Source organism: Streptopelia decaocto (genome assembly GCF_964273445.1).
Source record: "Streptopelia decaocto genome assembly, chromosome: 20".
In the NCBI taxonomy this organism is placed as follows: domain Eukaryota; kingdom Metazoa; phylum Chordata; class Aves; order Columbiformes; family Columbidae; genus Streptopelia; species Streptopelia decaocto.
Genome location: NC_138675.1, coordinates 7,000,061 through 7,136,315, shown reverse-complemented (window position 1 = coordinate 7,136,315; position 136,255 = coordinate 7,000,061). Strand labels below are relative to the sequence as shown.

The 136,255-nt window shown below is 53.6% G+C and overlaps 10 protein-coding genes across 17 annotated transcripts in view; 6 read left to right on the top strand and 4 right to left on the bottom strand.

The window, feature by feature from the left end:
- Positions 1–26,208: 26,208 nt before the first annotated feature.
- DFFB (DNA fragmentation factor subunit beta) lies at positions 26,209–36,087 on the bottom strand. 4 transcript variants are annotated; one of them, XM_082069575.1, is made up of 8 exons: positions 35,942–36,087; positions 35,745–35,871; positions 34,996–35,184; positions 34,256–34,335; positions 33,923–34,090; positions 33,624–33,724; positions 29,293–29,446; positions 26,209–26,340 (listed from the first exon to the last, which is right to left on the bottom strand). In XM_082069575.1, exons 1-7 carry the CDS (start codon positions 36,053–36,055, stop codon positions 29,425–29,427), a joined length of 801 nt encoding a protein of 266 aa, XP_081925701.1. In that variant the 5' UTR covers positions 36,056–36,087; the 3' UTR covers positions 26,209–26,340; positions 29,293–29,424. The 4 variants fall into 4 exon arrangements, with proteins under 4 accessions (XP_081925701.1, XP_081925698.1, XP_081925700.1 ...); XM_082069572.1 differs by lacking the exons at positions 26,209–26,340; positions 29,293–29,446 and adding exons at positions 32,285–32,701; positions 32,915–33,260; XM_082069574.1 differs by lacking the exons at positions 26,209–26,340; positions 29,293–29,446; positions 34,996–35,184 and adding exons at positions 32,285–32,701; positions 32,915–33,260.
- On the top strand, positions 28,966–31,566 carry LOC309448222 (UPF0688 protein C1orf174 homolog). The gene is made up of 3 exons (XM_082069576.1): positions 28,966–29,171; positions 29,675–30,172; positions 30,608–31,566. Exons 1-3 carry the CDS (start codon positions 29,016–29,018, stop codon positions 30,716–30,718), a joined length of 765 nt encoding a protein of 254 aa, XP_081925702.1. The 5' UTR covers positions 28,966–29,015; the 3' UTR covers positions 30,719–31,566.
- Positions 36,088–36,121: 34 nt separating the features above from the next.
- On the top strand, positions 36,122–50,483 carry CEP104 (centrosomal protein 104). Of its 5 annotated transcripts, none has more exons than XM_082069730.1 (22): positions 36,122–36,174; positions 36,836–37,000; positions 37,299–37,472; positions 37,774–37,912; positions 38,564–38,629; positions 39,010–39,086; positions 39,251–39,419; positions 39,630–39,788; positions 40,350–40,598; positions 40,738–40,941; positions 41,408–41,575; positions 41,814–41,987; positions 42,457–42,633; positions 42,937–43,143; positions 43,611–43,727; positions 43,928–43,964; positions 44,402–44,483; positions 45,104–45,212; positions 45,516–45,654; positions 46,102–46,169; positions 46,683–46,773; positions 47,391–47,997. In XM_082069730.1, the coding sequence occupies exons 2-22, from the start codon at positions 36,888–36,890 to the stop codon at positions 47,726–47,728; spliced, it is 3,057 nt and encodes a 1,018-aa protein (XP_081925856.1). In that variant the 5' UTR covers positions 36,122–36,174; positions 36,836–36,887; the 3' UTR covers positions 47,729–47,997. The 5 variants fall into 5 exon arrangements, with proteins under 5 accessions (XP_081925856.1, XP_081925859.1, XP_081925858.1 ...); XM_082069733.1 differs by lacking the exon at positions 47,391–47,997 and adding an exon at positions 50,255–50,483 and having other exon boundaries at positions 36,123–36,170; XM_082069732.1 differs by lacking the exon at positions 47,391–47,997 and adding an exon at positions 48,007–50,483 and having other exon boundaries at positions 36,123–36,170.
- An 802-nt stretch (positions 50,484–51,285) lies between these two features.
- On the top strand, positions 51,286–55,482 carry LRRC47 (leucine rich repeat containing 47; the record flags this gene model as incomplete). Its single annotated transcript, XM_082069601.1, has 7 exons — positions 51,286–51,909; positions 51,992–52,438; positions 53,163–53,279; positions 53,381–53,496; positions 54,317–54,419; positions 54,831–54,920; positions 55,221–55,482. The coding sequence occupies 7 exons, from the start codon at positions 51,286–51,288 to the stop codon at positions 55,452–55,454; spliced, it is 1,731 nt and encodes a 576-aa protein (XP_081925727.1). The 3' UTR covers positions 55,455–55,482.
- A 140-nt stretch (positions 55,483–55,622) lies between these two features.
- CCDC27 (coiled-coil domain containing 27) lies at positions 55,623–58,810 on the bottom strand. The gene is made up of 3 exons (XM_082069603.1): positions 58,488–58,810; positions 57,788–58,000; positions 55,623–57,206 (listed from the first exon to the last, which is right to left on the bottom strand). The coding sequence occupies exons 1-3, from the start codon at positions 58,542–58,544 to the stop codon at positions 56,853–56,855; spliced, it is 624 nt and encodes a 207-aa protein (XP_081925729.1). The 5' UTR covers positions 58,545–58,810; the 3' UTR covers positions 55,623–56,852.
- A 318-nt stretch (positions 58,811–59,128) lies between these two features.
- Positions 59,129–65,749, top strand: LOC309448240 (inositol 2-dehydrogenase-like). The gene is made up of 9 exons (XM_082069602.1): positions 59,129–59,496; positions 60,092–60,589; positions 61,054–61,124; positions 61,627–61,735; positions 61,902–62,032; positions 62,313–62,420; positions 62,731–62,849; positions 62,950–63,106; positions 63,737–65,749. The coding sequence occupies exons 1-9, from the start codon at positions 59,252–59,254 to the stop codon at positions 63,883–63,885; spliced, it is 1,587 nt and encodes a 528-aa protein (XP_081925728.1). The 5' UTR covers positions 59,129–59,251; the 3' UTR covers positions 63,886–65,749.
- Positions 65,750–66,258: 509 nt separating this feature from the next.
- Positions 66,259–86,556, bottom strand: TP73 (tumor protein p73; the record flags this gene model as incomplete). Its single annotated transcript, XM_082069600.1, has 13 exons — positions 66,259–66,593; positions 68,121–68,214; positions 68,835–68,967; positions 69,065–69,219; positions 69,378–69,502; positions 69,804–69,892; positions 69,971–70,113; positions 70,446–70,555; positions 70,932–71,047; positions 71,163–71,349; positions 80,298–80,543; positions 85,761–85,884; positions 86,498–86,556. 13 exons carry the CDS (start codon positions 86,554–86,556, stop codon positions 66,273–66,275), a joined length of 1,902 nt encoding a protein of 633 aa, XP_081925726.1. The 3' UTR covers positions 66,259–66,272.
- Positions 86,557–90,971: 4,415 nt separating this feature from the next.
- WRAP73 (WD repeat containing, antisense to TP73) lies at positions 90,972–101,881 on the top strand. Its single transcript, XM_082070037.1, has 12 exons — positions 90,972–91,113; positions 91,815–91,967; positions 92,514–92,630; positions 97,982–98,054; positions 98,348–98,451; positions 98,622–98,708; positions 98,839–98,973; positions 99,065–99,142; positions 99,908–100,013; positions 100,316–100,441; positions 100,775–100,966; positions 101,457–101,881. Exons 1-12 carry the CDS (start codon positions 91,045–91,047, stop codon positions 101,564–101,566), a joined length of 1,350 nt encoding a protein of 449 aa, XP_081926163.1. The 5' UTR covers positions 90,972–91,044; the 3' UTR covers positions 101,567–101,881.
- A 624-nt stretch (positions 101,882–102,505) lies between these two features.
- On the bottom strand, positions 102,506–106,251 carry TPRG1L (tumor protein p63 regulated 1 like). Its single transcript, XM_082070038.1, has 5 exons — positions 106,008–106,251; positions 105,841–105,932; positions 104,947–105,123; positions 104,611–104,764; positions 102,506–103,865 (listed from the first exon to the last, which is right to left on the bottom strand). The coding sequence occupies exons 1-5, from the start codon at positions 106,212–106,214 to the stop codon at positions 103,671–103,673; spliced, it is 825 nt and encodes a 274-aa protein (XP_081926164.1). The 5' UTR covers positions 106,215–106,251; the 3' UTR covers positions 102,506–103,670.
- Positions 106,252–114,407: 8,156 nt separating this feature from the next.
- Positions 114,408–136,255, top strand: part of MEGF6 (multiple EGF like domains 6) — a 63,602-nt gene continuing 41,754 nt past the window's right edge. Inside the window, exon 1 of the mRNA XM_082070057.1 lies at positions 114,408–114,543. Within this exon, the coding sequence (XP_081926183.1) occupies positions 114,438–114,543 (106 nt within the window). The 5' untranslated portion in view covers positions 114,408–114,437. The remainder of the gene's footprint in view (positions 114,544–136,255) is intronic.

The window sequence follows — 136,255 nt, the reverse complement described above, 5'->3', positions numbered from 1 at the left end:
TTACCTTTCATTATCATTTATATTATATAAAGAGAGTTGAGATTTGTAGTGGGCTGGGAGGACAAACTCAGGCTCTGGTGTGGTTATTGGTCCCAGAGCTGAGGGGCAGCGACACAGCGAACCCGGTGACAGGGATGCAGCTGTGTCTGACCAGGATGCTGCAGCTGTGTCCATCCGGGAAGCTGCAGCTGTGTCCGTCCAGGATGCTGCAGCTGTGTCCGTCCAGGATGCTGCAGCTGTGTCCGTCTGGGATGCTGCAGCTCTGTCTGTCCGGGATGCTGCAGCTCTGTCCGTCTGGGATGCTGCAGCTCTGTCTGTCCAGATTGCTGCAGCTGTGTCCGTCCAGGATGCTGCAGCTGTGTCCGTCCGGGATGCTGCAGCTGTGTCCGTCCGGGATGCTGCAGCTCTGTCCGTCCGGGATGCTGCAGCTCTGTCTGTCCGGGATGCTGCAGCTGTGTCCGTCTAGGATGCTACAGCTGTGTCCATCTGGGATGCTGCAGCTCTGTCTGACCAGGATGCTGCAGCTCTGTCCATCTGGGATGCTGCAGCAGAACAAACCTCACCTGCATCCCCACTGCCGGGCTGCGAGTGGAGAAAAGGCTCCGCGCTCCCCAAAAGTGTCCACAAATCCCTGTAAGATGACATTTTCCATCAATGGGGCTCTGCTGAGCAGACCCACAGGCTGTTTGCTCGGGGGTCCCGAGCCGGGCTGAGGGAGGCGGCAGGACCCAGCTCCAGGTTGTTCCATCGCTCCAGCCCTCACCGATCGATTTTCCACCACCCGCCCGGCTGCGCCAGCACATGATGGATCTGGTTAATAAAGCTGAGCGGGAGCTCACGTTCATTACCTGGAGCCCCGCTGCTCGTGTCCCTCAACACCCTTGTCCCCAGCTCCCAGCACCTCAGGCTCAGAGAACACGACAGGGATTTGTTTGCAGGTGGAAGAAACCTGGAACAACTTCCAGACTTTCAAGTGCAAATCCAAACGACAAATACATTCCTTTTTTTATTTTTTAAATCGTCATCTCTCAATTCATCATCTGAGTTAATTGCTCGGAGAAAACAGCTCCCGGAAGCTCTGGCAGGTACGCAGCCGCGCTGATTCATTTAGCAATTCCTCAGTTCTCGTGGTTTTTCTTTCTGACAAAGCTCAGCAGATGTGGAAACCTGCACACAAGGAAAGCTGCAATTAACGCTAACGCGACACATCTCGTGTTGCACGAGCGCGTTACCCAGAGCAAGGGACAGCTGGAGCTGCAGCTCAGGCGCTCTGGGTGTGGGACACGCGCAGGTTTGGTGGGTGACTCAGGTAATGAGGGGGAGATGAACAGTCCCCTGTGATGTTACAGACGTGAAGGTCCTTGCACCCCGTTTGCACCCCAGGAGCTGAATCCCGTCCTTCCTGCAGCTCGGAGCTTGTGCAGAGGAGCTGGAGCATTGCTGTGCAGGCCAGGGGCGCGTGGGCAGAACCCGGGCTGCAGCAGCTCCGATCACTTGCGATGCTGAACCGTGCGCTCACATACTCTTTGCTAATTAATCTCCGCATCCCCGTTTGTGCAGCCCTGCGATGTTCCGGGCTGACGATTAATCACGGTGCTGAGTTTCAGATTGCAGTGAGTGCAAATTGAACAATGGTTCAAAACCAACACTGAGGTCATTGACTCGAGGTATTGAAGAAACGTCTGCCTGGCACAATAAGTCCTGATTCGGGTGTATTACGGTGGCTTTGCTGCCGCCCCTTGTGCCGCCCCGGGTCCCGGGCCCTGGAGCATCCCCGGCCCGAGCACCGAGCGCTGCTGCTGCTGCTGCTGCGTCAGGCGGGCGCAGCCGTCATCTTGTGGCCTTGAGCGGAGACTCCTCAGATCCCACACAGAAATTCATCTTAAAAGAGCAGCTTGAAGAGTGCACTTGGTGCTAATGAAATGAAAAACGTTTCTGTTAAGACAGAGAAACGGTTAAGACAGCTTTAAATATTGTGCTATTCTGCCGACTCTGAAGTGGACACATTTGCTGCGATGTTCTTATATATGTTTGCTCTTAACCTTAAGAATATCATTGTGGGGATAATAATTCAATTTAGCGAGCGGGAGAGAAAGCAAACAGCCCCTGTCCCGCTGTTTGCCTGGCAGCGCGCGGGGCTGCCGGTGAGCACCGAGGGTCCCTCTGCCCAACCCAGGAACCGAGACCCGAAACCCCCGTGGTGCACAAACCCCGCTGAGAGCTGGGGCTGTTTGGGGCGCTCTGCTGCCCTCCAGCACCGCGGGGCATCATCCTGCCCATCAGCAGCTTCTCCCTTTGACTGCCTGTGTGTGCAGGGCTCGCACAGCAGCCGTTCTCTGCTCGTGTTTTCTGCAGACCCGGGTGAAATAGCCATTAATTGAGAAACGCCAGCAACGAACAAACAGCCTTTTTGTGGGTCCCCAGTTACAGGCCCACGACTGATCCTCAGCAGGCAGGAAAACCCGCTCAGGAGAAACAAATGCGTTTGCTATCGCTGAGTGATTAATGCTGCAAATCATTCGCACAGTGACAAACTCGAACTCTAAATGAACTGAGATTGTCCTCCAGCTGGAGAGCGGGCAGGAAACTCCTATTTGTCATGACAGAAACGACGTTTGGATGCAGATTTCCCCATTCTGTTGGTGATCCTCCACTGGCCAGCGTATCAAACCTGCTCTAAATGCAGTTCCACTCCCAGGATGTGATACTCACCTCTGGCTCTCAGAACTGGGCTTACGTGCTTTCCAAATTGTTTTTCAGCTTTGAAAACCTAATGCAGCCTGAGCAGCCCAAATGAAGAACCGCAAACCAGCTGTCGGCTGCGCGCAGGATCCAAATCCCCGAGCAGCAGCATCGGGGCAGCTGGGGAGCAATAGCACAGAGTAAGTGGTATAAATTACCTGATAGCTCCTGCTTCTTTTATCCCCTTTTTTAGCAAAATGTGAATTTATGAACACATACCATGAATTATTATCCCAAAAAGGCACATTAGGTGTTTTACACCATATTTCACATAGTTTCTCATCTAAAAAGAAAAGGCAGACAGTCAGAAGAGTATAAGAACAAACTGTTCTTCGCTAATAAAGTGTCACAGAAGATAATCGGCAATTTCCTTTCGCTGTAGAACAGGACACGGCTGGTGTTGCCGGTCCCGGGGGCCCCGCTGCCCGCGCTGCCGGGGGGGCTCGTCCGTCCTCCCAAGCTTCTCCACGGTGACAAAAACCTCTATTAAGTGCCACAGCAGAGCCTGGAGCCCACGTCTCCGCCTGACATTATGATATCGCTAGAAACAGCTCAAAATCCACCCTCGCCAAGTCCGCGGGAGTAAGAGGATTAGGAGCGATGAGAAATTAAATGCCAGTTTGTCTGGAAGAGGAGAGGGGGAGCGGGAGGAGAGCTCTGCGGCGCCCGCCCGGGCTGGGTGCCGAGAGGAGCCGCCTGCTGCAAACGCCCCTCCTGCGGCGCCCCGATCGCCCCCTCGGGCGCAGCCCTCGCTGAGCCCCCGGGCTGGGCGTCTCCCGGGACGGCCCGGCTCTTGCCAGGCCAAAGCTGGGACCAAGAGACCACGTTTGCCTAAAAACGTGAGGCTGAGAAATACAATATAAACTGAGTGTATCCATCTGCTGTAAAATATGATTAACTCCCTGACCTGCAGAAGAGTTACGGCCACTTTGGGAACGCTCGGGGAGAGGAGAAATGTTGGGCAGATTGGTCAAGGCAAATGGTAATGAGGATTTATGGGGTCTGCCATGGGTAAGGGTTTATTTAGGTTTTTATGAGGTGCTCCGAGAGAGGGGTATGGCCGTGAAACCCCATAGGATGGCAGAGAGGTGACCGGTCCTGTCCCTCAGCCCAGCTTGGATGAGGGAGCTCAACCGGCCACACGACAAGTCAATGTTGGTTCAAGGCTCCCCGGTGGCTGTTCCACTGCAAAGCCGCTCACTTCGGGTTCCTTGGATGCCCTGCACCGCAGAGCCCTCCTGCCCGCGTCTGGGGCTCAGATCCTGCGCAGCCGCTGCTCGCGCTGCCCAGAACCAGCAGTTCCTTCTGCTCCTTTAACAACCGCGGCTGGAACCTGCCTCTGTATGCAGCTTCAAAAAACCTGCAATTAAACCGGGGGCTGCAAATGAAGCTGGAGGAGAGCCTGCTCTGCTGCGGGTGTAGGAAGGAAACAAATGCTTTCATATAAAGGAAGTTTACACTGCATATAAATCTGAATGCCAGAAGCTTAATATATTGTGGACAGAAGCTGTTCCATCATTCTGGGGCTATTAAATTTTTTAATCAAACGCTTTAGCTATTAAACTGCTTGGGGTTGGCAGAAGCTTGCTGCTACCATAGGTTAAAACCCACCACGGTCCAAACAAATACTAAATTAATTTGAGGTGCCAAAGGAACGGAGGAGTCAATAGAACAGTAATATTTCCCGGGGGCCGGCTGCTCGGCTGCTGTTTCCACCCCCGCTGATGGAGGTGAGCCCCGGTTTTTGGGTTCCGTTATCTGCCCAAAGTACCCAGGGAGCGCATGGGAAACCTCCTGGGATGTCCCACCCGAGGGGAAGAACCAATGCAGGGGAAGCGGCGGGAGGAAAACACCGCAGCCTGGCACTTTGAAGCTGGTTTTAAGGCTACGGAGGAAATCCATGATGGGCGAGATGTGCAGAAGCTCACTTTGATTAATTAGCAGCCTGAAATACGGCGGCTCGCTGCACTCCCGGCTCCGGCAGCCGGGCCATCGTTATTTCTGGTGACATGGCCGGTGTCGCGTGCGCTGGAGCGATGTGCACCTAATAGCACATTATTTTAGAAAACATTTGATTTTGCCCCTTCTAGTTGTCTTTCCCTGTAATTTAGGGGGAAAACATGTAAATCTGCCAGCTTGCAAGCCTGTGAAGCTGCACCTTCACGAGCTCCCTCCATTCGGTCAGCGTTTCTCCAAGGGCGGCTCGCTGCCACTTTTGCACCGTGGGTGCTGACGCCTTCGTTGCTTTCATTACATTTTGTACAATTAGGCTCAAAAAATATATAATGGTATCAAATTAGAATAATAGCCAAGAAAAGACCGGGGCACTTAAGCGGGAAATGGAAGCATGTGCGTGACAGCAGCACGGAGCGAAGACAAGCCGCCCAGGAAATTGAGCTGAGCTCCAATCACTGTAATGACACCTTGTCCGACCGCGCTCCGAGGAGGAGGAGAGCTCAGCAAACGGGGACCGGCTGCGGCAGACGGCGCTGGGATGCGGGCAGGGTGACACCTGCGGGCAGGGTGACACCTGCGGGACGATGCGATGTGCAACGGGGGTGCTGGAGCTCAGGCTCTTGGACCATGAGCAGCCTCCCCGTCCTCCCTCCGGCACACAGACCCCGCCAGCGTCTGTGCTGTTCCAGCCCCACCGTTTTATCCTGTATGGAGCATCCTGGTCAGCGCGAGCCCCCCCAGCTCCGCCATGCCGCACAGTGGGACCGCGCGTCACCGCGCGCCTGTCATTCAGCCTTAGGAGCACAGGGGCTGCTTAATTAGCGTGTGCAAAGAGAGTGATGTGGTTTCTGCTTATCGGAGATCTCTGGCTGCAGCTGAAATGATATACGGCGCTTTAGGGATAGTGGGAATGTTTTTACTTTTAAATAACAGCACCTACATTTTTAATTTAGGTAGCACAATAGCCATAAACCCTACAAAGCAATTCTTCGTTTTAATAATTCATCTCCTCAAGTTTTACCGTGATTGATCGAAGATATTAAATTTAATAAGAGAATTTATCAAGGTTATCTGAAGTCAAAATGAAAGAGCGTCTGGCCTTTTGTCACTAGCTGGGGGACGCTGTGTGTTTGTGCGTGTTCACGTCGGGTATCTGGGCCCCAAATGAGGTGGTGGTGGGGAAACCGAGGCCATGGTGCTGTCACCGAGGCCACGGCGCTGTCACCGAGGCCACGGCGCTGTCCCCGAGGCCACGGTTCTGTCACCGAGGCCATGGTGCTGTCCCCGAGGCCATGGCGCTGTCACCGAGGCCATGGCGCTGTCCCCGAGGCCATGGTGCTGTCACTGAGGCCATGGCGCTGTCACCGAGGCCATGGCGCTGTCCCCGAGGCCATGGCGCTGTCCCCGAGGCCACGGTGCTGTCACCGAGGCCATGGCGCTGTCACCGAGGCCACGGTGCTGTCACAGCGTCCCCGGCCGGGGCCGGGAGGGCATGGCGAGCAGGTTGGAGCCACCAGTGAGCCTGAGCCCCGTCCCGCTGTCCGAACCCGCACGGGGAGGCAGCGTCTTTAATTGATGTTTCCAAGCGGTTGCATTGACACCGGGAATTTAGCATACAGCACCTAACACTGGCGGTGATTAAAATCATTCTGACTTCAATGCTGTAGGTGTAACTCAATTATGGAAGGGAAAACCCGCTACTTTAATGCAGTTATCAATCTGAATTAAATTGAGCATTGTAGCTCGTTCCAGGCCGCTCTCCATGCCAGCTTCGGCATCTTCACCCCTTCCACGCTTTCAAAGATGCCCCAAAGTGGAGCTGGTGGGCTCAGCAGGCACAGCAAAGCACCTGTGGGCGCAGACCCCGCTCCGGCCACCGGCCCGGCAGGAGGGGACAGCGGGTGACACCATTGTCACGGCCCTTGTGCCGCTCCTGCCCGCACATCCAGCCCCGGCCGCGAATTATTCTGCTCGTGAAGAGGCCAAATTGCATTTTATATTTCTTGTTAATGTTCATTCTCCCCTCGAGCTGAAGGATAAGCTCCGTTTATGAAAGAGGTTGAATATCCATCGAGAGGCTGTTCAGACAGGTCAAGTGGAAACTGGTGTATCCAAATAATAGCTGTAAAAAAATGTCCATTATCTATAAATTAAGGCCTGCCAGGAGCAGATAACTGCGCGGCACTAAGGGCTGCAGGCTGAGCTCCTTGGGCTGCGGGGCCACAGCTGGAGAGAGGGAAACGGGTCCGTGTGTCCCGAGGAGGAGGAGGAGCCGCCTTCCTCCCCGGGGGAACCGCCGGGCGGCAGCCCCGGGACACAGACCCCCCGGGCTCTCTGCTCAGAGCAATTCTGCTTTGGAAAATTACACCTTGCCCAGAAGAGGAAAAAAATAGACCCTTAATTTGCATAGCTACAATATTGAATTACCATTAGGCTGCTGAATAAATAAAGAATGTTGTTGCTGGAAATTCCCATAGATCAACAATCAACATAAAATGCCTCATTATTGTCGATGTGGTTTATGACAGGGGGCTATTAACAGGAAATGTAATCAATAATGAGACGAGGCGCGGGGAATGTGCTGTGCAATGGAAACAGGCGCAGAAGGTGGTTTATGAGGCCGGGGAGCAAGAACGTGCCTCAGCTTCCCCTGGGGCAAAACCCGCCCCATGCCCAGAGCTCCAAGGCAGCGGCTCCGCCGGCCGGAGAGGGGGAACCATCCAGCTGAGGAACCGCAGCACATCTCGCTGATCAGGATCACAAAGAGCAGGGGGAAAAAGAACCCAGCAACAGCTCTGTCCTCCAAACGCTAAATTTGCCCTTGGATACAAAGAACAAATTGATAATTATTGTTCTAATTCTTTTCCCCGAAGGTCTGGCTAGATAATTAAATGTGTGAGCTTTCCAGAGATTGAATACCTCTATTTACAATTCGTTGCTTCCCGAAGCGCGTTGTCCTGTTGCTCGTACCTGCTCCGACTCCATCGGCGCTGCTTGCTCAGCACGTGCGCCGGTCGCTCTTGTTCCTGCGTAAGGGGTCTCAGGGAGCCCCTTCGTAATGTGTCCTGTGTTATAACAGGTAAATAAACTTGTCAGCTGGTGACCCCAAGTGTCTGGAGACAAGGGGGTGAATACAGAACCCAGCACTGGGAGGGGAGCCGGGCTGGGACGGCCCCGCGGGTGCAGAGCACGTGCACCAGCACCGCGGAGGGACGGGACGTCTTCACACCGTGTTGACAGCAAACGATGCTGCTGTTCGATCCTTCGAAAGCCTCCCCGGGCTCTGTGGCAGCTGGTCGGGCAATTCCCAACCCACCTTGTCTGCCGAGGGAACCTGGAGCTGCAAACCTGGGCCGGCTCTGCCCCGCGGCACCTCCGGTGCTCAGCGCATCCCGGGGTGCGGGAACAGCGTCCCCGGGGCACGCGGCTCCCTCGCCAGCACTCCTTATGCGACAGGAACAAAGCTTGGCTGAAAATGTGTTTGCTTTTCATGTTACAATAGAAGCCCCAAAGCGTGAAGCAAAACTTGCTTCAAAAACCAGCAACATAAACTCTGAAATCGCAAGCCACGCATGACTCTGAATTAGGGAGAGGACAGCCCCATAAATCCCCGGGCTTAGACCTTAAAACCTGATCAGGGATATTAAAAGAAAGTAGATTTGAAAGATACGCAGGGTCCAATATTATTTAAAGCCTCATAAGTCAGTAATAACGCTCCAAAATCCACTCTAAATCTTGCCAGGAGCCGGGGAGGGCGGGTTTGACGCCGGGAGCTGATGAGCTACAGTTTCCGTGTTCTGGAGAGCAGCGTCGGTGCCGGGTCCCGCTGCACTGGGAGGGGACAGGCCCTGAGAAACCCCGGTGTGTGCACCGGCCGGGACGCCGGCAACGCGCGGTGATGTCCCGGCATGGGGCTCACGGGCAGCACCAGCAGGAAAGCCCTGGGGACCACGGGTTTGTCATCCTGGTGTCCAAAGTGTGGAAGCCACATGGTTATTTAGTTCTCGTCCTCCGAGCTTTGCCAGTCAAAATAACAGCGACGTTTCCACCGAGAACCTCACAGCAAGCAAACTGGGGAAGCAAGACGTGACCGTGCTGGCATCGCCCACCGCCCAGGTAGGACGCAGCTGTTTGCCACCGGCAAGAAGAGCTTCTTCAGCAGCGCACAATAACAGCGTGTGCCCCCCCTCACCGCGCAGGCACGCAGAGCCATTGGCACTGATGGGTTTCCCGGAGCTGGAGCAGCAGAGGTCATTCGGCTTCGTGCCCTCGTAACCCCCTGAGCGGCTCCTTCCCCGGGGCGAGGCGGCTGTGGGCAGGAACGGTGGGAGATGCGGGATGCGCACACAGCTCCTGGTTCCCCGGCTGGCGAGGATGAATTTCCCAGCTGCGCTCTGAGTTCAGCCTGGCTGATCTCCCTCCCTCGCCTTGACCCCGGGCAGCGCCGTGCTGCTCCGAAACACCCAGAACAGCCCATGGTGGGACCGTCGTGCCAACCCAGCAGAATCACCGCCGGCTCGGTGTCCAGGCTGGCTGTCACCGTGCCCTCTGCCGTCACAGGGACGTCTGGTTTTCCTCCGGGTTTCCAAGTGCCGCTGTGCCCATCACCGCATGGACAGAGCGACCCCGCTATTTATAGGTTGGCGAGGGTGCCGAGAGCCTCGGAGACGAGGGACAGTGGCCGGGATGGAAACAACAGGAGCGCATTATCTGCCCGCCCTGCCAGCCCAAGGCAGCTCTGCTCCCGCTGACCGAGAGCGGAGGCTCCGGTTCTGCGCGGGAGCACCGCGCCGGGGCTGCGGCACGGAGCCAGCCGGCGGCTGTCAGCATCCTCACCGCCGCCACTCGCTCGTCACAACGTGGGCTGGAGATGGGAGATCTGTTTTTCCTGGTTAATAAGGTTTATTTTTGTTCTGAATGAATAATACATGATTAGTGTCAAAATAAATTACAGTCCTTCCATTATAAACCACTTTGCTGTTCTGTATCTTCCCCTCTCCCTGTCTTTCTGCTTCTTTCAACTATCTTTCTTTCTCTTTGGCTTCTTCTCTTTCTTTAAAGCTCCTTCTCCCTCTTGTCACCGTCACACCATTCATTCTCCCAGCAGCAGAGCAGAATATAAATTGGCTGCCTTAGGGCTCAGTGAAGTTAAGAGCATGTTGCGTCGGGCAGCGCGCGGATTGGTCTGAATTATGTAAGAGCAAAGCAAAAGCGGCTGGGAATTCACTCATCTGCTATAAACAATAACCATAGAAAAACCTAAATGCCGGCGTTTGCTGGGCGCGCGGGGCTGGGGGAGGGGGAGGTGCCCCAGCCCACCCGTGGTGGCAAGTTCAAGTGCAGCTGTCACCGTGCTGGTGTCCCGGAGCGTGTCCCCGCAGAGCCAGGGCACGGCCGCGCGGCCGGCTCCAGCATCTAGGTGCACCTATATTCAGCAAAGCTCCGGGTGTCAGCTACAGGGGGCTATGGGGCTGCCAAATAGTGAGCCTTGGGGGGCTATGGGGCTGCCAGATAGTGAGCCTTGGGGGACAATGGGGCTGCCAAATGGTGAGCCTTGGGGGGCAATGGGGCTGCCAAATGGTGAGCCTTGGGGGGGCTATGGGGCTGCCAAATGGTGAGCCTTGGGGGGCAATGGGGCTGCCAAATGGTGAGCCTTGGGGGGCTATGGGGCTGCCAAATAGTGAGCCTTGGGGGGCTATGGGGCTGCCAAATAGTGAGCCTTGGGGGGCAATGGGGCTGCCAGATAGTGAGCCTTGGGGGGCAATGGGGCTGCCAAATAGTGAGCCTTGGGGGGCTATGGGGCTGCCAAATAGTGAGCCTTGGGGGGCAATGGGGCTGCCAAATAGTGAGCCTTGGGGGGCTATGGGGCTGCCAAATAGTGAGCCTTGGGGGGCAATGGGGCTGCCAAATAGTGAGCCTTGGGGGGCGATGGGGCTGCCAAATAGTGAGCCTTGGGGGGCGATGAGGCTGCCAAATAGTGAGCCTTGGGGGGCAATGGGGCTGCCAAATAGTGAGCCTTGGGGGGCAATGGGGCTGCCAGATAGTGAGCCTTGGGGGGCAATGGGGCTGCCAAATAGTGAGCCTTGGGGGGCAATGGGGCTGCCAAATAGTGAGCCTTGGGGGGCTATGGGGCTGCCAAATAGTGAGCCTTGGGGGACAATGGGGCTGCAAGTTCAAGTGCAGCTGTCACCGTGCTGGTGTCCCGGAGCGTCTCCCCGCAGAGCCAGGGCACGGCCACGCGGCCGGCTCCAGCATCTTTAATTTAACAGTGAATATCATGTTCCAGGCTCCTTCCTAAGGCGCCTGGAGAAGGTGACTCAGGTGAAGTGCTGCAGGCTTTGAGATTGGATTGCTGCACTGCTTTTTATCGCTAAAGACCAAAATGGCTGTATTTTCCTTTATTCCGTCATTAGAAGAAGCAGCAGCTTCATAAAATATTTATATTTCTAAAAATAATTGATTTCCTTTTAATACCCTTGAAGCGAACCGTTACGACGGTGTAAGCATTGTCCGGGTCGTGTTCCAAAGAGTGAAAACTGTAATGGAACAGCCAGCACCAGCCACTTCAGAAGGAAGACCGATGGCTTCATTTACTTACTTTATACAATGCAGGCTTTGCTTTGCAGCCTCAAACACTGAGAAACGCTCTGAACCTGCACAGCAGCCCAGGGCAACGGGAACCGCAGGACGTGCAAGGCCAGCCCAGCTAAAACCAGGCGGGAGCCGCTGCAGGGGCCTGGCTTTGCTCTCCACCGGCTCACTGTGAACTCGCCACGAGCAACACCTTTCACCACACGTTTTCTAAGCAGACGCTCAGTCACGCACCAGGGCAGCTGCCCTTGATCTGCCGTGCGCCATAAAATAAGGTGTATCGTGACCTTTCCTGAAAGAGAAAGACGATCTCAGTTTGATAAATTCCAGGGAACAACGTGCATCTCATTCCGTTTTATTACCCTTGTCGTAAGGTTACAGAAATGCTGCTGCAGATTATTGCACTTAACCCACTGCCAGCCCCCCAGTAAATCAGCAACCGCTACCCTGACACAGAGTAGGGTTTAGCCAGGCAGGGTTCAGGCAGGCCAGGTTTAGGCAGGCAGGGTTCGGGCAGGCCAGGTTCAGGCAGGCAGGGTTCAGGCAGGCAAGCAGGGTTTAGCTGGGCAGGGTTCAGGCAGGCCAGGTTTAGTCAGGCAGGGTTTGTGCAGGCAGGGTTCGGGCAGGCAGGGATTAGCCAGGCAGGGTTCAGCCAAGCAGGGTTTGGGCAGGCAGGGTTTGGGCAGGCAGGGTGACAACCTCCATGAAGGAATCCACTATTGTTTTAACCTCACATGCAATTTCTTCCAGTAAAACTCCTTCAGGGTGTGAATATATCAGCACCGGCTGGTTTACAGGCGCGATGTTTCTGCCTTCACAAGGTACAAACCCGGGCAGGGAAATATCTCCCGGGTTGATTTGTGCCAACAGCTGAGTCATTTAAATGGTAGAATTTATACAGCCAGGAACAAATTGGACACCTGTGCTGAGAAAGCTGAGTTAAAGCCAAAATAAAAATCAAACCCCAATTGTTCGGAGATGGCTCCGCTATTATGCATCAAGGGCATTGTCTTGGGCAAGACAATTCATTTTCTGAGTTCATCCTCAAGATGCCACAGGAGAAAAGCAGCATCATCTTTTTCCAGCTCTTGTCAATTGTTCAAGATGATGGCATGTACATAAAAATCCCCTGAATTCCAGCATGTTTCAGCTTTGCTGTTTAAGAATCAGGCCTTAACAATACAGTAGGGGATAAAGGTGGCAACACGGGTGTTATCTAACACAGAGCGCTGGCTGCTGCGGAGCGGGGCGCAGAGGGGTTTGCTGTGGACTCGGAACGCGATGTCCAGACGAAGCACAAAGGGCTCGTCTGCAGCACCGGTGCCGCGGCTGGACGGGAGCAAACCGAGACGTGAGCTCTGCCGGACCACGGTGCTGTGAACGCCCCACCCCGCTGCCCAGGCTGCCCAGCACGGCTCGGGGGGAAACGCCAACGACAGCCTGGGCAGAAGAAACAGAACACGAGGGCAAAGAGCCGAGGCCACGGGCACTGACCCCCGCAGCAGCGCAGTCAGAGTGAGCAGGATGGAGGGTCCCACGCGGGGCAGGGGGTGACAGGGACAGGGGGACACGGGGTCTGCGGGGTCTTGTGCTTCCAATGTGCTTCACCCAGCTGGGAGGGATTTGCACGTCCCTTTTAATTGGACTTCAAAACCAGGGTAATGACTTAAAAGTAGGCAAAGGAAGCAGCCAACAAAGGCATAAGGGCTTGTTTGATCTTTCTCTAAAAGCAGATTAGGAATCAATTCGCAATAGAAAATGTGTAAGTGACGGCGCTGGAAGGGAAAGCCAGAGAAGAGCTGGGACCAGCGGCACAGGAGGGTTTGTGCTCCCAGGACGCTCTTGGCACCTCGGGGGTGGGAGGAGGAGGAGGAGGAGGGGGAGGAGGAGGAGGGGGAGGAGGAGCAGAGCAAAGCCCCGTGGTGTTGGTCGGGCTGGCGGGCGCAGGGCCGGGAGGGACAGGGTGTCACTGCCCCGCCGTCCTGCCCGCACCGTCCCCCGCAGCGCCGCCCCGGCTCTGCCGGCCCAGCCGAGCGCCAGCCGAGCTGCTGCCCGCGGTTCCGCTTTAGTGCCAGGGTTTGGAAGAATAAAATCTAAAAGCTGGCACGAGGCACGAAGTGAAGTCGCTGCCTCCAACAATAACAGTGTATTTTGGGAGCTGATTGGAATATGACCCCTCTTATGCAGCAGGTCAGCAAATAAACCGAGGGATTAATTGCTGCTGTCAATACAGATCTCAGCAGTATCCAAACATTTACAAACATGAGCTCAGCGCTGCAGTGGCGATGCTGGAGCTGGCGTGGCCAGGGCTGGCACCGGCGGCTGGTCACCCTCTGGTCCTGCTCTGCTCCCAGCCCCAGGCTCTGCACAGCGACTCCGGCTCCTCCCAGCCCTTCCCAAAGCCTGCTTTCCCAAGCTGGTTTTGGCCCGGGTGGCGCTCAAGCCCAGCGTCCCCGGGCACGTCCCCGCGCTGCGCCCTGCCTGGCTGTCCCCGCGTCACCCTGCTAATCACGCCGCTTTCAGAGGGGGCTGCTGATAATCCCAGCACGCTGCTTCTCACGCTCTCCTCCTCCGCGCTGCCAGCAGCCTCAGCTGCTGCCCAAGGAGCAGCAAAAGAGCAAAAATGGCTCAGCGGCGTGTTGGAGCTGAGCTGCCGGCATGGAACAGGGAGCCGGTGCCGGGGGAGCGGGGGCTGGAGCCCCGGGCAGGTTGGGGATGCTCAGCACCCCCAGCTCGTGTCCCGTCCCCAGCGCTGGCCGCAGCGCTGCGGCTGCAGCCGCAGAGAGGCTGCTGCTTTCACCAGACCGTGCGCAGTTACTGTTCCGCTTCGGTATTTTAATTCTGCATCTGAGATTCTACCACTAATAGAGCAAAACATTATTGAACTGGAAATGTCGCTTAATTATTTTTTAAAAAATAGACTCTAGAAGGTCAGTAAATGGAAATACCAGTGAACACAGAGCGCGGTGCGAGTCTTACAGCAACAAATGCGTCTCAGGGCAAGTCAGCTGTGACTTGATCGGCCACCAGCCTGCAAATTATCCCTGTCCTCTGATGACCATCCTCAGGAAACCATGAGTGCTCCTGCTCCTGAAAGAGCTGCTAGATAGATATAATGTCCTATTTATATTCATGCATTCATCATAGAGATTATTAATGAATACATCTTATTGGTTTTGTTAAAATCATCTGTGCTAATTTTAGGGGGGATTTTAGCAATATCACTGCATTAAGTGCAAATAACCTGGAACTAAGGGATTGTTTTTGTGAATGTGGATATTAATGCCTCTCCTGGAGATGCTCTGCGGCGGGGGGAGGGAAAGCATTAACGGTCCCATTACGCTGTGTTACACAAACGGCATGTTTCGCTCACGGAGGGGATTTAATGGCTTGGTGCAATAACAGTCTAAAAGCTGGCAAGGGTAAGATAATGGACTGTAAAAAATATATGTTTATTGACACTTTTCCCTCATTGTTTGGATTTCTGCGGGGCCGACCCTCCCGGGCGAGCCACGCGGCGCTGCGCGGGACGGCGCCCGTGCCGGACGACACCCCGGGAGGGGACCCGGCCCCGGTCCCTCCGGGCTGCGCTTGGCCACAGTCCGGCTGGGAAATGGAAATAAAACCCCTGTAGTGCTGAGTGATAAGACCCCCCCACGCAGGGAGGGATGCGCCCCACGAGCCGGGGGACGCGGCTCTGTCCCCTGCGCCAGCGCCAGGTGCTGGGGGTGTGAGGATGGGAGGATGGGAGGATGCTCGCCCATGTCCCGCAGGAGGGACAGGTCCTGGCCCTGCTCTCTCCTTGCCGTGGGGGTGGGAGGCAGCTCCAGCCGAACGCTGAGCTCCCCTGCACCTGCCTGCGAGCGCCGCTGCCACCGCGGAGACGCAGCCCTCGGAAATGTGTCAAATTAGCGTTCCAGCACAGTGCACAGCCTTTAAATATAAACTTGGTGAAGAGAGGCTGACAGCGCTGTCTGTCTCCGGGTCCTCAGAGTCATTTGATCATCTCCCTAACAAAACACTGAGCCCTCCCAAAGACACACTGCTGCAGGCTAAGAAATAAAATCCCCACTAAAGATGCCACGATCTGCCATTATATCATCTCTCATTACACAATGAGATGGCACGCTTTGGCCCCTGAAGTCTAAGATGCATTTGTCAGACGTATTCACAATGTATTTTTGTTTGACATGTTCACACCTCGGCTGCATCCCCGTGGAGATGGGGCCTGTTCCCAGGGCGGCTGTGCTGGTCCCAGCGCCGTGAGCTGGGCTGGGACACCCCAGAGCCGGACAGGCACCCCAGAGCCGGGCAGACACCCCAGAGCTGGACAGACACCCCAGAGCTGGACAGACACCCCAGAGCCGGACAGACGCCCCAGAGCCGGGCAGACACCCCAGAGCTGGACAGACACCCCAGAGCTGGACAGACACCCCAGAGCCGGACAGACACCCCAGAGCTGGGCAGACACCCCAGAGCCGGGCAGACACCCCAGAGCTGGACAGACACCCCAGAGCTGGACAGATGCCCCAGAGCCGGACAGACACCCCAGAGCTGGACAGACGCCCCAGAGCCGGACAGACGCCCGGAGCCGGACAGACACCCCAGAGCCGGACAGACACCCCAGAGCCGGACAGACGCCCCAGAGCCGGACAGACACCCCAGAGCTGGACAGACGCCCCAGAGCCGGACAGACGCCCAGAGCCAGACAGACACCCCAGAGCCAGACAGACACCCCAGAGCCGGACACCACCTGCATGTCCCCCCACTGCTCCCTGTGTATTTTGGGCTTGTGTGAAGGCTCTGGAGCGGGCAGCGCTGCACGGCTGATTTTCCAACCTGGCCAGGGAGTCCAACAGCGCTCACATCCAACAGCGGACACAGGTTTGTTCATCTTCAGCTTCTAAACACGGGGTTATAAGGGAAAGAACTGGCTTGGCTGCTTCCCCGAGCAGTAGCAGCTGGGCAAGAAAATGCTCCTGCAGCCAGGGCTGTGCGGTGCAAACCCAAACTGGGGCGTGGGCCGTGTCTGCGGAGAGCGAGGCAGCTAGCGATCCAGCGCTTGTGATAATTGTTCTGCTTGGAATCCTATCCGCTGGTAATTATTACTCTCCTAATTTCATTATTCACTATTGTGATAGGTAGCTTCACCTCTATTTCTCTCTGTCACACAAACCTCTTATTAGCATTCCCTGCAATTAAATGCTTCCCCGTCCTACGGCTGAGACGAGCCAAGAGCGGGCGGGTGCGCAAGGCCATGGTGTTACAGGTGATTCCCGCAGCTCCTGCCGCCTGCGCACGCGGTGACACCACAACCGCTGTCACGGGGGGGGCAGGGCAGCTTCCCCATGGGCGGGGGACGCGTGTCCCTGCCCGGGGAGCACGGCCGGGACCCCGCACAGGCGCCCCCGTCACCTCCCGCCCCGGGACTGTCACGCAGGTCTCTCCAGACCACACCAAGCTGCTCAACGAGGGCTGTTTGATCTGCTTCCAAGAATAAAAAATAAAAAGGAAAACTTCCACTTAGCCTTTCTTATGATCCATAAAACGCTGCTGGAGGCAGAGACAGCTGCTGGTATTAAAAAGTTACAGTTGGTAAAGAGAACTTATTGTGGTTGTACGGGGTGGCTGTGACTGTGCAAGCGCTGGGCTGCTAATGCAGAAATAAAGCACCGTGGCTGCTGCATTCCCGGGTTGTCACCTTGTGCACAGGCCAGAGACACTGAGTGGGCAGGAGAGGGTTAACGGAGGTACCAGAGCACCTGGTTACCCTGGGGTGCAAGGAATCACCTAATTACCCTCAGGTGCAAAGCTACAAAAGCTGCAGGGGGAGGAAGGGCCCTAGAGCTCCGTGTCCCAGGGCTGGAGGCTGATGGAGCTCCCTGGAGGTGAGACTGGGCTGGGGCAGCTGGGTGATGTGCGGCTCTAAAAGTGAGTCCCTGCAACCCCCCATTCAAATCAGGAAAGCCAGAAGCCCCCAAATCCTTGTTCATGATCCATCACCTTGTTTTGCCTCCTGGCAACTCAAGAGGGGCAGGCGTAAGGTGGGAGGAGGGAGGGGGTGTGTGGAAGACTAATTGCAGCTCCACTTGGGGACTGTGGGTGCTGCAGGCATTTGAGATGGAAGAAAAAGTAATTTTGAGCTGCAAATTGGTAACTGGATCTTTAATGCCAGCTTTGCCGTGCCAGAAAACACCGCAACCTGTTGTAACGCCTCGTCGTACGGCGCTGGGATGTGCCCCCGCGGCAGCCAGGACGGTGCCCCCCTGCGGCTCCTGCGGTCCGCAGAGGGCTCGTGGGGCTCCCGCGGGGCTCCCGCAACCGCTTGAGCGCGGTGCGTAAAGAGAGCGGTTGCCATGGCAACTGCCACCCGGGTGTTTGGTACGGGAGGCGCTGGCGCAGCGGTCGCGCTCGTCTGCCCGCTCCGCTCCCCGGGCGCGGCGGAGGCTCCCGCAGCCCCAGAGGCTCCCGCGCTCTGCTTCGCTCTGGCAAACACTTGCCGTCCAGCTCCCAGTGATGAGCAGGAGCTCGTGCCGTCCGTCGGGCAGGGCCTCCAGCGCTGGCCGAGAGCAGCCGGTGCAGGGGCGAGCAGGACTCGGCAGGGAGGTGACTCCATCTCCCATGCGGAATCACCTTGCGTGCCGTCCCAGTAGCTTAGTTGCTAACTAGGACTAGATCTTTGGTAGTAATAAAAGCAGCCCCTTGGTGGGTGGGGTTTTTGGCATTTCATCTCCATTCCAAAATGAATAATTTATACTAAGCCTTTATTGGAGCCCAGAGTTATACAATAAATGTTCCATGCAAACACGCTCACATATTTCAATGTTAATATCTCTCCAGTGAATTTCCCTGGCAGGCTGAGCCAGTCTGGGATTGCCACATTGCTTATTTACGTAAAATATCATAATCTCACTTTTATTTGCATTTCTGAAGTGCCATTAGGGTGATTTGGAGCATATGAGCCCAGCCAATCGATTGCAGCTGCCGCTCCTGGTCCAGGGTGGGAAATGACTTTTGGGCCTCGGAGGTGGGATGTGGCCAAGAGCGGAGATGCTGTTTGGTGGCAGTTGGGTGCTGTGGGAGCACAGCGCCTGGGGGGCACACACTGGGGTGCGGTGACGAGTGTTTGGGTGTTTGCAAGGGGTGACGTGTCTGTGTGGGGCTGAGCAGATGGGGATGGAACAGCTGGTGTCACCGGGAGCTGCTGAGCCCCAGCCCATCCTCCTGTCTGGCTTTGGGCAGCAAAGCCTTGCAGGCAGTTCAAATCCAAGGCAGTTTAAATCCAGGGTGGCTCTTGCAGGAGGGGGCAGCTTTGGGCAGGGATAGCAGGGCTGCAGCCCCACTGCCAACCAGCCTGCTCCTTAGGGGTTTCTTCCCTTCTCAGCTAGGTGAAATTGTACCCATCTAAAATGATTTCATTGCTTAAATCCCAATTGTAGCCTCCAGAGACTAATTACCTTCTTCCTGCTTTTGCATCGTTTACATTCAAGTCAGTTTAAGGGCGATGTGATGTTTTGGAAGGAGATGCGAGACTGAAAGGCAAAAATCTGCGAAGAACACGGGGTTTGGCAGGAAGCTGTGAGAACAGGCGCGCGGTGAGCGCAGCGTTGGAGGTGGGTCCGATCCCCCTCCCCGCGGGACGGGGTGACGGAGGGTCCATGTCCCGCGGACGAGCGCTTGCTGGTGTCTCACCCGCAGAAGGACGCAGCGGTGGGAGCAGGGCCGTGCTCCTGCATCCCTCAGCCCCTCAGCCGGGTGATGCTCTGCCCGTCTGCATCCAGCTGCCTGGCTGCCGTTCAGACCCGTGCTGCTCGCCGCAGAGAGCAGCGTGGAGACAGGCAGAAATGATTTCTGAGTGGTTGCTCTGTGTGCTGTTGTCTTCAGCTAAGAGAGCTGCTGCTGGGCCTTTCTGATGTTCTTTGTGTGGTTTGAGGCTCGCTTTAAAGCTCAGGATTGTGCAGGTCTCGGGGCTGGAGAGGAGGGAATGGTCTCCTTGCAGCCAGGATGCCTGTTGACATGTCCTCTGCTCTGCTTTGCTCCAAAGCAGGACACAGAAATGACTTTCCAGACCTCTGTGCCTGCCGCTCAGCCCTCCCAGCTTCAGCATTTCAAGCACGTTCTCATCTGTTTTTCTTCTGTCCCTGCAAACTCCACCTGGAGCTGATGATCCAGTTCAGCTCGTGTGGCCGGGAGTCACAGCCCCGCGGGTGTCCCCTGGCCGGGGTGTCCCCCACACGGTGGCGGTGGCCAGCAGCTCCCAGGACAGGAGCAGCTGGTGCTGCCCGCTGGTTACAGCAGCTCTCTGGGGAATAAGGACTTAAAACGTCACAGGTGAGCTCAGCAGTTTCCCGTGAAAAGCAGTAGCAGTTGTTTGAAAAAATTAATTGAATTTATTTGACAAATACTTGCAGATCTAGGAAGCAAGCGCACATACACCAGGAAGAATTCTTTCAAAGGAAGCCTATTGTGGCTGCTGTCGCTTGTTCTGCTCCTTTTTCATATTTTTTTTCCTTTAGAAACCGATACAAGCCGGAGAGCTGGTGAAAGAGGACTCCATTTCAGCCGCACGCAAACCCGCGGCCCCCGGCGTGTTCTGGAGATCTCCATGGGGCAGCGTTGTCTGGGGCAGCGTTGTCTGGGGCAGCGTTGTCTGGGGCAGCGTTGTCTGGGGCAGCGTTGTCTGGGGCAGCGTTGTCTGGGGCAGCGTTGTCTGGGGCAGCGTTGTCTGGGGCAGCGTTGTCTGGGGCAGCGTTGTCTGGGGCAGCGTTGTCTGGCCCCGCCGCCGGCCGGGCACATCGAGCACAGAGCCGGGGGCTGCATTAATAGGAGCGCTGCGATTTCAGGAGAGCCGTAAATTCAGATTCCCCTGTAATTGCAGTAGCACACCTTCGTGCTGCTGCTGCTGCAAGCAAATGGTCCCCCCAGCACGCTGGGGACTTGGCAAAGATGCCGGCACAAACAGGATAATGAATGTTAGATAACTTGTGTGTTTCACAGGCTGAGCTTGAATATTGAAAGAGCAGCATCCCCGCATCAGAGAGGGGCTTGAAACGCTCTTAAATCTGGGGAATGTTTTCTACTCCGCGCGCGGGGATTTGCACGGGGACCTCACGTCAGCGTTAATGGGCTTTGTGAGTTTGGAACGTATCTTAATGCGCCGCATCCCCCATAGCTCTTGTCTAAGTAAAATGAGTTTGAATTTTTCATCTTAATCGCAGGCTTGTGATCTGGAATAGACATTCTTGTACTGAAAAGCATCCGCTGTTAGACCCATTCCTCAGGGTACAGGATGACAAAGACGCATCCCAGTCTCTGTCTCCCGTGCATGGGGGGAGCGTGGTCATGTTTGCATTTCAGAGGCCAGAAAATCTCAGAAATGCCCCATGGCTCCAGAAAGACCCCCCCTTCTATGGGCAGGTAACCCCCTGCACCCCCAGAGCAGCTCCCCCACCCCGAACACCAGCCAATGGGTCTGGTGTTGCTGCTCCCCCGCAAATGTACAAACACTCCTTAAAGTTGCTGCTGTAGTGGAATGAAAAGTTATCTCTAACCCTGCAGGGATTTGGCAAAGATGCTGGCACAAAAATAGTTTGTAATGAGCTCTAAGACATATTAATGAAGAGAAGTATAATTATTATTACTGAGTTCAATTACAGCCCCTGGATTACAAATATTCTCCCACAATCCCTCAAGAAAGAAATGCATCTTGTCTCTGCAATTAAATAAACTGCATATCAAGGGGAGGGAAGAGGATTAAACTACAGAAGGAAGAATTGCTTCAACTTGACTGTGCTGGCCCCTCTCACCCCGCCACTGGCCGCCCGTGCTTTGGGGAGGGGTCCCTGCTCAGCGCCGTGCCCATGAAGATGCTCTTTGGGAAACAGCTGCTTGGCTCCCTTCCAAAGTCCCGGGCATCTGTAATGCAGCAGCTGCCACGTTAGTAGAATCTAATAAACGCCTTTCTGAAATATTTATGGATGTGCACACCTGTACGTTTCTGTTTCCCAAAGATGCAACCCAGGCACTTCTTCGGGGGTTTTTCCTTCCCTGGTTACTGAGTGTAGAGAGAAAATTGAGGAATTTGCGTGTTTCCTGCAAAGGAGCATGACCGAAAGCACCGAGCGGTGGGAAATGTGTAGCTGCAAATGCAGAGCGTTGCCACGGGTCAAGCGCTGGGGAAGCTGCTCGTGCAGTGCAGGGAGCTCGACCTTGGCTACGCAGCAGAAATGTCAGACAGCGGTAAAAACACCGTGTTCCCTGGAGAACAGCGAGAGCCGGGGCTGGAGCAGCTGCTGCTGTGTCTCTGGGCTCGTGGCTGGAGCAGCCCGTCTCTGCAGAGCGCCGGGGACAACAGGGGCACCGCGCTTCTGCCACCTGCGGCGAGAACCCATTGCTGAGAGGGTCACCCTGAGGTGGGTGCTGGTGGCAAAGGACCAGGTCCCAGCCAGGGTCAGGGCACTGGTGCAGAACAGTCTGCGGGTGCCCGGGACATGGGCCAAGGGGCTGCAGAACCGTGCGGGAAGGAGCCGCGTTCCCTCCCGCGTCCCAGCACGGGATGCTCCAAACCGGCCAGCGCGGGGAGCTCAGTGTGGCTCTACTGTTGGCTGCGTTTAACCCTGAATTCTACCCCAAAACACTCCTGGCATCAAACCCCACTGAGTTCAGCACGGGAGCAGAAGCCCTTGGTGACATTGTGGCTGTTTTTCTGCAGGACATAAAGAAGCAATGACAATCCTTGGCAAGCGTTTGGCCGTGGATGGAGCCCGTGGTGGCAGCGGCGCGGGGTAAGACACCAGCTGCCGTTCTGAGCGCTGCCGAGAACTTGGCTGCTTTTCCTATGAAGCAGGATGACAAAATCACCGCCACGCATATTGTAGTAGCTTCTCCTCAAACATCGCTATTGTCTGCAGACAGCGCGCTCGCTCTGCCCGCGCTCGTCGGCCCTGGAAATGACAGAGCTAACGCTTGTCTAAGTTATCTCAGAACCCGCTATCTGAATACATGCCTTGTGCAGCCTGATCGTTGTTAAATCTTTCCTACCTAACCTGGTTTACACGCTGTTTCAGGTCTCGCTTTCGATCGCACTGGCTGTAGGACACTTGTTCCTCCTGTGAACCCTGCTGCTTTGTTCCTGCGAGTGTGCTACCCGTGGGGAAACCTTTGTCCAAATCATCTCAGAGTCCCCAAAGAGCAAGAGCTGCCGGCTTTGCTTTCTAGTTGAAGTGACAGCAAGGAATATATAGATTTATTCTTCTATTCATCGGTGGCTTTCTATTCGTGTGTCCTCACGGCAAATCAAAGTGTCAAAATAACATCCCCGGTTTGCCAGCCACAGCTTCTGGCCACCAGACGGACATCTGAGGAACAGATATTTTTAGTTGAAAAGCAGAACCAGCAAGGGTTATTTAGTGAAGAAGACCCAAGACACACGGTAAGAAGAAACTAATGCACAAACTTTCAGCAGAATCGGAGAGGACCGGGATTACAAGGCCAGGCCGCTGCAGCCCTGTGTGTGCCGGGAGCTGCGGTGCTGCCGCGTCGCGCAGCAGAGCCCCAGAGCTCCCAGCGCCTGCCCGGGGATGCTCCTCGCAGGGACGGCTCAGCGTTCCCGCTGGGCACTGGGCACGGTGTGCTCAGGCACCAGTGGCCGCTGGAGGAGACAGTCTGCATCACCAGACCTGCCCTGGCTGAGGAGGGAGGGACGGGAACTGCGGCAGTCCCGTTTCCAGCTGTACGACAGCTTTTGTGTTACTGCAACACTTCTAAGCTTTTCTTTCTAGGTTTTATCTAATTCTGACTCTGTTCAAGGATTGAGCACAATCAGCGCACACAGAAAAGAGCCCCAGAAACGCGCTGCTTGTGCGGGAGTTCTCAGCTGAAGCCTCTGTTCGCTTACACGATGAATCTGTCTCCATGCAAGGTGCAGCTGCTGCACACCGGGATGGGGACTGGACACACACCACGTTTGGTTTGCAGCATGGCAAGGCACCCAGCCGACCCCGCAAAGCGGTGGGAGGCGACTTCGGTGCTGTGACATTGTGTAGCAGAGCTGTTCCTGCGGAGAAACCACTTCCAAAGCGTCGGTACACAGGCGATCCACCAGTGACTTCTTGATGGAGGCACACTTGCATGTCGAAAATACTTAAACAGGTTGTAATGAAGATCTGGCTTCATCACTGGAGCCTCGCAGGGCTGATAACTGAATTGCTCCTGTTGCACTGGGGTCCCCAGTTGGAATGAATGTGCAAATGCGCAGCACTCCAGGCCGCCGGAGCAGTTGTCTTAGCGTGAATCCTGCCAATGGTACAATATTGCTTGCTGTTGCATGAACGGAACATGTCTCCTTTGATTGTTTTTTCCTGCTCTTTTGAGATAGATGCTGTCTGCGGATCCCCACTGGTGGAAGGTCTCCTCCGAGGAACAGTTACAGCTCTTTACATGTAACCTCTGGCACCGGTAATGGAGGAGGGGAAAAAAACAAGTCTAAGTGCTTTTTGGATGAAGCTTGTTTCTCTTCTGGAAGGAGCCGGTGAGACTTGACAAGGGACTGGCTTCAGTGGCCTGTCCCACACTCCTGCTCTATGGCCTTTCAGCTGTCATTACCCTTTTTTGATTTGGGGAGCTATTGAGCTGTGGTAAGGTGCCTGGGATGGCTTCAGCTCCCGCTCCTGTAGGACAGCAGGGAGAAAGGTGCCCCCAGGTGCTGCCGGCTGTTTGCTCTGCTGAGGAGGTGCCACCGGGCCCATCTCAGAGCAGTGATCACCTTTGGGACCAGCTCTGCCCCGGGGACGTCATTCGCTGCCCAGCAACTGGGGACTCTCAGGAGCCAAGAATTAGGTTGCTGGGGCTTTATAAACTTTATGCACGGAATTATGACAAGATAAGTGATGGAAAATGAGCAAGAGTTAATTATATGATAGAAGGAAAGTGCCACTGTGTAGCAATGATTTGAAAGGCAAATAGAAATATTTATAGGCTCGGGACTGCAAAACTTGCCCCAGTGCTCTGACACGAGATGTGCTGCGGGTTCACAGGACGGAGCTCTGACGCTCACGTGGGCTCTGCTGGCAGACGAGCCTCATCTCAAGCTGGCCTCAAAGTGATGTGCTAATGTCATGAAATCAGGTAAAATGTGTAAAATCAGAATCTAACACATCCTGGCGATCTTCTGTTTCCAGTCCCTCTGTGGAGTTCGGTCTCTGCATCGCTCGCTGGTGCCCAGAGCAGCCGGGAGGCCCTGCAGAGGTGTCCCCCATCGCAGTGTCGCAGCTCGGGGTGTCCCGTCCAGGGCAGGCTGGTCACGGCTGTCGGGCTCGGTCGCCTCCGGGCAGCGCTCGCTGCTGCCTTGTCAGCCTGGATTTCGGGGTGTGCAGATGTCCAGGCGTCTGAGAGCAGCCACCCCCGAGTCCCAGGGATGCTCCCCAGCCTGCCCGTGTCGCTCCCAGGGTCAGCCCGTGTTTGGGAGCACTCGGGAAGCAGAACAAATCCCGCAGGCCTGGCCCGTGCTATTCCGGCATTGAGCAGCTCTGGGGGGAGCAGCGAGGCTTTGCTATTACCTGCAGACAATAGAGGGAAGAAGATAATTCATCCCCATCCCCAAAGCAATCTCTGCAGGTGGGTTTTGAAACAGGTTTCCAACCGTCTCCCTTTGGAGACTACTGAGCAGGCTTTAAAGAATCCTTTGTATTTTTAGCAGCAACATAATAGTGATGGAAATTCAATAAACTTCACCATCAAATATTTATCCCATTACACTGGCTCAAGTAATTTAAGCTGCTGAAATCAACATTGTGGTTTTATTTTTAATGAGCCTTGTGTAAAACAGCATCTTCTATCATTGTCAGGTGTGTATGGAAGAGAGTCACATTTACTCAAAGCATTTTTAATCTTCCCAAAGAAACAATGTTAAATAATGTAGAACATTTACCAAAATGTTACCTGTCACTGGTAGAAAATCTAGTTTATGGCTAGGCAAGCCTGATGTTTGCTGGGGCTCAGGATGGAGGAACAGCATCCCTGTTTTTTTGGTGGTTTTTTAATCAAATTTCCCCAGAGAGGTGGTGGATGAACCATCCCTGGGTTACCCCAGGCCGGGCTGGACGGGGCTCTGAGCAGCCTGAGCTCTGAAGATGTCCCTTCCATGGCAGGGGGGAGCTGGGGAGGTCCCTTCAGTACAAACTATCCTGTGATTGTATGAAACAGGGAGAAGCTGCTTATGACGGAGCCTGTGGGGAGCAGCAGCTCTCAAGCTGCCGCACTCGACAGCTCCTGCGGTTCCCTGCACAGAAAATGGGGAAGAAAGGGGCACCTGGGCCTCCCGCAGGAGGGCACCAAGCGCCGAGTGTCCCGTCCCCCACCCACGCGTGGCCACGGCGCCGCATCCCCAGTCCCACACTGACCCCCCGCGTCAGCCCGAGCTGAACAGGAGCGGAGCCGCAGCCGCTGATGTAAATTAAACCACCATCCCCGCAAAGGGAGAAGAAACAAGCGGTGGGAAGAGGCTGCTTGTTTGCACGGCGGCAGCTAAAGCAACTATTAATTTAAGCCAGGAAAAGGTTCCTGCGCGCTGCCGTTCTGCGTTTTAACGGCAGGGCTAAGTTGCCACAGTCCGTGTAATCAGATTCCTGGAGCACGGGTAATGATTTGCTCTCAGTGGGACGCTTTGTGCTGGGAAGGAGCTCCTTGCATTTTGTGAAACCCTTTACAAAATCAGCGCTGCTCAAAGCAATTAAGGTCTTTGCAAGGGCAGGAAACCTTGGGCAAACCGGGTGCCCTGAATGCGTTGCTCGGTGTTTGCAGGGTGCTTTGGGAAGGATTTGCCGTGTAAGCACTACAGACTGTTACAAAAATGGGGTATGTGCACCCAGACACGAATTACAATATCCAACTCCACACGGGTTCTCTCATGTCCATAATTTTTTTTTAATTAATTAATGGATTTCATAGTTTTTATCTTTGTTGCTCTTTCTTGCAAAGCCTATGTACTCTGCTCAGCTGTGTTAATTAATTTCTTCAGATACTGGCTTTCCACATTTGGTTCTTGATAAGATTCTAGAAAGAAATCCAAAATAAGACTCAAAGCGATTTCTCACAAAGTTTCATTATGTATCATACAGTCCCTGTTATCTCTATGTCAGGGCTGTCCACTTCCTGGTGTGAATGCTCCTCAGTAATGAAAATGAAGCTCTAATTCAATTTGAGGGGTGCAAAGGTGCTCCGGGCAGCTGCATCAGAGGGTTACAGACCCTCTTGAATGTTTGGGTTCTAGCTGGGGTACCAACCCATCGGAAATTCGTCCAGGAGACAGAGTTCTGGGAGCCCAAACTCAGCAGTTCAGTATTGACTGTCGTTACCTGAGCTGGAACGACAACAGCACTTAACGGGGGAGAACAACAACTAAAAAGTTGCGACTTCAAGACCGTAGTGCGGATTCGCGCTCTGGTGCGCGGCGGGCAGGATGGTGCTCAGCGGCCTGGGAGGGAGCGAAGGTCCCTGTGCCCGTCACTGGGCAGCGGATCCTCCTCCTGCTTCCGCCCAGATGCTGCTAATGAGGCAGAATTTCAGCCACCTGAACTAAAAATAACTTTCCCATAGCAGGAAGAGAGCAGCCAGTGCTCCTGCTGGCTGCCTGCTCGCTTTGATAGACCTCTCGTTCAGCACTTAACAGCCAGTCTGTTTACAGGCAACAGTTTTTTTTGGCTGCTGTCCCTAGCATGTCACTAATGTTTAGCCAAATGAACTGGGAGGATTATAACAGACAGGGACACTGGTGCAAGTGACAGGCGCAGAGACAAGTGCTGCAAGAAGCTCATTTACACATCGAGTTTCACAGCCCCAGCCTCCCTTCCTGCTCAATAAGCTCCTCAGCTGCTGCTCTGTACCGGCAGCCAGCTTGCAGAAAAAGGAGGCAGATCACAAATTCTGCTGTTTGTTTTTTCCTGCCTGCTTAGACAACGGATTCTAATAAAAAACACTTTTTAATAGTGTTGAAAATAAGTCGTCTTTTATATGGCAACGTGAATTTAGTGTCGATAGTCTGGGCTGCTCTGACTGTCTTTAAGGGCTGTTTGTGGTCCCTGCGCAGCGTTTCCAGCCGCTCGGGAGCTGCTGCGGGACGTGGGTGGTCGGGGGGATCCGCATCCTCACCTGCACCCCGGGTGTTCTGCCCCGCACACGGCTCAGTTCTCAGAGAGACGGCGGCCGGACGTCAGAAAATGCAGCAACATCTGGGGGTGCGAAATTGCCACCATTTGCCCGCAAAGTGCTGTGGTTATAGGGGGCAGAGCGGTGGCCGGGACACAAGAGCTTCGTGAGGGAGCCCTGGCATGCAAGAAACATACAGTGAGAAGTATTTATTGAAATTGTCTAAATTATCTTTTTCTTACTATTCGCAGCCCATTGAGGAAACTAAAGCAACCACCGAGTTTTCCAGCTGCAGAAACGCTGCTCTTCAGCCAGTCCTGGTCCTCTTCTGTTTATGAGACACTAAAAGTTTTCACTGCCCAATAAAAACAACCATTTGTATTCGGTGGCCGCAAGCAACAGCGCTGTGAGAGAGCGGAGCAAGTCGGAGCTTTTGGAGGAGAATATGAATGATTGCAGCCAAGGAACAAAGCTCAGAGGAGCCCTGAGCACCACAGGAATCGCAGAGCGATGTCTCACACGTCTCTGAACCGCCGCGGCTTACGGGGACCCTTTCTGCTTTTGAGCAAAAGTGTCGTACTTGAATGTTCCCATAGGTACATTCTTGCCACTTACTTCTGCAATTTAAATTGTTCCTCATGTTTTTTAAGCTGAGGATGAACGGACAAGCATTTTATCAGCTAAGTTGGATTGAGGAGCACAGGTAATATCCTCAAACCACAGAGACTCGCGCTACGGCTCTGCACTGAGCCGGAACATTAAAGGCTGCTATAAAAAACAAGCTCCTGTGCCCTCAGCCGGACAGAATTATAAAAATCCCCACAGCGTGCTCAAAGCACTGAATTAACAGAAGGGCGAGCTGCAGTTCAATGTGACGGATGGAGCCCCCGGGCGCCGCTGCGGACGCTGCCGGCCCGGCCAGCGCCTCCTCCTCCCCCAGCCAAATCACCAGAGATAATTACATACTTAAATCTAGGTGTCGGGCTGCTTTGCTACACAGAAATTCATCTGCTAGCGTCAGAGTCCTTGAAGTTAAAGAGGGATTTGAGTTACTGACATAATTTGTTCCCCGAGGACTGTGGGAGCGAACTGAGAGGCACATCTGAATAATAACTCCCTGGCCACACATCTTCTAACGGGGCGCGCGTCGCTCCTCAAGGAAGACACAACGGGAAGCGAGAGATCTGAAATGTTTATGACCCATACAGCAATCAGGCAGAATTTGTTTTTTTCCCCAAAGGCAGCAGCCCGGCAGGGAGATCTGGAGGCGAGCCCCTCTACTTTTGCTTTGTTGAAGCTTATTTTAACGTAACGCTGCCTGCGGGCCCTCAGTCGAGCTCTGTGGGATGGGCAGAGTGGGGACGGGCCTTCACCTGGCCTGGCCCTCCGGGGTCGCTGCCCGGCCGGTTCCCGGGCCCGGTCCCGGTGAGGCCCGGCGGGGTCGCTGCCCGGCCGGTTCGCGGTGCCAGGCCCGGCGGGGTCGCTGCCCGGCCGGTTCGCGGTGCCAGGCCCGGTGAGGCCCGGCTGCCCCGGGGCGAGCGGCTCCACAAGATGGCGAGCGCGGGCTGCCGGGCCGGCCCAAGATGGCGGCGGGCGGCGGCGGGGAGCGCGGCCGCTCGGAGCCCCGGCGGGTTCCCGGGCGCCATGGGGAGGCGGCTCTGGAGAGCGGGTGCCCGCACACCGCCGCTCAGCCCGCGGGGGACGCGCCGCCGCCCGCCTGCGGCCGCCGGCCGAGCTCGGTAGGAGCGCGGGGGAAAGGGCGGCGGGGGGGGGGGGGCAGCTTGTGGTTAACAGCTGCAAACTGAGCATCGCCATGAGGGAATTACCGCGAGAATTTCGTAAATTCTTCGCCTTTCCTACCTTCCCGCCACTTTGTTAGGCGCCTGTGTGCAGAAATACAGCGCGGGGCGCGTTTGTGCGCTGCAGGGCCAGGGTTGGGGTCTGTTCCTGTTTAAATCGTGCCGGAACGGGGTGATGGTTCCTTCTGCTCCATTAATTGCCATCTACAGCACCCCTAAGAAAATGTGAAAATGGTGATTAGCCACGTTTATGCTTTGAGATGGATGTGGTTTTGTGTAAGCTGTCTGCGTCTCTTTGCATCTTTTCATGTGCACTTTCTACTCTTTATTTTTCTCAGCGATGCGGTTTGGATGAGGTTCCCCTGGCTCGATGGAGCCCCTCGCTTCCACATCCAGCCTTGCAGCTAAAACATACAGTGGTGTTATTTTTATTTTTCTAACAGTGTTCGTCACGCGAAGTGTCTGACAGACGACCCCCTAAGAGGCTAAAGTGTGAAAAAAATAGTCTAGTAAATTCAGAACTAGAAGGGCTTGCATGTGGAAGTGAAAACCTTGCTGCACTGGGGGAAACACCTCGAACACCTGACGGGGATCAACGCTCAGAAGATCCAGGAGAGCACAATGTAGTTCAACAGGGAAGAGGTGAAAGCGTTCCAGAGGCGAAGGGAGGCAAGCAGGAGGAGGAAGGCGATGTGTCTGTGGAGCCACACGCGGTGAAACGCAGCAGCACCGCGTCAGGAATGGACGGCGATGGCGACGCGCGCGGTCCCGCGGGCAGCGAGGAGGAGGACGGCGGCTGCAGCGCGCGCTCCGACGGCTCCGGCTCCGACGCCGATGTCCCGGGGGAGCCCGCGCAGCCGGACAACAGCGCGTTCCTGGATGAGGACAGCAACCAGCCCCTGCCGGTGCACCGCTTCTTCGGGGATGGCGAGTTCCTCAAGGTGGGATGATGGCTGCTCGCTCCGCACATTCAGTTCTGTTCCGCTTCAGTCTTGCATCTTCCAGCAGAAGTAGGTTAGCCTCAAAATTGTAGGCCAGTGTTGGTAGACATCTGGACTCATATCCCTGTCCCCTAGATAGAACTGCTTGCCTCAGAGATGATATTAATTGCCAAGGCAAGTTAGTTTCAGATGTAAAATCTTTCTTGTTTAGATTTTATTGATCCAGTCCATAAGATAGGTATTTTTACTCAGTGTTATTCTGTTGAAATAGATTTTCCCCGGTCACTGGTTCTTAATTGTGTTTACCGTCATTCTTGGGAATGGAGGCGTGTTGGTGCCTCACGTATCGATGTGGAAATGTGCGGACGTGGAGAGGTGGGAGTTCTGCCATTTGCCACAACAGCCTTTCCTCAACCATTCTCTCTGTTTTTAAAGGATCTGCCAGCAGCTGCCCTCCCAAGAACAAGGATGAGCAGGCGAGAATTCAGAAAGCTGCATTTCATTGCAAAGGAAGACGAGGAGGAGGAGGAAGAGGATGTTGTCTAACAACAAACTGTAAATAAATGAAACCTTTTTTCTTTGCAAGCACATAATGACGGTTGGCTGTGTCACTAACATAAGGTGTCAGCGTTTGCCTTTTCTTGAGAGGAAAACTGGTAGAGTCTGTTTCTCTGGAGTCGGCAGATACAGAATTCTCCCACCATTAGCTGGGGCAGATATTTACTGAATTTTCAGTTATTTGGAGAAAAATTGTAGTTTATCATTTTACCACTAATATTTAGGAACAACCCCAGGGCGTGTCACGCTGTCAGTGTGAGTTCAGCAGTGTTCATCTCTGCAAGTCCAGGACGGTTTTATTGCGCATCAGTTCTCTGAACAACCCCCGTGACACCAGCGCAGCCCTGGGCGCCGCCTTTGGAACAGCTGCGTAATGCAGCCTGTGCGGTATTTTCTGTTCACTTCTAAGGGGTGTGAATAGGAATTTCATAAACAAATACGCAGGTGGTGATAAAGGAGGAAGGAAAGCTGTCGGCGTTGGCCTGGGGAGATGGACGGGTATCGATACCTGGGGATGTGGGTCAGTCCACCAAGCTGGTTATTCTGGCTGGCGCTTATAGAAAATGCTGAGCAGCCTCAGGTGACTTCAGGAACTGTTAACTCACCCAGTGTTTATGATAATACTTCTTTGAAAGTGTGATTATGCAATAAGCTTCCAGATCTTTATTGTTATAAATAGTTTTTTCTATGTTTCTAAAAATATAGAGAAAATGTTATCAGCAGATGGTTTAAATAAATATTAATTTCTACAGCTATAGGCTGTTAAACATTCAGAAGTTGTAAGCCAAACGAATTGTATATGCATGACATGTTAATACATTCGCATTTCCACTCCAGCTGATGCATTGTTTCTGTCAACGATATTTCTTGGCTCCTTTTCACTCTAATCTCGTAACACAGAAAAATCTGATTTTTTAATAGCATATTCATGGTTTTCAGCACATCTCCATCTTGAGGCAGCTCTCCCAGCTTTCCTTCAATGCCATATTTGCTACTGTCTCTTTCTAGCAAATACGTCTTTGCACACACACATTCCTTGTGGTTTCAGCACTGTGTAAGATGGTGATTTTGGGTTGGTATGGGTGTGCCAGGCAGACCACGCTGTGTTTGTCATCACAACCTTCGTGGTGGTGCCTTCCCCAGCGCCCAAACAGCCCGGTTTCCACCTCGGTGACGGTGACGCAATCTGGAGGGATCAGTCCAGTGCTCTGCTATTAGAAATCTCGTTTTGTATTGAAATGTCTGGCACGGGGATTTGGTTTGGTTAAAGTACATCAATACTCTGTGTGGTAAAGCTCGCGTGTTTCCAAGCCGCGGTAGGTTGGGCTGGCCCAGCAGCGCTGCGGCACCGCGGTTCTGTGCGGGGTGGAACGAGGGCAGCGCCGTGGGGCACGACCGAGCTCTTCCCACAGCCCAGTTACTGCACCGCAGCCCGCAGCTCGCTCTCCCTTCATTAACACGTTTCCCTGCGCTCAGTCTGGCCTGTATCGGCCACACCGTATTGCACCCGGTGAACCGCTCCTGCCCCGCTGCCTCCACATACACACACAGAAAGATGGTGGTAATGTTTTTATTAAAAAAAAAAAAAATCACATCATTTACACTGATGGTCACTAAAAGTTCAGTTTCTATCAGCTGATATTTAAAAAAAAAAATCAAGTAAAAACTGATCTGTTTGCATTTTGTTACCTGAGGTAGAAGTGTTTTGCAGAGCAATATTCTCTAAAGCACCAAGTGAACATGATCATTATACAGTACCTTGGCTTGTATTTCCTAAGCAAACTCAAGCTAAAGAGGCAGAAACTCTTTGGAAGGAGAGGGAAAGCAGCGGGGAAGCCGGCAGAGAGCAGAGGCGGTGAGAGCAAAGGCGTGCCGTGGCCTGGCCTCCCTGCGGGAGACGCGCACCTAACGCAGCACCGAGAAACAGGAACCCGCAAGTCCCCTCGCATTAGATTTTAAGAAATGTTTTGTCTGAGTTTCATTTCTCTGTACTGTGAGATTTGGACCTACATTCGTCACGGCAAGAAAGAGCTCATAGGGCGTAATGGGTGGCTGCGGCCTCATCTCTCTGCGCTGGCTCCAGCTGTGTTTGACGGCGCTCCGCAGTGCCGTCGGCTGCAGTCAGCGAGAGCGCGGGACAGCAGAACTGGGAGCCACGTGAACGCACGCTTTGTGAGGCTGCACTTGAATTACTTAGCAAGTCTCTTTTGCCAGGGACTCCTAAATCAGTTTTGTTTAACAAACTAGAGCTATTTAAGAATCATACCATATGACGTTAGTTTTAAAAAAGCAGAAGTCACTTCAGAGAGAGCACTACAAAATCTTGTGGTTTTGCTTCCTTTCTCTGTAAATTTTAGTTTTGTCACAGCTGAGATTATGATTGGTTTTCTTATGGCAAGCAATATGTACAAGTTTTAAATTCTCCACGGTAAACAGCAGCTGGTAGAAGTACTCCCAGTTCACCTCCCTTCCCGCTCGTGTTTTGACAGCTTCTGCCAGTTCTGGGATGACAGCACGTTTCTTCTCTATTCTTCAGTACACAAAAGAGAAAACAATATTGCCATCAAAAGGCTTTTTCGTAATAATCAAGTCTCTATCTTCCTTTTAGGCAGAATTTGAATCCTTCCACCATAACTAGGTTTAGGAGGAAATCAGTTTAGCATATTCTGTTTGCTTCACAAATGCACAATGCCTGAAAATGGGTCTGAGGGGTTTTGTCAGAGAGGAGTCTCCACAAAGGATTAACGCAAGGAGGAGTGTGCCTCCGCACCAAGAAAACCCGAACAGAGGCAGAGCAGGAATGAGGGACAACACTGAGATCTGTCTTCAGGACGCCTCGCCTGCCTAAGAGGAGCACGGAACAGGTAGGTCTGGATTAATACTTGATACATACACGTGATCGAGATTCCAGGTGCTGAAGAGGATTCTGCTTTCCCTGTTGCTGTAGGGGTTGATGGAATGCTTGCACGGGCAGTCGGCGCTGTCGAAAGGCCCCTGTAAAACACGACGGCTGCAGTGAGGGTGGAACACTCGTCAGCAGCGCAGCCCTTCTGCTGGCGCTACCGCGGGCAGCTGTGACACTGCCGCCCTGCCAGACCCGACCCCGCGTCACAATCGGCCCAGTAACCGCCTCCCTGCCCCGTGCTGTCACCAGTCCCGCGGCTGCCCTGCCCCACGGCCCCCGGCGCTGACCTGGCAGCAGAACCAGCCCTCTGCCGTGCACAGCCGCACCGCCGCCTCCCTCCTGTCAAAGTAGCACCCGTTGTACTTCGCAGACTTCAGCTTGTCTGACATCAGGTCCATTATCCCTTTATATGCGTCTCTTGCTGTAGGATCAACATGTGAAATAAAACTGCTAACCTGGGAGGGAGGGAGAACAACCCAAATCATTCCTTAGTGCCTATAGCAGCCTGAGGCTCTTTTCTACAACCAACATTGCCCTGTAAAAGCATTTTTTATATATGTGGGCATAGAATTATTTTCACTAGAAGCTTGAAAATAAGTTACTTCAACAGAAACTTTTACCTCTTTCATGTAGCCTCGTATTCTGCTTTCGCAACTGTATCGCAGGTAGCTCGATTTGTTCTTAAAACGAGACTGGAGACCTAAAGGCAGTTAGATTGCGTTTTAACTTCTTTGCACAAGCTCAGCATGCACAGATTATTTTTCTTTCTCCCTTCTGTTTTACTGGTTCAACACTACCCTGCTCTTAGCACTTCAAAGGATGATGCAGAGCATCTGCTTTGAGAGCAGCAGCTGGTATTAGAGCTGTTAAATGTTTCTCATTAATGTGCATACACAGAACACCAAGAGATTGTGAAAACAAAACCAAATTGTTCAGGAGGAACTGAAACGATGACTTAGGAATGGGGGGCGGAACTTGCAAAGAGAGTATCAAGAAAATGTAACGATTAGCTGGCTGATGCATGTAAATTATCAATATATGATTAGCAAACTGTTAAAAGATTGTAAATGCAGGCCTATGTTAATGGAGAAAAATGTATTCTGGAGCAAGCTTGGATACCACAATAGGGAACACTGCTTTTGTTACCATTTTCTGATAGTAAATACACATCTATTCAAAAGAAACTTACAATTGCCTGCTACTGTGATAACTTATCCCTGACCAGGTACCAAATCACACCAGCCAGAAGGACTCGAGATTTTTAAACTACTTTTCTCTAAGAACAGTCAAATTGGCAGAAGCGACTCTTCAGAGCAGAGACCCGCTGCCCCTCAACAGCTCCCGGGGCGACAGCCGGTACCTTCGAACCACTGCTCGTCGTCCCCCTTGTCCTCAGCCAGGATGTTTTCGCTCAGGTTGTGGATGAGATCGGCCAGCAGCCTCTGCCTGCCGGGGGCCCGCTCTCCGGAGAGCAGCGCCCGCGCCGCCGCCACCACGGCCTCCTGCTGCCCCGAGAGCGCGGCCAGCAGCCCCGCGATGTCGCTGGCACCTGCGGCGGTGGGGGACAGCGGGTGGGGGGACACGGCTGTGCCCAGGCCCTGCCCACCTGGTTTGGTTTCAGAAGCTCCACAGATCCCCAGCCCAGCCCAGTCACCAGAGCAGATCACACAGGATCCCAGGGGGTTGGAATGTCTCAGAGCAGGAGACTCCACACCCGCTCTGGGCAGCCTGGGCCAGGCTCCGGCACCTCCCAGCAAACAAGTTTCTGCTCATGTTCCCATGGAGCCTCCTGTGCTTCAGTCTGTGCCCGCTGCCCCTCACCCTGGCGCTGGGCACCACTGAACCATCTGGTCCATGCTCTGACACCCACCCTGAGCTATTGATCCCATTGATCACATCCCTCTCAGCCTCTCCAGCTCAACAGCCCCAGCTCTCTCCGTCTCTCCTCATCGGAAAGATGCTCCAGACCGCTCCGCATCTTCTCAGCCACCACCGCATTCCCTCCGCTAGTTCCTTGTCCTTCTCCAACCGGGGAGCCCAGCCCAGCCCAGCCCAGCCCTTCAGACGGGGCTCCCCAGGGTCCCTTTCCCGCTCCCCCCGCGCACTCACAGCCCCGCCAGGTCTCTCCGGGGCCCAGCAGCACCAGCTCGGTGTTGGGCGGCAAGGCGCGGAAGTAGCTCTCGCTCAGCTCCGTCCCGTCCTCGTAGAGGCAGAGCCGGCTGCCTGCCAAGGGAAGCTGCCCCCGGGGCGGGTGAGGGCCGGGCGGGCCCCCCCCAGCGGCCCCGCGCCCCGGGCCCGGCGCGCACCTGCAGCAGCCGGCAGCCCTTCCGCAGGAGCGCGCGCAGGCTCCCGGCTGCCACCCCGAACCTCCGCGGGCTGCCGCGGCCGCGCAGGCGGAACGGGCGCAGCGGCTCCGCCATGGCCGCGCTCCCGGGCCGCTCCGCCGCGCATGCGCCCGGGGCGGCTGGGGCGGCCGCGCATGCGCAGGGGCGGGCCCGGCGTTGCCATGAGAGCGGGCGGTGCGGCCGCGCTGAGGCAAGTGAGTCGGGGGCCGGGCCCGGCCGCTCCCCCCGCGGCTTCCCCCGCTCCTCCTTTCCCTTCCTCTCCCCTTCTCTCCCCTCCGGCCGGGCGAGCCTCCCCCAGGCCCCGCCAGCCCGGTGCCGTGCGCTAGGCCGCCCGCAGGGAGGCCCTGTCCGCGGCCCGGCCGTCACCCCTCCGGGGCCTGCGGGCCTCGGCCTGTGGCTGAGGGGAGAGGCGTAAATTAATGGCACAACATCAGTGCGGGGTGGGGAGCGGCGGCCTGGGGCCTTTGTTCTTGTCCTGCCCGGCCGTGCCCCTGCGCTGCCGGCCCCGTGGGCAGCCCGGCTGGGAGCGCTGGCCCGAATGGCTGCTCTGCTGCTTTATCAGCGGGTTTTCCCTTGGTCCGAGTGCACAGGTTGCTCCTGTGCGTGTTTTGGCACTCAAATAGTTTCAAGTTCCATCTCATGTTAACAGGTTGAATTGAGTTCATTAGCAAGCTGCTGCACAAGTTAGCCAAACCTGTGTTTCGCTAACTACTGGTAAAATGCTCAGCATAAGAATATGGTGCCAAGATTAATTAAAGAAAATTCAGATTTGTAGCCATCAGGTAGTGACCTGGTGGGCCGCAGGATTTAATTCTTTGGCTGTAGTGTCTCAGTGTTCTTTCATTGTCTTTCCAGGGATTGGCTTAAGCTTGAAACATCAGGGCTTTGACTCGCTGGCCTCTGCAGGATGCCACACAAGATCGGATTTATAGTTGTGAGTTCATCGGGACACGAAGATGGGTTCAGCGCCAAAGAGCTGATGGTTCACGCACCGACAGTGAACGGGTGGCGATCGCCCAGGTACCGCGAGCAGGGGAGTGGGTGTAGTTCTAAAGCACTGAGTGGGTTTAAGTGGGAGATGTACCTTGCATGTTCTGAGTAGTTCACAGCATCCCAGACCAAGCTGATTACAATCCCCAAAACGTTACTTTAATCCCATGGATTAAATAAAGTCACAATTTTTTCTGCTCTACTGTTTGGCTTCTTTTTACAATATCTATAATGCTGAGTTAGACTATAGTAACTTTGGAAAGTTTTGTAAATGTTATTAAGCTGGAAGCATCTTTCAAAAGATGATTCAGAAATGGTGTGTTTTCAGACTCTGTCAGTATCCACAGGAGATTGTCCTGCAGTTGGTGGAGAGATGTCGAATACGAAAACTGCAGTTGCTTGCTCACCAGTACATGATTTCAAGCAAAATCGAGTTCTACATCAGTGAAAGCTTGCCTGCATACTTTGCTCCTTATCAGTCAGAGAGGTTCCACAGACTAGGGTAAGTCAAAAAGCTCCAAATGTTTTACTACCTTAACCAGAAAGGCCTCAGGAGCAAACGATATTCATTATTCCTTGCATGCAACATTGATACGCGGTGCTGCAAGCAGTAAAGCGAGTCTGTACTTGCTTAGATCTGTAACAAAGCTGAAGATGCGGGTGTAAGAGTCGTGATGCAGCTGATCAGCCTTGACAGGTGACAGCACAGACTGTTGTCGTTATGAGGGAGTTTTAAACCTTATCACAGTACAGCTGTGTCTTTGTACATCTCCCCTGCTTACTTGTTCCATTTTTCTTCTCAGTTATGTCCCTCTCTCGGACAATGAAAAGACTGATTTCAAAGCACGGGAGTTAAAATCTGTGTATATGGATGCAGTTGGCCAGTACCTGAAGCTGATTTTCCATAAAAATTATGTCAATAAATACAACTTATATGGTCAGGTAAGTTAAGAGTCTTTACTTGGTGAGCTAGATGAAGTTTCCGTGGTACAGAACAGGCATAGAAATCTGCTCCCTTATTGCAGAAGCTAAAAACATTGGTTGAAAGCTTCTGTTTTTTTTTTTTTTTTGTTTTCTTTTAAAAGAGAAAATACTAATAAGAGGTTATGAGTGGCTTAGAACCATGACCAATGTGTGCAGCTTCCCCAGAGCAAACAAGCCCAGCACGCGTTCCGTTGCTGCCTTTCACCCTGAGTGCTGGGCCGCGTGGCAGGCTCGGTGCTGCAGACAGCGCTCCCTCTGAGAGCAGCTCTGCGGCCACGCAGAGCCACCCGCTCCTGGCGTGGAGCGGAGGTGTTCTGCAGCCAGCCCGCTGCAGAGCAAGCAGATACCCGCCCCAGCTCTGCAGAGACTCTTTGTGCTTCAGACCAGAAAAGGGAACGGCTGATGACTCTACGATGTGGTCTGTAGATACAGTAATAAATCTTTAATGAAGCATGAAGTACATTTAGCACTTAGTGCTTTCCTTTGCTTCCATACCACCCTGGAGACCACAGCTCCTATTTTCTTGTTCCAGTTTTTTGTTTCAGTTTTCATAAGATATGGCAAATGTAATGACCTTATGCATTTACATTTTCTTTAAATCTATCCCAGGTTGCCCTAGTAGCTATAAATATTATTGGAGATCCAGCAGACTACAGTAATGACAGCGATAATACTGTAAGTGTGAAGCATTCCTGTCTTTTTACTGTTGCTGCGCGTGTTCGGTTCCGGGGTTCCTGGGGTACTGGAATGCATCTCCTGCTACTTTTGTGCTGTAGCAGAACTGCCATTATTGATTTTTTAATTTTTTTTTTTAATGTTATCTCCAAGAAAGCTCTCAGAAATTGAGTCTCATTTGTGGATACAAAAACTAAACCATAATCAATTGGGATGTTTGCATTTTCAGCCTCTTTGAATTCTCTTGTTACAATATTTCTGTTTGGTGACATATTGAAAGTTGTGTACCTTGTGTTGACCGGGGAAAGTCAGAATTTCTGTCCTGAATGCACACTTGATGTTGAGGGATGTGCGTAAAGATATTTTTTCCCCTTATAAAGCCTTCCAGAGAGAAGCTGATAGACCACTACCTGGGAATTAAATCAGATGATCCTGCCTTAGATGGAACGTACCTTGGGTAAGGATGTTCTTTTGCATATACCCTGGCAAAATGTCTGCTTGGTCTAAAGTAGTTCTCAGTCTGCATACCTTGTTAGTTCCCTGCTAGTGAAAAGAGGAGACATATAGCCTGGTCTATTTTGGATTAGCTGAAAGCTTATCTTATTCATTTTATGTCTTCAGGAAACCTGACTCCATTTCACCTCTGGATGATTTGGCTTTTGACATGTACCAGGACCCAGAAGTGGCTCAGATAATCCGCCGGCTGGATGAGAAGAAGCGCGAAGCCGTCCATCACGAGCGCTACGACTACGCCAAGAAACTCAAACAGGCTATCGCGGACTTGCAAAAGGTATTGTTGAGAGACAGGTTGTCTCTTGAGCCGAGCAGTGTTCCAGCAGGCACCCTCGCCTTTATGTGGAGTCAGAGTGAGTTCCAGTCTGGTTTCAAAACAGTGATTTTAAAATCAGATCGCTTGGTTTAATAACTTGGTTGGAAATACCGAGACATATATGTATGTACAGAAATGTGACTCTAGGCTGCTTGTTGTACCATCTTCTAGGTAGGAGAACGACTTGGCCGGTATGAGGTGGAGAAGCGCTACGCCGTAGAGAAGGAGGATTATGATCTTGCTAAAAAGAAGAAGCAGCAGATGGAATCGTACCGCCTGAGGGTGTATCGGCAGCTGGAGCTGCACGGCCTGCTGGACGCAGAGCTCACGGTGCGTGCTGTTATTCCTCATTCAGGAGGCTTTGGCATGTGGCTGTTGTAAATAGAAATGGCCGAGCAACCAAAATAAGTTCAGGGAGTAAGAGTTGTTACACGGGTATTTATAACAATAACATACGGGTTTTAAGTTTTCTCCTTGGGTTGTGGATTTCCCAGACCAGAGACTTGCACGTGGCATTTTATGAACGTGCTCAGTTCTCCATAAATTACGTTACATTAAACTGTTAGGGTATCAAGCAAGTGACATTAGAATCCTGAATGTTTTGCGCAATTTCAGGGCTGGTATCATGCAGAATTAATGTGATAAAATACAGTTTTACATTTTTCTCAGAATGGGAAGCTTTATAATCTCTCCACACACACATCCACACAGAATGAATTTCTGATTGTTTCATCAAGCTGCATCCAGTGGGAATGATGACACATCTTGGAGTTAGGCCTGATATTTACTTGAAAGCAGCAGAGTCTTGTTGACTGACAGAGCTGCCGCTGTATGAACAGGGATTTTAGTGCATTGTTCGCCTTGCCTTACGAATCTCCTTCCCTTCCTCAGATTCAGAAAACGTCTGAATTGCCTTTGGAGTCTACGATTTCTACTATCAGTCCGCAGCGCACAAAAGCTACAACTTCCCCTCCTTGTGAGCACCCAGAACTGCAGACGGGAGAGCCGTGGAGAGCAGAGCTTTTGCTGGAGGAGAAGTCGGCAGATCTCGCCTCTGCTGAGCCCATCGTGCCCCACGGGTCCCCTGCTCCTCCCGTGACCCATCCCGCAACTTCCGAGGAAGCGTTTCTCAGAGGAAATGTGAGCGGTGTTCCTTGGTTAATAGTAAAGCGAAGCTGCTTTGAAAGGGGAAAAATGCATCACAGTGTGTTCAGGTAGTGATGAACCAACTTCGTATCTAAGTCAGTTCTGGAATAGCAGATTTTCTCTTCTGTGTTAGGTTGAGTTTTTACCTTATGATGAGAGACCCCTTCCAGCTGCCTGCAAACAGCCCGAGGCGGCGATGGCGTACCCAGAGGCACAGGCGACTGAGGGGGGTGTCAGTGGCACCCCGAGGGGCGGCATCGCCGGGGAGCCCGAGCCGCTGTCGGAGAAGGCGCTGAGGGAGGCCAGCCCCGCCGTGGAGGTGTTCGGAGAAGCTCTGGTAAGGAACGGCAAGACAAACGCACAGTGCGTTGTGATCTGTGATGAGCTGATCTGATACGTTCTCCGTCAACAAAGACCTACTGATATGATTTTTAAATGTCACGTAAAAATCCGAGATTAAAATTTGACCTTGGGCATATGGGTGCCTCTTTTCAATCTTTACATGTTGTCATAGCTTTTATAATTGGTCACTTGATGAGCTATTAAGCGGATAGTGTCTGGCAGACTGCGTTAGGGTACGGACCCTATCAGAGGAAGAGAAACCACTGCTGTGTCTGAGCCTGACCTGTTAGTCCATTTCACTCATCATGTTTCAAATATATGTGCAGAAACACCTCTTTTAATAAAAGCCACATTCCTGTGGAAAACACCTGGGGATTTCATGCCCGAGTTCACATGTTCTTCTGAGGATGTTTCTGTATATAAATGTTGAATTAATATTGTAATACTTGTTCTGTGTTCAGGTTTCAGGAGCATATTCCAAAACTTGGTCATACCGAGAAGACGCCTTACTGGCCGTATACAAGAAGCTGATGGAGATGTCAGTAAACACTCCAAAGGAGGATTTAAAGAACATGCTGAGGGCTGCCATCTTCCTTGTGAGGAGAGCCATCAAAGACATCGTGTCTTCAGTAAGTTAGATATGTTTGATAAGAAATGCACTAGTGAGGAACTTTCACCTAAGCACTAGTAACAGGTTTTCTGGAAGAGAGGTGTCTGAAGTGGCTTCCATTGAGAGCTTCGCTGAGAGATTCTAGATTCCTGTTGCAGCTCTTTTTCAGAACTACAGAAAAGACTTTACAGTATTGGATGAAAACAGGGATCTGTGTGGTATTTTTGTTCAGTGTTTCCTTTTTCTTTTTAACTTAGGTTTTTCAAGCTTCCTTGAAACTTTTGAAGATGATCATCAGCCAATATATACCAAAACATAAACTAGGAAGACTAGAAACTTCTTATTGTGTGGAAAAAACACTTCCAAATTTGCTCTCTAGAACAGGGGACTCTTCATCCCGTCTTCGCCTTTTGGCTTCTACCTTTATTCAGGTGGGTGTTTTTCTTCAAATGAGGGTTTGATTTGCGTTAGGAATGTCACTGAGCTCACAGGTGGGTAATGTCTAATCAGACTTGACTTCAAGTCCAGAGTTTGCTGCTGTAGGGGTTGATGCCCTATAGGGAAGGTGAAGTGGTAGCACCTGCTCAGTGTCTTTGGGGTGTTTTTTTACCTGTGTATTGTCACCTTTGTTGTGGGGGACAGTGTGGGGAGATGGCAGCTGCTGTAACTCTTACGTTCTTATCTTCTTTTGCTTGAGACATAACTAAAATTGTAACAGGGTTATTAAAGCCTTTGCAAGCAGCTTCTGGCTGCTGTAGTAACAAGTAAGCAGCTGCTTCTTCTGGAAGGCTTATTCCAGTTTACTTGTTATAAGTGCCTGAGAATAACTCTCCTTAGCAAAGGCCATTCCTTTTCCTCACTTAGCGTTCCCGTGGACACACTGCCTCTCTGTGTTTGTAGGAAATGGCTCTGAGCAGCGAAGTTAAACCTCTTCAGATTGTTCCAGTTCATCTGGTCCAACCGTTGAAGCCAAACTCCCCAGCACACCTGGCAATGAGTCGAGTGGAATTAGTGGAAAGTCTCTTGAAAGACATGGGAACTGAGAACTCTGGGTTTACCGTCAGCAGCGTCATGAAGGTAGGAGCTTGAGTTTGCAGCACGTGAAGTGATTTCTGTTGTTGTTTTATTAGGGTTTGTCTGGTTTGGAGTGCTTGGTGAGTTACTAAAGAGAGCTGGAGCCTCTTGGAGGTGACAACACATGACCATGTGAGACAGCAATATGCCAGTACAGAAGAATCACTGGGTCAAAAAGTGTTTGCATAAACTTGTCTGTATGAAGATTTGTCCCAATGCAGTGGAGTAATTGTCTTAGACTAATGAACAAGTCCCTAAAAAACATGTGGGAAAGGAGAAGCGTAACTTTTTTGTTATGATTTTCAGTTTGCAACGGGAGCTTTGGAACACCGAGTCTGTGAAGTTCGTGTTGCAGCGTTGCGGATTATCTTCGCCATGTACAGGATGCACAGGGCTGCTATACTGGAATATCTTCCCCCAGATGATGCGAGCATTCGCAAGAGTGTTCTCTATAAGTCACTCTTTGATGGATTTGCTAAAATAGACGGTAAACTTTCTGAAGCTGAAATTAGGGTACGTAATAAGACTGTAGAACACACGTAGCTGCTTTAAATGTGGTGTTGAACTGGGCAGGGTACTGATCTCCTAGCTGTGTTAGACACAGAACGACACACGTAGCAGGGTAGCTGAAGGTGTGTTGTTAACAACCTTTAGTGTAAAAAGCTGGTGCTCAGTTCATTCTCTGTACTGTGTGAATAAAGCCTACAAAGACTACAGAGGTAGTGCTGCTGAAATAACACGCAATTGGTTTGGAAAATACACACACACCATTTCATGCTGGAAAGGGCAGGCACAGAGGAAGTGTGTGGAGGGCAGAGGAGCTGGGGAGGGAGCTGCTCCTGCAGCAGCCCAGGCCTTTGGCCACACGGGCTGTTTCCCGTGCTGCACTGACCGTTTGCTCCATGCTGCTGTGTTTTGCAATCTCTTCTATATGACAGACGGTCCAAAAACTTCCCTAATTGAAAGAGTGTTTCTGACAGGCACAGAGAAAGGCGGCAACAGAAGAGGCAGAGAAACAGAAGAAGGAAGAAATAAGAGTTCTGCAGGGTCAGCTGGCAGCTCTCAAGGAGATACAAGCAGAAGTGCAAGCTGGAAAGGTTAGGGGGTTTGAATTTTAGTTTTTTAAGCCTTTTTTTCCTCAGGTATCACAGGCTTAGATCACTAACGCTGCTGTTGTCTCATTAGAAACTAAAAAGTAAAAATTCCTAAGTATAAAATTTGGACTCTTTCTTATAAGAGCTTTGTCTATCATATGGTGGATTTGAGAGTGTTTGACTTAAATTTCTTCATTCCATAGGAGAAAGAATCTGATTTTCAGAAGCCGAAGCATCAAGGTAGGTAGTTTCAAATAGTATTAGGAGATGCAGAGATATTTCAAGATGCCTTTGAATCGCTCTAGATGCCTAATGGATTATTGAATTCTCTTAGTTAAAAACGTGCCAGAGTACTTTGGATTGGCTGAGTCAAACCGGTTAATTTATGACAAGAAAAGAGCATGGCGCGGCTTGAAGCTGCTTTAGATCTCTCCCCAACGTGAGGCAGATCATCTGTTATGTGTAAATATGATCCCCAGGCTATTTTGCTGCTGTAGATCACTGCAGCAGTAGCTTCCCGGCTGCCTACAGGAGTGTTGTCTGTCAGTGCAGCTTCACCACCACGCAATGCTTTACTTCTGTCGGGGTGTTGCCGCTGAGATCCGCTGAAGCAGTGTTGCTAGGGATGCAGAAAAACCCAACATGGGATCTTGGTTTGAATAGTTGTCTTTGTACAGGTTACCAGCTGAACGAAAGCCCAGCGCCCGCAGCAGCAGAGAGCCCAGATGATCATCCCTCTGTTGCAAATTACTTGGATAAGTAAGTTAGATAAGCAGCTTCTGATCACCTTAAGCACTTAGTGTAACCTGCAGGCTAATAATGATAATAGTACTGCTCCAGTAGATCAAAGCCAATACCTTCAACATTTAAACAATTAAACAGAAAGTCTCTTCTAACAAATTTGGAATGGTCACCGGGCCATCCTAGATGCTGATTTTTAAAGTTCTTGGATAGCGTGACCTTGAACTTGTTTTCTGAGTAGTTGCTTGCGGGGTATGAAATTGCCACAGTTTGATGTTCAGCTGCCGGTTTAACTAAGCCAAGGGTATGTTGTAGCTTTCACGTGTGGTGTGGAATAAGGACACAGAAACAACATTTGGAAATTCTGGGGCTGTGAAAGCCAATTCCAGGGAGCCGTTCTCAGTGCTCTTCTGGAATTGTGACAAATTGTGACAAATTGTGACAAATGCTTTTTAGGTGTATTTACCATAAATGGTATAGTAGTATCTGTTCATGCCCTGTCTGAAGGGCAGCACTACATAGGGAAAATCAGCTGTACCAAAATGTGAGCTGTTTTTCAGGACAGTTTATAATGAAGGGAACGGGGTTCACCTCTTTCAGCCTGTGACGTTACTGATGTTTGTATTTTTTTTCCCTAGCTTATGTATTTTTTGTGGTGAAAGGGACGAATCCTTCACAGAGGAGGGGTTGGATCTGCACTACTGGAAGCACTGTCCCATGCTAACCAGATGTGAGCACTGCAAACAGGTTGGGCATGAACTTTCTAGAGCTGCTGCAAGACATTCACTGTTGTTATTCTGGTTTTAAGGTGCCACAAGATATTTAGTGCTAAGGCAGATGAATTCTGAACAGAACCGTGTGATCTCGGGTAGTGCTTTTGGAGAAGAGCAGCATTATGTTATAGCAGCAGTGTTAACTGGACTAAAATTTCATTTACCTTTTGTCATTTTGGAAAGTGAGACTTGTAAAGCTCACGTAAGCAGTTTTTTGAGTACTGCCCTTCTTTATGGGATGCGATACAAATCTTGGGCGCCTCTCGCTCCATTGCAGGTGGTGGAAATTGCGAGCCTGACGGAGCACTTGTTGACCGACTGTGACAGAAAGGACAGCTTTGGGAAGTGTCACCGGTGCTCCGAGGCCCTTCCGAAAGATGAGTTGCCCAAACATCTGAAGAGCAAGACTTGCAATCGTGAGTACTTTCCAACAGGAAGGCTGAGCTGCAAGAGTCAGTCAGACTTTCAAATGCTGTGTCTTTTTGGCAAGTCAGACTGCTGCTATTGAGGTACTGACTGTGGATTTAGGAATCTAAGTGACTCCTCCAGAGGGAACACTTGTGGAATAAATGCCTGAGTTTCCCAGTGCTTGAAATGCTTCATTTCTGTGAATGCACATGGGGAGGACAAGGGAGGAGAGCAGAGTCTGTACCACATCCTTGCGGGTCAAGCCCCACCACTCCTTTTGCTCTTGTTTTGCTGTGGATGGTTAAACACAGGGCTTCTTTGGGAGCAGTCGATGATAATCGGGTAGGAGCTGGATTAGCCATGGGGTAGTTTCATGTTCTTTGTTGCGCAAGTTCTGTTGTATTTGAAATTAGCCTGTCTTTGCCATTCTTACACTATTTTTGGAATTATTTCAGCTGCCAAACCAGAAGACGTGGCGAACCATTGCCCGCTGTGCCACGACAACTTCCCCCCGGGAGAGGAGGTACAGTGCCCGCTCGGATGGTGTCTGGGTGAAGAGCTGCTCGTGTTTTCTATAATAGCAGCTCCTACCCCTGGTTGCTGGGTGTTTTAACTATTCTCATAACCATGTAGTTGTGCCCACCCTGTTTCAGTTAAAAATATGTATAGATGAAAAGATTTTCCATGTTTTTTCCTGATTTTAACTCAGTTTTTAATTAAGAACATTTTAAAGCCACAATGAAGGTCACTCACTTTCAACTTCTGGCATCTGGATGGTGGGTTGTTGGTTTTTTTAGTGTGATATGACTTTTAAGTTATATTAAAAAATTGGTACATTAATTTCTGTTCCACTCAGTAAGTCGTAAGGTGTTCAAGCTTTTATGAGTGAGCAGATTAAAGTGCTATTGCTATAAAATCTGTCTGCAACTCTCGTTTCCCCATGCTTTGAAAAGTCTGTGTGCGCACACAGTGACTAGATACAAGATCAGCTAATTTTGCTGGGTTTGTTAGATAACTTCTTTTTAATTGACTGCAGGCCTGGAAGTTTCACCTCATGAGCAACGATGGCTGTAAACTGAATCAACGGAGGTTGTTCGCAATGAATAAAACACTTCTGGTGCAGCCGGGTAAGATACAATTTTGTGATAATGATGATTGTGTTTTTTACCGTATCACCTTTACTGAAGTATTTCAGCCTGGAAAGCAAGCTGGCTCTTCATTGCTTGTTCAACTTGCGTTTTGCGTTTGTTTAACCTACTGAGATTTCTCTGGTACAGACTACAGTAGATTTAGGGAGCAAATCCTTGAAATCATTCAATAATAATAATAATAATTTCCAAACTCGGGCATTAGCTCGGTTGGCTTTGGAAACTGGCGTATTTGAGAGTTTGATCAGCTCAGTCTTGTTTCTGCACAGTAGTGTGGCCGTGAGGAACAATCGGTGGTGATACCAAACAGTTAACGTTCTGGAAAGCTCCTGAATGCTGACACAGGGAAGCGAGAGCCTGATTTAGCTTTTAATGTCCAATCAGAGGATGCTAATCTGATCCTAATTACAAGATGAATTGAATAGTTAGTGCTGTGTACTGCTCTTCCTTTTCAGCTCAGACCCAGGAGCTAGGCAGAATTTATGATTGTGCAGCTCCTTCATCAGCAAAGATAAATTGATGCTGATGTCAGGTGTTTTTTTAACAGTCATCTTTATTTATGAAGCACATGCAAAATCCTTTTATTTCCTGAACAGAGAAGTTAAACAAACAAGCTATTTTCACTGCCTGCAGCACCAAAGCTCTTTCAGCCAGTCGCATGCAAAACCTCTCCTCCTCCAGACTGCAGAGTTCTGCGTCCGCCGCGTGCGCAGGTCCTGCTCGAGTTCACCTCCTCTCTCTGGTATTCGCTTTGCTCACTTCTGCGTTTCACAACAATCCCAAGTTCCTGGAAAGAATTGTGGAGTTGTCTCTTTCGGCTCTTGTCAGTGAATGTGGTCCAACTCGGCAGTTTCCAGTCTTGAACTGGACCTACAGTCGTGTCTGTCTGTCTCTATCCTCGTCATTACTGCTTGCTAATGTGAACACTGGATAATTTCCTGCTGCTTAGAATTCAGAAACACAGTCAGAAGGAACTGAAATGCTGCAGGCTAAAGCTAAAGCTCCAGAGCTTCCTGGAGACAGAAGGGGAACCCGCCGGTTCGGTCCCCCCGCTCCTGGCACGGGCTGCGCCTCAGGCTGGGCGCCGGCCAGCTTTCGGGCACTAGCATCGCTCAGTCAGGCTTCAGATATCTCCAGAATCAAACTAGGAGATAAAATTCCAGACTGGGCCTAGATGTGCTTGCAATAACTATCTGTATTTTCTCTTCACAGGCAAACTAGGTGGCCTGTATTTCAGGAAGCCAGGTCCTTCAGGAGCAAAAGCTCGACCTCCCTCTATAGGAAGCAAGATCCCAACCCCAGTAGGGGGCCCAAATAAAAACACTGGCAAAACATACTCAAAGCGATGACAGGACAAGTATTTTCTCCTTTGTCTTAATAACTGGGCATATAGTTATTATTAGTTATTTAAAGCACGTGCGCTACTCCCATCCTGTTTGTCGTTTGACTCCCCAGGGCTGTTCCCCAGCCTGGAGCAGCTCTTCCTAGTGCAGTAGCGTTGGCGTTACTGGCTGCGCAGCGCTGTGGTTTCTCCTAGACACACTGACGTTAGAAATGCGCATGAGCTGTGGCACAGCCCGCGCTGCCCCGCGCGGCGCCAGGAGCTCCTGCGTTGGCCTTCGGCTGGTTCCTCGGGTTTGAGGTCCGGTAAGGGACTTCCTGGAGGCGCAAACACCGCAGGCATTTGTGGTTTGGCTTTATCGGGGGGAAGAGCAAGAAACCTACTATGCAGAAATTGTACTAGACATGCAGGACAGAGCTGAAAGGCATTTGTTCTTTTGATCTAAGCATGGCACTTGTTTGCAGTTATATATTTTGAAAGCTTGGGCAGCAATACCTGTATTAGCTGACTCTACTACTTGATCACTTCAATGTAATAATTGCAGAATATATCGCTAGTAGTTTTCTGCCAAAATTGACTTTATAACATGCTGAAAGTAATAGTCCAAATGATTGTTCTTTGTCTTACCATCAGTCACGTGTGGTAGACAAATAGGTTGCAAGTTAGACTGTGTGTGCTGGCTGGGTGTACTGCATCGCATCAGCGCATTTACAGAGAATTCATCCCAATTAGACTGCATGCCATTGAAAATACGGATATGCAAGGAGCAAACCAGGCGCGGTGCGTTCACACGGGTTCCTTCGGTGTGATGGTGATGTTGGTACCTCAGCAAGGCCATCACTCATCGGCTCCGATGTGCAGCCGGTGAGGTGAACGATGTGTGCACGGATAGAAGGAGATACCTGTCAGGCTGTAGGAAACGTGCATCTGGGGTATCTGAAGGACTTGTTTGATCCTGCGTGGATAAACGCTGGAACCAATCAACGGGTAAACAATTCCATCCAGCAAAATCCTTCCTCGCAACTCTGCTAAAAGAAAAAAGGTTTTGCTGTGGAAGCCTTTGCAAATATGTCAGGTTTGGAGTTTTAAATACAGTGGAGCAGCACCCAGAGCGCTGCTCAACGCCGAGAATTAGCACCAAAGACAACAGCGAAGGGGCTGGTTGGACGCTGCGTGGGAGGAACACGGAGCAGCTGCCGCGCCGTGCACTAAGTGCCTTATTGGTCCACTTGACAAGAGAATGAAGCTGAACTGTGAGAGTCCCACTGGTGTGTAATGAGAGTGTGTATCGATGGAGCTACTGTAAAAATTCATGTTATGCTTTAAAATCTCACAGTTAATTCTGAAATATATCCCCAAGAAATAGCCCCTAAAGGAAAGAAAAAAACCAACCTTAGTGGGGCACGGAGTGATCACGGTGACGGGAGAAGTTTTGGAGGTTGGGTTTTTTGGTTGGTTTTTTGTTGTTGTTTTGTTTAGTTTTGTTTTTTCTACCACAAAGTGAATTTGCGGTATTGTTTTGTATATGCAGCACTGATTTTGTAAAATGCGGTTTTGATAGTTTGCGTGCAGCCTGTCCACAAGCGTTTGAATTTTACAGGTACATCAGTGCGCTTGTATTTTCAAAGTCTTTATATAAACTGTTTCTTGAACTCTTCCAAATATATATATATTAATGATTATATATATACGCTAGGACTATCTTAACAAATACATATGTATTTTTATTTCTACTTCAGTGACACAGGTTCCTATTTGAGCAGAACAGCCATTGGTTCCGCTGGGCACAGCAGAACCGCCAGGGTCGCTTCCCAAGGCTGCTTTCGCTGGGCTGCTTCCTTTCGTTAATAAACAACCTGTGTTTTCTGCAGTGGCAAAATACACACTGGTGTGAAAAACACCGTGGAGTTCGTTCCTGTGCAAAATATTCCAGAGCAAAACTGTTGCCCAGGGGCAGGTCTGGCTCGCACAAGTTCTCAGGAAACTTCAGTCAGCGATGCCGGGACGTGGTGTTGAAGGAGGAACGGACCGTCGGCCCTGCCGCGTGGGCTTCTTTCTGTCTGATCTCTTTTTCCGTCCTGGGCCTGGATGCCAACCACGCTGTTTTCATCCATCCAGCCTGCAGAGCCGAGCGGGAGCAGCCGGGAACTCAGCTAACGTGACCGCCTGGAGTTCGCTACCCCAGGAGAGCAATTATGTAATTATGCCGTCCCTAAGTACTGGATAAGCAGATAAGGTATTTAAAGCCTAGAGCTTTTATCGCTATCATTTCAAGAGAAAAGAGTCGCTTGGGTTGAGCATCTAAGTTATTTTTATTGCACTTATTTAATAAATCTGTTTAGCAAGTTCAGGCGGTACCTGTGCGTTCTGGAGCTGCTGCGACAGCCGTGGGTCGCGCTGGGGGAGCGTGGCCACGGGAGCAATGCCGGCGGAGCAAACGCTGTGGTCGTGGTGCACGGCTGTGGCAAACGCTGCTCTGTAGCGACGTCCCTGTTCCAAACCCAGGGTTCTTTACCCGCTGTGCATCCAAATGAGCCAAATTTAGCACACGAAGATACTGTTTATTAAGGAGTTGTGCGGTCTGGGTGCTGGAATAAAGCCAGCACGCCAGCAAGAAAAGTAACAGCTGTTAAATACAAAATGTTATCTGCTCAGGGCAGTCCTAAAGAGCCAATGGGTTGCACATTTGCATGTTGCATTACATAATCATAATGAGCAACGTTGAGCTAAAGGACACTTTATTGAAGAGATGTGTTAGACCAGGACTCGGCTAATTGTGCGGGTTTCAGGAGGTCTACAGCTGCAAGGTCAGTCTCTCCGGTTGGCGTTGTCAGACTGGTTTAACCTGAAGGGATTTACGCATGTGTAGGTCAGCGGTTGCGGACGGGGGTGACAGTGACCACCGCGTGAGCCCTTGGGTTGCGTTTAAGACACCACTTGCTGCGGTGCGTCTGTCTGTGGGGCGCGGAGCGACCGCGGCGGCCGCTCGCCGGGGCTCAGCCCCCCCGGGTGCCCGGGCGGGCGGGCCGAGCGGGGCGGGGCGGCGCGGGGCGGTGCGGCGGGCGGGCCGAGCGGAGCGGGCGGGCGGAGCGGGGCGGGGCGGGGCGGGGCGGCGGGCGGGCCGAGCGGGGCGGGCGGGCGGAGCGGCCATGGCGGCGGGCTGGCCGGAGCTGGAGGCGGCGGCGCGGGAGCGGCGGCGGGAGCTGGCGCTGGCCGGGCCGGCCGTGGCGGAGCGGGTGGCGGCGGGCGGGGGGCGGCTGCCCGCGGCGCTGCTGGCGCTGCCGCTGCTGCAGTCGCTGGAGCTGAGCGGCTGCGCGGCGCTGCGGGAGCTGGGCCCGGGGCTGGCGGCCGCGCTGCCCGCGCTGCACACGCTGGTGCTGAGCGGCAACGCGCTGGGCCCCGCCGGGCTGGGCGCGGGGCTGGGCGGGCCGCTGCCGGCGCTGCGCCTGCTCGACCTGTCCGGGAACGGGCTGGAGGCGCTGCCCGCCGCGCTGGGCGGGCCCGGGGAGGCCCCGGGGGGCGCCCCGGCCTTCCCGCAGCTGCGCAGCCTCAACCTGAGCGGCAACCGGCTGCGGGAGCTGGGCCCCGGGCTGGCCCGCGCCGCCCCGCAGCTGCAGGCGCTGCTGCTCTCCGGGAACCGGCTGCGGGCGCTGCCCGGCGGGCTCCTGCCCCCCGCCGCCCACGGGCCCTTCCCGCTGCTCAGCCGCCTGGAAGCGGCCGACAACGAGCTGGAGGAGCTGGGCGCCGCCATCGCCGCCCTGCCGGCGCTCAAGGTGCGGGCGGCCCCGCGGTCCCAGCCGCCCAGCCGGGCCCCCCGCGCCCTGAGCGCCCTGTCTGTGTGTCTGTCTCCTCCAGAGCCTGGACGTGGCCAACAACCGGCTGCGGGAGCTGCCCGCCGCGCTGGCCGACTGCCCCCGCCTCAAGGAGGCCAACTTCAGGGGCAACCAGCTGAGGGACAAGCGGCTGGAGAAGATGGTCAACGGCTGCCAGACAAAGGCCATCCTGGAGTACCTGCGGGCCGGCGGCCGCGCGAAGGGGAAGGCTGAGAACGCCAGGGAGGAGGCCAGGAAGAAGAAGAGGGAGAAGCAGCAGAAGAAGGACGGTGGGGATGCAGAGCAGGATGAGCTGGAAGAGGCGAGCAAGCTGCTGGTGAAGGTTCTGCACATCTCTGAAAACCCCGCACCCTTGGTGGTCAAAGCCAGCCCAGGCGTCAAAGATGTTCGACCCTTCATTGTGTGCTGCGTGCTGAAGGGAGTGAACCTGCAGCCGGGAAATGCTCTGAAGAGGTTCCTGACCGCACAGGTGGGTGCTGCGGTTACTTGTTTGGAACGGGAACGTTACTAACAGTGTTGGGAGCTCGCGGTTCTGGGCTCCTTCCAGCAGAGCAGTTCCGATCCTTCTATCGGGCGGTGCGGGTCTGCGGTCGGCGGTGCAGCGCGGCCGGGCGGCCTGTGAAAGCAGAACCGCTTCTCCTGAAGCGCCCAACAGGATGGTCACCGTGAGAGGGTGATGAACGCACGCGTGTTTGCGCTGCCTGTGTAACAATAACTTGTTAGTGCTGCGGAACCTGTTGAGAACCAACAATAAACCTGCCTCCACGCCAGCAGTACCCAGGTTTGGCGCCAGGTTCCCTGATCTGCGCTAAAACTGTCTGGCATGCCCAACCTTCCAGCCGGGGTATCGTAACCGCAGACTTTCACCTGGCACATCGAGCGCTCTCCATTAGGTGGCAGGTGTTGGCTTCTTTCAGACCATGAGACTCGCGTATTTGTGATTGTTTTCTCATTTAAAGCTGTTGTGTCTCCCAGTTGAGAAATGTGTGATGTACTGTGCTTCATTATCTTTACGTTTGGGTTGTAACTCACATCAAATCATTTCACAGGTGAAGAGAAGGGCTCTGTTCAGTGCAAAAGCATTACCTAGCTGATAATGCCACAAACGTTAAATAGAGAAGAATCTGAACCTTAGGGGAAGTAAATCACATTGATACTTTGGGTATATTTTGATGGCTTTCCTTATGGTTTAGACTAAGCTGCACGAAGACATCTGTGAAAGGCGAACAGCGGCCACCATTGCCACCCACGACCTGCAGCTGATCAAAGGTCCCCTGCTGTACGATGTGCGGCCTCCCGAGGAGCTGAAGGTGGGCAGCGGCGTCGCGGCCTCTCACGCCTGCCTGTCCAGTGCGTGTTGTGGCTCACACTGAGCTTTAAACTCGGTCAAATGTTTCCTCATGCGCTGTAGATAACGCCCCTGGGCCGCAAGGAGATCAAGGCAAAGGATCTTCTCCGCCAGCTGCAGTTGGAAGCTGAGGAGCAGAGGAAACAGAAGAAGCGGCAGAACGTTTCTGGCTTGCACAGGTCAGTACATTGATCTCTTGCTGCTTTTTCTTCAGGTGAATTTGGTAACTCACGTGGAAAAATGGCACTGCAGAAAGGGTTCTCAAATGTATTATAAAGCATCATCTGTAACGGTGATGGGGCTGACAAACCCAGCACGAGCTTGAGATGAAAACCAGTGAGCTGAATTTACACATAAAGAGTGACGTGGAGGGAACCGGGCGTGATGAATGCCTTCCATTACTTCTAGCTGCATCAAGAGTAAATTCTTGTCATGTGAATTATTCTTAGAGGTGACAAATATATTTAGTGTAGGAAATAGGAAACAAGGAGGAATGAAATGTATGTTCAATAAACGAAGGGAGTCAGAGGTGCGGTAAATCCACGTGTAGGAACAGATGAACTACAATGCGCAGTGTCCCTGTTCACCGCCCAGATCCATCACTCGCACAGTGTGGGGAAATTGGGCAAGTATGCGATGGGAGAACTGTATATCGCCATAGTGGGTAAGAGAAAACAGAGTACGCTGGCTGGAAGGATCAGGCAGCGCGCTCTGCTCTTCCTGTTTGAGCACTGAGATCTTTGAAAGCTCCAGAAGCTCATCTGCACTTCGACAGCGTGGATGTTTAAACATGAGTCACTTTACGGTGCCAGCCCGTTGCTCTCTGCAGCTGGTGCTTTCCACAGCTCTGCCACCCTGGTACCGTATTGCTGAGGTTTAGTGCTTCGACTTCTGGTTTTGCTACATGGTAGATCAGGAACGCGCCGATTTGCTTTCATCCCTGTCTTGTGCCGCTGTATCCAGCTGCTGTTTCAGTTGCCCAGTTTTTGTTCTTGGCAGGTACCTCCAGCTGTTGGACGGCAAAGATAACTACCCGTGTCTTGTGGATGCCGAGGGAGCCGTGATTTCTTTCCCACCCATCACCAACAGTGAGAAAACAAAGGTAATCTCTCTTAATGGAAATGCATTAATCACAAACAGTATTTCTTTTTACTGATAGACATTTAACTCCGGGTTCAAAGATATGTGCAGTTCCGTGAAACTTGTGATTGCATTCCAAATATGAATCTTCAAAGCCTGACTCTCCTGTGCTGGACGGTCAGATTGAGGTGGACCTTGGAGCTGTGTTTTGCTCGGTGGTGTGCGGAGCCCTGTGAGCTGCCCGGCGCGCCGGTCGGCAGGGCGGCTGCGCTCAGGGGCAGGAACAGGGACCTGCACTTGGACAGAAAGGCGGCGCTTGGCCTGCGCTGAATGGAGCACAAAAGCTTTTCACTCCATCTGCGTATGGAGATGGTGCCAAGTGAGCGGGCTGAGCGTGTTCTCATTCCTTACTGTACCTGTGCAATTCCTGCAGGTTCGAAAAGACACCCGGGATCTGTTTCTGGAAGTGACGAGCGACACCAGTTTACAGATATGCAAAGATGTCATGGACACACTAATTCTGGTAAGAAGCTCAGTAAAATAATGCCGTCTGTTCTTTGTGTGCTGCTCAGTGAAATGTTTAATTGCTCACGTGTGTCGAGAAGAATACAGAAGTTGATTTTTATTGTAGTAGCAGTGTTGTTATTCCCTCTGCTTCACATACACTTCCATTCATGCTGTATCACAATGGGTTTTATATTTTTGTATCCTAACTGGCAAACCTGAACATTCACCAGGGTAAATAATGTGTTGCCTCAATTGGAAATTTATGGTTTGACTTTGAACATAATTAATCTTGTTTTCTGTATTTTGCTTTTAACAGAAAATTGCAGAACTGAACAGATCTACCTTGGAAAACAAGGAAGACTCGGGCTCGGATAATGAATCGGATGCTCTTTGTGGACCAGTGAACTCTGAGCAGAACACACAGCCCAGGAACGTTCCGTTGGCACTGGAGCAGGTGCGGGTGGTGGACACGGATGGAAACCTGAGAGTACTTTATCCTTCAAAAACTGACCTAACCACCGTTTCCTCCCTTCTGACTGTAATACGTTAGCAGCGTCACAGCTAAGAAAATTGTTCCATTTTCTTTTTTTTTGCCCCGTATTCAACAACGCACCTCGCACGCAGTGAGATGGTTTGGGTTTTAAGATGCAGAGCATCCCGCCTGGCCAGGGAGCGTTTCATTCTTTCAGCCTTAATAGAGAGTCATCAGTGTTCTGACCAGGTAGAGATAACAGCATCTTCAAACGCGAACTTACAGGCAGAGAGAATGCATGAACTTGTGATCATTGTGACATCTCAGCATTTCTCAAAGGAGCGTGCAGTCATATTTCTCTGTAAGATCAGCATTGCTTCCTGGTGCTTCAGCTGGATTATTGTTTTGGCAGCTAAGCTGAGAAATCCAGTAGGCGACAGCAGTGAAACGGGGTCATGTTATATGTACTGGTACTGAAGACAGAATGCAAAACTGCTTCGCTAACACCTCATTCTGCATCGTTTTATATCTGGAGTAATTGTGAAAAGGTAGTTGCTGTTAGAACTTGAGGACTGAGTTCTGAGCGATGGTTTCTGCGCTGGGCTGTGAGCACAGCTGCCCTTTCAGGCTGAATTTACTGCAGGGGTTTGTGTGTCGCGTGCGTTGGAGCCATCGGCTGTCCCTGTGGAAGTGCCAACGTAGTGACCTCGTGTGCCCCTGGAGTTCCTGTTGGTCGAGCACTGAATTTATTCTTGCTCACGAAGTTCAGTTCCATTCAGAGAGCTAACGCTGCCTTAGTCAACACTGCTAAAGCTCCTCAAATGCCCGGAATACCAGCACTCTTGCCCACTCGGGCCTCCTCTGTCACTCCCGCGTGAGAATGTTGGGGACACCTTCCAAAATACAGGTGGTTGAGTGGTTCTAAGTTCTGCAGTCCGTGGGGGTGACGTCTCCATCCAGGCTACTACCTGGATGGATGCAAACCTCTCCAGGAGTTGGGTGGCCTCGGGACATGGTTTAGTTGTGGACTGGACAGTGCTGGGTTAATGGTTGGACTGCATGATCTTAAAGGTCTTTCCCAACCAAAACAATTCAATGATCCTGGTACTTTTTTCTGTTAAAAATGATACAGAGAGCTCTAACTGAACTTCCAGATAGCACATCAAATATGGCCATGTGTTGGGACTTGCATACAGAGTGGAAAAATAAACCAGTTCGTGCAGTCACTGTCACTTGTTGTGGCATCGGTGAATTTTCCAGCCGTGTAACCACACAACTCGCCAGAGCCGCTCTTGCATACTGCGAAAATGGCAACGTCACGCTGTCTAGCTACTGGTGTTCAAACAATTCAAGTAGATATTCCCACAGAACTCGATTTCAGTAAAACAAGTTTTAATTCGTTAGTAAATCACCATGTGAAACCCAAGGAACAGGAGCCTGAATTGGCGGCGTGTTCCTCTGGGGCGTTAGAAGACGCTACCTTGCCGGGCTCTTTCTCCTTCCCTTGGAACTGGGAGGCATTAAAGTAGACGTGTCGATGCTGGGGAGCGATGGGGTCTTGATGCCTTTCTGTTTCAGCAAGTGATAGAAATCCATCCGTTCACTGATTATTTTCTGAAACGAGGGGTGTGTATAAGGTGCAGGGCATGGGGTGGAGCGCGGTGCTGCGGGGGCTCTCCCGTCAGCCCCTCGCCGGCCGCCGGGAGCAGCGGAAGAGCCGCGTACCTGCATCGCCTCCAGCACCTCCTCGTCCGTCAGCTCTGCCTGGGGAGCCTTCATGCCTGTTGCGCTGAACGTAGCCTGGATTATTTTGTTTCGATACCTTTCAAACTTTTGATAAAAAAGTAGGTGTGTTTAGTTTTTATATACAATTCTTTGACATTTGCACGGATTTACAGAGACCACACTGTTGGACAAAGTACTAGGGAAGGATGAAACAGACAGTCTCTATGTGAAATTACAGGCAGTTTGGCTGGGCTTTGTTTCAAGTACTGTGATTATGATGTGTTTCTGGGTGGACTGAGTCCCTTACCCAAGTGTTGGGCTCTGTACTTGCTACCCGGCACATACACCTGCAGGAAATGGCTTTAAGGTGACACCTGTTATTTTGAGTCTGGAAGGATATTAGAAATCTGGTGATGTAACTGTCCTGCACTTGTTTCTCGAGGGCTCCTGGTATTTGAGGCCTGTTGGCTTTGTGAGTGACATATGAGCCGCATCCTAAAAAGCTGGGAAGCAAATGGGCTGAGTTTCCTGCACCTCTGGCCCCGGGAAGCTGGGTCCGGAGAGCAAAGGGCTGCAGTGCCCTGGTGCTTCTGCCCTAGATATCTCTAAGCTTTCGCATCCTGTGCTTGGAATGGCTGAAGTGTCTGCAGAAGAGGCAGGACTCTGCAGCACGGGGTCACACTTACCCTGCTGGTGAGGCACTCGAGTGCCACCCGCGTCTGCAGCTCCTGGTGCTGCAGGGCCTCTGCCTGGCTCTGCGCCGCGTCCCGCGCCTGCCGCTGCTGGTGGAGCCGGTACCGGCTGCTCCGAGCCTCCTCCTGCAGCTGCGCCACTGCCTCCTGCAGCTCGCTGATCAGCTGGCTCTGCTCAGCCAGTTTGGATTCTTGTTCTGCGACAACCTGAGGGAACACACAGATCATTATTGCGAGGAAGAGGGCGAGCAGGCTTGGCTGCGTCTTCCCAGTATCTGGTCCAAATGCTTCTTGTATTTCCTGGGCAGAGCCTACAGATTAACAGCCTTGCCAGTACTGGTAGCCGTTAGTACTTGGTGTTTTCTCTAAAACTACTGGATTGAGTAGGGGTTTTTTAATGTGGCAAACTCCCCCCAAGCCTAAAACAAGGACAACTAAGCAGCTAATACAAGAATCTTCTATAGAGGCTTTGCACCGAATTTACTTGTCGTAGATTGCAGTTCTCCTTCTCTATTGTCACAATCGTTTCTTTATCTTCCTGTTCTTCTGTCAGACTGCAAAACTTAAAGAGAAGATATTTTCCACCTCAGTTTTGCATATCTCCTGTCTAGGAGAAAGGGAACTGTTGCGTGAAGCCCGAATCCCCTGCGCCAGCCCTCCTGACGCGGTGGCCACCGTGCTCGTGGGGCGGTACCTTGGCAGACAAGTCTTGTAGCTGATTTTCTCGCTCTCTGAGCTTCTTTTGGAGCATTTCCTTTTCAGATCGGATTCTCCGAAGCTGGGATTCTTGGATCTCCAGTTGTCTTTGCAAGGAAGAGATGACACCTGTAGAGTTGGGGTACGACTGTTCAGCAAACCCAACCCCTGCCAGAAGCTTCACGGCTCCTTTATTTCAGGTAGGCGTGAGCAGAGAAACTGGTTTCAAAGCCAGTGGCATCTCTGCAAGCGACAATTGAAACCGGGAGGTTTTGCGCCCATGAGAGCCTAACCTAGACTTTTCTGTAGGTAAAAGGAGCAGGATCGCGAGGAGAGGAGCATGGCAGCCGGTGTAACTGTTCTGTGTGCCCCGTACCTGTGGCCATGCTGTGCTCGGCCCTCGCTCTCTGCAGCTGCTCCCGGAGCTCTGGCTCAGGTTCCTGCAGCTCCTGCGGGGCCCTGCGAGCATCCGCATCGCCGAGAGCTTCACCGGGGGCTGCTCCGCTCCCTTCCATCCCCCGGGGGGGACGCGTGTGGGGGAGCTGGGCCGAGAACTGCGGCTGAAGCCCGAGGTCGCTCGGTGTCCCGGGCGGGCGGTTCGTCCCCGCTCCCGCCGCTGTCAGGGGACGGGACCGGGACGGGACGGCACCGGGGCTGCTCGGGGCTGGGCCGCGGAGCCTCCGCCTCCCGCCCGGGCCGCGGCGCCCGGTTGCCGGGCAACGGGGCCGCTCCTTCCGCTTCCGGCCGGGCCGCGCCGCCGCCATGGGGCGGAAGAAGAAGACGCTGCACGACTACGCGGCCGAGTTCTCGGAGCTGGCGGTGCGGCGGCAGCTGCTGCCGCGCGGCGCGGCGGGCGAGCCGGCCGTGGTGGAGACGCTGTTCTGCACCTCCTGCCAGCTGCCCCTGCGCGTCCGCCGCGACCGCATCCTGGAGCACCTCTCGTCCGGCCGCCACTACCGCAACCGCCGCCTGCTCCGCCAGCACGGCCCGCGCGGCCCGCTGCTCCTGTGAGTGCGGCCCGGCCCCCCGGGCGTCCCCACCCCACCGCGAGTCCGGGGGGCACTTTTGGGCCCCTCGCACCACGAAAGCCCTTGAGGTGCTGGAGCGAGTGGAGAGAAGGGAACGGAGCTGGTGAGGGGCCGGAGCACAAGTGTGATGGAGACTGAGGGACCTGGGGGTTCAGCTGGAGAACAGGAGCTGAGGGGAGACCTTCTGATCTCTGAACTGCCTGAAAGGAGCTTGGAGCCAGGGGGGTCGGGCTCTGCTCCCCAGGAACAAGCGCCAGGAGCAGAGGAAACGGCCTCAAGTTGCGCCAGGGGAGGTTGAGGTTGGATGTGGGAACAATTTCTTCCCCAAAGGGCTGTGGGGTATTGGAACAGGCTGCCCAGGGCAGGGCTGGAGTCACCATCCCTGGAGGGCTGGACAGACGGACGTGAGGTTCTCAGGACATGGGGCAGTGCCGGGGTGGGTTATGGTTGGACTCCATGATTTTGAGAGTCTCTTCCAACCAAAACGGCTCTGTGGCTCTTGGCTGGGGGTGTGGGAGCAGGGGGGCTCTGCGGGGCCACAGCCCCTCACCTCACACCCCTCCTTCTTCCCCAGCTCCGCAGGTCCCGACAGCCCCGGGCTGCCGCTGCAGCTGGACGCGCCCTCCCTGCTCTCCCCGCCGTCCTTCATCCTCACCGGCACCGGCTACGCCATGGTCCCCTCGCCGCCCTCCTGCCACAAGCCACTGGTTCCCCTGCAGCCCGTCACCCCCACTGTGAGCACAGCCCCCCCCAGGGAAGACCCCGCACCCTCCACCTCCGCCAGCCGCCCCTCAGCGCTTCCCGCCTTCCGCACCAGGAGCTCTGCACCCGAGGCCTCCGACAGCGCGCTGCCCGCCTTACAGCACCGCGGCGGCATCGGCCTCGCCCTGTTCGGCGTCGGGCTCGCTAACAAAGCCCTGTTTCAAAGCCTGCTGGAGGAGAACGGCTGCTGCTTGCTCTACGTGGTGGAGGACCAGCCGGAGGAGGTGCGGCGTGCCTTTGGCGCCGAGTTCCTGGCCGGCACCAGGGTGCTGCGGCAGCAGGACGCCGATGCGGCGCTCAGCGATCAGCGGTACTGACCATCACCGACTCCCGTGCGTGTTTCTTCCCCCCCACGAGGCTGTAGCGGATCCAGACCGCGCTTGTCTGGCTGCGCGTATGGGAACGGAGTGAGACCGAGGGGCCGTTACAGGCTGAGCCTTACGTAGGGTCCCTGAGGAGGCAGCAGATTTTAAGTCATTTTCAAAGGACACCTTTAAAAGACTTTACAGTGCAGGAAAAGCAATGCAGTTGCTTTGTGCCGCTTCTAACCTAAATATGTTGTCTCGTATTTCATCCTGCCAGCAGGTGCCGGGTTTCTGTTGTAACGTAACTTGCTCTTCTGGAGCGGTGGGCTTTCATGTCTTTTTTTTTTAACTCTCTCAAAATTAAAGGCAGCCATCATAAAAAAAATTGTAGCTGAAAGGAGCTTTTGAGCATTGTTCATTCGAATGAAAACCTTGTCTTCACTGAAGATCTTTCTTTTGACTTCGGCAGAGTCTCTGGAGCCATTATTTGTTCACCGCCTGAGGAAGCCTCCGAGATCGTAATAGACGCTTTACGAGCAGGTAAGAGGAACGGCTGCAGGTTCAGCTTTTGTGTGTATTCAGTGGCGCAGGCTGGGCAGACCTTGTCTGCTTGCCGAACACCCTCAGTGTGAGCGCTCCCTCGTTTCAGCTGTGTCCCTTGAGCTGTGCACACTGTCTTGTTGCATGATTAAAGATAAATTAGTCCGCTGATGCCGCTGGTGTTAATGGCTTAACGCCGACGCAGCTTGTGCTGCGCTGGTCCCAGTGCAGCCGTGCGTCGTGTCTGGTGCTGGAAACAGCCCCGGGACGCGCGGGGGGGTCTGGCAGAGCGGTCACGCGTCCTGGCTCCGTCACCAGCCGGTGGCACCGCGGCTGGAGCCCAGGAGGGAGCTCGTGGCATCTACAAACAAAACCCTGTGCTTCAGTTTTATCCAGCGCGCTTTCTAGCACATACCAATGTGTGCATGTTTTTACAACAGCAGAACACTCTGTGCAGCTCGTGTCCTGCCTTCAGCCCTGTGTTCTGTACTGTTTTCCCCAGGAAAAGGCGTGTTTTGCGAGGGGCTGCCCAGTCTGGACGGGCAGAGGGCAGAAGCTTGTTTCGATGAAGCCGACAGATGTGGGAGGCCGTTGGTGTGCGGATTCTACAAGTAAGACCAGCATTTCTCTTCTGATTTATACTTGACGAGAAACGCCTGTCTGTGTAGGCAGAGCTCTGAGGAGAGCTGGGCTCATTTAGTGGGTTTTTAAATGCTTTCAGTCCCTATAGTTTTAATTTCTTAATGAATGCTCTGCGTCCCCCGTTTCTCTGTGAAGGCGCTTTGACCCGGCGCTGCAGTTCCTGCGCAGGAAGGTCCGTGACAGCCGCGCCCTGGGGAGGATCCGCCGCGTCGCGGCCGTCAGCAGCACCTTCCCCGCAGCGTCCCCGCGCCTGCTGAGCGCCGCAGGTACCCGTGCAGAGCGTCCTCTGCAGGGCTGGAGATACATCTCGCCCTGCGCTCTGAGGGGGGGTCCCCCGTGTCTGTGCAGCCTTATGATGCGCAGGTTTTCTTTTGAGAGGCATTTTCTTTACCAGTCTTTATTTCTGTTGCGTTTTTCTGTTTGCTTTTGCTGTTACTTTCCCCGATATGGGCGGCTTTTTCTCTCGATCTTGGGGCAGTTCAGAAATGCACATTGACTGCGGGTTTTAAACGTGGAGACCATAACGCCCAGTTTTGCTTCTTCCAGGTGGAATTTTTTATCACGCTGCAGTGCACGATATAGATATCGTCAGTTTGCTGTTGGGAGAGAGCGCACCAGATACGATATTTTCCCTGGGGCATGCGTTCTGTGCAGGTAAGAGTAAAACTTGTGGTAGTTTATCGTATAAATAAATCTTGTAATTGTGGCAATAAAATTGGGAAGAAGGAGCGTACGAGACCACAGCAGCCATGACCTAGTTATTCCATCAGAGACCAGCTGAAAAAAGAGTGTAGTGAAACAGAAGACAAGTTTCTCAAGAGGTTGTAGCAGAGGGAGGATTTGCGCACGCTGTCAGTGCCCCGCTGGCGTGGAGAGGCTGCTGTGGGATGTCACCGAGCTCTGTGGCGACGGAGGGATGTCACGTTTGCCGCTTGCTGTGAGCGAGTGCCTCTTTGTCGCTCAGATCTGGCCCAGCTGAAGGACGCAGACACTGTGGCGATCAGCATGAAGTTCCGGAGCGGAGCGATCGTGACCGTGGACGTCAGCCAGCACTGCACCAAAACCTGCGACCACAGGCTGGAGGTGCGTTCCCGCTGCTCCGGCGAGTCTGTTGTGACACCGCGGGCCAGCACAAAACCACTCAAAACCAGGGGTCTCTTTCCTGTCTGCTGCCTCCCCGCAGGTTCACGGCTCTCAAGGAACATTACGGGTCGATAATCAGAATCCCCTGGGGATTACGGAGCACGGGACTTCGGTGTCTTTGTGTTCCCAGGCCCAAGCTGATCGCTACCGGGACGCGCACAGGGAGCTCTTCCGACACTTCCTGAGGACGCTGAAAGGTGGGACAACGCTGCCTTTGCTTTTAGTGAAACCTTCCCTTGGACGCTGTTCCGATAGCAGTTGCAATTGGGTGTTTGTGTCTGAAATCCCCCAAATAAATGAGTGGGTGTGAAAACCAGGAGTGTGGTTGGTCATGGCCAAACTGAAGCCAGGGTCTTGCAGGTGATGGGTGAGCTCCTGGCGAGCACAAGCAGCATTTCACAGGCCGGTCTGCCTGCCTTTACTTAGGGAGATGACAATTAACCGCTTGGCTTCACAGGGCTTTCCAGTCAGTGAGACAGGTTGGGGATGGGGCGTTGATCTGAAGCTGTTCTGAGAAGAAATGAAAATGTGGAGGAAAAATGACATTGGGTTTTACTGGTGTTTGTGAAGGAAGCAGCCGCTTACAACACCAAGGAGACCCCGGCTGGAGGCCTGGCTGCCCGGCAGCAGAAACATCCCTGTTCTACGGGCTGCACTGACCAAAACACAAGGTTTTAGTCCTGGGACGGGAAGGAGAGGGGGCTGAAACTTTCCTTTCAAGACGTGAGGCCCCAGCCGCGGGGCCTGGAGCGGGCTGTGGTGGGGGACGGCCAAGTCCTGACAGGCCGAGCGGTGGTGACCCAGGCATTGCGCTGCTGTCCCCGCAGGCACGGAGCCCCCCGCCGTCACCAAGGAGCAGGTCCTGTGCGCCATGCGGGTCGCTGCAGCTGCCCAGCAGTCCTGGAGAACTGGATCCGCCGTTGACTTGCGCAGCGAAGCGACAGATGCACCGGTAATCAAGACGGAGATAATGTGATTGCCGCTGTTTCCTGCGGCGCAGGACAACGTTCAACGCTGCTGCAGCGAGGTCTGCCCGCCTGGCAGCGTCTCCGTGTGGTTTTGCCGTTTCTGCGGGGAATGCCCTGAAGATGGAGGCGCGTTCGACCCAGAAGCGCTCAGCGCCGGGGCCGCGGGGGGTTCCTGGCGCCTCGGCCGAGCCCTGCGGGTGTTCTGGGGGTTCGGCCCCCGCGGCGCTGGGCAGAGCCCGGTGTCCAGGCCGAGGGGTCAGAGCGGCGCCCGCCGCGCTGGGGGCGGCACAGGGGGGGTTCCTGGCAGCTGCACGAGAGAGGTGATACAAAGCTCAAAATAATACACGGGCGCATCCCTCTGGTCCGTGCTGGTTTCCCTTTGGTGCACACGGGAATGGGACTTCTGTGCTGAACTCACCTTTGGGCCTCCTATTTATTGTTTTGGTGACTGTCCTGACATTAGGGACAGAGACACTTGGCATTGAGGCTGTACATGAAGGCTGTTCTGTAGAGGAGCGATGTGTTTGGGCGTTTTGGTGCCAAACCCTGCGTTATCCGAGGACGTTTTGAGGCTGCACTCTGGATTTGCACAGGCGCTGCTCCTGCTGCCGGCACCCGCGCGGCTCCCCGGGCTCTTCTCGTGCGGTAACGTTTCGGTAGCAAAGCTGAACTAATAATGGCATCCCTGGGTGTAGGAAGGGCGGCTGATTGCGTCTTTCAGGGGTGTGTTTTTTAGACTCCAGCAGATTTGGAATATACACCATGGGAATAGTCAGTGCCTTCCCCAGCAGGCAGCTCTGCTGGAAACCAGGTCTCTGTACCTTTTATTCGTGTGTGGAGCTTATTGCACATGTAGAGATTTGACTCCTCTTGTCTGTTTCTCACGCTGGTTTTCCAGATCTTTGAAAGCCGTTTTTATTGTATTAATAACATTCTTGCCGTAAGTGTTGCTTTAGAAATGACACTTCTGGCTAGATTCTTTATTTCAATCAATTTCCAATTCCTACGTATGGGATATATATTACTAAACTAGCAATAGCGGTTACATTTATAACTAAAGACAATTTGTTCGTGGAAATTGTTTTTAACAGTGTAATTTTTCAAACTCAGAAAAGCTATGTCTTAATGATAAAGATTCATGTCAATTCCATTCTCTATTTTCTAGTCATTTATTGAAGAAAACGAAGTTTTACCTGTGATGTAGCAGCCGTTTGCCTGCGTGCGGTCAGTGCAGCCGTTTGTGCGATGGGCAGGTTTGTGTTTGCTGGGGGGTTCGGGGCTGTGCTCCCGCCCTTGGGCTCTCGCTGGGGCGGGAGCCGCTTTCCGTCCCGTGCAGGCAAGGGCTGGAATTCCCACATGTACTTTTATTGTGTTACAAAAAAAATATCAGAGAAGCCACAGCTATAAAAATAACACATTTTCCAAAGATAACGTTACAAAAAGTACCCTGGGTACCGTGGTTGGGGTGCGTCGCTTAATACTGCCAAAGGAAGCCTCAGTTCACGTTGGAAACATGAGTGAGTGTTTGGAAACCTTTAAAGCGCTTTAATTCGCCATAGTCCCGGGCCGGCTCCGGGTCTGGGCAGCGCCGCAGGGCGGGGTGCGGCGGTTCTGCCCGGGGCCGGGGGGGCCGCGGTCTGACCAGCGCTGGGCTCCAGCGGCGCTCGGCGCGTCCCCTCCCGCAACGTGTTTGGAGGAGGAAAACAACATGGAATTTGGAATAGATAAGGCTGGAGACGTGATTCTCTGCATGTTTACATGCTCGAACATGAAATTCATTTACTTGACACCAGAGTGTCTCAGGCGTAAGTATCCATTTTTACAGCTTACATGAAAATAAATCTTTTTTCTCCTTACAGCACAATGAGTATACTGTATGTACATTGTTGGTGTTTATATACATGAACACTTAAGTACGTGAACACATCAGGAGCTGCCCCACGTGTTCCTTTCTGCCCCGGAGGAGCGCAGGGCGCTGTGGCCGTCACCAGGACAGCGGGTCGCGTCCCTTCGCCTCGGCCCCGGCGCATCCCGCGCGGAAAAGGGCGCAGGTCGGGGCGGCAGCCGCTGCGCAGCGATGGAGACCTGTCGGTGCTGGACACCGCGGGGAGCACGGAGCAGCGGGGTGGGCGAGCGGCAATGAAGGTTCATCTCACGAGGAGAACAACGTGCACTCCTGACAGCGCGTCTGTTGGGCGAGGATCCTCGGGCTCCCCACTTCGCTTTACTGAGCCGGCTCCGCCGCAGCTGCCGCCGCTTCCTCTGCGCTGCGGCTCGGGGCCGTGCAGTTCCCATCTGGACAACAAAATCAACTTTCCAGACGCCCAAGGCTGAAAGTATTTTTCACAGGGGGTTTCGCTTCCCCCCCAGTCTCGCTGCTGCCCCCCAGAGCCCCTCAGTTGATCTCTCCCTCCGTGAACTCCTCCTTTATGGACTGTTTGCGCGATTTGCAGTCCGGGAGGTCGAAGCCGAAGTCGGCCCAGTCGTCGGCAGCGCCGCGGTTGGGGATGGTGATGGTGTGGCGCACGCGGAAGTGCACGGCCTCCATCACGCGCTGCCGCTGCAGCTCGCCCGAGCTGCCGATGGAGATGCTGGCGGCGTTGCTGCTGGAGCGGAGCAGCGGCTGCGCCCCGTACTCGTGGCTCTGCTTCAGCTCCTGCAGCCCGCGCCAGATGATCATCCTGTACTGCTCCGGGATCTTCAGTGCTCCGAGATCCTGGAAGGACAACAGTGCTGGGGCACGGCCGGCAGGACGCGGCTGCACCGGGGCAGCGAGCCCCGGACACCCGGACCCTGAGCTCGATGGGCATGATGCTCGAGCACCCAAAGGTGGGCCTGGAGCTCCCCTGGGTCGCAGCACCAAGCCTGTGGGTGTTTCTCATTTGTAGCCAGTGGCTGGGTGACCATTTACAGGTTAGAAATGAGGTTATTTTGGGGGGTGGGTTCACATCAGAGTGGTGTGACGGTGGGAGGGAGGGGACGCGGGTTGCAGAGCAGCACGGGGAGCGTCCTCCCGCCAGCCAGGTCCCGCGCCAGGAGGCTGGGGCAGCACGTCCAGGTGCCGCCGGCTCTGGTGGCCTCAGGGGACCGACTGTGTCCCCAGGGTCGGTCACTAATGCTCCCGAATGGGCCGTGGCAGGTTGGGACGAGCTGAGGGTTGGGGTTGTGGAGCCAAACGGGGTCATTACCCTCGGGACTGGGGCACCAGCACAAGCACCATCGTAGCACAGAACTGCCAGGGATCCATGTTAATGGCAAACACAGAGACTCACGTGTTAATGAGTGCAGACAGCGAGTACGCAATTAGTAATTACAGATGCCGACTCAGACACACAGCTCAGTGATCTGATAGGAGGTTTGGCCATGCTGGACGTTTCCTTTGACAGCTTACAGAGGGTCGGGGAGTTAGTTCAGGAAAGGGTTGACGACCAGGCTACGGTTACACAACTGGCCCCCGCTACCACTGACAAATCACCGGGCTCCGGCAGCGCCGGCGCGGTCACCGCGGCTGATAGTGCCAACTGCCCGGGGAAGAGGGGATCGGGACCGGAGCTTGTCTGGCCAGGATGCCAGCTCTGGGCTTCAGGGGGCTTGCTAAGGCTCAAAGGGCCTACGATTATGTAGTTTTTAACTCTTTCTCGTTCCCCTGCCTCGGTGGTGCCCTCACACTGTCACCGAGAGCCTGCGTGTCAACCCAGAGCCACAGAAGCTGATGCTGTGCAAGCTCAGGCACTTCGTGTCCCCTCGACTGCTCTCAGCAGCTTTTGCCTGACCTGCGCTATTTCATTCCAGGGATCCCTTAGTACGAACTCTGGGCTGCACTCCCTGACTCAGCCTCTTTAAGGATTAACGGGAAGGTGTGAGACCGGATCAGACTGAGAAGCCGCTGTGGGGCAGCGGAGCTGTTCCGCCGGCTCCCTGGGCTCTGGGGGACTTTGCTCAGCACCTCAGCCTTTTCCTCTGTGTTAGGTGAAAATCTACCTGAGGTCTGGTCTGGGGATCTCTGCTCTTTTGTTTCTGACAGGCTGGAGAACCAGTTGAGACTGTTGTGGTTGCTGCCGATGGCTGAGCTGCTGCTAAATCTGAAGGAGCAGGAAGGGAAGGTGTGAATCCTGGGGGGCGCGTGTGCTGTGTGACGGGTTGGTGCAGTTTTCCCTTTCCTTTAAACCAGTTTTGTCCTTGCTTTTCAGATCAACAGCTGATAGAAACAAGTGGTAAGAACAGATCTTCCCAAAGCATTTACCTCTATGGATAGGTTCTGCAGGTGGTAAATATTCTGTAACCCTTGTGAGGTGAAATAGTCGATGCAGTTTGGACACCCCAATCCTGTTAAAAAACTGCAGAAAGAATTTGGAAAGTAAAGCGGCGTTAACGTGTGAGGAATCAAAGCTGCGCTCGCAGGGGTGGCTGCGGGGCCGAAGGCATTCGGGTCCCTGCGGGGGCTGCGGGGGCTGCTCCCGCCTGCCCGTGGCGCAGCCACGCGCCCCGTTCGCCTGCGTGTGTGGCCTCTCTGCGCTCAGGACCGTGTCTGTCGAAACGTAAAGGCTGAAACGTTCAGAAATGGCCGTGGACCTGTCACCGCACGTCTGATGGAAACGAGCCACGTGGAGCCACTTCCAGGCATCGCTGGTGGGGACGGGGAAGGGGAGGTCACCCAGCTACGTGCTGGTTTGACATGCAGGGAAAGGCTCTCGCTCGGATGCATTTAATTTTTAATTAAGCAGGGATGGATCACCCAGACAGAGGCGTACGAGGGCAATAGAGGTTGCTAACTGGCGGGTGGCTGGGCTTTGCTTTCTCAGAGGAGAACGGTCTGTGTGAGTTCCTGAGCAGTGATTTCTCAGTTGGGACCAGTGGCCAGGTGACCAGTTGCCAGACAGCTCTGCAGGTTAGAGCGAGGGACAACAGCCAGGAACGCCGGAGGACGAGACACACGGGGTGCGGACGCCGTCCCTACCTGACGAGGCTGGGGTCGGGGTTGTAGGGCGGCGGGGGCGTGCAGTGCGATCCCGACACCATGGACTGCGACGAGTGGCCCCCGTTCATCTCCCCGTTGGGCTGCATGGGGTGACTGTTCAGCATCCCGGGTCCTGGCAGCACGGTGTCAATGCAATGAACAGACCGTTAGACACCACCGAACGGGCACCCCCGTCCCGCAGGGCCGCGCCCCCGCCCGCAGGAGCTCACCCATGGGCGCCAGGCCGGGCGCGGAGCCGGGGCCGTGCTGCGCCGCCTGCCCCACCAGCTGGTTGACCGACGGCAGCTTGTTGATTCCCCCGCCGTGAACCTTGTTCATGGGCGAGAGGACGGGGCCGTAGGAGGCCGGTGTCTGCAGCTGGCTCCTGCGCAGGGGAATGAGTGGGCGGTCAGGGTGGGGTGGAGCCCCCGTCCCCTCCGAGGTCCCCTCTGCCCATCGCTTTTGCGCCCCGACGTGCCGTGAGCCAGTGGAGCCCAGAGCAGGGCGGCCTGGAGCCCCCCAGCTGCTCCGGGTGGCACTTACTGTCTCTGCAGCAGCTGCTGCTGCTGCTGCCGGTAGGAGTCGACCAGCTGCTGCGGGACCAGCTCCACCAGCTCCAGGCTCTCCTTTATCTTCATCAGGATCTCGAAGTTCTCCCGGCCTCGCACCTGGGAGAGGGAACAAGCCCAGGGCTTCGCTCTGCTCCCGTCCCACCCAACACCTTCCTCGTGGCCCCTTTTCCCACCCACCCACACCAGGGGGTGTCACCAGGACTGTTCAGGCCTCCAGGACTCCCTTGGACATGAGCAGGCACAGATAGTGTTTGCTCCTGTTCTCTCCATCTCTGCTCAGCCCCCGTGCAGCCCAATCCTGCCCCACACCCTGTCCCTATGGCATTTCTCACAGAGGGGACGATGCCACCACCGTCCCCAGCCGCGCTGTCACCCGGCGCAGCTCACTGACACTTACAGGCACGTAATACATCTCCTCCTCCCCGTGCCTCCGCTTCTTAACGCCGGCGCCCAGCGCTGGGATGCCCTGCGGGCTCTGCTTGAAGGCTGGAAAGGAGAGAGGATGAGTGTCAGCGTGCTCTCCTCGTTAGCACGCCGTCCTCGTTAGCACGTGAGGGGACTCACTGCGCTTGTTGTTGTTGCCGTTCTTGGACGCGCTCTCGTTCAGGGCTTGCTGCTCCCGGTAATGGTCTTCATCAGCCTTGCGGTCCCTGCCGGGACAGGCGCAGATCCGTCCCTCGAACGATCTCCTCCCGAGGACCTGCCCGCTGGGGACAGACAGAAATCAGTGACCCCGGTTCTGCTCGTTGTGGCTCAGCCCTGCGCGTTACGGTTCCAGGAACACGAGCAGCAGAGCGCCTGCCCATCGCTGCGTGGGAAGGGAGGAAGGGAGCAACACAGCCCCAGGCACTGCGAGCCCCTCGGCAGCGTCTCCTGGGGAGAGGAGCTGCTGGGGAGAGGAAGGCTCCAGCTGCGGGGCAACGCCAGCGCTGGGCTGGGTCCCTCGTCCCCCCATGTCCCTGTCCCCTGGAGCTGCCCCCTGCTCCTTCCCGAGGCCCCCAGCCTCCGCAGTGCCCGCCCCTGCTCCGCAGCCACTCACTCTCTGGTCTCCAGGGTGATGATGATGAGGATGGGCCTCCTGTTCATCCCTCCCACGCAGCTGCTGTTGCACATGAAGTTGTACAGGATGGTGGTGAACTCGGTGCCCACCTGCCCGGGAGGGGAGAGCAGGGGCTGAGCGGGGGCAATGGGGGAGGCAGGCTGGGTGACGTGGGCATGGTCCCAGCTGGGAAGAGGGGACAGTACAAGGACCGGGGGTTCCCGAGGTCCCGCAGGGCAGGACTGGGGGGGATCTCCCTTTATGTGCCACGTCTCAGGAACGGGATGCTCTGGGATGCTTCCCAGGGCCGGGAGCTGCGGATGCTCCAACAGAGCTGCCACCAGCGCGGGGACCCAGCAGGGGTGGCCTTAGACGTGCCGGGGCCAGCAGGACGCTCCTGCCCTCGGCCCTTCCAAGCAGCCCCGTCCCCAGCGGGTTCTCCCTGGAGCAGGGGCTGGTCCTGCCCCCGCCCTGCAGCAGCGGTACCTGGGGGGGCTCGTAGGGCACCATCACGCTCTGCCGTCCCGTCACCGGGTCGTCCACGTACTGGGACAGGTTGTTGCCTTCCACGCGGATGAGGTGGCTGGCGGGGGCTGCCTGGCCTGCGGGGAAACCTGGCGTCAGGGGGCAGGGATGTTCGGGACCCCCGTCCTGTGCCCGCGGGGCTGCGGCGCAGGGTGGGCCGGGACCCCCGCCTGGTGGGGGAGCAGCACTCACCGTCATTGAAGTCGCGGCCGAGCTCGTGGTTGGGGCAGCGTTTCACCACCTCGGTGACGTGCTCTGCCTTCTTGTAGACGGGCATGGCCCGGATGATGGTGCCTGGCGGCGGGGGGGTGGACACCTTGATCTGGATGGGACATGTTTTGGCAATCTGGCAGTAGAGTTTCTTCAGCAGGGGGGAGTACTGGAAAAGAAGAGATGCCCATGGGGTGAATGTCACTGGGTTTGATGGGACGGGGGCTGCACGCCCGGGGCTCCCGTCCCTATGTGGGGGCTCGTGCCGATGGTCCCATCATTGCAAACTGCAACTGCAGGGTCCTGCGACGGACCACGACATTGCAAACTGCAACTGCAGGGTCCTGCGATGGACCACGGCATTGCAAACTGCAATCGCACAGTCCAGTGCATCGTAGGTGAGAGCAACCACAGCAAAAGCCTGGCTTTGGGGTAACTATTTGTTCTCTAGGCTCAATATTTGTCCATCCCATGGAAATATTGAAATGTGACTGAATTCACACACACTACGCGGTATCTGCTTTCCATGTAAAGCAGGTACAGCCAGGCAGAGGGGAGGGCCGGGGGCTGCGGGAAGGCGCTGGGGTGCTCTGCCCTGGCAGGAACACTCACTACGCTGGGACTAAGAGGAAATAGTGCTGAAAATTGGCATAAACCCTTGTTCATCCAGCACTCAGCCCATTCTGGAAACATTACCCTGAGTCCATGACCACACGCGGCCCCTGGCTGAGCCGAGGGCTGGGAGCACCGAGGGTGCCGACGCTCCGCGGCCCGAGGAAATTGCACTTTGTGTTGTGAACAGAATCACGGGTGATTATGCAGGACCTCGCAGTTTAATTGTGACCAGCCCGGGTGGCACAGCCGGGTTCATCCTGACCACGACTTGGTCCTTTGCAGCTGCTCAGCGCGGCAGCCGCGGCTCACGGAGGACGTGTTGGGGACTGCTGCCTGCGGGGGAGGACGATGGAGGCAGCGCCCAGAGTCGCTGCTTATAGAGAATGGCTCATGAGCAGTAAAACGCTTCTTGCGAGGGCAGAGCGGGCGGTGCCGTGCTGGGAGCAGCCCATCCCGTGCCCTCCTGCCAGCGCCCGTCCGCGCTCCCGGGTGCGGGGATGCGCAATTCCCTTCCCCTCGCCAGGGCCACGCTGTTCTCCAGCTCCCGAGGAATGTGTTTGCTGTGCCGGAGCCCACCCCGGCGCGCAGGGAGCAGCCGGGCCCGGCATGGCAGGGCATGTTCCTGCGCAAACTATTTTATCTCATCCCCACAACATAACGCCCGGTGCCAAAAAAATACCACCGTGCAGAGTGTTTGCGAGGATGTTAAAGCGTGTCCTGAGCCATCCAAATACAGGTGTGCGGGGAGCGCGAGGCGCCGCTGGCCAGGGCTGCCTGGAGCAGGACGCAGCAGCAAAGTGCTCGCCCAGCACTGTGGGCAGGGATGTGGGGGGCTGGCAGGGATTTGGGGGGCTCAGCCCTCACCTTCTCACTGCTGTAACCCCGGTCTAGTGCACCAGCACCACGGGAAGTTTCCAGAGGGATCTGTGCTTCCCCATCCCGGTGCCCTTTCTGCAGGAGCAGATCCACCCCTGGGCTGAGCGAGCATCCCAGAGGCTGCTAACGAGGCAAACGAGATAAACTATTTCAGGTGGTACTTCTAGGGAAGACACAAAGGGCAGAGGCTCGTGTTGGGCAGAGTGCAGCAGCTCTGGGGTGCTGGGGATGTGCTGGGCCATGGGTGGTGGCAGCAGCGGGTCCCAGCTCCCTCCCAGGGACAAGGTGGGGGACCAGGGGGATGTCCCTCGGCCACACTCTGTTCTGTGCTGGGAGAGTAGGGACATGCTGTGGTGCTCAGAGGGTGTCATTGGGGCTGTAATGTGAAGCTTAATGTGGCAGCAAGAGTTAACCCTCAGTATCGGAGGCATTTGGACTTGCCCAGAGAGAGAGGATGCTCAGAAACACCATCTGTCACCGGAACCCCCAAATCTTGTACCTGCTGGTGCTGGCTGCCCCGCGGCTCCGGGGCCAGGTGAGTGTGCGGGGGGCGACCCTGCGTCCCCAGCGGAGGTTGTGCCCGAGCTGGGAGCACCGGGGACACTGTCCCGCCCTCTGCCCAGAGGGAGGAGACACCGCTGGCCATGGCCCCGTAACCCGCTGGCCCGCGGTGCCACGGGGGTTCGCACCCTCGCTGTGAGGAGGCAGCCTGGCAAAACAAGGGTTATTTGGAGGGGGGCTCTTCCTTGCCAGGTGTTAAAATACTGACAACTCCTGTCAAAGGATCCTTTCATGTAGACATTCCCGGGCAGCCCCCAACACGCCTGGGAAACATAACTGCTCTGGAAGAGCAGAGGTGCATTATGGCAAGTTCTTTGGTAACAAATTCTCTCGTTATACCATGTTATGACATGGATAAATCTCTGTTAAATAGCAGAGCGATTGCCCTGCAGGGAGAGAGGCTGCCGCTCAGCACCGGCATGCCTCCGCTGATAACCTTATCGTGTCTTAACAGCTCCAGGATTGCCTTCAAAGATCCCTCCACAATAACAAGCTATTCTTTTAAAGAGCTCTGCTGATAACTCTGGGCAGCAGTGGGGCTGTGCCCCTGCGGCCGCGCTCCCGGCCCGCACACCAGCCTGTTCGTGGCCACCAGGCAAACGAGCGTGATGTTTGTAGGAGGCTCAGCATCCCCAGCCTGTTTTCAGGCAGGGACAGCCCTCAGCAATGTATGGTCTCCATAGGGGACAGCAAAGTGCGCGTCGTGCTCGGGCTCCGAGCAGAGTAGGTGCCTCCGCTCCTGTGTGTTTCTCTGTGCTCACTGATAATCTGCCACACGTGCGTCTCTGTGCAGGGCTGTGCTGCATCATCTGGTTACGGGTACTTTACCAGCTGAAGCGCAGGCGCCCAGCGTGCGGAGAGCACGAAGGCACCGCGCTTCCCTCAAATGCGAGACACGACGGTCACAAGTGGAACCTGGGACATCAAAATACAGGTACTTGGTCACCCAGGCTGGTGCGGCCGCCTCGCTGCGCTGCTCTGCCCCGGCCCGCCGCTGTCTGCCCGTCTGCGCCCACCGGGGATGCCGGAGCGCGTCTGTGACCGCGCGTTTGTGGAGCACAACAGGCTCACGTGTCACTGCGGCTTGTGGGTGCTGGTTTGCTGTGAACAGCAGGAGCAGCGCTGAGCAATCCACCTGAAGCTTACATAAACCCGCAGAACGTACGTTCCTCTGGGGCTTTTTCTGCAGGAAGCGTTCTGCACATCACAAGATCTCTACGAGCGGGTGCCCCAGCGCGGTCCACGGTGGCTGATGCGGCTGCAGCTGTGGAGCAGCGTTGAAATTCAGTCTGAGCATCTGCTGCTGCTCACCCTGCAAGGACCGGGGACCCGCTCTGCTGCGCAGCCCCGCGGCCGCCTCTCCGCGCAAGCAGCAGCAGTGGGAGAGCGGCTCTTCCCTCTGGATGCTGACAGCCTTGCACAAAAACAACCTGAATGTTCTGCCTGGAAAGCCCTCCCAGCAAAGTCCATCTCCCCCCAGCCCTCCCTGGGCAGCAAAACCGCTAGAAGGATGTGTCCCGACAGATTCGGAGCTGATAAAATCTTATTTATCTTCAACTGTTGACACCGAAGCGTCTAGACTTGCCTGATCGGGAGGGCTGCAGCCAAGTCCTCTCTTGAAGGAAATGATTTGCTCAACAATTACTTTTTTTCCAGAAATCCTCCCCCCTCCTCCCTACCAGCCTCCTCTTCTACATTCCAGTCTCCTCATTAGCTCTACTCGAGACGTGTCCAGGGCTGCAGTCAGTGGATCCCAATAAAGCCACCAGCCTGGCAAGGGAGGGAGAAGAAAAGTGCTGCCTCCGGCTGCTAATTTCCTTGCGCTCCCCGGCAAGCAGCTGCGGAGCCGCATCCTGGGGCAGGTTCGGACAGATCGCAGCGCGGAGGTGATAATAATGTGTCTGTCATCTTCCTCAGACATGTAGCATCTTGCAAACCGCAAATACCGTTAACCGGCTCGGACGAATCTGTTACGACAGATCCTGGAAGACATGCCGACTACAGAGCTCATTTTTTTTTTCTTTCTAATTTTTTTTAATAACTGCTTTTTAATCACCGGCCTATATAACTTCTCACTGAGCTGGAAATTCCTCCCACAGCTACTTTGCAGCTCATCTGCTATGAGCTGGGTTCGAATGTGTCCAGCGCATCACTGGTGCTCAAACCCTCGCGGCTGGCTCGGAGGCTGCCCCGGCACCCGAAGGAGTCCTGTCCCTTTCCTGGGTGCGCATCCTTCAGCCAGGATCCCAGCCGCTGCTCAGCCAGCGTTGGGGCTTGGTTTAATCTCTTCTAGTAAGCCTGAGCCCTTCTGTGTCTGGACACTCGGGTCCTCTGACCAAGCTGGCTCTGGAGTTTCCTCCCATCCACAAAAGCAGCTGAAAATCCAGCAAGGTGGTTATTTCATGCTGCATTACCAAGACTGGGTATGGGGAGCAAGAGGCTGAGCGGGGCTTGGGAATCACTGGTGGAAACAAAATGCAAAAAGCAGAGCAGCCGGACCTGGGCGCGGGGGGATGCGCTGCCTCCCGCTGCACCCCGGCTGCGCGGGGCTGCAGGAGCTGCTGCTGTGTTGTTCTTACTGCGGGGTGGGCACAGGACCTGGGTTACCGGGGCACCCCCAGCCTGTTTGTCATCTCTGATGCTCCAGCGGGTCCCTCCATCCCCGTGTGTCTCAGCCCCCCAGGGGCCGGCCGGAGCAGCACCCATCCCTGGCACCTCTCCCCCGGCTGCCGTCCCGCAGCGCTGCCAGAGTCGCTCCCTGACCTGCGCATACCATACACGTTGGAGATAGTGGGGCTGATAGCGGGATCGTGTTGGAACATCACGCGCTGAATTCCTTTGCCTTTCTTCTTAATTCCATTGTGTCTGGAGCTCCTGGAGCCTCCTCCCGCCCTGCGAGGGCTGGGGAAGCCTGCCGCGGGCTGGCTGGCTGTGCGCGGCTGTGCTGGGGCTGCTTTCCTGCCCCGGCGCGCCAGAACAGCCACACTCTTCTGCCCAGCTATCCAGATACTAACAATGCTGTTTGTGGCGGGGAGGTGGGGTGTGCTGAGCCATCCCTGCCCGTCCCCAGGCTGTTGGACAGGTACCTCCCTAAAACACCTCCATAAAACGCAGGGGGAGTTTGAAGAGGGGGCTTGTTAGCTATAGATGCTCCTGAAAGTGTTTCCCTCCTCTTTACAACCACCTCTACCCCAACAAGCAGCAGCATCTCACCTCGGCTCTGACATCTCCAGCCTCCCCACCGCAGGCTGTTTGCTCCCCGAGGCAGCAAGCGACACCTGGATGTGGCCCGGACCCCTTGCACCCAGGCTGCAGGACCCCCCCATGCTTAGCTCGGAGCTTTGTTCATCTGTCCCCAGCACCGGGGGCTCCATGCAAGCCTGGGCAGCCACCCTGCACGGGGGCTCGAGCCCCCGCGTCCTTTTGCAGCCCGGCCCCGGGAGGCCAAAGACCCCATTAACGCTTCTGCCGGCTCTGGCACACGCAACAGCGCTGGGGAGGGGAGGGAGCACCGGTCTGCGCAAATCCGACTTGAGAAAAATACTAATTATCCATCAGTTACCAGCTGGCCGGCATGGCGAGGGGCTGCCGGCGCGAAAACAGCCGAGACCAGCTCGCGGCGGCGTGTACGGGCAGCTCCGCCGAGCCGGGAGCCCCGGTGGCTCCCAGCAGCCGGGCAGCTGCCGGCGTGCCCCATCCTGCCCCCTCCCGCTGCGGAGCAGCCGCCCGAGGGGCTGCCAGCCTGCGGGGAGCAACCTTATTTTCAGCATCTGGCCATTGCTCTCTGCTGATAAGAAGGCCATTAAAAATGAAAAGGGAGGTGGCGGCAGCCCGGCGGCTTCCCGCAGCTCAGACCAGCGCGGCTGCTTTGGTGCGGAGTTCGTGGCAACGCGGCGCTCAGGGCCCAGCCCGGGAGCAGGGACACCCGTGTCACCAGCGTCCCTCTGCGAGGACAGAGCTGCTCCTGGTAACGCCGGCTCCAAAGCCCTGTCCCAAGTCTTTGCCCCTTCTCCATTCACCCATTTCCTACATGTAGAAATGCAGCATCTCAGGGCTAGAGAGATCAGATGATTCTCTGGTTTCGTTCCTGCACTGCTGCCCGAGACCCCCGCCTGCTCCCGCACGGAGCCAACGCGATCTGCTTGAAGTACCGCTTATCTTTCCAGAGATATGCAGACTCTTCATTTGAATACTTTAGGAGCTGGAGAATCCACCGCGTTCCTATGGTTAATTATCCTCACTGTTAAAAAATTTCCACCTTGTTTCTAGTCTGAATTTGCCTGGCTTCAGCTTCCAAGCACTGGATTTCGTTATGTCTTCTTCTAGTAGATTAAAGGGCTGCCTGCTATCAGAAACCATCTCCTGTGCAGGCTGAGATCCAGCCAGCCTTGCTCTTCTCGTGCAGACCTTTCACGCGGAACGTTTCTCTGGTATTGCCCTGCAAAGCATCTGTTCCAAATCTTCCCTTCTCTTTGGATGTCCCTCCCAGAGCTGCTCTGTTCTGTCAGCGGTGGGTCTGGAGAGTGGACGCGAGGGCAGCGGGCTGGGTGGTGCCCAGGGATGCTCATCTCCCACCACGCCGTGGGGGATGCCCAGGGATGCTCATCTCCCACCACGCCGTGGAGGATGCCCAGGGATGCTCATCTCCCACCACGCCGTGGGGGATGCCCAGGGATGCTCATGTCCAACCACGCCGTGGCCCTGGGCTCCTCAGAGCCTCCTTCCCTGAGCGTGGAGCACGGAGAGCACCAAATCCAGAGCGAATCGGTGAAAACCCTGTGAAACCAGGAACCTCTAGGGCTGCACACTTCGATCAACCAAAGCTCATGGTCGTGTCAAAGAACTACATGCAACGATTTGGCAAGACAACTCGCATCGGTCTATTTGGTTTGGCATTGCCTGTGGTCCAGCTGCCCGTTGCTCCTTGGCTGGATCCTCCATCATCTGCGCCCAGATTTGGTGCAGTTAATCTTCAAGTATTCAAAAGCCACGAGGCCTCCCTGGCCACGGGTGACATAGGGAGTGTATTTTACCATTGTTGCTTTCAAAGTGCTGAATCAAACCACGTGTGTCCTTTCACACACCAAGACGGTTAATTCAGCTGCCCTTGGCTGGCCCATGGCCGAGCTGTCAGATGTCACTGTCCCCAGCCCACTGACCGCACATCCAGCTTCCCTTCCCAAGGGCCTGTGTTTCCCAGCCGCTTTCCTGGTCTTGCTTGCACATTCACCATTTATGTAGAGAATCGCACTGCCTACAGGCATAACTTGTATATTGACTGACTGGCACTATATACCATGTGGGTTTTTTTGCTAAATTCCTTTCCTCATTTAACCAGGATGGGATTCCAAGAGCAGCCGTGGCAACGCAGAGCTCAGGGTGAGAGCAGCGCTGGCTGCCAGCACAAGGAACGCGGCTGCGTGGCTGTGACAGTGGCTGCCAGCACAAGGAACGCGGCTGCGTGGCTGTGACAGCCGCCGGTCGGGAGGACACGCAGCGCACCTGGCTGTCACCGCAGCGCACCTGGCTGTCACCGCAGCGCACCTGGCTGTCACCGCAGCAAACCTGGCTGTCACTGCAGCAGAGCTGCTCTCCGCGTGGCAGCCTCGGTCAGAAGGACAGTCTGCACCCACACCAGCGGTCCTGCAGCGGTTACTTTGTGAATGAAACATCCCCCGCGCTCTCCGGGGTGCAAGGTGCTGCTGACCCGGTTCTGTTCTCCGCAAGGCTCAGCTTCTGCGTGGTGAGACCTGGGCTCCCGGGGGGCGCACAACCGGCCAGCACCGCGGGTCAGGGCTCCGCACACCTCACCGACTGCCCTGACAAGTCTCACAGCCAGTTCAGGCGTCCAGCTCCTCCGCTCTGGACCACTTCGCTCGGCTCCCACGCCGGAGCATCCTCCACAGGTGCTCACAGCTGCCCGCGGCTGTTTGCCGGCATCTCTGGGGTCCAGCTGCTCCCCAAGGCTTGGGGGTCTGCCCTCTCGAAAGCATCTAAGGACGCCTTCTGTCTACCATGGGAAGGACTGCCTTGGCAATTAAACACATCATCTTCCAGAAATAAAAGTCATTATCACACCTTGGGCTGATCTGTCGCCCCTGGTCTGCTCTGCCTGTTCTGTGTTAACGTCAGACAGCTGCCCTGCAGAAAACCCCATCACTGCCTTGTTGTGTCAGTTGTCTCATCTCAGCCTTTCTGCTCCGCTCACGTTTCCCAGAGGAGGAATCCTGCCCGCCCCGAGCGTGCTGGTGAGCGGCTCTCCACAGAAATGCCTCCAACATCAGCCACAAGTGCCTTTTTCTCTTAAAAATAGAGACGGCGCTATACTGAGACAGGATGTGAATTTGGGACTTTTTGCCGCAAAAAGCAAAGCAGCCGTCACGCAGGCTGCAGGTTCGCGGGTCCCTGCCCCGCAGCACACCCCTCTGCCGGGTGCACGCGTGCGGTCAGACGGGCGCTGGACCCAACCTGCATCCCGGCGGCACCGCCGCATCCCGCACAGCGCCGTGCCGCACAGCGCTCCCGCCGCGATCCAAAACCTGCTCTGCGACTGAGTCACTCCTCTGACACGAGACGAAAAGGGTTTGTAAGTGACAAGCAAGAATTTACGGCACAGCTGAGAACGGCCCTGGCAGATGTGAGCCGCGGCCCCGCTCGCCCACTGACAGCGGTCGCTGGGAAATGCGCAGGGAAGCGCCAGGAGAACGAGGCAGGTACTTCCCCAGGACGTTCCTCCAGCTTTGCAGTTTTCAGGGACATTTACCCACAGTTTGGGGAATTGCTGCAAGATAAGTTACGTTCAAACTGCTGTGCTTAACATTCCTTTTGGAGAAAATCCCTGAGAAACAAGCACTGATGTTCCCTGCTCGTTTTGCTTTCAGGGCCACCTGTGCGGGTGAAGTCCCCACGAGATGGTGGCAGCGTCCTGCAGCCACCCCGTGGGACCGTGCGCTCTGTGTCCCACTGCAAAGCACCACCCAGACACTCGGGCATTTGCAGCGGCGGAGCTCCCCGTGTGCAGCAGCAAGCATCCCGCTAGCCCAGGCAAGAACACATGCAACTTACTGTCCAGGTGGCCGACTTGGCGGTGCTGGATTGCTGGAACGTCACCTCAAAGTGGTGGGGACCGGGGTAGTCAGTGTTGGAGGGGATGACGGGAGCTGGGGACATGGCGTCGAAGGTCGAGCTGGGCTGCGAGTAGGGCGAATGCGTTGGGACATTGGAGGTGTGCTCGGAGCTGTAGGGGCTGGTGGAGGCTGCTCTGCTGCCGATGCTCTGATCCATGCTGTTGTTCAGCAAATTGAACTGGGACTGGAGGAAGGGAAAAGGGGAGGAGGGAAAAAAGAAAACACCAGCCAGTTTAGAGAGATGGAAACCTCAGCCACCCTTCTGCAGGGCTCCAGGTGTCCTATTACAGCCTCCTTAAAGGGCCAGCGTGCGGGAGGGCCGGCCAAAATCACTGCTCTGGGTCACCTGGGGCTTGGCACAGGTCACCACTGGTGCGAGGGACAAACCCAATACCCTTAAATCATCCCCTTCTGCCCATTCTGTCCTCACCAGAGGCAGCGGGATGTCCCGGAACCCTGGATTTCCAGCACATGGGGCTGTGCACGGTCTCTCAGGGATTTCCCGGGGTTTGCTCAGGTGTGCGATGTGTCCCGCTGCGGGGCGGGTGGTGACAGCTCCGTCCCATGCACGGGGCTCTGCTCGGCGGTGGCTTTTCCAGCAGCTGGAGCGTGGAGGTTTGGGGCAGCTGCCAGCACAAGGCGACCACCATCCTCAGCCAGAGCACCGTTCCCATTGCGACTGCACCACCCAGCCACTGTGCTCCCGACACCCCCCACACACGGTCCCTTGTCACGAGTGTATCGGGTGCAGCACCTCTGCAAGTGTTTCTCGATGAAGAACCAGCTCTGAATGGTGGTTTGTGCCATTCATTTCCTACCCGGGATGTTGCTGTCAGCGGCTTCCCCAATGCAGGGCTAATTTGGGGAAAACCTCAAACCTACAAAGCGTGCAGTTGCGACGTGCCGTGCTGCAGTCAGGTCACAGAGCAAACGTGCCTGTTTGTGCACCTTCTGACTCTTATTCCAGACGTGCTGGACCAAATCCGGGCTTTTGACAATTTTTTGGTTTTAATTCCGCTTCTGAACAATTAGTGTCAGATACTCCCAGTGAGAGCTGGCAGCTCTTTTACCTGCAGGTATGGACTAACCAAAGCTGCGCTCTCAAAAGCCATATGGCTCAAGCAGCCTTAATCTTTCATCTGAAAATCAGACTAAAAAAATAATTATATGGTAGACAAATACACTAATATTAAGAAAAAAAAAACCAACATAACTGTTTCTCAAAGCAAGTGGGATGTTTTTTCCCCGTGAACGTTCAATTCCCGAATTGCCCAAGCGCTGCTCTGCGGCACTCGCGCCCGCCTGCTCCTCCGAAGGGCTCACGGCTCAGGAATCAGGAGACGTGTTTTAACTTGGGATCCAACCTCACCCAAACAGCTCCGATGTATAATGGTTTAGAGGCAATCATCCTTCTCCAAGAAAGTTCTCCTGTTGTCTGCATCTCTCACAAGGTCATTGGAGCCTGTGACTAACTGGAGGAATGCTGAACAAGATCTGGCTTGCTTCTACACATACAGCCATTTTCTCCCCTAAAATATGTGCGTAAACCCCTTGGTTCCTTCTCGCCATTCTATAAATAGCCCTGCCAAAAACCAAAGCACCCCTGTCCACGCTTTCCACAATCCCAGGCTTCTCCTGGGGAGAAAGTTCCGAGGAACTTTGGCAAACGGGCGTTCCAAGCGGCCGTGGAAGCCGGGGCGGGGGCGGCGGCGGGAGGGCTGCAGCTCCATCGCCCTTGGGAAGCAGAGCTGGGGCAGCAGCGGGGAGAGCAGCGAGGGAACGGGGATTGCAGCTCGTTAGGGCTGATTGCCACCCAAATAACCCCCGAGGACCACGGCGGAGCTGCTGTTCTCTGGGACGAGGGAAGGGCTCCAGGAACAGGCTGCTCCGGCGCCCCAGCCCCACCACGTGCCTTAGGAATGAATGAGGAGCAAGTGCTCAGCAACTGAGCCAAGGAGGTGATTTCAGCGCTTCCCTGGCACAGGTATGTGCGTATTCAGGGAGCTCAGGCTGCACCCAGAGCGCCCGGCGCAGCACGGCGTGTGCTCCCACGCTGCTCTGCTCCTCAAGTGGGATGTGACCGGGAAGCCTTTCGCATCCCGGCGATGTCTCTGCTCAGAACCACGAGCTCGGGAGCTGCAGGGCAGGCGGGGGGTTCGGTGACCCTTGGAAGGGGCCAGAAAAAACTCCACAAAAGCCATCCCTGCATGATTTTGTAAGCCGGTGGTGCTGAGAGCCAGGACTGCGAGCAGCTGAGGCTCGTGGCTGTAAAGCTTAACGGGCAGGTAAATCAAGCATCCCAAGCTCCGCGCAGGAGGGAGCCTTCCCTGGGGAAGAACAGTGATTTCTTGGCACATGAAGGGGACGCGAGACCCGGAGCATCCGAGCTGCTGCCCGACGGGTCCGCTGGAGCACAGAGCGACCGGCGGCGCCGCAGGCACCGCGGTTCGGGAACCCGCTGGCAGAGGTGCCGAAGTCACGTGCAGGGGGAAAAGCAACCGACTTGTTTTCAAAAATCGACTACATTTTGGAAACATTCCCTTAAAAGACAAATGGAAGGCAGCAGTGTTTGTGTGTGTGTGCAAGCGTCAGCAAACCCATCACGCTGTTTGTGTGTGTTTGTCTGTAAACATATACATATACATGCACATGTTTATCCAACACAGAGATAAATATTCACGTGACTGCAGCAATGAACTCGCAAGGAACAGCACTGCAGCACAAAACGAGCCCAGCACATACGTGCTTTGTATCAGCACAGACAAGGCAAAAAAGAGGAATGAAGTAATTTCTGGTGGGGAAGCAGAGCCCCGCACCTTTCCAGCTCTAACCATGTCTGTGCCCGTGTTTGACTTTTCTTAGAGCAGACACAAACCTCTTTTGACCAAGAAAGCAATCTCAGCGCTTGCAGACAGGGCTGGAAATGTATCGTCCGCAAGCTCAGGTACCGTTCCATCTGCCCTACCCTCCCAGAGGCTTCAAACCAGGGCAGAAATCCTGGCTGTGGCCACAGGGATGTGCCCTGAGCTCAGCTGAGGAGGTCCCAGTGGCAGCAAACGGGCGCTGCTGGTGCCCAGCACCACAGGGTGCTCATTCCTCAGAGGGATGCTCCAGCTGACACCCCCATCCGCAGGGACGCGGGCGAGGGAGCCTGCACCCCGTCACACCAAACCCTACACTGCACCTTGGGCTCTGCAGCCCCGATCAGGCAAAGCAGGGGCGGAATGCCGAGCTGAGCACCCCACACGCACACAGCGAATCGGCCACGAGAGGGGCTGAGGCAGCCGCGGGATGGAAAGGTTTGCACCACCATGAGCCCCTGGCGCAGCCCTCGGCGGCAGAGGATGATTCCAAACCAAAGCAGCAAGGCAAAACCCATGAATAACAGGTAGCACCTACCGTGGTGTAATGCTGCATCGGGTCGCTGATGTACAGCATTTTAGTTGTCTGGGGATTCACGGAGCGCTGGGAAGCGTCCTGCCACGGGAGTCATGGGGTCGGGGCGGCGATGGGGACAGCCGCGGTGGGAAGGCGGGTGGGATGCGGCAGCGCGGGAGCGGGACGGGCGGGCAGCGCCAGGGATGCTGCGCTGGCCACCGTGTGCTGCCGTCTGTTGGCTTTTTTGCCTTTTTCATCTCCCTTAGTTCTGTCAACTCGCTGCATCCAACAACAAAACGGGGCCCACCCCTTTCTGTCCCTCATGACTATTCATTAAAGCGCAGGGCAGGTCCCAGCTTGCCCAGTGATGGACTGGGCGATACCAACCATTCCCACCGCAGGGAGAGCGGGGGTCCAGCTCCATCGTCACCCCCCACCAGACTCTGTTCCAGAAAGCTGCTCGCAGCTGCACGGGGCTGGAAACCCATTTGGCCACCTGAGGTGGCTGCCCTGGCATCAACCCGACGATGCAGTGACTCTGAGATAGCTCCATGTCTTGGAGACGTGGAGCTATCCCTGCCTAGATGGAGAGATATGGATAGGTGTGGATAGATGGATGTCTAGATGGAGAGACAGAGATAGAGGTAGAGATAGAGATATATACAGAAGAGAGATAGAGATAGAGATAGAGATAGAGATAGAGATAGAGATAGAGATAGAGATAGAGATAGAGATAGAGATAGAGATAGATGGACAGATAGGGATCTATAGGTAGATAGATATAGCTAGATATAGCTAGGGATGGATAGATAGATAGGGATAGATAGGGATAGATGGCTAGACAGATATCTAGACGTATGGATATGAATAGATGTATAGCTGGAGAGGTATGGATAGATACATAGATGGATAGATGGATGTCTGCAGTGACCAGGCAGATTTCCTTCCGAGCCGAGGCAGGTAGGGAACGGTGTTTCCTTCAGCCGGCCCCAGCGTGGGCTGCACACTGACGCACACCAGCAGTTCAGAGAGCGGCCGGTGTATTTCGAAAGGTGGGAGCAGGGTGCAGCACCCACCCCCAGCACCACTGCGCCCACACGGACCCGCGCACAGGGAGCTCAGCAGCTGTGTCATATATAAAGCTTAAAGCTCCAACTACCAGCCCTGACGTTGTCATCTCTAAGCAAAAAGGGTTGCATGGTGGGGCCAGTGTAAACATTTAGTACCGGTTCGTTATCCCGAGCAAGGGCCAGCAGCCACTCTGCCCTGCCCCGGCGCAACCAGCAGCACCGGGGGCTGCACCGGCTCTGCCACGCTCGGCTTTGGTTACAGCAGGAACGAGCAGAAAGGCGACAGGAGCTCAGCAAGGGGCAATTAGCAATTAGCACCTCAGCCCAGCCTGACCCCTCTGCCCGGCTCCTGCTCGCTGGAGACAAAGGCCGTGGAAGGGAGGGAAAGCAAGAGAAAAGCGAGGGAAAAGGGGCTGGGGGAGGGGACGCGGGCTGGCGGGGATGGAAACGGCGGCTTTTGGGAGGGAGATGCTGCCGAGGGCCAGCGCTGCTCAGGGATGCTCCTGGGAGGTCGCGCTGCTCGGGGCACGGAACACGCACAAGTGACCCGGACATCCCACATCAGCTTTGGGAGCGCGATGTGACCCTCCAGCAGCTCTGCCTCGCTCACAGCTTCGCTACACAGCTCGTTTACACTGACACGAGTTGTACTTTCCTCCTGCCGTGGAACTCGAGCTCCGCCGCCGTCACAGCAGCGAGCCCCTGCCGCTGCATGCAGCAGCGTCACCTGCTAACCGGGAGCAGCTCTTTTAGAGAACACTGAACCATTCGGCTGCAAACCTGCAGAACAGTCATCAGTGGCAGGTGGTCAGTCCCCGCACAAGTGTGGTCCTTGTGTTTGGTTCATGAACCAACCACCAGCCCACGTCCCACCCCGGAGCCCCCAGCTCGCCGCAGGGAACACGCGGTTGTGTCGGATGCAGCTCCCACACGTGCGGGCTGAGCTCACTCACCATGACCGAGTCGTTCATGCTTCTCATCTGGAACACGTCCATCGTGACCTCCGTGCGGTTGGCCACCTCATTGCTGCCCGCGTGGTCGGACGGAGGGAGGTCGAAGTAGGTGCTGTCCGGCTCCCTGGGGACATGGGGACAGCGGACACTCAGCTCCCCTGCGCCACCACCTCCCAGCAACCTGCAGTTCCCATGAACATTCTCCCGTTCTCATCTTCTCCCTCCGTGCTCTGCTGTTATTTTCCCATGGCACAGCAGGCTGTGCTCAGGAAAACCGGTGCCTGGCAGGTGAAGCAAGCGGAGGTGGGAAGTTTTCCATCCACCCAGCTGCTCGGGCATATCTGCCACCTCAGAGTGTCCCGAAGTGAGAGGAGACCAAGGAAGAAAGGATGAAATGAAGCACAGTCCTTCTTCCTTGCTTGATTTAGAGCGTGAGGCTCAAAGGCCAAAACACTTGCAAAAGTTTTGGTGTGACTGGAAGATGTTTAATTTTAGAAAAATAACCATTTTAATCAGGCAGCCACCAAGCCTGATGAGCTCGTGAGTGGAGACCAAGGGGTAAGAGCGTATCCTCCCAGGCTTGGTCCCTGCATCCCCAGGAGCAAAATTCTCAGTGTGGAGAAGGAATATGTGAAAACTGAAGCATGCAAGAGGAACTCATCTCCCCTCGGGCCTCAGTGATGATTTGTGCCAACACAGATTACAGAGCGAAGGGCTCAAGATCAGCCACCACTTACAGCGTGCTCCAGAGGTGCTCAAACGTCGTGCCCTCGTCAGCTGGCGATGACTGGGACATCTTCACAGCCGGGGAGTCTGGCAGAGGATAAATCACTCTGGGGACAAAGAGAAACAGCCAGGTGAGCGCTGCTGCAGAGCATCTCAGCTGGAGGCACCTTCCCCCAGAGCAGGACTGCAGGGAACACAAGCCGCCCGGCTGTCCCGGGGGTGCTGCTGCTGGGGTGGCGTTGCAGCTCTTACAAATACGTGTTCCTGTATCCCCGCAGCCAGCGACCACTTAAACAGCCGCAGGAGAATTCTGCCTATTTCGGTGTAGCCCTTCAGCCTTCATCCTGTCTCTTTTTTAGGCATGAGGCTGCTTTTATCCCAAGAACATCATTTACCAACAGGCTACGACCTTTTTCTTGGGAAGCTCTAGTTGGAAATGCACACAAATCCGTAAAGGCATGAAGACAGCTCAGACACCCGGATGCACAGTGCACGTTTACAGCGACGCCATGATGGAGACATCCTAAATCTGTCCTGTTCAGACATTAAAATGACCTTCCCACTTCTAAGCAGCTTGCGAACGTTACTGAATGGAATATTATGCCCCCCAAATAACGCAAAGCAGGAATGTTGCCTCTGCTCTGAGACGAGGAGGGGTTACCGGGAGGAATTTCCCCCAGGACGGCGCACGAGGGGTCTGTGGCAAAGCCCGCTCTCCAGCCAAAGCCTTCAGCACAGGCATGACCAGAGTCATCCTCACCCCGTGTGCCCCTCCGGCGCCCGGACAGCGCTCCCTGCCCTCTGGGAGCCCGAATGCAGCGGGCAGCACAGCGCGGCTCTCCCTTCGTGCCCGGCAGCCGGAGCGACACATTTTGCGGAGCCATCTTGAGCCCTGTGCTGCCTTCCTCCTCTGCAGCCCCGTGCTCCTCCTCGCGCAGCCGCTCCCGGGAGCAGCGGGACCCGTCCCTGCGCTGCCAGACACGGGTGCTGCCCAGGCACCCCCAGCTGCTCCTTTCCCACACCGCTGGTTGTAGCATCTCGTTTCAACTCGGTACCGACATCTCATAGTGAAAGCCTGAAAACTTCCTGCTTTGAGGGCTGGAGCCGCTGAGCGCGAGGGCAGCTGAGCCATCACCACTTTCTAACTGAGTGATGGCGGGGTCGCCCGGGCCCCTCTGAGTCAGCTGGGTGGCCGCGGGGGCCGGGAGCTCAAACGAAAGCAGGGCGGTGTCCCCGTCCACCGCGCTCTGCTGCATCCGCGAGAGCCGGCATCCGCGGATGCTCTGCCAGGAGCCTTTGCCAGGGGGGAGGAAGTTCCTCCCCCATCGGTCTCATCACAAAACAGCTCGTGGTGAGAGTCTGGTGTCCTCCCGTCCCTTCTTGTCCCACGTGTGACACACAGAAAGGACCTATGGGGTAGCTTTGAGAAAAGGAAAAGCCTGGAGCCGAGGCAGGCGAGGGCTGGTGGCCTTACCCTGCGTCCATGCGCTTTCCCAGGCGCGGGGCAGCGGCAGGTTCCGGAGGGAGCTGGGCCTTTCCCTTTGGCAGAGCGAGCACCTCCGCACCGCCCCGGCTCTGTGGTCATGCTGGGTGACACCAGCTCTAACCACGTGGCTGCACTCGTTTTCAAAAGAAAAAAAATCTGTATATTTTAAGGGCGTTTCGGAAGTTCGCTTTCTCTTTCAAAGCACAATCAGCGCGTGCAAAGCCAGGCCAAGTATCTTCTCACATTTGAGCTCTAAAGTCCATGGTACAAAGAGAAGGTCGGGCTGTTGGTGTTAATGTGCATCCCTGCTGCAGCAATCATTGCACACCCCAGGAAAGCATCTCTGAAGCAAGAATGACAGCCGGGCATCTACGGTGATAAAGAATCACAACAGACTTTGCAAAAGGTGAACTAGGAAGAGCCCTAGAGACTAATTCTGCATTGCTAGAGATGCATTACTAGATGGCTCGGATGCAACTACCTTCCCTATAGACTCTGGGAGGCGACTAAGCTGGGACTAACCACAGCAGCAGCAGCAGAGCTCGAGATCAGCCCCAGCCCATGTTCAGCATCTCTGTCACTTCCAGCTCCCTGGGTCCATTTTGGGGCTATTTCACCTCTGCCATGAGTATGTCAGCTCCCTGATGTCACTCGCTTCCCAACACCAGAGGAAAGACCCGAGGCATCACCCGGACTCCCTCCAGAAGGAGTTCTCCAGCCAAATCCACACACCAGATTTATCACAGGCTTCTGGAGGCGGAAAGCCAGACACCTGCAGCGCAGGGCTCAGTGCTGGGCACCACGGCTGCCGCGGGATTTGCCCATTTTCCCTCCCGGGAGCTGCTCTCCCTGTGCTTCCCCAGCTGGCCGATCGCTGGGCTGCTGCTTCCCTCTGTTGCTGGTCAGGGCATTGCAGGGAAACTGCACACGGGAAAAAAAAAGCCAGAAGTAGAGACGGAGCCTGTGAAGGCTCCAGCAGCTCATTAACAATTTTCTTTCCAAGGAGCAGGCAGGTTAGACAGAAATCCTCTCCAACAGACAGAATCGTTGATGGGCAGCTCGTGATGGGGCAGGAGGCTAAAGCAGCCACCTCCTCCCTCAGCCTCAGCATCCCGCGGTACCCAGCCCCACCTCGGCTTCTCCCATTCAAAGTTTGGCTGTTTTGTCCTCCACGAGCGCTTTAGCTCCAGATCTAAGGCACTTTGGAGAAAACTTTCCAAGATGCTTTAAAATGGTGTAACCAGCCTACAAAGCAAAGCGGCTGCAAATCATCTTCCAGCTGCGTTATCGAGCCCTCAAGAGAGGGTCGGGCTGAGTAACTCACGCACACAAATAGCAAGGGGTTTCCTTTCGTAGTTTTTTTTTCCTCCTACCTGCTGTGGCTCCCCAAGCGTTCCGAGTTCCCCCGAGGTCTCCCGCGGGCAGGAGCGGCCTGGGATTGAGGATCTATGTTATTTACTGCCCTACAATCAAGTAGCGTCCTGGTCGCCTAGGCAATGACATTGGAGCTGTTGAAAGCTATGTGGAAAGTGAGGCAAAGGCTTGTGCGCTCCTTCCTGGAGTAGGAGGCAGTTGCAAGGGGGTGGAGAATGCTCAGCCAAGCGTGCCGGGGAATTAAGCCGGTCGCCAGTGCCAAAGTGACTGGGGGGCAAGCTGGCTCTTGGGGCTCCGGCAGCGGCAGCGCCCAGCAGTGCTGTGCTGGCCTTTAATCGTGATGGAGAGGGAAGGAGACAGTGTGGACCTCTGCTCTGAAGGAGGCTCTTCCCCTGGCCAGACTGATGGCTGAGTTGGTTTTGTGCTTGTGTTGGTCAAAATAACCAGCGCATCCTTCTTGGGTGGCAGAGGACCAGGACAGCCCAGGCTGGGAGAACAGCTTGCCAAGGCTCGTGTGGAGGGGCAGGGGGTGAAGGCAGAACAGTTCTGATTAAAAACCATCAGCCATGGGACTCTAACGCACCTTGTGGGCTCACTGATGCACCTTCTCACTGACACGTGGTTTCAGGAGCTGTCGTTTCACTGTCACTTGCCCTTTCACCTGCTTTCGGTGCCTCGGGGTGTTTGTTACTGTTAACTCATCGTCCCCGTCTCCACTCAGAGCGGGACAGACACACAGACACCGCCCTCCGCTTCCCGGGCCGGCGGTGACCGCGAGCGGCTGTCACACCGCATCCTGTCCCTCCGCTGCGGGCGGGAGCAGAGCGCGGACACGCGTCCCAGCCCCGGAACACATCGGGGAGGCTGCAACCAGTTTTGGGGGCTGGAACCAGTTCTGGGAGCCCAAACGCCCGATCTGTAATCAAAACGGGACTCAAACGTTTGCTGTGATCAGCAGGGAGGGGACACGGACCCGCCCCCCCTCAGCCTTTGTGCTCGTTGCCCGAGGGCTCAGACCGTCTTTAGGACACAGATGTCACCGTCATGGTCCTCGGTCCCCCAGCAGCTGCCCTGGGGCTGTTTCCCAAGGGAATATGTGCCCTGGGAGGGGTTCTCCAGGACTCCCCCCGAGCTGGCGATCCTCCCATCCTTGGCTCTTCCACCCCCAAAACTTTACTTGTTTATTTATTTATTTGGTCTAATCCAATCAGCACCCTGTTTACTGGCTTATTTCTATTGCAACTTGCGGTCCCTCTGCCCCGGCTGGGGAACCTCCCAGGACATCCCGCCTGCTCTCCCGTTGCTGTCAGTAATTAACCAGCAGTAATTAGCCGGAGCACCCGCGCGCGGGACGCTGCCCGCGGAAACGCGCGCGCCAGGGGCAGCGCCGCGGCCACCTCGGCTGCGCGCGGCTGCCGGGGTCACGGGGTCGCGTTAAACGGCTCATTTGCACGACAATGACAATGACAATGACAATGACTCTGCTTGGCAGGTTCCCGCCGCTTCCCGCCGCCGCACGGCCCCGCCCAGGACTACAGCTCCCGGCGTGCCGCGGGGCGGCGCCCGCCCGCTCCGATTGGCTAGTGCCCCAGCGAGGCCCCGCCCCTTCCTCCCGCTTCCGGCGCGGGGCGAGGCCGGGGCGGCGGCGGGGCGGGCGGGTTTGAATCGCGGGGCGGCCGCTGCCCCGCTCGCTCCGCCATGGACTTCTCGGAGCTGTTCAAGCTCTCCGGCCTGCTCGGCAGGTTCTCCCCCGATGGCAAGTGCCTGGTGAGTGGAGACCGCCGCCCGCGGGGGGTGCCGGAGGGAAGCGGGGCCGCTCCCGCCCGCCGCGGCCTGAGGGGACCGTTGGGCCCCGGGCGAGCGCCCGGCAACAGCCGCTCCCGCCGCGGGGACCGGCGGGGCCGGCCCGGTGCGTGTGTGCAGCGCCGGGAGCCTCCAAACAGCGCCCCGGACAGGGCCCCCCCGAACCGGACAGGGCCCCCCCCGAACCGGGCAGCCCCGGAGCGGGAGGCCGAGGGAGCAGCGGTAGCCCTGTGGTTCCTGCAAACACTTGACGGGTGCACCGGACGACCTGCTTGCTAAAAGGCTCGTAGTCAGCAATGTAGCGGAGACCTGACTAAGGTTAATTAAATAATAGTTATGAGGCAAAGAATATTTTTTAAAAGCAGAGTTAGTTAAACCAGCAGTGGTTAGTTAAACCCTCCTGGTTTAACTGTTTGTACTGTAGAGCAGAGTGCACGTTAATCCTTTCTGAAATTAAAGCCGCTAATTGCGGCTGAGGTGGCAGGACAGCGGTTGGTCGTGGCGCAGCCGCAGCCCTGGGCTGAGCCCGGTGTCAGCGCCAGCTCAGCTTTCATAGAATCACAGAACATCCTGAGCTGGGAGGGACCCACAAGGACCATCAAGTCCAACTCCTGCCCAGCACAAGCCCAGAGTTCACAGAGGGCTTTGGTTCTGCTCCTGCCCAGGCTTCGTGCGTGCAGTTCCGGCTGGTGGTGCGGGACGCCAGCACCCTCCAGGTGCTCCAGCTGTACACCTGCCTGGACCAGATCCAGTACATCGAGTGGTCCTCGGACTCCCTCTTCATATTGTGTGCCATGTACAAGCGCGGGATTGTCCAGGTGAGGACAAAAGCAGGGTGGAGAATAATTTCCTACTGGGGATTCGTGTGTGGCGTGAGCTGCTTAATAGCAAGCACTAGTTCAGTGCTTTTGCTAACATAGCTGCTGATGTTGATATTTTTAAAACAATGACAAACATCTTACTTGGGAAAAACAAACAAACAAAACCCAAAAAACACAAACAAGCAAAACCCCAAACAAATTTAGAATCATATCACCAAAAAATCAAAACTGGAGTTTATCTTACCAGTTTCCTAGTTCAGTAGGAAATAAATACATGCAAACTTGTTAAATGAACTAAACTTTTTTTTTTTTTCAAGTGTTGGATGTTCACAATATTTGCACAGAAAAAACCCACCTTACTTTACAATTTGTATTAGCACACAGGTGTGGGGCTTACTTCTGCAGCGGGAGCCAGCGCCAGTCCTTCATGGCCAGGGGCTTCCGGAGCTTCCCGACCTCTCTGGGCTGCGGTGCCGGAGCTGGGGGTGTTGTCGCCAGCAGAGGTTTTGCTGAGCTGCCTGTTCGCTTTCCTCCCTGCCCCAGGTCTGGTCGCTGGAGCAGCCGGACTGGCACTGCAAGATAGACGAGGGCTCGGCGGGGTTGGTGGCTTCATGCTGGAGTCCGGATGGTCGTCACATTCTCAATACAACCGAGTTCCATGTAAGTGTGAAGTCACGGTTACTCTCGACCGTATCAGATGTTACTGTCTGCCCTTTGCCTCTTAAAATAACCTACAGCTCTTAAAGCTGTAGTGGTGGTAAAGAACGCTGGTATAGGTCTCCTATATTCATATCTAGGTTAATTCCAGTTCAGATGTTAGTTGTTCTCTTAACTTTTCATCCTCTTGCTTCTCATCATAAGGTAGAAAATGGACACTTAGCTTTGAAGGTAAAATTCTGTGTTTGAGAAAAGTGTAGGGATAACTGGCATTCATTGAAGCAATTTTAGAAATTGAATGTACTCTTTGTAGCTCGGGGTAGACTCAGGATTTCTAGCAAAAAAAAACCCAAGCCATAAACATTTAAGAGTGGCTATGGAATTATAAAGTATGGTCTCAGGTGAGATGAGATTTAGATCCAGATCCTGGAAATACTTTCATAATTGTTTGATGTTACACATGGTACTCAGACTGCTGTTGATAGAACAACTTGCAAACTTAAAACTAAAACACCTGTAAGTGCTTATTGATTAAAAAACATTTTCTGGAATCCACACTAAAGCAGAATCCAAATCGGTTTGTGGCTGCTGGACAGTGGACTTGTTGGAAGGGACATGGAAGACTCTGCACCTTCAATGGAGCTGACAATTCATGTTATTCAGTACAATGATGAACGGTCAGAAATAGCCAACTACATGCAAGACATTTTTCTCTTTGCTGTGTTTCCTCTTCTCAAAACTAGATGGATTTTAGATGACAGGTTATTGTATCATCACCCTGGCTAGCACTGAATTCAGATCTCACGCTGCAAAATTTTTCCCTTTTTTGTGCAAATTCCAGTGTCAATGGAATACAGGCTGGGGGCTTTACCAGCTGTGTGTGTGGACTGGGTTGGTGCAAATGCTGGTGCTCTCAAGGGAACCTGGGGAGAAACTTGCACACACTACGGTGCAGTTCCTGATGCACACGTGGTGGAATTCTCTGGCAACAACGTTTAGTGCTGGCAAGGATTTCAGTGCTGACTGGGGTAGAGATTTTCTGGCTATAAAGCAATCTTTTACCATTCCCCTACCCCTTTAGATAGTGGGTCACGAGGAGTAATGAGTTTAGGCCTTAGTTTTCCCAGGAATGAATCAGCGCGGTGGTGGTTAAAATTTTCAGAAAGCCCAGGATTTCAGCCTGAAGTCAGAAAAGCCGCGCGTGCTGGTCCGGCGGAGCGCGGTGATCCAGCCCACCGGGAGCCTGCTACACGTGCTGCCAGTGAGTATCTCATGGCATGTGCGTGTGGGGGTGGACGAGCAAGTATTTATTGCCTCCCAACAGAACTCGGGTTGACCTTAGAGGATTTCATTAAGCCTTTGCCAAGTTGGCATCTGTGTTGGGATAAGTTTTCTTTCCAGCTGTAAACAGGTTGCTAAATTAGCTTTTGTCAGACAGCTGCCTGGTTGTGCCGGTGTCTGAGTTGTGTTTGTGCTCTCTGCTAAATCCGCAGGCTGGTGGGACAGACGCGAGTAGCGCTCGAGACAGAAACTGGCAGGATACTTAATATTGCTGTGTTATGCACGTTATCAAATTCAGCGATTGCTTGGAGGGCTTAGGGGTTCCCTGTCAACCAGTGCAGCTCGGCTTTGGTAGCCTGACGCTTTCAAACAGCGCCAGCTAATTACTCATACTTGTAATTCTTCAGGTCAACATGTGGGCTCCATGCTAAGCTCACAAATAACTTTCTTATTCCTAGACTTTTTTCTTAAAGGACATGGTTGTGCTAATTTATTTGTAGCAATCCATTCTTACCAGTGCTTCAGAAAAATTATCAATCAGCTAACTTGCAGTCTAACTGGCAGATGCAGAGGAATTTACTGTGCTTAATTACAGAAGCGCGCATAGTACCCTGTTACTTGCTCCAGAATTCCGAAAGCATCTTTGTGCTGTATGTTAGCTGCAGTGTTAGCGTGCAGGGGTCGTGCTGTCTGCGGAGCAGGGAAGTCCTGCTGAGATGCAGGAAACACTGGGCCTGTTTGTAAACTCTCGCAGTGCTGGACTGGAGAGTTTCTGTCTGTTGGGGACCGTCGGTGCTGCTCTCCAGACTGGCAACTGCAAAGTGAGACTGGTTCTGCTAGGCAGCTGGAGGTGTTCAAAGGTACTTCCAAACTCAGAAGGCTTATTCTTCTTTAGGTGTCTGCTTATGTCTTACAGCTCCACGTGAGAAGTGGTCAGAATGGCTGCAACTTGATTTTTCATCACCTCGTTCATATCAAGCTAGAGTACAGTTCTGTTAGGAAAAGCAGGTTCTTTGGGGGGAAAAGACGGAAATACTGTTTTCCTCATTTAACTAATTAAGAGCAAATCTAAATTGGTTGGAAAACCACTTTCTGAAAGCCTGCTACGCAAAGTCTGTCTGGATCTGAAAAAGCTGAAACTCCGTGTAAATCATGTTGATTCATGCAGTGCACTGGAAAGCAGCTGCTTGTCCTGTAGCTTTCGCTTGTCCCTTATTTTGTAGTGGTGCTTCCCGTCCCGCTGCCAGCCCCCCCGAGGCAGGTCTGCGTGCCCGCGGTGGGACGCTGACGTTCCACATGGTCCGTTTGTCCCCTGGAAGGTGGTGCGGCAGGTACCGCCCCTCTTACAGTGCCCTCATTCCAGCCAAATTCACCCGGAGCTTCAACAAGAGCTGCACATAGAAGCCATGGAGAAAGCAGAGGGATCGTCTGCTTCCTCAGGACTCAGGTTTTGTGATAAATAGTTTGAAGATCAGCAGTGATGTTTTCGGGTGTTTCTTTTAAGAGCCACAGGTGTTGTACGTCTCTAGTTCCACGTTAGGTTCTGAAGCATTATGGAGCTTCCTTCAGGCTACAGCAGCGGGGAAAAGTGTGTGTGTTTGTGTATGTTGGAGCTAATCCTTGGTAACTGTAAATGGCTCCGTTGGTTGAAAAATGCTTTCTGTCGAGGAATGTGCTCTGAATAATCTGCTGAAATCCGGTGCTGACAGACACTGCTATGTAAGGGGCCTTGTGACCCAGTCAAGTCTGGGACAAAAGTTGACGGTCATTTGAGATGCCAGGTTGTTTAAAAGTGTGTTTTTATCTATTGAAAATCACCAGTCTTACACCTGCCTGTAGCCGTCAACATCGGGACGTAGTCCTGAACCCAGCACTGGAGACTGTTTATCACGTTACCATCTAAATACTTTTTATTTCTCAGCTGTTTTTAGGCTATTTTAAAAATGCTTCTGCTTTTGGTTTGGTTTTCCACTGCAAAACAACAGCTGAAAACTTCTCAGACACCATTATCATTAGGATTTTATTTTGACAACTCTGCTTAATCGAGTCGTTTACGCTAAAGAGAAAGTACCAGAATGACCGGTGAAGTGCTCGCTGCAGACTTAACGAACCACAATCTGTTCCCTGCTGTAAAATTAATTGTCTCTTCCCCACAACGTCTCTGAGAAAAGCAAAGAAAAGCAATGCAATTTATTGTAATTTTTGAAGTATTTGGCTTTCTTTTTAGACCCTCTGAGCTTTATTACAATTTATGCCGTACCTGCTGGCAGTGGCGTGTTGGGGACATGTATACGGGCGCTACTCCAACAATACCAGTGTTTAATGCTGCTGAAACTTCTGGTGTCAGCTCAGCAGCGAAGCGCAGTATGACGAGAATGAGCAAGGAAACCAGGATTAGGGGCTGCTTTGGGGAGGTACAAAGCTCGACGCGGTTGTGTGTGACCAGCAGAGCGCTGTCCCAGGGAGGAGGCAGCGAGGGGTGCAGAGGGGCAGTTCAGGTGGCCTTGCGCAGTCTCGGGCAGGAGAGCCGGGGACACAGCGGGCCAGGGGGGCTGATTGTGGCGCCAAGCGGCAGCACAAACCTCAACTTGGATGCCTCTGTCCGGAAAAGCCATGATCCAGACCTCAGCATTCGAAGCCTGCAGCTGCTAAGCTTGTATTAAGTGGCTGGAGAATGTGCGTGGTGTGTGCTGCGTGGTTTGGTCCAGGCAGGACCAGCAGCCAGTGCATTTAACGCTGCAATTAATAGGAGCAAGAAGCATATCACTGTTGCAGTTGCTATAGAAGAATGCGAGTAGGCATTGTGTCGGTATTTTTAAAGTAAATCTTGCATGAAGAGCAGTCTAACTATGCTGTATTTCTGTATGTCCGGAAGTGAGCAGTTGCTGTGATAAAACATGATTAATGTTCATCTAGTGGATTCCTCTGGGACCTACTAAACATAAAGATGGTACTATAGATGTCTAGTTGTAATTGCACACCTGTGCAATTAGGAGAATGCCGAGAGGGTAGACAGTGCTCAAGTTCTACTTATATGATAAATGAGGACTAATTTTGTTGTTCAGTACTTGTGGGAAGGGCAGCTCTATGACCATGGTGCTTTATGGCAAAAAGAGTTTTACCTGCGTCTCTTCCAGAATCTCTTACCTTGGTGCAATAAAATGTAGGAAAATGCAAGAAAAATATGACACTGGAAACATTCCTCGCTCCAGCTATAAATGCAAAGGTTCACATGACATACTGGTTAATGCACATATGTCTGGTGTGGCTGCTGTTGCTAAGGGAGAGGAAGTATTTGTTTTTAATTGAATAATGTGCAGATGGCAACGCGGAGCTCCCAGGGTGCCGGCGTGACCTTGAGGGGCTGTGCAGAGCTGCCCGGCAGCTGCGGCCCCTCTGCGCTCCGGGGCTTTGTGGGTGCACCAGCCTCCAGAAATACCCAAACGGGACCTTCCGTGCCTTGCTTTGTTACCGGATTTTGGTGCTTTTCTTATTCTTTCAGTAATTACTTAGTGTCGCATTCTCGTGTGGGGCTGAGGAGGGAAGAGCATAGTGCAAATAAGCTGTCTAAGCTGATTGTGTCTAAAAGCTGAAAATACAGCTACATTTTCAGACTTAGTAGCCCTGGCCCAAGAGATACAAGGTCTTTAAGCTGCTGTAACTTCTCATTTCTCATCCAGATTCTGTGATGAAACGGTGTTTTTCCAGCTGACAAATGTCTCGTATGATACATTGCCAGCCACGTAGCTGGGTTCCTGCTCATGTCAGTAACTTGGATTTAATGGAGCTTTTGTCCTCGTTGGTGTTCTGCGTGTCTGGAGTATCCAGTGTGCCTGTAATGCTGGTTTGGAATCAGTAGCCCTGCTAACTGAAAGGAGTGGGAGACAATTCCTCGCAGTTACTTCTTAGGGCTTCTTGATTGAGCTACGCAGAATGACTGCAGGGTTTAGTTAAGCACAGAAGGTATATTGAGCTGGTTTGTGTTGCTGAATTAGGTTTATGGTTTTCTATTTACTTATTACTTTTTTTTACATGCAAAACTAAACAAATTCTTCCTTGTCTCCTTGTGACAGCTGCGGATAACTGTGTGGTCCTTGTGTACAAAATCTGTGTCTTACATCAAGTATCCCAAAGCCTGTCAGCAGGGTAAGTGTCACAAATCTGATGGGAATGATGGTTTTCCTATGGCAGGAAGCACGCTGAAGTTCTGCGGTAGCTGGGAAGCCGCATCCTTCGAAATGGTGCATTCCAAGTTTACGAACTGCCAACACAAGCAAATTAGGAACGCTCTGCATTGCCTTGATTAACGTGACCTTCTGTGAAGATATTTTTCCTTCTCTTTTTACTTCTCCAAATCGGGAGTAGCTGCTTGTCACTGAAGGATTGTCACCTATCCTGTGCCGTTTTCTCTCGTTTGATGGCCGTTGTCTCGTCGGCAGGGATCGCTTTCACCAAGGACGGCCGCTATATGGCAGTAGCAGAAAGACGTGACTGCAAGGACTTCATCAGCATCTTTGTGTGCAGCGACTGGCAGCTCCTGAGGGTAAGACACGTCCTTACCTTCCCTGCTTGCTTTGCTGATCTGCTTTTAGATTTGCCAACGCATTTTCCATCCATCACCTGGCTCCTTCCTTGGCTGCAGGTGCGCTTGTGTAGCAGTAGTTTGTTAGTACAATATTTCAAACAGGTTTGTTTTTTCTCTTTTGGGTGCAGCATTTTGACACTGAAACACAAGATCTGTTTGGGATCGAATGGGCTCCCAACGGCTGCGTTCTGGCGGCGTGGGATACGTGTCTGGAGGTATGAGGACAAGGCAGATTATTTTCCTGGAGAGTTCAAGCTGGTTTGTAGCCACCATGTGTAAAGCAGTGACTAAAATAACTAGTGTTAGCCACTGTTGCAATAATGAAAGCCTGTCCTTACGTTTCAGTATAAAATATTGCTGTACTCCCTTGATGGCAGACTGCTGTCCACCTATCGGGCGTATGAGTGGTCGCTAGGCATCAAGTCAATCGCCTGGAGTCCCAGCAGTCAGTTCTTGGCAATCGGCAGCTATGATGAAAAGGTAAGAAAGAGGTTTATTTTCTGTCTTTTATCTAAACCACTTGTAGAGCTTTGTCATAACAGTTTTGTCTTGCAATGCTTTCTTGAATGAGGTGCGTATCTTGAACCATGTAACTTGGAAGAAGATCACAGAGTTTGAGCATCCAGCAACCATTGCGAACACCAGAACTGTAAGTATGGATCCAAAATAGTGCTTTGATGCTGTTTGTACCTGAAAGATGCCAGTAATTCCATTGTGTTCTGGAGACCTTGCTTTTCTTCCTCATAATGTGTGAAAAGGGCTTGGGAAATGCCATGAAAATTTGGGGATGGAAGAAAAATTAGAGAAATCTTTTCAAGTTTGATGGAATACGCATGTATGATCCTCTCAGCTTTAGCTCTGACAGGTCTCAGGTGACTTCCATCATATGCCAGTGTGTTTTTGCTGTAGGTGGTGATGGCACTTCAGATTTGGGTATGCAGCTGATGGCAAACGGGGGAACTTAACAGGGGAGATTTGTCTCAGCTTTACACAATTAATGATTTTAAATAGCGTTGGAGCTGGATTGTGATCAGATTTACATCTTGTATGTATAAGCCCATCCAGCTCACCTAACGAGCGTTTCCTGTAAACATCTGCCATCGTTTATTTTGATCCTTGCACACACGTACATGCAAGGCCCAGCAGATTCGGGGTAGCTGGCAGCAGGCAGAGAGCTGTTGCTCTTGTTCCAAAAATCACAAGCTGTTCTCATCTGCCAGGGTAAAAAGAACACGCAGCGTAGCGGCGCTGCCTGCACGGGGCTGTCTGGACAGACTGTATCACTGCCTTTGAAACTGGGTCCCTCTTTTTGAAACACCCTGTACACTTGAGAACGGGTTGGTGGGATGTGGATGGTTTGGTAATAGCCCATGTTCAAATTCTCCCTCTGTAGAGCTCACTTGGTTCTTTGCAGATTGTGTATAAAGAAGTGGAGAAATCCCCATCTGTTGAAACAGAGAGACTTTCCTTCCCTCCAACAAGAGCGCTGGCTAGTTCTCTCTTCAGCACACAAAGTAAATGTAAGCCAAAGTTTACTCAAACCAGACACTAGAGTTTGCCATGTCAAATGTTAGTGCAAAACTTGATCTTTTAAGTAGTTTAATCTCAGACTCGCCTGGGTTTCCAGCCTTTCCCTTCCTAGAGAAGGGCAAGAATAGTAAGCTGTTTATACAAAGATGAAATATCTTAAAACAACTGAAGTTTTTGATTGCAACCTCTTAAAGAAGAGTAAAATATGGTCCTATCACTTCAGAGATGAGGGGGGCTTAACAGTTGGAGTTTAAATATTTTGCTTAGTGAAGTACTTTTATTTATGTTCCAGATGACATTTCCCAGGTGCCAGTCTCTTTACAGTATATCAAACCAGTTGCCGACAGGGCAAATCCCAAAATGGGAGTTGGGATGTTGGCATTCAGTCCAGATAACTGTTTCCTGGCAACCAAAAACGGTGAGTTCCTCCTGGCCTGTGACAGAGGGCAAACCTGTTCATTGTGTGCTGTGTTTTCAGAAGAGAAACACAGGCAATAACTGATCGGTTATTTAGCACTATGGGAAGACTCGTGGCCCCATTTAAAATCAGCTCTTTGTTATGCAAACATGTCGCTACAGGGGGAGCTCAGCCCATGTCTTCTGGTGTACGTGAAGTATTGTGAGCTGCCAAAACTGCTTATTGGTGCATTTCCTCAGTCTTGGCTCTGTATTTAATGAAAATAGTATGCTTTCTGTATGTCTTCACATGCATGTGAGCTCACATATTATCCCCCTCCTCTTTTTCTGACAGATAACATTCCTAACGCTGTCTGGATCTGGGACGTTCAGAAGCTGAAGCTGTTTGTGGTTCTAGAGCAGCTGTGCGCCGTCCAGTCCTTCCAGTGGGACCCGCGGCAGCCGCGACTGGCGCTGTGCACGGGGAACAGCAAAGTCTACCTGTGGTCCCCGGCGGGCTGCGTGGCCGTGCAGGTTCCCTTGGAAGGTGAGACACAAAACACACCTGAACCACTCTTGGGTCAGCCCACGTGATGGGAGATTTGACGGTTGGCAGTAAATGAAAGAAGGCCGTTAGCTAGATCACATCGATGCCTTTCTGCACATTGAACAGAAAGGAAATCGCAGAGATTTGACTTTTTCCATTGCGCACGAGCGGCAGCATCATCGGGGTGTGCAGCTCTGCACCACTGAACAATCTTGTGACATCTGTCTGCTTTTAAAATGAGTCTGCAAAATCTCCGCTGGTCTCTGGAGTACAACGGAGCTGCAGGTTTGGGCAGAGTCAGTAGCACAGCTCGTCCGCATGGCTGTGGGGAACAGGCTCTGCTGCAGCAGGAACAGAATGGGACGCCCTGTCGAGGCTGCCAAGGCGGGGAGGGGATTTGTTGCGACGTGTGTGACTTAGTCCAGCTCCCTTTTCGCAGTGAGAGGCCAGACCAACAGCTGCTCGCTGACAAACTGCTCTGTGTCCGCAGGCGACTTCCAGATCGTGTCCCTCTCCTGGCACGCGAGTGGAGACTCCATGGTGCTTCTGGGCAAGGACAACTTCTGCATGTGCTACTTAGAAAGAGAAGAGGTAAAATAACAACCCCAGGTTTGAGGAAGAGTGAGGAAAGGGGTCAGACCCTGTTGCCCAATCTGAAGTTTTTATATTTATAAGTTATTTATTTGCCGGAGCTCACCCAAACTCCAGTGTGTGAAGTACTGTGATTGCATTTGAATGACACGATGTAGCAGCTAAAGCGTAGAGAATGAAGTCTGGATTTCAGGAAAACTTCCGTATTGATGTAGTTGAACATTCTCCTGCACTTTGTCAACTATGAAACCTTATTTTCTAAAATTGTAGCCGTGTGTATATAATGTATAGCTATTATTTAAATTTTATAATTTCCAATAAATATTTTGATAGTTACAAACTTGGTATGACTCTAACTATAAACGGGCACATCTCCGCTCTAAAGGCTGTTTCTGTATGATCAGTGATGTGATCATGTAGCTGTTTATCCCAGCACAAGGACCCAGTTATCTGCACACAAGTGTCTGGTCTTGTAAGACAACTGATTTTTCTGGTGTATTAGAATTAAATATTGTAGCAGAGGTAGATACATCAGTAAGACACTTTCTAGCAAATCGATTACTGTTAAAGCAAAACAAGTTCTTTGTTCAGAAAGCAAATCATGTCATCTGTAATAGTAATTTTGCTTTTCCAGACTAAGATGTTACCAGGTGACGGTAACTGCGCCTGGTCTACCGTAGATTTATTACACTGAATCTTTACCAGAAGGATCGTAACGGATACTTTAGAGTGATATATCACAGGCAGCTGAGATGGGAGCTCCGTGCCCATCGGGAGGGGATGGTTTGGCAGGAAAGAGCAGTCGCTGTCGCGCCCTTCCCTGCTACCTGAGCAGCCACCGCTGGACTCGAGGGAAGGGAGCCCTTTGGTTAGGAATCATTGCATGTTTTTTCTTTTGCTACTGAATTTCACAGCCTCTGTCTCCATAAAACAAAGAACAAAGACCCATTTGAGTTGAAATTTAACTTTACTGCAAGATTAACAAAAAGATGTTTTAGGAACGCATTAAGGACATGCAACTTGTTGCATTCCAGCGTGGCTTCAGCTTTATGTAAGTTCCATAAGCACAGATGGACGTTCAGTTCAGAAGAACACCACCGCAGCACAGCAGCCATTCGGCATTGCGTCTGCGCGGACAGACGCTCTAAGACGCACAGACAGAAGGTCGGACACAATGGCAAAGCTTGTTAGAGTAACCTCGGCAGCACTGGCAGTTGTCTCTCTTTGCTGCTTCTGAATTTCATGACAGGACTTCAGTGCAAGAAGGGATAAATCAGGATTGTACAGCGTTTAAAGCTTTACCTGATGCCATTAAAGTCCTGCACTGCTGTCCCAAACTAGAGTAGATTTAAGAAAAATGGTGAAGAATAAAAATCTAATCAAAATAGAAATCCTTTTCAGTTTTAGAAATAATAGCTTTGAAGGCAAATGTTTGTCAGGACTTTGGCACTATTCTCTCAAAAGAATCTTCATTCTATGGCTGCAGCAAGAAAACGTATGTAAGAAACTAGGAAGTTAGTTCTTAGAGGGAGGTATTTCACAAAAAGCTGATAAATGCATATTCAGCCATATAGTTGAGCTCACAAAGCGTTAGTTCGCTGCGCTGCTCCGAGCAGCCGTAACAGCGCGGCCTGTCTGCCGCCCTTCGCTAAAGAACGACTGACACAGCTTCCAAAATTCGTAACAGGCATTAATGAGAGTGCTAAGATTACACTAATTGTGAACACTAACACCTCTTTAATCAATAGGGATCAGTCCCAAGCACACTACGCGATTTGACACCAGTGGTAACACGGCATGGACGTCCCGCTGCATCGCGGATACCTGTGCGGCGTGTTTGTAGCAGATACCAATCGCACTTAATTAATGGGGAAGAACATGTAGTTAGAAATGGAAAAGAGCGCTGCTCACTAGCCCTGTTAAGAACTGTAACAGAGATACAAGTTACAGGAATGACAGCAGCTGGTGTGCTCAGCTGACCGGGCGCTGTGCTTTCCCGAACACCCGGAACCGGTGGTTCTGCACCCCCCCGCGCTCCCGCCTCCTCCCCCTGGATCACAGCACCCTCTGCCGCACAGCGTCCCCTCCCCTGCAAAAACGAGACGCAATGAATTTAAAACCCGATTTTGCCTCTTGTCATGGAGTAGCCGAGCTTGGCCTCGTTGTTGATGAAGGACATGAGCCCCACGTAGGTCTCGATGAGCAGCGGCCGCTCCAGCAGCAGCACGCCGCCGGCCCTCCCCGCCGCCGCGCACTCCTTGTGGGCTTTCTTCACCGCCTGGACGAGCTGCGTTTTAAAGTTCTCCAGCTGAAAGAAAAGAAAAGAAGCACCTTCATGTTCTCCCATTGTTTTCAAAATCATCAAGCAAAGCAGCTGCTGATGTTGAGTTGTGGAGGATTAACACTAAAGCTGTAGCTGTTATGGATCTTGCATGCCATGGTAAGCTTTACATTCTGACATTTAACCTTAACAACACAGTAATTTCATGCCAGGACACTATTTCTGTGTAGCTTAAAGATGAGCTAGGTGCAGAAAGACTAATATTCTCTATTTCTGGCTGTACTTCTGCTCTCATCACTGATGTGTTGAACTTAAACTGACAGTTAACTATTTCTAAGGAAACTTTCAGAGCAAAGCACCTACTGCAAGAAAATCTGGGCGCTACCTAAGCGGAGGTTTACAGTTGGCAATTAAACTGTTCAATTAGCTGGCAGTCCTGGAGTTCAGCTCAGCCCCCAGCCTGGCGGGTGAGCAAGAGCAGGAATAGTACCAAGATCCATTTTCCTTGGGCTTTTACAGGACTCTGCACTTTTTGCAAGTTTCAGCTTCCTCCTGTATGAGCCGCTTATGGGTGTTCGGCCAAACCCGGCAGCTGTGCCGCCCTGCCAGGCAGAATCTGGAGAACGGGGAATGCGGCTCACAGCTCTAAGTTCCGCCCCTTTGCTTTAACTGCTGCTATTTGATTTAACTGCTCTGTCTTTTCAAAACACCCCAAGCCGTGTCCAGCCTGTGAGATGCACCAGCCCCCCGGGACAGGAGGTGACGCCCGTACCAGGCAGAGGGACGCGATCTTCTCGTCGGCATCCGCCATGGGGTGTTCGGTGAAGGTGACGTACGGGATGTTTGTGGACCACGGGTTCCATCTGTTGATGAAGGAGGCGCGACTTTGCTTGTCCCACTGAATTCGAATTCCAAAACCTTCTCGCCTGATACAGGAGACAGCAGAATTCGAGGCAAGTTTAATTAGAAATGTACCATCTGAGAAAGACCTGCTTAAAACTGGAAGCTCAAATGTAAGTTTAATAATAAGTTTTTCCTGTAGAACAGTAACAGAAGAAACCAGCCCCTGAAATACACACAGGTACGTTCCTACAAGGTGTCAACTTACTTGTTCAGAGATTTTGGTGGGAACTCGAACTCGCCGACCGAGACGGTGTCGACGGCGGCGAGCGCGATGCGGGTGACGTGCTGGCACTGCAGGCTCAGGAAGTTGTACTTGCAGATGAGGAGGGACCGGTCCGTGATGAGGACCAGACGCTCCTTCTCGTTGTTCCAGTGATCGATTCTGGTAGGGAACAGCGGTGACCTTTAGCCGTCGCGATCGCTGCCTACAAACACTTAATCGCTTGACCCATACAAGAGTCACAGAGCAGAACAAACTGAAGTCTCGGTAATGTTGTGTTTTCCATTTTGACCTTTGAATCACTAAGTCTGATATGAGTTTGAATATCCCAACACAGGATAATATTAAGAAAATCAAAACAAGTCTGAAGATCTTGAGCTCTAGTGCTGCCTCCTGTTATATGAGAATAAATGATACTTAGTGGGGTAGACAGGTCTCTGACAACAGTAAGTGTTTAATACCATGTTGTTAGCGTGTTGCCATGCTTCCTGAATTATTAACTGCATTTGTGCATGTTCAGGGGAGATAAACAGTTCTCTTTAACTGTGTGGTGTGGCAGTGTTTTCCTCTGTCAGGTTTACTGCCCGCGTGGATTCTGTATTGCACTGCGCTCTAGAATGAGTTAATTTGCCATCTTTCACCTAAACCCTTCATTGGGCTGGATGATGAGGAGCGATGCGGCCCCAGCCCACTTCGGGGTGTCGATGCTGGTTTTGCAAGCGTCTGTATTTACAAGACTCCAATAAAACCCACGCCGCGGAACGCGCCGTTTCGAAACGCCCGCGGGAGCTGCGGCCCCGCCCTGCCCGCTCTGTCTGTCCGTGCGGGACGCGTCCGTCCGTGCCGCAGCAGCATCCTCGCCCCCCCGCCGGTACTTACTCGGTGAGCAGCCAGACGCTCTGCACCCCCCCGTCCTCGGCGGGCAGCACCACGGCGCGGATCTCGTTCACCGCCTGCTCGATGGTGCCGGGCTGCGGGGAAAGGGAGCGGGTTACGGGGTGTGCGGGGTCCCCCCTCCCGGCCCCCGGCCCCCGGCCCGGCCGTACCCGGAACACGAAGTACTCGCGGAGGCGGCCGGCGCGGTTGGCGGTGCGGACGCTCAGCGGCCGCAGCTGCTGCCGGGGCGGCTCGGGGGAGGCGGCGGCGGGCGGGGCGGGCGGCTCGGCCTCCCCCGGCACCAGCAGCGCCGCCGCCGCGGGGCTGCCGGGGCTGCCGGCCGGGCCGCCCTCCTCCGCGTCCCGGAGCTGCAGCATCGCGGCGGGAACCGGCCGCTCGGCGCCTTCCGGGGCGGGGCGGACGGTGACCCCGGCGGCAGAGCCCGCCCGCCCCGCCCCGGGAGGCGGCTCCGGCGCCGCTGGGCACGCGTGGGGAACGGCGGCCGAGCGGAGCCCGGGACGGCGCACGCGTGGGGAACGGTGGCCGAGCGGAGCCCGGGACAGCCCACGCGTGGGGAACGGTGGCCGAGCGGAGCCCGGGGCGGCCCACGCGTGGCCCTGGGGACACGAGCCGTTGGTTCGCGGCAGCGCTGCCCCCTCCGCGGCTGCCGGGGGCGGCGGGACCGGCCCCGCTGGGTTCCCGGGGGGCGGGTGCGGCCGCCCCGCCGCGTGTGCCCGGGCTGCGGCGAAGCCAACGAGCCGCTCTGTGCGGAGCCCGATGCGCCCACGGAGCGGCGGCAGCGGCGGGTCCGCAGAGCTGGTCGGAGCCGCTTTGGAGCAGGTCTTGGGCAGACGTACAAATGCCTTAGATACTGCCGGTCAGAGTTCCCAGGTGTGCACGGGAGGATGATGGGGTGAGGCAGCACAGGGGGCACAGCTGCGGGTTTAAGCCCTAGAGCCCCTGCCGCGTTCAGCATACTTGATAGCAAAGATTTAATAATGCTAGGGAATGAATGGCAAGTTAATATTTATATTTCTGCGGTCTCTGGCGTTGTTGCAGATATTATCATCACTATTTATGGAACTGTATTATATCTTTGACCGCTTTCCAGGGCTGTTTTACCCGAAGCCAGAGGATGACATCTTCTGGAAATGGTACCAAATTGAAAACATACTAAATTGACTTCCCAGACAGTGTTGGATTTCAGATATCCATCTCTCATGTGCTCCATGAATTCTCTCCCGGTTTGGGAGCTGTAGCTGGGCCAGGATGAATCCCTGTCCCAGGATGCTGAGCCGTGTCCTGGAGAGGGAGCCACACTCCTGGATGTGTTGTGTCCTGGAGCTCTCTCCATCATCATAAAGCATCTTTATGTAGTTGCCTTTCTTTTCTAGGAAGATTGAAAGATGTTTTCCCATCTGCTAGGCTGGACAGATACTTTACTTCTAAGTGGAGTCCTTAGCCCTTCTTACCTGCTCTTTTCTCTGACCTCGAGGATTTATGCGACTGCTGTTAAGGTGGACAAAGCAGCTGCCTCAGTTTCTTCCAAGAGCTACCAAGTTTTGGGCATGGCTCGCTGGTGACTTTGGTCTTGATGTAATGGTTGTCCTTAAGTGGCCAAATATGTGCATGGTGTGGGCACTGAAACCACCCGAACCTTGTCCTGTTCCTGCCCCAGGAACGGATATTTGCCGCGCTGGGTGTCCTGGGCTGTGCCCAGCAGCTGCTCCAGCTCCTCCTCGCGTGTGCCGGCAGGTTCTCGGGGCAGGACCGTCACCCAGGGGCAGCAGAACCCTCATCAACGCCTCTTTTTGTGCTGTTTGCCCCTGCACTGGGGAGTTTGGTGGGAAAAGGTAGATGGCAATTTAACCTTGTTCCCCAGCTCTCTCTGTGCCCAGTGGATTCCCCGCCAGCCCGGGACGGGTTCCTGGCAGCGCTGGAGCGGCCGAGCGCAGGTTGGATACACATCCCTGTGCGCTCTACGTGCACAGCGGAGTTTCCTTGGGAAGCGATCGGTCTTGTTATCTGTTAGAGCGCACAGGAAAGATTAAATCTCTCTGGGATATTTTTAGAGCTGCTGGGAAAGAGGTTTTGGGTGGCGTGCACGGAGTTGGCCTGGGGTAGTGCAAAAGAGCTGCCTTTGGAGAAACAAACCTGCATGTTGCTGCTACTGTTCCGCAGGGCTTCCCCCTCCTCTGCTGGGGCTGGACACGGCTGGTGGGAGGGATCTCTGAGTGTCAGCAAGAACAGAACCCAGAGAGCATGTGAGGAAAAGGCGCTAGAGCTGGGGAGGCAGGAGGGAGGTTCTGTCGCTCCTGGAGTGCGGGGAGGCTGCTCGGGCGTGTGCGGGAGTCGCTGAGGAGGAGGAGGGCGAGGGCTGCGGCGGGACGGCGGCTGCTCTGCCCCGCGCTCCAGGGCCCCTCTGCCTGCTCTGGGGCGAGCCCTCGGGGTTGCACCTTTTTGGGGTGCAACCTTTTGCCTTTCCCGTCCTGAGCGCTGATTTTTGCGTTGCCTGGTGAAGTGGGTCGCGACTCCAGATCAGCTAAAGCCACATGGGGCTTCATTGCTGGACAGAACCCAGGTCTTGTGAGCCACCGGCTCTGTGGGCTTTGTCAAGAAGCAAATGCCAGACGGAAAAGTCGCTTCAGTACATTTCACTACAAGCAAATGAGCGTAAGAAGCCGGGTTTGGTTTAGGAAATACCCAGCGACAATCCGCACTGTAATCATTTCCCGCGGACTGAAGAAACTTTGCTGAACTGAACCCACATGGGAGGAAGCATCCAGGAGTGAAAACCCGCTCTGCTGGCAGAGGAGTCCCCTGTGCTCCGGCTCCGGCAGCGTCGTGCGTGGCCGGACACCGGCGCGTGGGGACAGGAGGTGGCCGGTGCCCTGGGACGGCAGGACCGGTGCAGAGGGGCCGTGGCCATGGGGCTCCGTGCGGCCGCACTGTCCTTCATCCTCGCGCTGCGAATATCCGCTCTGGCTTCTGGCAGCAAACTGCAGCCCCATATGTAAGTAGCGAGAAAAGAGAAGCAGAGGGGTTTTGTAGGGCAGGGAACTGTGGAGCAGGAGCTAAGTACAGTGTTTTAAAACCGAGGGCAAAGCAGGGGAGGGAGGGCTGGTCTGTGGTTCTTTACCCAGGACCAGGTATCCATAAAGGTGAATGGAAATCTGCAAATCTGGACAGGCTTTGCTTGTAGGAGGTAACTCGCTGGTTTTAGCTGAAATGTTGCTGTTGCTTTTGCACAAGAGGTGGTGGTTGTGTAAATAGCTTGACCATTCTTCACAGACCTGCTATTCTTATTGCACCTCATGTATCTCTTTCTTACTGCGTGTTTCTGTCCCTCTTTTGCTGTTGCAGCACGTAGTCTGTTCTTTTTAATTAAATTTTACACTTACAGTTTGGTGTTAATCATTTGGCTTCTTTGGAAAACTTCCTTGCAAATCTGGCCTCGTGCCAGAAGATGATCTCTGAGTGCGGGGGATTGTTCTCATTCTCTTTGTCAATGAAGCCAGTGTTGCGTGGCGTGCTGACTCCAGGCTGCTCTCCCTCGTGGCTTTAACTCTCTGCTTGAAGGGGGGACCTTTGCAGCAGAGGAAGGTTTGGCAGGAAGATGCCCTTTCTCCCCATGTCAGAGATTTTGTGCTCCCGCCTCGACGAGGACTTGTAGAACTTCTTGGATGAGCCACTAGAGATGAGGTTGAGATGAGGTTGAGATGAGATGAGGTTGAGATGAGATGAGGTTGAGATGAGATGAGGTTGAGATGAGATGAGATGAGATGAGATGAGATGAGATGAGATGAGATGAGATGAGATGAGAGCCAAAGTGTCAGAGAAAAGAAAACGCCGGTGCCAGGGAAGTGCTGCGCTGCCCGCAGGCACAGCCGCGCGGTACAGCCGCCCGGCACAGCCCCGCTGCTTGGCGCGCAAGAACCTCACTTTGCCGCAATAAACTGCACCGAACCGCTGCCGCCAGCCTTGCTCGTGCAGCTGCTGCGCTGCAGCCGGCCCGGCGGCGATGCTGAGAGCAGAGCAGGTCTGTGCAGCGTTAGTGCCGCTCTGTGCCAGCCGCTGTGTGCACAGACAGAGCTCAAACGCGGCTCTGGCAGCACCGGTGGCGCTGGGGCTGGTTGTGTGTGTGGCTCTGCAGCCAACCGGCTTGACAATGGGCACGTGTGGGGTGATGAGAGGAGCTTTGGGGGCCGAGGGGGCAGGGGCACCCCCTGAACCCACGAACCCCGTGGGCGCTGCCAGCCTTGCTGCCAGAGCCGTGCCGGTGAGCGCCCCGGCGCAGCCGCGTGCCGGCTGCAACCGCTGCAACCGCTGCAACCGCTGCGCTTCACCGCGGCCAAGCTCTTTAGTTTAACTTCTGTTACAGAAGGTATCTTTGTGAAAACTCTCGGTCCCTTTCGAGGAGCTGGAAGCACTGATTAATTAAACGAGGAGGCAAATACTGTATATTGCACGAGACCTTCCTGCTCTTTCAGTGAGGAGATGAAGTTGCCCTCGGCCGGTGCCCGTTGAAGCGGTCTGAGCACGTTTCTCTGGGCAGCCCCACGTCCATCTCTGTTTCCGTGCAGGCCGAACGTGTGCGGGAGCGGGCGGTGCTGGGGCAGCAGCCGTGTGCTTGTTCCTCTGTCTGTCTCTGTTTCTCTGTTTCCGTGCAGGCCCAACGTGTGCGCGGCGCGGGAGCGGGCGGTGCTGGCGCAGCGGCAGCCGTGTGTCCGCGCCGTGCCCCGCGGCGCCGGGCTCTGGCAGCAACGCACCAGGTACGTCCTTCCCGGAGCTCGCGTGGCTCCCGCGTGGTGACTCCGGGCTCCTCACCGCCCTGTGCCTGCAAAGGGCAGAGCTCCGAGCACGCGATTTACCTGCAAAGAATAGAGTTACTTTATTAGGTATTTTTCTAGGAGATGATGAGAGATTTGTAAACCCTGTGTGCATCCAGCTGGAGGGGTTTCTGACCCTGCCTGGCATCCTTGTGCCACTAAGAGTTTTTAAGCCGCTAAGGAATTCCCACAGATGCATTGCTGTTGTTCTGAAGCAGCTTTGTTGTGTGGTTAGCTGTTCCCCGTCTTCTGGCCATGTAGTACATCTGTTTCCTGTGATCATGCCGTGTTAATGAAATGACTAATCACCTCACGTGCATGGTTCCTGCATCTTTAGATGTCTCGGCTTCAAAGCAGAGACTTGTCGGTGCCCCTGCAAAGTCTGACCGAGCGGCAGGTGGGACTGGGCCCAGGTGAGCTCCGTTGTGCGTGGGCTCATAAAAAAAGCCCCAAAGTGGCCAACAGAAGTCGTAGTGTTCCCCGAGTCTCCTGCTGGTCTTTCCTGGGAGCCGGGAGATCCGGCAAGGGGGGGTTGAGGAAGGAGGGATGTGGACACGTGTGAATAATGAACTTTCCATAGGCACACAGCAGCCAAGCTGCGGGTCTGCTCTCCTGTGCTCACCTGCTTTTCCAGCCGCATTAGGCACTTACAGCCTTTACAAAATCATAATGGTCCAAGTAGTTTCAAAGGAGCATCTTGGACTAGAAGCAGCTTTTAAGTCTTGACTTCAGGAATTCCTCCTAACCTGTAATTGCCAGTAATTATCTCGGTGATGATATCTGTGCAGCAGTAATAAAGGAGCAAACAGAGTCCGTCTTTTGACGGTGTTTTAAGAGGGGACTTTGAAATGATAGGTGGGTGCCCTGTCTGCTGCTGCTGCTTCAAAGGCTGGGAATGCTCAGACCCAGCTGTCCCGTTCGTTCTCCAACGTGTGGTTTTGACATTGTAAATCAAGGAACCCAAATGGAAAAACTCCTTGTCCAAAATCTGTGGGTTCGCTCTGGTTGGGAAACGTTCCCGAATTAGGTGACAACAGACGGTGGCTCCGTCAGCCCTCAGTGAGGAAACCTGGAGGGATGACAGTGCTGTCCCCCAGCAGGGGAAGTGGATTTTCCAGGATTTTTAAGCCTGGGTTCCATTAGTTCTGGCTCATTTGACATTTTCTGTGCCAGGGACTCCTTAAAACACAAAACAAAACAGAAACAGTGAAGATAAAGTATCTCCTGTGTGGTTCTTTCCCGTCTGCAGCATCCAGATATCCACAGGCAGCCGGGGCTGTCCAAATATTTGCATCTCCTTGAGCAGCCCCTTGGGCTGACGCCGCGGTCTGAAGAGTCCGACAGAGCTCGTGACGGGGTGAGCTTGTGGGGCAGAGAGGAGGCCGGGGCAGCTGAGCTCTCCTGCATTCATTCCCGGGCAGGCTGAGCTCTCCTGTGTTCATTCCCGGGCAGGCTGAGCTCTCCTGTGTTCATTCCCGGGCAGGCTGAGCTCTCCTGTGTTCATTCCCAGGCAGGCTGAGCTCTCCTGTGTTCATTCCCGGGCAGGCTGAGCTCTCCTGTGTTCATTCCTGGGCTGAGCTCTCCTGTGTTCATTCCCGGGCAGGCTGAGCTCTCCTGTGTTCATTCCAGGCAGGCTGAGCTCTCCTGTGTTCATTCCAGGCAGGCTGAGCTCTCCTGTGTTCATTCCCGGGCAGGCCGAGCTCTCCTGCATTCCCGTTTCTTGGAGCACCTTTTCCCCGTTCCCGAGCCCTGTGGCAGATGGAGGAGGCAAACTGGCTTAGGGAGAGAAGCCAGAGAGTGGTAGTCAATGGTGCGGAGTCTAGTTGGAGGCCAGTATCTAGTGGAGTGCCCCAAGGGTCAGTGCTGGGGCCAATATTATTCAATATATTCATTAACGACTTGGACGAGGGAATTGAGTGTACTATCAGCAAGTTTGCTGATGACACCAAGCTAGGAGGAGTGGCTGACACGCCGGAGGGCTGTGCTGCCATCCAGCGGGACCTGGACAGGCTGGAGAGCTGGGCAGGGAATAACCTGATGAAATTTAACAAGGACAAGTGTAGAGTCCTGCATCTGGGCAGGAACAACCCCAGGTTCCAGTATAGGTTGGGAGATTACATATTAGAGAGCAGTGTAGGGGAAAGGGACCTGGGGGTCCTGGTGGACAACAGGATGACCATGAGCCAGCACTGTGCCCTTGTGGCCAGGAAGGCCAATGGCATCCTGGGGTGTATTAGAAGGGGGGTGGTTAGTAGATCAAGAGAGGTCCTCCTTCCCCTCTACTCTGCCCTGGTGAGACCACATCTGGAATATTGTGTCCAGTTCTGGGCCCCTCAGCTCCAGAAGGACAGGGAACTGCTGGAGAGGGTCCAGCGTAGGGCAACGAAGATGATTAAGGGAGTGGAGCACCTCCCTTATGAAGAAAGGCTGAGGGAGCTGGGTCTCTTTAGTTTGGAGAAGAGGAGACTAAGGGGGGACCTTATTAATGTTTATAAATATATAAAGGGTGAGTGCCATGAGGATGGAGCCAGGCTCTTCTCAGTGGCAAACAATGATAGGACAAGGGGTAATGGGATCAAGCTGGAACACAAGAGGTTCCACTTAAATTTGAGAAGAAACTTCTTCTCAGTGAGGGTGACAGAGCACTGGAACAGGCTGCCCAGGGAAGTTGTGGAGTCTCCTTCTCTGGAGACATTCAAAACCCGCCTGGACATGTTCCTGTGCGACCTCACCTAGGTGTTCCTGCTCCAGCAGGGGGATTGGACTAGATGATCTTTTGAGGTCCCTTCCAATCCCAAACATACTGTGATACTGTGATACTGTGAGGCCGCTTGCTGCCGTGCACTCGTCTGCTTTGGGATGGGAAGGACGGTGTCTCCCAGAACGGCCTGTGCGGGGAGTCCCACCCCACACCCGTCGCATCCTCCCGTGCCCCCCAGGACCCCCAAACCCCCGCTCTGTGCGTCAGAGCCCGGGCTGGGCGCTGGGGGCTCCGACAGCGAGGGATGCAGATGGATCCGCTGGCTGCGCTGCTGCCGAGCCACCGAAAATTGCTTTCTCAGCTGCTTCTGCAGCACAAGCGTTTCCTTCGTCATTTGTTAACAGCTCGTACCAAAAAAATGGTATCTGCTTTTATTCTTCTCAGCTGTGCTTCCATATGCTGGTTGGCACAGAGGAGCAGCCCAGGGTTCCCTTCGGGGAATCAGTTGTTTAAGGGTTTTTTGTGGACAGACTCAGACAAAATCAAACAACGAGACTGAGTTAGGATAAATATTTTCGGCAGACGTGTACAACACATCTGCTGTGCCAGATATTTGTTGTTGTTTGTCTGATTTGCTTTGGTGAAGTAGTTTCATGTTCTGCCAAAGGAACTGTTTAAAAATTGGCTTCAAAAGTTTGATCCGTGTTGCAATTTTCACGTACACACGGCACCGAATTTCTGGGAAAAAAGTGTCGCTTTTCTTTATCGACGCTTCAGATCAGCCCCCGCGCTGCCCCGGCTGTCCCGGGAGGGGAAAGCGCCAAGGGTGCTGTGAGGACCTGGGCGCTCCAGTCTCTCGTGTTTCCGATTAAAGTAAATTAAGACGTATTTTCTCAGCATCAGCGATCATTGCTAGACCAGGTGGAAAAAAATGTCAGCACATTTGAAAACCGAATTCCTCATTTTATTTACATCCATAATTAAAGCTACAATGTCAATTCTTCCCCGTTTCCCCGTTCTGCAGGAGTTAACGTTGCCGGGGGTGTCTGGCTTTGCTGTGTTTCAGAACCATGTACCACACGGGCTACAGGCTGGTGTACACCGTGAAGTACCAGACCACGTACCGGTGCTGCCCGGGCTGGGCGCAGCGCGCCGGGGACGCCGGCTGCCTGCACCGTGAGTACCGCGCTGCTCGGGACCTTCCTTTGGCACTGGTGGTGTTTCATTTTGGCTGAGGGAGCTCATTTCAAGCCCTCTGCCTGCAGCAAATACTATAAAACTATCTTTAAAAAGAACTGGGGTATTTTGTTGTTTGCTTCTGGGTTTTTATACATATACATATGTATATTTATTTATTGCACGGTGTGTCAGAAGGGTCTTTCTCCGGTCCCTCCGCAGCCAGCGGGTGAGCGTCTGGGTCCGGGGCTGCTGGGGTGCAGCGGGGGTGTCGCAGCAGGAGCCTCCAGCGATGGCGCTCGGAAGGTTGGGCTGGAGAAATATTTAACTTTAAACTTTGCTTTTGAGATGTTGAGAGCAAAGTAAAATCTTCTCTTGAATCAAACAAAGGTTCATCTGAGCGTATGCGTAGCAATAAAGGTCATGGTCCAGGCAGACTCGCGCACGTGCCCTGTGGTGTGTTACTGATTCTTTGCCTGGTTGCGTGATGGAGCTCTGATCCTTTCTGAATTACACTTGGAGCTGCACTCCCGCCCTCGCCACCGAAAAGCAGCTTTTGTTTTAAGGAGCAGGCGGGTGAACCAACAAAACATTTGGGCTCTGACCCGCCTTGCCACCGGGGAATGAGAGCGAGCTGTGTCCAACGCCGCTGCAATGGCCATTTTGATTGTAATTGACCTACAGTGTGGAAAAACGTCTCCCACAGCTAGTCAGCTTTAGCTGTGTGAAGAGGCCGTGGATACCTTCCTTGCGCTTTGATGCTTGAAGCAAAGCTTTAAAAAAAAGGTGTGTTTAGCAAGCCAATCCTTATTGTTCCTATTCCAAAGCCTGCAGCACAGGAGAGCAGCCCCGCGGCGCTGGCGGCAACGCCGTGGGTGCCCGATGGCCCACGGCCGGCGAGCAGATAACGACCTCGGGTGAACTCAGAAAAGCGCGCTCTGAAATGGCTTTTCCTGCTGAGGAAGTGAGTAATTCCATCCAGGAAGGAAGCGGAGGGAAGGAAGTAGAGCTGCCCGGGGCACGCTCCGAAGCCGTCGCCCTCCAGGAGGGTGCTGACCCTCGCCCGCTGCGCCGGGAGAGCCGCTCTGCGGCCAAACCACAGGGAGCTCCGGCTTTTTGGGAGATGAAATACTTGGACTCTCCCTATTAATTTCAAATTGCTGCTGATGTGACGGAGAAGCCGTCGGTGTTTAATTTCTTGTCACGCATCCGTCAGTAGTTCCTGTTGCTCTCTTTTGAATGGGTCCTGTTAATATGTTTTCTGCATATTATTCCCAAGAGTAGGGAAGCTCGTATGCAGTTTGCAGCTGGAGTATAAGCTGAAGAACAGGTTACGAAGTCCTTGCTTTTCCCTTGCTTCCATCCGTTAAGCTTTGTGTTTCAAAGCAAGGGTGAGGGTGACCCGACCAGCGGGACGGTGCTTTAGCAGGAGGGGCAGGGCTGCAAACCGAGGCAGCAGCGCAGCGCGCCCCGGGCTGGGCAGCTGGACCGGAGGGGCGTGCGGCTCCGGGTCGGGGCTCCAGACACCCGGTGTGTTTTGGGCACGGCATCGGGCTCCTGCCCGGCCCCGTTACTGACAGCTTGACTTTCAGACTGACCTTCTCCATTGCAAGTGGCCTGTGAGATGCTACTTAAATTCCGCAGGGGTTCAATAATGCACTTCAAGCCCTTGCTGATTAGGACGAGGGGTCTACGTGTCTGGTAATTTCCGTGGTCTCGGCTTTCCGCTCGAGATGTTGAAAAGCCGAGTCCCACCAAGCCCGTAGCTCTTGGTGCGCTTGGCAGGAAACGTGCGGGGTTAGCGATCCAGTCTCGCCGTTGGGCTGGCTGTGCTCTGCGCGTCACCTCCGGGCTCCTGGAGCTGCTGGCTTTGCCAGCTGAAGGGCTTTGCTGAACTTCTGAACCTTTTGCCTGAGATCGAGCCCAGGGTTGGTTAAATGTCTCACGTACCTGCCTTGTCCACGCAGGGTGGCTGTGGGGCACTTCGGTGAGCCCGCACGTTGGAGGAGAAATGCTGCTCTCCACTACTCTTCCTTTAATTCAGTCTCTTGTCTCTGAATTTCCAAGAATCTTGCCTTGCCAAATCCTCACAAAAGGCATTTTCTGGCCTTTCAAACAGGAGAAGGTGACACTTTCTGTAATTTACCCTTTCTTTGCTGTTTCCCAGAACAGCGTAATTTCCCTTTTCCCAAATTTAATTTCATTAAAACCACGTCACCCTGAATTAGGGGCTCGTTTGCAGAAGGCGCCGCGGGCCCCCCAGCCCCCCTGGGCTGGGAAGTAGGTTATTGTGGTTTCCAGTCGGTGTGTGCCAGCGCGGAGCACAGAGCGGGGGATTGTCCGGGTCACTCAGACACCTGGGCCGCGGCCAAGAATAACACCCGCATCTCCTAATCCCCGATTTGTGTCGCTGCAATTGCTTCTAATATTTTCCATTGTTGTGCTCCGGGTCTCCCTGAGCTGCCCCCGGGGCTGCGCGCCGCCGGCAAACCGGGCACCGCGCGCCAGGCTGAGCTTTACTGGGACCCCGTCTAAACTTTTTAGGTGATTAAGGTGAAGGGTTTGGGGAAAACCAAACCACTCTGCGGTTTGGCCACACGGTCAATTCTATCTAATGATGCTGAGGCCTGAAGGAGTGGTGGGAAACAGAAGACAGACCAGAGCGAGCAAAAACTTGAGGCTGCAGCCCTCGAAAGTCTTGGGGCCGCTGGAGCTGGGGAGTCGCGATGAATCGCTGGGTGTTGTGGGGAGGACGCGATGGGGGCGCGTTGGCGCTCGCACGGCCGGCGTGTCCCCGGTTCCAGTGCCGCAGCAGCCAGCCTGCGGGTCACCGTGTCCCCGGTTCCAGTGCCGCCGGAGCCAGCCCGTGGGTCACCGTGTCCCCGGTTCCAGTGCCGCCGGAGCCAGCCCGTGGGTCACCGTGTCCCCGGTTCCAGTGCCGCAGCAGCCAGCCCGTGGGTCACCGCGGTCCCCGAGGGTCCGTGGCTATGAAAAGTGACTAAAGCGTTAGATGAGAAGATAACTGGCTTTTTGAAGCAACATTTCATCGCTGTTTCATTAGTTTGGGTAGATGGGTATTTGGACTTCAATGCTGCCTTTGTATTACTAAATAATCTCTTTTTTTGGAGGGGGGGATTTGAAAAATCATCAGGTCCTTAAAAGAGAGAACGCGGGAACTCGAGCGTTTCAGGTCTAGTGCATCTGAGGTGCAAAGTTTGGGGAGCTGGGCTGTGGGTGAGAAGGAGACTTGGATGGAGCTGGAGTTGGGTCAGGCGGGGGCTGGCGCGGCTGCGAGGGGCCCTGTGCCCAAACCAGGGCGTCCTGGTGCTGGTGCGGTACAGGTGATGGAGCGAACATCCTTCAGGTGGGTGCGCAGCTTTGTCTCGCAGGCGTGTGTGCTTTGATAGCAAGCGTGCGCATTTGCAGAGTGTCATACTCACCTTCCCAAAGCCTTCTTCATCGCCAGGGCTTGACTTTCGCGGAGCCCCAGCACAAAGGGCTGATTTGCATCTCTCTAAACTATTTTGCAGATTTCTGTGCACAAAATGTCCTGCCAACGTGCCCCCAAAACGCAAACACCTCCTTGCACTGTTTCCATCTGTGATTCCTTTTTCTCAGGAATACACAATTGGTGTTTTGAGTAGGCACATAACATTTTGTGCCAAGTATTTTGGAGCCATTTTTTGAAGCCTGCACGGGGTGCCTTTCCTCTTCAATTATAATGACACAAAATGAAATGTGTAATCACAGGCCTGCTTTTTCTGTTACTAATTAGTTACAGCTTTAGCTGGAATGGGGGGAGAAACCGGGGGCTCCCACTTGCAGATAGGAGGGAAGAGTCACAGACGGAGAGCGTGCGGAAACCTCAGCCCAGTGAACGCTGATATGATTGTTTTCAGGTGGTCCCGTATCATACGTAGCTTGGCAATTTAATCACGTATTATAATTATATTATTCTGGAAGGTGCTTTTCTTGGTGATGAAGCAATGCTGTGCGTATGTGTGCTGCACTGGCCGAGCCGGCTGTGCCAAACTGGGACCAGTTCAACCCTGGGTCTGGAGCGGGGTCGCTAACTGGGACCAGCTCACACAAAGCAGCAGCTGCGCTGCCCCGCGTGCGCCTTGGGGCTGGAATAACCCCAGCTCTCCTGCGCAGGAGAAGATCATTGCGCTCACTGAAGCCAAAGACAAACCCCATCTGGCAGGGGGGCCGCGGCCCCTTCGCGAGCGCAGGACGGCGCAGGTTGACGTTCCGCTCGCGGTGCTGGCGAGCGCCGCGGTCGCGGCCGCGCGGGCAGCAGCCGCCGCACCATCCGCCGTGAATCGCAGCGTGAGCTGCTCTTGGCTCCGGCGCCTCCGTCTGCTCTCCCGCCTCCTGGGCTCTTTCTAGTAAATCTGCGCTTCTGAGCCAACAGGTTTGGGTTGCCAGGTCTGCCTTGTGTAACTTCAGCTACTTGAAATAATTGCGTTCTCTGGATCCGTCAGCTGGATCAATGGGACACGAGGGTCCCCGTCGCAGGTGACTGTGACACAGTTGGCAGCGTGTTCCTCCCCAGGACTAATAAGCTGTGACACGTGGGTCCCCGTGGCTGCTCTGGCGCAGAGCTGTCCCCAGGCCGTCCCTGAGCAGGTCACCCATGGGAACTGCTGGGCCAGGTACTGCCAGGACAGCTCTTGCGCCACAGGGACACGTGGAGCTCTCTTTGCTCCCATTATCTGATTTCCCACGGCTTTTTCTGAACTGTATTCCTGCCCAATCCCACTGTTCTTGGATTTTGTTAGAGTTTGTTCAATGAAAATGAAAAGGGAGAGAAAAAGAGGAGGTGCAGGAGAAAGAATGAAAGAGAGAAGTTGGCTGGCAGCACCGCTGTGTCCAGATCAGTGGACAGAGAGAAAATGGCATTGTCTGGTCTTCAAGTAGACTTAAAGAGGGAGACAGGCACTTGTTCTGCATCCTTACGCTTTGACAAAGCACAGCACACATGACAGCATCACTCATTACAGGAGATGAGCATCTTCTACCAGGGAACTTAAACATTGCCTGCATTTCATGCGTTATGAGGAATACACCTTGCACTGCAAACAACATCCTTGTTTGTGCGTTTCTTCAGATGGTTCGGAAAGGTGGATTTCAGGAGCCTGATTGAGCGTTGCGGGGCTCCGCGTGCATTTCACGCTCGCTGGGTGCGGACAGAGGCCGGGCTGCTGCGCTCCGGCCCCTTTAGCTCCGTTTCATCCTGTCCGTGCGGAGCCGCGCTGGGGCAGCCGCGCTGGGGCAGCCGCGCTGGGGCAGCCGCGCTGGGGCTTGTTCCTGAAAATGCCTCCGCTTCCAAAATAACTCACTCCTCTTTGTTCCCACGCGGTCTGGCGCGGCCCCGCGTGAGGTGTTTTCTGGCTGTTTCCCCCACTTGTCAGCTGGAAGAGCGTAATTTCATCAGCAGCCCCGCAGCTCTGCTGGTGTTTTCCTGTGAATTCTCACTTAGCTGCACTTTAAGCAAAACCCTTAGACATTGCCTAAGGTATTTTACTTCCTATCCTAAGTTTTGAGAGGTTTGGTTCAGTGTTTAAGTATTGCATTGCCAACCAAAAGAGAGTCACCTTTCAGAAATAATTCAACAGTATTTTTGTGCCTATTCAAGTTTGCTACAGGGCTGTGGGAGCGTAACCAGTGAAGGGGTGTTTATTGGTGGCCGTGTGACTCTGGTGTGACCCGGGAATGATTCTGTCCCTCCTCCCACAGCTGCCTGCGCTCTCGGGCTTTGCCTCCACGGTGGGAGCTGCGCGGGGGGGTCCTCGCCGCTCTGCCACTGCTCCCCCGGGTTCCAGGGGCCTCGCTGTCAGCACGGTAAGCACTCCTTTCAGATCCTTCCTTTAATCCGGAGTTGGAAGTGGAGAGGAAAAAGAGCGAGGGATGCTCCATTTGTTTTTTTTTTTTTTTATCGTAGCCATTGTTTTATCTGCAAAACTCCAATAATCTGCTCTCTACTTTCTTTGGCCACCTAATGTTTGTGGAACTTGGATGTTTGGAGAGGAAATGCTTATCGTGACTTGCTGCGACACACAGCTCCGTACGGTACAATAGCCTCTATTCCTGCTGCCGCCGGCCCGGGGGTCGCCTGCAATCGGAGGAGGAAGCTGATTAAAGTTGGGTCGAACAAAGAGACCGGGGGGGGCCAGGGAGCGGGGCACACAGCACGGGCACACAGCGCGGCCCGGCCGCTGCGGCCCTCACATCTTCGGCCAGGCTTTATTCTGAGCCTGCTAAGCTTTATTTAATTAACTTCCGTGCAATATACAAGCTCTCTCCTGAAGGTTATTGGGTTTCCTGTGTTTGGTGATGCAGAGATGGTCAGATTTGGTAAGGTGATACTCTATAGCAAACGGCTGCGAAAAGCTGGGATGGTTCTTCACGCCACGTGTGCGGCAAGAGAAAATGTGCCTTGTGCTGTTGTAGGAACACCCGGCGGTTCTTCCCCAGCTCCCGGTCTGCCGGTACAGAGCAGTGACAAACACTCAAATTATCTTCAGGCGATACTGATTTAGAACAGCAAATTAAACAATAAGACTTTTTGCCTGCTCTTTGGTATGAACCGTTACCAGGAGTTAGAGCTGGGTTTATTGCAGCCGTCTTCCCTTGGACTGGACTGGGACAGTGGTTTGTGCGTGACGGTTGTGAGTCTCCTGCCCCATGTTCCAGTGGTGGCACAGGTTTTCAGTTGGGCAATGAAGCAATTTCCTTGGTAATAATAAGAAAGAAAGGACTGGCCCAAGCCAGGGCGTCCGGACCACGAGCCGGGGCGTCCGGACCACGAGCCGGGGCGTCCGGACCACGAGCCAGGCTGTCCGGACCACGAGCCGGGCTGTCCGGACCACGAGCCGGGCTGTCCAGACCACGAGCCCGCTGCTGCTCTCCAGCTGCAGGGCACCAAACCAGCTGCTGCTGGACATTCAGGCTCCGTTTGGCAACAGCTGGCCAGCCAAGAGCAGTTTGTGCATCCCTGCAGCCCCTGGCACCAGCGAGCTGGACACCCCTCCTGGGCTCATCCTGCAGATGTACCTGGTCCGGCGCTGCTGCTCAGGTTCGTGTTTGCCCGTCACAGGGTTTTCTAGGAAATAAGCAGCCCTTAAATTGTCCCTGCCATTTTTTTGTCACAGCTTCTCTTGTATGAATTGATAGTATAACATTGGGCATCTTCCTGTGCAGAACCTGAGAGGTAAAAAACATTTTCACATTTGGAAACGCTTAGCAACTCCCGCAATTATAATTGGTTGCAGCTTTGAAAATAAAGCACGGGTTTCTGAGAGCCCCAAATATTCTTTAGAGGGGAAATGACTGGCTGGTTTGGGAGGAGAATCAAATACATCTGTAGCTCCAGTGACGTGACCCCCCTGGGTCAGGGACCCGAGGCCAGCGCTGGGGCTCTGTAAGGTCGGCCTTGGGACGGCTGCAGATTTGCTTTTATTTTACTGCCCTGCAAAGGGGCAACGCGGCATTTTGCAAAAGCCACGGTCCTTGCCACAGAAAATGTGCTGATGGAGGATACGGGAAGATCCCAACCACAGGCTCATCCTTCCCTTCATCTTAGTTTCTTACTGACTACTATAAATTATTCTGCTTTGGGCAGATTTCTGGTGGAAATGTAATTGTCTGGATTCTCATCTTCTCTTTCGCTGTCAAAAGCGCGCTGGGTGCTTGACTTCTGTGCCGGTCAGTTGATGTTTGCGCTGGACGTTAAGGGCAGGATGGGAGGCTGCTGCAGAGACGGCAGCTTTGGGAAAGACACCTGATGTCGATCAATGGATCGGTTTTCCTCATCTGTCACCTGTATGAGATGATGTGACCTTCCTGAGAAACAGCTCTCCAATGGAGCTGCGTAGCGTCTGGCTGGGATGAACCTGGATGAGGCTGTTGGATGAAAACAACATGAAAACAGCCCCGAGCGCATGAAGCTGCCCCGCAGCGGTATTCCGTGCTGTCACTCATCTGCCAGAAACCTCTCTGTCTGATCTTAATGGTATCACTTTTTCTTTTCTGGAAAGAAATACAGACGTGTTTGTTTTAAAGGCAGGACGTTCTCTGTCCTGGCCAGACTCTCACCGTACCTTTCAGCATGGGATGTTTCCGCTGGCCGGCCCGGAGCAGCAGTGCCGTGTCTGCCCTGGCTGGACGGCGGTGCCCGCGGGGGCTGGCTCCAGCGGGGATGCCGTCCCCCCCACCCAACCGCTCAGCGTGGTCATTTTTGGGCACTCTTCGGCTGCCCTACATCATCTTCTCGAGGCAGAGCTCTCCATGGCCCCACAGGAGCTCCTGCGGCGCATCCAGTTTACCCGTCTGGGCTTCGACACCTTTTCCGTTGCCTCTAGCATCTTGGTGATCTTGCATCTTTTTGATCCTCTTCTAAGTGCTGTCAGTGTAGAGATTTATCTTCTTTTTTCCCCATGCAACTTGGCATCTCCCACCTGCTGTAAGTGGGGCTTTGCCAGAGCAGCAAACCAGAGAAGAGGTTGAGCTGAACAATGTTCTATGTTTCTATGATTATAATATCATAGTGTCTGCAGAAGCTGTTGCTGAACAGAGGAAGCAGCTGGTATGTCCCGAACTCCTTCATTGTCTTCCACGTCTGGTAGATGAAAGGGTTGTAAATGGAGTGTCTGAGCTTTGGTTTGGGCTGGGACTTCAGGAGCTGCCTCTTTGAGCTTGGGGGTAACTGACCTTTCCCTGGACCCTTTCTAATTAGCCCGGCTGCGTTTTTAAGGATCAGCCAGACCAAATCTTTGGCTTTGCACCAAGGAGAGGTCAGCGGCAAGCAGGCAGGGCCTGTGGTTAGTGTCTGCTTTTGCAAGGCCAGCTGAAATGGCTTTGTCACCACTTCAGGAGACCATTATTGTCTCTTTCTTTTATAGCACTGCCCTCATTTACACAAGCATTTGAAGTTCCCTCAGTGTTGTTTGATTGACTAATGACCCTATTACTCCTGCTAATCTCTTGGAGCTGTTCAGAAGCCTTGGGTGTGTTGGGGCGCCGGCAGAGCGGTGGGAGAGACGGGTTTGCTGCAGCCTTTGGGCTGGAGGTGATTTTCAAAGGCTAATGCAGGACTGCAAAGGCCTCGAAGGTGTTGAAGTCAAAACAGGAAAGGTTTAGTCTTTGGAAGCAAAAGAAAGCACCTTGTAGTGCTTCTTGGATCCAGGAGCCAGACGCTTCCTCCGGGGATGCAGAGACGTCCCCAGCGGTGTGCACGTGCGCTGGGACCTGCTTGGACTCGGGTGACATCCCTGGTCTGAGGGGACCCCGGTGCTGGCTTCAGAGTGACAGCAGCAAGATATTGTATTCATTGTTTCATGGGTTTACAGTTCACAAGGCCGATTTAAAATCAGTTTGGGGGATTAAATAGCAGCAATTGTTCTTCAGCTGTCAGTTGATTGGAGAGAATCCACTGTTAATAATAGCCGGGCTAAATTAAGCAGAGCACTTCTCCTCCAACAGCCAAGAAGTCCGAATAGTTCTATTTACAAACAGCCTCCTGGTTCCAAGGTTTGTGCTGGGGAGGGGAGCCCAAGCACAGAGGAGGTTCCTGCGGCTCTGCACCGTTACCCTGCAGCTCCACAGCATCTCTGTGCAGCTCCACAGCATCGCTGTGTGTCTCTGCACCATCGCCCTGTAGCATCGCCGTATGGCTCCATGGCATCGCCGTGCAGCTCGGCATCGTTGCCCTGCGGCTCTGCCGTTGGGCTCGTCTCGCTGTTTGGCTCGGGAAGGCAGCGGAACAAGGGCGGCTTGTGCGGAGCTCTGCTCCGTCCTGCGCTGTCTGCTTGTCCATCAGCCAAGCGTTAGGTATTTAATAGCTGGCAACCAGGTAGCGCCGAACTCTTTGAAAAAGTTAGCGAGAGGAAACAAGCCAAAGCTATGTAGGGGTTTTGTTCAGTTAAAGAAAAAAACCCCTTTTGTGAAGTGAGTTTTGAAGAAAAGAGACAACATGCTGGCGCTGAGGGAACAGCTGAGGTTGTACCCGCGAAACGAGGCTCCTGGCGCGTCCCCCCGCGCGGTGCCGGAGCCCCCGCGGCCAGCGCGGCTCCCGGGCACCGCCCCGCTTCTACAAATCTGGACGTAAATGCAGAGCAATTGATGAATAAATTCATAGGATTTCAGTTTCTAAAGGTTAACTGGAGTACAGCAAACAGCCTTTTGGACGCGCACTATCACGGTTAACGTTGTGCAGCTTCATCGATGAGTGATGGAGCATACCATGGTGATACCATGGGCAAAAGTATTACTGATGCGCTTGTTTAAGGGAACATGATAGGAGTGAAAAAGAGCTGCGAGTTTAAGAGACTAAAATCTTAGGGGCTTTAGTGAGTTCGAAATACAGCTTGCTTTGTTCTTTTCAAGCTTTTCTTGGGTTGAAGGATTTTGTTATCATTTAAAAGACGTGATTATATTGGGTGTAAGAAAATGCACGGCATGAAATGCTTTAGATGAGTTGTAGCCTTCTGCTTAGGTATTGGCAAATAAATGAAAGCGGAATCCTGTTGGTGACATTGCACTGTGGAATTTTCATATAGATCTTTACTGCTCCTCAAGGGGTAAGAAAAGCTTGGAACGAAGTGGCTTATTGTGCCACCTGGAGAAGACCAAACCTACGCTTTGTTTGCAGGGATCTGTAGCTCGGGCCAAGTCATGCGGGGCGCTGGACGCCATCCTCAAAGCGACGCGCCCTTCCCCTATAGCCAGCATTGAAACTCCTCCGCACCGCCCGTGATCTCCCGCTTAATTATCGCGGTGCCCGTGCCGTGGTGGGGTGTCAGCCCCGCTCCAACCTCCCGGCGAGGATCCCGGCGAGCGTTCGCAGGCTGTGACCAACTAAACAGGGTTGTGTCCGCAGAACCGCAGCGACTGGCCGGGTTGAGCTGCGGCTCCGCAGAGCTTTACGTCTTGGAGAGCTGTGTAGCCGACCCGAAGCGTTTTCTTCTCGTAAACCATCTGCTGAAAGTCAGACTGTGAGCACGAGGTGAGTCAAGGGATATTTTTATAGGAGAACAGATTATTTTCCAAGCAATGAAAACATACTCCAGTCTAAAAATGGACCACTGGGATCCCATCGTGTGATTGGGAATAAGAAGAATTTGATATGTGAATGCCAAGTAGACTGAATTAATGCTGAATCCTTGGACCATTACCGGAGAGGAGGAACCATCCCAAGCTCACAGCCGCTCGCCCAACTGGCTGGTTTCTTGGAAGGAGAAGGACGATGACAGAGCCGCAGCCGGTCTGGTCTGCGCAGAGGAGCCGTTCCTGCCCCAGATGTTCCCATGCCCTTTGTCCTGGGGCTGCTTTGTGTCATGGAAGAGAAACGGCAGAGAAATGCCCCACGATCTTCCCTTGTTTTCTGGGGGTGGGGATCCCCACGGGCCGTGGGCACGAGGGAGCGGGTTCCGGCGCCGTGGGTGGCTTAGGGGACGCCGTGGGGAGGGAAGACCGCAGCAGAGAGATGAGCATTGCTGCAAGCCTTCCTGGAACTTGTAGAATTAATTTATGCTTATATACATAGTACGGTCTGTAATCAATCGTCAGTATGTTACACTTTCAATTTCTGGGTTTGGAAAGGTTGGAGAAAACATATTTTCTATTCGTTATGTGCTGCCTTCCCCAAGGCATCTTTTCAAAGCAGCGTTCCCTGGCACCTGGTAACACCTTCTAACCAGCTCCTTATCTCCACCTCAGCCACAGGTTTTCCTTTAATTTTTGCTTCGTTTGTTGTGTTGCTGTCTGTTTCCTCTCTGCTATATGGTCTCAGTGCTGCTGTACATTTTGTGTAATAACACAAGAAACAAACGTACGTTGAGATTCCGGTCATTGCTAACGCTTTTTTCCCCTAGGAAGATGCCTGGATGATTCCTGCTCCAGAAGTTTAATTAGTGAGGGTTTGTGGGAGAGGGAGGACGCTTTCTGTGTCTCCTCGATCCAAGTTCAAGTGCTCATGCATTCCTGCTGTGCGGTGCAGCTTTCGACCGGGGCTGAGGTTCCCTGTTCTGTGCAGCCTTCAGCCAAACCAAGTTGTCTGATAGCGGAGGAGAAGGAAAATCTCCCTCTGACAACCCCTACCAGCACATCAAGCAAAGGAGTTTGTTATAGTCGCCTTTTACTGCCAGGTATGTTACAAAACTCACATGAAAAATGAAAACGGGAATCCTCCTCCCGCGATTGCGGCACCAGGTTCGAAGTACAAGTTCAAGGGAGCTTGCGGCTCTCGTGGCCGCAGTGCTTCGCTTGTGTTTGCTGACGGCAGCCGTGTTCTGGTTTAACGTTCAGAATTTACTGCTCATATGTGTGTGTGCTGGTGTGTGAACACGGGCCCCCCGACAGGAGGGCGCAGGCAGCCCTGGTTCCCCAATCCCAGCCCGGCTTCGTTTTATGGGACTTTCTTCCCCGTGGTTCAGCCTTCACACACAGGCACGTGCTGTGTATGGCCGTGCCGACGCTTCTTCTTGCCATAATTCAATGTTCGTGGGGCCTCCGTAACCCCTTTACGTTCCCGTTGGCTGCAGGGACACCTGCTAGACCCCCAGTCCCTGTAAACCAGCCAAAAAAACTGTTTCGGAGGCCAACAGGTGTTTCTAGTTTGCCGTATGTGAGTGCGTATTAACCGTCTGTCTTCCCGCCTCCCCAGGCGAATTAAAGCAGGGTTGGATCTGGAAAGGCTGGACCCTGGAGCTGCTCGCTGGGGTCGTGCGCTCGTGTTTGACTTTCCATTTATTCCGGAGCGTCAGCCGGCAGGCGGCAGCTTCGGGACGAGGCCGTCGCTGTTGGCTTCGTGCCGCGCGGGTCGGCGGCCGGGCTGGCCCATTGCCCGTGGCCATCGCTGGTTTTGCGTGGTTTTGATGTTTATCACCCTACTAAGTGCATCCTCCTTTCTCGGATGCTTTTCAGCCTCTCAAAGAAATCTTGTAGGTGGCAGAGACTTAAAAATTCCGTCAGTGGTTTGAGGGACCGTGCTGCAGCCGGGCTGTGCTGACATGTGAGCGCTGACAACGAAGAAGCAGAATAGCCCGTGTTTGTGGATTAAAACAGGGAGTATTTCTTTTTAGAGATTTAAGTGGCTGGCTTGAAGGCTGCACAGATCATTGCCAGGGTCCGGAGCAGCTCTTGGCTCCTCTCGCCAGGAGCTGTTTTCAATCAGAGCTAATGGAAGGCACTTATTCATGGTCCTCATCTGATCCCCGGCGGTCGAAGGGCCCAAGTGCCGCAGTCCTGGGTACGAAGCGCAAGCGACCGGTCGGACGCCGCTTCCCTGGCTGGTTTAATACAGTGTGCGGTGGATAAAGGGGGTGGGTGGGTCTTAAGCTGTTCAAGAGAATCCAGGGAATATTGTTCCTTTCCTCAGCGTAGCCCTGGGTTTCATGAGGCATCTTGGGTTCAGGACAGCAGATGCTGAGATAATGGATGCCAGATGGATGTGATTGAGGATACCTCTTTTTACCAGCTGCAAATCGTCCATCACTTCCTCTGCTGTACATTTCCATCAGGAGAAGCTTGAATTCCCACAATTTACTGATATCGCAGATGTTATCAGGCTTCTCTTAAACTGATAAGTAATGGGGTTGTGTAGCCCAAACCCATCACATGTGGAAAAGCCAAGTGATGTATTTTGATTTCTATTTGTTCAGGAGCTTAGCTATGATTCACCCTGATAAACTTGCCTGGAAAATTATATTCTGCATTTAACTTGTAAGACAAATCCCTAGAAAACTCCAAGGATTGAAGTGAAAGGATGCCAGAGATGTTTTTGTGCTTATGTGAGAACAAGACATGGCTTTTCACTTTACGGCCTCTGGTGTAACAGGATACGCTCTTTAAAAATGCACATTTTCATTAGGAAGAGAACATCAAGCCATGCAAACAGTATGAACGCAGAATGCATCGTGGCATATTTAGGGATAAATTCATTATGAAAATATTCATACGCAGGCTTTTAATCAGAAGAAATCTGCGGTTTATGTGATGTTTCTTATGCGGTGATTGATACATGTCCGTAGTACACTTATTTATTTCTGTGAATGTACCATTTTCTAAGTGTTTTGAAATTCATTCCTTGGTGCAGTCGAGAGCCGCAGGAGATGAGGAGAAGGGCTCTGGGAAGTGGTGGGACGTGTCTGCGCCGCCATCCCCGTTCCGCAGCGCCGGGTTTGGCCTGGTTTGGGGTGACAGAGAGCGGTGGCGCTCGAGACGTGTCGGGGAAACAGAGGTAGAAAGTGGCTTTTGGGAAGCAGCACATCAGGTAATTCTTCTGGTTGGAAATGATTTAGGCATCATCCCCCTCCGCTGCGGTCTGGGAAACTGCCCCGAATTGCACCGCAGAATAGTTCTAGCAAATAAATACATTTCTGCCTTCCTTTTCCCAGCTGCTCAGGATCTCACCTCATTAATAGTGAGGATTTTGGAATGTCAGCCATTCGGAGTATCTGGCTACCAGAGCTCTACAATAGGTCTCTGTGGCAGGCTGAGCTGGCTCCGCATGGAGCGCTGGTTCCTCTAATTCTGATCATCTGCACAGTGCTGGGAGCAAATGGCTTGAACGTCAACCACCGCGGCTTCAGGACGGTGAATTTCAAGTTTTAAACATACATTTGTGGGGTTTGGTTTGGTTGGTTTTGGTTTTTTCACTTGTGAATGTAACAAGTAGCGATGACCCTTTCATTGGAGACAAAGGACGTGTGTATGGATGGCGGCTGTGGCTTGGCAGTAAACTTGCTGAGGACGACATAAAACGTGCTCATTAGATGTTCTTTAAACAGCATTGCTTTTTGTTTGCAGAAGCATTGTGGTGTTTCATCCCGTCATTAATTGCCTAATACCAATTATGGCATAAACAGGCCACTTGCTATTAGAACTTTTTCGATTAATTTTTCAAAGTTTTTACTCTCGATACCTGTTATGTCTGTGGGAACACGAGTGGCTTTTGTAGTGAAATATAACAAACAAGATCAGTAATCGATAGTTTTACATACACCATCCTGTACTATAAATGTTACCGCAGCTCTTGAGAACTTTACGAAATGCTCCCCCTTGGGTGCTTTGTAGCATTGAACTTATATGGTGACAAAGAGACTGGGAGGAGATGATTTTCCCAGGGACTTCCCAGTACTTTAGAATAGGACACGTACCGCCCGTTGCACACTGAGAAATTATTGTTGAGTTATTGAGATATTAAGCTTCCGTTGGATATTTCTGTCTGCATTCTGTTTATGGATTAATTTGCATTATTTGTACTTGTGCACAATAACATCTTAAAGAGAACCACCAAACACCAGCCCCATTGTCCCCTATAGCTCACTATCTGGCAGCCCCATTGTCCCCTATAGCTCACTATCTGGCAGCCCCATAGCCCCCAAGGCTCACTATTTGGCAGCCCCATTGCCCCCCAAGGCTCACTATCTGGCAGCCCCATAGCCCCCCAAAGCTCACTATTTGGCAGCCCCACAGCCCCCCAAGGCTCACTATTTGGCAGCCCCATAGCCCCCCAACGCTCACTATCTGGCAGCCCCATTGCCCCCCAAGGCTCACTATTTGGCAGCCCCATCGCCCCCCAAGGCTCACTATTTGGCAGCCCCATCGCCCCCCAAGGCTCACTATTTGGCAGCCCCATTGCCCCCCAAGGCTCACTATTTGGCAGCCCCATAGCCCCCCAAGGCTCACTATTTGGCAGCGCCATCGCCCCCCAAGGCTCACTATTTGGCAGCCCCATCACCCCCCAAGGCTCACTATTTGGCAGCCCCATTGCCCCCCAAGGCTCACTATTTGGCAGCCCCATAGCCCCCCAAGGCTCACTATTTGGCAGCCCCATCGCCCCCCAAGGCTCACTATTTGGCAGCCCCATAGCCCCCCAAGGCTCACTATTTGGCAGCCCCATCGCCCCCCAAGGCTCACTATTTGGCAGCCCCATCGCCCCCCAAGGCTCACTATTTGGCAGCGCCATCGCCCCCCAAGGCTCACTATTTGGCAGCCCCATAGCCCCCTGTAGCTGACACCCGGAGCTTTGCTGAATATAGGTGCACCCAGTTCATTGACAGAAGGTGTTTTTCTTGAAGCGCACTCGACCTCACTCACTTTGCACCACTCTTGTGAACGGGTGTGTTTCACTGCTGTCCGCAGAGGCAAAAGGAATTGTCGCTTGTGGATGCAGTACTATAGATCAGGAATAGTTGTTTTAAAGTCAATGATTTGAGCCTTTTTTCAATGAGAGGAGAACTTTGATTCCTTTATCCTGCTCGGTCTCCTGCTCAACTGCAAGGGTGAGGAACAAGTGCGGGTGCTGGTTTCATGGTCCATCATCTCAGAGGGTGGCACTAAGTCCGGCTTAGCCCGGCTGCGTTGCTTTGGGAGCAGGGGGGTCACCGGGGCCTGCTCGGAGAAACGGGCTGAGTGCGATGGGGACGCAGCTGGAGATCCGCAGAGCTTCACCCTGGCACCGCTTCCCCGCCAGAAGCAATTAATAGCAGGACAAAACCGCCGCCGTTCGCACCTCCGGACACTCGGCCTTGGCAGACGCCTCCGTGATCTCATGGCCAAGGTCGCTTCAAGGATCTGGAAACTCTGAAGGAAGCCTCTTCAGGCTCTGGGTGAGGGGAACAGGGTTCTTCCCCAGGAGAGCCATCTTCCTGTCTTTGCATGAAATGCACTTTTGGCCATATGGTTGGAAAAAACCATAAAAATCATCAAACGCCAGCCCGTTCGTCGAGCTCCCGAAGGGAAGCCTGGAAAGCCGGCCAAGCGCCGTATACTTTTATATTGCATCCATTATATAATGTGTCAAAGAAGAATTCTCTCCGCTCTGGAGAGGCATTTGCAGTCCGTCAGGTCCTATGGCGGGCGGGCTGAGGCTGCTCCCCCCGGCCCAGCGGGGCTGCTGCCTCTGGAGCAGGAGCAGCTCTGCAGGGCGGGAGCGTCACCCTGGAGGCGTCACCCGGCGCCGCTGTGTCCCACGGACCCTCGGGGGACAGAGGGGGACTCGCCAAAAGCACCATGAATCGGGCACAGCAGCAGAGAGTGCGGCTGGAACCAGTGACGGGCACAGGGACGGGCAGGACGGGGGGAACCCTGGTGGGTGGGCTGGGGGCTGGCTGAGCCTCCCCATGGGCTGATGGAACAGGGAATCGGACATCAATAGTAAATGTGTGTGTGTTGAGCGGAGTAAGAATATTTGATGCAAATCTTTGAGCGCTCAGTATAATCCATGGAAAGACATTGAGTTCATAGGTGGGTAAGGGTGAGAATCCGGTTAGGAGCTTCTGAGAGATGGAAAATTAACAAAGCCCAGCAGATCAAAAAAGAAGCCGCCCCGCGCATGGATCTTGTCTGTAAGTTCTGCTTTGCTGACAAATGTTTCAGACGGGGTTGGTGGGAAGCAGCAGAACTGGGCGCTGAGGTGACGGTGCCACGGCCGCCTCCTGCTCGTCACGTTGGCAGCTTTTCAGAGAAACGATTGGATATGTTTTCTTTCCACGGCAACTCAGCCATGCAGAGGGTCTGCAGGACCCAGCCCTTCTGCTGCTGCTGCGCCCAAACTGCTTGTGCTCTAGTACTAGACAAGCCTTGTCCCCCTCTTTGCTTTAGAGTGTTGGGAGGGCTTGTGATGGGAATAATATTATGTAAAATTTATTAAACGAGTTGCGTTATAATGGCTATAAACCAGAGACATCTCAGGACATCACAGCTTCTTTCCCAGTGCAGCTGTTTCAATGAAGATACGCTATGGCACCTTGATTTTTAGAAGATAATTGTACAAAGTTCCACCTTCACAGTGGTTTAATTCGGCTCAGTGCTGCCAGTGGCCTTTTCTGAGCAGCTCAGGTTTGGTAAACTCCATTGTGGCCAGTGGGAGGAGACAGAGCATCTCTGCTCGGAGCGGAACCCAGGGCTCCGTCTGTCCTTCCCTGCGCTGAAGTTCTTCCTGCAGAGCTGCAGGGCTAGCCCTTTGCAATTAGATAAAGATTATTTCGTGCACTTTTAATCCGTATCAACGCTATTTGTGACTATGCAGATAGCCGGGATGATTCGTGTGGTCTGGAGTGCGCGTAACTGTTACGGGTCATCAGAACAGCTGTACGGAGATGTTCCTTTTTCAGCTGGGGGTCCCGTTCGCTGCCCCGACTCGCAGAGCTGGCTGCTGTGTGAGCGTCGGAGCGGGGGGGTGACTGTCGCGCCATGGGGAGCTCGCTGGGCACGCTGGAGCGGGGCAGCACGCTGGAGCGGGGCAGCCGCTGTTCGGGCAAAGCCAGATGCTGCGACTGGGGCCTCTTGGCATTTCTGCTTCCTTCAGGCCCTTTTACAACATGTTGTAAAGTCGCCTGACAATAGGCTGTGAATATTAATGGTCTCTCAGCCCAAAGGCAGATGGTAAAGTGGGGTTTTTTGTTATCAGTTTAAGTGGATGCTTTCTTTCATGTGCAAGTGTATAACCTCCATAAATAAAATAACAGATGTGCTTGAATTCTGTTTTCCTTAAAATCACTTGGAGATTCTCATAAAGAACGGGAGCACCTACTGCTATGGGTATTTTATTTCAAGCCGTTCCTCACAAAATGTGTCCAAGTGAGTTTGTGAGAGCTGGAGCGGAGCAGCCGGGCTGGTGCAGGATGAGGCTCAGAACTCGTCAGGTAAAGCCAGGCTTACCCGTAGTGCCTAATCCCGTTGGTGTGTTTTAAAGGGCATTTCTGAGCTTCCTGCGGGCTGGAAACGCGGGTGAGCGGGGCGCGGGCGCAACGCCGCTGCAGGGGCGCGGGGGGGCTGAGTCGCTGCAGGGACGCGGGGGGGCTGAGTCGCTGCAGGGACGCGGGGGGGCTGAGTCGCTGCAGGGACGCGGGGGGGGCTGAGCCGCTGCAGGGACGCGGGGGGGCTGAGTCGCTGCAGGGACGCGGGGGGGGCTGAGTCGCTGCAGGGGCGCGGGGGGGCTGAGTCGCTGCAGGGACGCGGGGGGGGCTGAGTCGCTGCAGGGACGCGGGGGGGGCTGAGTCGCTGCCCCCTGATGCTGGGAGGGATTTGGACTCAGCTGGGGACTGAGGGCAGATTTGAAACCGCTCCTGCACAGGTGCGAGCCTAAAGTAGCACTATGGAATTCTTCCAAAGGGTTTGAATTCAGTTTGACAAGAAACACGGCCATTAGTTGGGTGTGATTGAACTGCTGTAAAAAGCCGAAGTATTCCTCTGCAAAGCTGCTTAAAGATGTGGATGGATTTAAAGAAAAAAATAAGTTATATATTCCTTTTCATATGGCAGCCCTGCCACTTCAGGTGTCAGGGGTTTCTTTGAGTGTTGGAAGGTCAGGCTGTAGCTGGGAAGGATTGTACGAGTCGGTGGTGACTTTGTCATAGGACCCTTGCAGGTATTTTCGGTGCTCGGCACAGGCAGACAATCGCTGAAGAGAACAAGGGTGGATATAAACGACCACAATGCTACCTTTTCTCTAATCAGCCTCTGATTCCTGCCTGCCTTTAATTTCGCAGGGATGTGAATTATCTGAAGATGAGTGAGTTTCAAATGAGCACAGATTATCTGGAAAAATCTGTTATATGCATGAAAGTTCAGTACAATATTACCTGTTCCTAAGTCTTTCTTAAAAAATAGAAAGCAATCATGTATTTTACAGATTAATTGAAATCAAGTTTTAACAGAAATCGGGCAAGAAGTTTCCCAATGAATGTATTTGCATTTCCACGGTACTTCAGTGATGTGCGAATGCGCTGGAGGACGGGAAGGAGCCTCTTGCGGGGACCAGAGCTCCGCGACGTCCGCTGTGCGTGACCTTGGAAATCAAGCGTAGGTGGAGCCTGTGGCGGCGATCGAGGCGACCCACACTTGGTTTCAAGGGTCCGCAGGGCAGCCGGGTGCACGTCCTCTGCTCCGGTGCCACAACCGCAACGGCAGAGCCTGAAACGACGGCCGCTCGCTGCCGAGCTCCGGTTCTTGACATTGACTTTTTGCCTTGAGAAATCATCCAATGCAGGTGGCAAGTTACGATTCCCAGGTGATAATAACTATAGGAGTGACCTGGACACGGAAACTGCATCCGAGTAAGCAGAATGATCCCATGCGGTCCTGTCCCCATCACCTCTCCAGCAACTTATATCACAACCCCAAACATTTATGGGTGATTGTGCACCTGCCGTTGCGTTTCCAAGCTCCAGCCAGGCTGTTTGTGGTCATTTCATACCGTGCCGTTGAGCCACACGCAACTTTGCACTCTTTTCTTCCCCAAGATTGTCTTGTAAAAATAATATAGACAGCCAGCGGGGATGCCGGAGCTGGTGGTGAGTCGGGGGATGAGGGCCCTCCGTTTTATTTATGGATCCTGCGCTTCAGGCGGGGAGGAAGGAAGTTCCATAATGCTTTGATAAGTACGGGCTCTAAGAAACCAAAGTGGTGTTTGCAGAGCCCAACCACAACGCTTATTTTTACAAAACGTGGAGGCAAAAATAACTCCAGCTCGCGCTGTGTCCTTCTGGGGAAGCTCGGGGCTTACGGGGAGGCTGCCGAGATCGCGTCCGTTTCAAAGATTAAAGAGAACTTTGTATAAAAGCTGTGGTTAAAAACTGATAGCAATAAAAGCCCTTCAAATATACCAGACTTGGGCTGCATCCCAGCAAAGCTACAGAGCTAACAGGAAACAAGGTTAGGGGTGGGGATTCCTCTGTTCTCACCTGGTGATTAGTCAATCACCCTATTTAAAAGGTAATTTGAGAAAGGTGCTCTGTGTTCCCTAACGGTCTGTCCCACAGCCCCAGGGGGAGAGAGATCTCTGGTCTTGGTAGGCTAATGTGACTTGGTCGGACTTGACTTACAAAAGTTACTAGAAAATGTGTATTATGTGGATATTTTAAATTTTTTCAACCTTTTAGTTTAGGCTTCTCTGTATTAATGTTATTCAGGTAATTTGTGTATGTTTATTCAGAGAAATCGCAGTGAAAGGTGTAATAGTTCTCCCCACTGATTTAAGACAAGAAAGTAAAACTTCTAAACCGGCAGATTTTTAACACAACAAAATCTTGTCTTCTCATTCTCACCAACAAGATGGGCATCGTGAATGAATGTGTTCGTATCCATGTGAGTGGATATATAATGAATATATTCTTATCCATGTGAGTGGATATATAATGAATGTATTCTTATCCATGTGAGTGGATATATAATGAATGTATTCTTATCCATGTGAGTGGATATATAATGAATGTATTCCTATCCGTGTGAGTGCCAGTGACCCCCCAGGCTGGGAATCTTTTGGGCAGTGACATCTGAAGTGTCTGAGCGTGTAACGAGGGGGCTCGTTTTGCACTGGTTGATGTTTTTGCTGGTGCTGGGAAGTCAACACCAGGAAGCCAACATGTAACAACAGCAGACGGTTTGGCCCCTGTGCGGCGTCCTGAGCTGCCCCCTCTCTGTTGCAGACGTGGCTGAGTGCGCGGTGGGGAACGGCGGCTGCCAGGCGCGGTGCCACAACACCCCGGGCAGCTTCCGCTGCTCGTGCGCGGCGGGACGGCGGCTGGAGCGGGACGGGAGGACGTGCCGAGGTAGGGCCGGGCACCGGCAGCGGGACGGGAGGACGTGCCGAGGTAGGGACGGGCACTGGCAGCGGGACGGGAGGACGTGCCGAGGTAGGGCCGGGCACCGGCAGCGGGACGGGAGGACGTGCCGAGGTAGGGACGGGCACCGGCAGCGGGACGGG

Coding starts and splice junctions, on each gene's coding strand:
- CEP104 (XM_082069730.1), top strand. CDS start 36,888: ATGCCACACAAGATCGGATTTATAGTTGTGAGTTCATCGGGACACGAA. Junction 41,576..41,813: donor TCAAAGACATCGTGTCTTCA/GTAAGTTAGATA, acceptor TTTTTAACTTAG/GTTTTTCAAGCTTCCTTGAA. Junction 43,144..43,610: donor TTTCTGAAGCTGAAATTAGG/GTACGTAATAAG, acceptor TGTTTCTGACAG/GCACAGAGAAAGGCGGCAAC.
- LOC309448240 (XM_082069602.1), top strand. CDS start 59,252: ATGGGGCGGAAGAAGAAGACGCTGCACGACTACGCGGCCGAGTTCTCG. Junction 61,125..61,626: donor AATAGACGCTTTACGAGCAG/GTAAGAGGAACG, acceptor TGTTTTCCCCAG/GAAAAGGCGTGTTTTGCGAG. Junction 61,736..61,901: donor TTGGTGTGCGGATTCTACAA/GTAAGACCAGCA, acceptor TTCTCTGTGAAG/GCGCTTTGACCCGGCGCTGC.
- CCDC27 (XM_082069603.1), bottom strand. CDS start 58,544: ATGCTCCAAAAGAAGCTCAGAGAGCGAGAAAATCAGCTACAAGACTTG. Junction 58,001..58,487: donor TACAAGACTTGTCTGCCAAG/GTACCGCCCCAC, acceptor GTGTTCCCTCAG/GTTGTCGCAGAACAAGAATC. Junction 57,207..57,787: donor TCGAGTGCCTCACCAGCAGG/GTAAGTGTGACC, acceptor TTTTATCAAAAG/TTTGAAAGGTATCGAAACAA.
- WRAP73 (XM_082070037.1), top strand. CDS start 91,045: ATGGACTTCTCGGAGCTGTTCAAGCTCTCCGGCCTGCTCGGCAGGTTC. Junction 91,114..91,814: donor CCCCCGATGGCAAGTGCCTG/GTGAGTGGAGAC, acceptor GCTCCTGCCCAG/GCTTCGTGCGTGCAGTTCCG. Junction 99,143..99,907: donor CCATTGCGAACACCAGAACT/GTAAGTATGGAT, acceptor GGTTCTTTGCAG/ATTGTGTATAAAGAAGTGGA.
- DFFB (XM_082069572.1), bottom strand. CDS start 36,055: ATGGCGGAGCCGCTGCGCCCGTTCCGCCTGCGCGGCCGCGGCAGCCCG. Junction 35,185..35,744: donor CGGAGAGACCTGGCGGGGCT/GTGAGTGCGCGG, acceptor CCACCGCCGCAG/GTGCCAGCGACATCGCGGGG. Junction 34,091..34,255: donor TACGAGGCTACATGAAAGAG/GTAAAAGTTTCT, acceptor CCTCCCTCCCAG/GTTAGCAGTTTTATTTCACA.
- LOC309448222 (XM_082069576.1), top strand. CDS start 29,016: ATGGCGGCGGGCGGCGGCGGGGAGCGCGGCCGCTCGGAGCCCCGGCGG. Junction 29,172..29,674: donor GCGGCCGCCGGCCGAGCTCG/GTAGGAGCGCGG, acceptor TTTTTCTAACAG/TGTTCGTCACGCGAAGTGTC. Junction 30,173..30,607: donor GGGATGGCGAGTTCCTCAAG/GTGGGATGATGG, acceptor CTGTTTTTAAAG/GATCTGCCAGCAGCTGCCCT.
- TPRG1L (XM_082070038.1), bottom strand. CDS start 106,214: ATGCTGCAGCTCCGGGACGCGGAGGAGGGCGGCCCGGCCGGCAGCCCC. Junction 104,765..104,946: donor CCACCAAAATCTCTGAACAA/GTAAGTTGACAC, acceptor CTCCTGTATCAG/GCGAGAAGGTTTTGGAATTC. Junction 103,866..104,610: donor AGATCGCGTCCCTCTGCCTG/GTACGGGCGTCA, acceptor CTTTTCTTTCAG/CTGGAGAACTTTAAAACGCA.